The sequence below is a fragment of the Kogia breviceps genome, chromosome 2, assembly GCF_026419965.1.
Source record: "Kogia breviceps isolate mKogBre1 chromosome 2, mKogBre1 haplotype 1, whole genome shotgun sequence".
NCBI lineage: Eukaryota > Metazoa > Chordata > Mammalia > Artiodactyla > Physeteridae > Kogia > Kogia breviceps.
In genome coordinates, this window is record NC_081311.1 from 167,439,847 (window position 1) to 167,544,036 (window position 104,190).

At 43.3% G+C, this 104,190-nt stretch overlaps 1 protein-coding gene and 1 pseudogene across 1 annotated transcript in view; both read left to right on the forward strand.

The window, feature by feature from the left end:
- Positions 1-736: 736 nt before the first annotated feature.
- LOC131750424 (aldehyde oxidase 2-like) lies at positions 737-61,860 on the forward strand (annotated as a pseudogene).
- A 26,960-nt stretch (positions 61,861-88,820) lies between these two features.
- BZW1 (basic leucine zipper and W2 domains 1) overlaps positions 88,821-104,190 on the forward strand; it is an 18,278-nt gene continuing 2,908 nt past the window's right edge. The window contains exons 1-12 of the mRNA XM_059053458.2: positions 88,821-89,269; positions 90,476-90,549; positions 92,875-93,051; positions 95,792-95,886; positions 96,915-96,980; positions 97,721-97,856; positions 98,592-98,701; positions 98,837-99,007; positions 99,460-99,606; positions 100,113-100,251; positions 101,826-101,948; positions 102,365-104,190. The exon at positions 102,365-104,190 is cut by the window's right edge and continues 2,908 nt beyond it. Coding sequence (XP_058909441.1) covers positions 90,486-90,549; positions 92,875-93,051; positions 95,792-95,886; positions 96,915-96,980; positions 97,721-97,856; positions 98,592-98,701; positions 98,837-99,007; positions 99,460-99,606; positions 100,113-100,251; positions 101,826-101,948; positions 102,365-102,396 — 1,260 coding nt within the window. The 5' untranslated portion in view covers positions 88,821-89,269; positions 90,476-90,485 and the 3' untranslated portion in view covers positions 102,397-104,190. The remainder of the gene's footprint in view (positions 89,270-90,475; positions 90,550-92,874; positions 93,052-95,791; positions 95,887-96,914; positions 96,981-97,720; positions 97,857-98,591; positions 98,702-98,836; positions 99,008-99,459; positions 99,607-100,112; positions 100,252-101,825; positions 101,949-102,364) is intronic.

Sequence of the window (104,190 nt, forward strand, 5' to 3'; positions counted from 1 at the left end):
GATTACATGTTCATTGTCTCTCTTACTAACCATAAACTCTTTGGAGGAAGAAAGCATGTAAATCTTGTTTTCCACTGTGCCTCTACCACTTACCATAGTGCCTGGTGCAAGGTAGATGCTTAATAACTGCTGGGCCAATGAATGAATGATCACTAATGCCTCCTTCATTTAAAGTATTTGGGGTAATCAGTCAAGCATTCATGAATCCCTGCAATGAACAAGTTATCATCCATGCTGAGCACGGTGGCGGAAACAACCAGCTGCTTAATCTCCAGGAGCTTATTACCTAATTGGGAAAATGAGATACGAACACTGATAAGCCAACAAACTACCAGTAGCAGATTAGAGACTGGTTTCCTGGTGTATTAAGTAGAAAGTAAAGAAGCAATTGGTTGGATCTGCAGATGCTTTTGGAATTGAGAGAAAGCAGGGAAGGGAGGTTTGATGCTGCTTTTTGATGGTAAATGGAGAAGGAGGGAAGATACAAGGACAAACAACCACAGCTGGACAGGAACAGCGTTGCCATCACTGCAGCATGGAAGAGCCTTCTCTGGTCACTTAACAGGTACTCATTGGGCATCTATTCTGTGGTCGGCACCATTCCAGGCCTGGGATACAGTGGTGCCCTCAGGGAGCTTACATTCTAGTGGAGAAAGCAAATAACAGGTGAAGAAGCATCCACGTCAGGTAGGACTGAGTGCCATGAAGAAAATGAAACAGAACTGTTAGGAGAGTGATGGACATGCTCCTTCAGATGGGGTGGTCAGGGAAGAGCTCAGACCCAAGTACCAAGAAGGCACAAGACACGCCAGCATCTGAGAGAAGAGAAGTCGAGGCGGAACGGGTAACATGCACCAAGGCCTAGGACAGAAACGAACGCAGCACATTCAAGAAGCAGGGAGGGCTTCCCTGGTGGCGCAGTGGTTGAGAGTCTGCCTGCCGATGAAGGGGACGCGGGTTCGTGCCCCAGTCCGGGAAGATCCCACATGCCGCGGAGCGGCTGGGCCCGTGAGCCGTGGCCGCTGGGCCTGCGCGTCCGGAGCCTGTGCTCTGCAACGGGAAAGGCCACAACGGTCAAAGGCCCGCGTACCGCAAAAAAAAAAAAAAAAAAAAAAAAGAAAGAAGCAGGGAAAGGCCAGTGTGGCAGAGACGACAACCAAAGGGAGAAAGCGGTGAAGCTGCGCTCGGAGAGGTGGGCCCCAGTTTATTTATCTGTTGAGTGGTTACCTAGACTGGATCACTATTTTCCAATGGAATAATCCTGTGGGCCAGGAGGAAGGGGGAAGGGCATCAAGGTGCTGGGTGGGTGCAACACCCTACACCTCCACGTCAGGGCACAGATTGGACTTGTCCATGCAATTTCCTATGAGGAGACATTTCTGCAGCTAGAATAAGAAAAACATTGGGGCAGGTGGGAGGTCTCTGAAAGCCCACTGCTAGCTCTCCATGAGAAGGAAGAAGTCCATCCAGGACAGGCCCCTGGGGCGGAAGCAGCATGCAGAGTGGGTTTAAGTTTAAACAGCTGTTTATGGTTTTAACACTGAAGCCCCCCAACTTCCGAGGAAGCACAAAGAGGTGTGGGCTATTCACGAGCAAGCTTCAAAGCCAGGATTGGTGGGATGCAAAGTGAGGCACGAGCTAGGAGGCTGGGACACACAGGTGCCCTTGACTTAAAAGGCCACGAAGCAAGGGAGTCACCACCCCCTGCCCTGCTCTCTGGGGCTCCAGGCTGTCTGCTTCCACACAGGGAGAGATTTCAGTTGCTCAGACCTAAATCCTTTCTGCTCATTTCTGCAGCTGGTGCCAAAGAGCATTCCCATTTGGAGCTGTAAGGTGAAACTTTATCTACGGGTGCAAAGCCTTGCCCATCGAGATCGGATGAATTGGTTTTCTTTGTGAATGAGTGGAAGGTAAGGGTTGGGTGTCACTACCATAGTTTGCAGAGACAACAGGAAACTTCTAATGTGAGGGGAGCACTTGTGGCCTGCTTGGGTTGAGACCGCTCCAATCAGGGACAAGAAGCCAGAGGCTGGGAACCAGGCTAATTTGGCCTGTTATCCAGTCCACCTGGGCTCGGCCTCTGGGAATGTGGGGAGGCGGTAAAGCATTGGGGGTAATGGCACGTGCCTCGGTGTCAGACAGCCTTGGTTCCAAGCTGGCTCTGCCTTTTACTGGACAAGCTTCTACAAGTTACTTCACCTCCCTGAGCCTCGGGGTGCCCGTCTTTACGGCTATTGTGAAGATTGAGAGAGAGATGCTTCTTTCATTGATTAGGAACCTCTTAAATTCTTATACGAGACCCTTAGCGCTGGGCCTGATATACTGGAGGCCCTCCATTCTAACAACATATACCAATTCTCAAGCTCAGGAGGATGAGAAATGGAGCGCTCTTTATTTTCCTATTTTTTGAACTTAATTTTTCTGTTGAGTCTCCATTATACAGAATTAGTTGACGTGTAATTGCAGTCAATTTCCAGGCCCCCTCTTTCCCTGAGTTGCAGTTGAATTGCAGGAGGAAACTCTACAACACTTTTCCCTGGCAGCCACCCCTCCAGGCCTCACCATCAGTCCACACAGGCCACTAGTTAACCCTCAGTGCCTTCTGCCGGGCCTGTTCCTCTCGTGTATCTCTCAAGGGACCATTCTGTGCTCCAAGGCATGCAGCTTCTCTGGGGTCTTGCCACCTCTCCTCCAGGGCCCATGAGCTTAGCTGGAATTTGGTCAGGTACCTCCACCCCTGCCCCACATGGGGGCTTGGCCCAAGGAAGAAGATAGAGCAGAGCCTCTCCCCTTCTCATCACTTTCGCTTTAACTCTCTCTCCTGTATCCAGTCTCCACCGCCAGCAGCCACCAAACATTCTTCCAAAACTCTCACTTACAAGCTGAGTCCTTACTCGCTTCTTCCACTGGCCTGGGCTTTGGAGGCTCCTTCCTCTATTTTCTGTCCCGCATCCCTTCTGAGTCATGAGCCCAGAATGAAGCGGCTGCAGCCCGGACAGGGAATTAGTCAAGGGTTAGAGGAAACACAGGTTGTGTGGTAGAGGTGGAATCAGCTAGATTACAAAAATATTATCCAACCACATTCTCATTAAGTGCTTTCAAAAGACCTGGGGGACTTCCCTGGTGGCTCAGTGGTTAAGACTGCATGCTCCCAATGCTGGGGGACCAGGTTCAATCCCTGGTCAAGGAAATAGATCCCACATGCATGCCGCAACTAAGGAGCCTGCATGCCACCACTAAGACCCTGGGCAACCAAATAAATAGATAATAAATAAATAAATATTCAAAAGACATGGGATGAAAGTAAGGGCAGGCAGATGAGGGCTGCTTCTTTCATTGACAGAAGCCCCTAGAGATCCAGAAAGCTTTTGAATTGTAATATCTCAACGTGGAAGCATCTTCCTGTACTATTTTATTCTTTGAGGTCTACACAGGCTCATGTTTTTCTTCTGGGGAGAAAGAAGAACCAAACATGAATGGCCCACTGTAGCTTCCTTTCCTCTGTTGCAACAAAATGGCTGGAGGTGTTTACAGGACACCCAAAGAAAAAGTGAAAGGAAATAAGCAAATGGCAAAGAAGCAGCAAAGAAGCTCCCTCCGTGGCTTTAGAGTGCCAAATCCCCCACTTTTCAAGGGGAGGGAGGGAGGAATTCTAGTGTTCCCCCAGAACCTCCCTGGGTCCTGAGCTGAGGCCACAAGGCTCACCATTGGCCACGCTGCTAGTGGCACATTCAGGGACCACTCCAGGATGGTAGCAACTCCCTCACCTCCCCTTTCTGCCACCTCCTCTTAGGATCCCTGATGATATCAAACTTACTCCCCACAGGAGGTGTCTCAGAGGTGCCAGAATAGAAACCCTTCCTATTCAGCCTTCTTCCCTCAAGGACCCTTCACACTTACATACACAGACACACACACAGACACACACAGACACACACACACACACACACACACACACACACACAGCATCCAAGTCCTTCCCCAATTCGAAGTATTTCAAGAGTACAAAATACTGGGTTGAAAGACTCCACAAAATTAGATAGTGGAGCAAACGTGAAGAATTTAAGTGCCAGGGGCATTTTTTTTTTATAGCTCTCTATTTTATAGCTCTCTCTAAGCTGTATTAGTTTCTGTTGTACAACAAGTGAATCAGCCATACACATACATATATCCCCATATCCCCTCTCTTCTGAGCCTCCCTCCCACCCTCCCTATCCCACCCCTCTAGGTCATCACAAAGCACCGAGCTGATTTCCCTGTGCTATGCTGCTGCTTCCCACTAGCTAACCAAAGCAATCTACAGATTCATTGCAGTCCCTATCAAACTACCAATGACATTCTTCACAGAACTAGAACAAAAAATTTTACAATTCGTATAGAAACACAAAAGACCCCGAATAGCCAAAGCAATCTTGAAAAAGAAAAACAGAGCTGAAGGAATCAGGTTCCCTGACTTCAAACTATACTACAAAGCTACAGTAATCAAGACAGTATGTACTGGCACAAAAACAGAAATATAGATCATTGGTACAGGATAGAAAGCCCAGAGATAAATCCATGCACCTATGGTCACCTAATTTATGATAAAGGAGGCAAGAATATACAATGGAGAAAAGAAAGCCTCTTCCATAAGTGGTGCTGGGAAAACTGGACAGCTACATGTAAAAGAATGAAATTAGAACACTCCCTAACACCATATACAAAAATAAACTCCAAATGGATTAAAGATCTAAATGTAAGACCAGACACTATGAAACTCTTAGAGGAAAACACAGGGGCATCTTTACACAGTGGTGGTTCCTAACTTTAATCACATATAGGAGCACTGTTGCCACAGATGGTTGGTGCATCTTTTACTCTATAAATGTGTGTAAAAGTTGTTTGCCTGTAGGGCACAAAAAAAGAAATAAATGAAACCAGACCTAATATACCCCAGTCCATAACCAAGCAGGCCATGACAGGCATTCCTCTGAGTCACCCATTCAATTCCCATTATATTCTCTTTTCTGTTTCCAATGCAGGTGATCAAGAGGAATGTGGAACCAGAAGTCACCCTGCTGACCTTCCTACGAAAGAACTGGACCCTTTTGATCCAAGTCTTGGCCGTGTCTGTGTTTGCCTTAAAACATAGGCCAGCTACAATTATGAGAACTAGTCAAACCTCTCCATCCCCACACAGCCAGGTCCCGTGGCCCTTGCTCTCTATTTGCTTTTGGCAATGGTTCTAAGGATATTAAGTTAATTGAGCTATTTGGAGAGGATAAAGTTTCCCCAGAGTTTCTTATATCTTGATTTAATAGCCATGAAATAGAAACTAAGCTCTTTCTTTCAGCACTAATTATTCCTTTAAGTGCCTTCCAGATCCCCAAGACGGTGGTTATGTAATAGAGGTTTGTGTTGCACGTACCCTTCCCTGGAAGAAAACCAAATTCTCCAGATTCAGGAAGAGCAAGCATCATAGGAGAAGATTACCTTTCTCTACATCTGTTTTCTCACAACAGATTTTCCCCACCATTCTACATTCTGAAATTTAGATCTTCATAATGGCAAACATATTTTAATTGGTAAATCTAATGGATCTCTCAGAGAAGCCAAAAAATTTTTAAAAAGACAGAAATTACAAGTTTTGTTTAAAAGCCCACAGTTTTTAATTCGTTGTCAACGTTTGAAAATTAGGAAATCTCATTTTTTTTAAAAAAAATAGGAATTTCTCATGAAAAATGGGAAGATAGTCTTTCCTGCCTGGCAGCAGTCTTGCTCAGAGCTGAGTGGGGCCTGTCATCCTCCATCTAAAATGGGGCACAAGCTCTCCAGTCACACCCAGCCCACTCCACTCATTCACACACCTCTCTGATAAGCATTTATGGTTATGACTTAATTTAGATGAGCAAGCCATATGGCTTAAAAATAATAATATTAAAGCCAAAGATTCCAAAGTCTTCTTAGCCAGTCTAGTTAATTACATCCAATCCATAAACTGTGTGGAAATGGGCCACAATCAGGGAGAAGGATGACTAAAGAGAGGAGCGGAGGCTGAGCCTTGGGATTGGACCTGGACCAAGCAGGAGCAGAGGGACACTCCCAGTGGGATATGAAAATAAGGACGGGAATTTTCTCCGAAGGCTCACTGACTTGGTTTCAAATGTAGTACAAATTACTGGGCAAAACTAGCAATACATTAAACTGCTAAAAATAAGTGTTTCTCTTCCAATTACATGATTGGAACCCAGAAGAATACCTATAATGAAATAGGATTTTTCCAAGGGCTTTTACTTCTGTTATCCTAGAATATGCTTATGCTAAGCCTGTGAAGATAAAGTAGGTATTGCCTTTCCCTCTTTACAAGCGAGGAAACAAGCAGGGAGAGGTTCCTATGTCCAGTGTCACAAAGCTAGGAAGATACAGAGTGGCCTTGACTGAGGCCTGAGGGCAGGCGAATGCCTTCTCAGATCTGCACCTCACCCCACAAAGGAGACTTTCCTCGCTAGTGACACCCTAGGAAGGCAGCTCTAACGGAGGCGATGTGTCTGCCTGGGAGTCTTTCCTTGACCATCCTTCCCAGTGCACCTGACAGGAACCAAGTATGCCTGCAGGAGAGGAGGCTGTGGCGCCTGCACCGTGATGGTGTCTAAACGAGACCTCACGTCCCAGGAGATAAGGTACCTGCCCAGATGCCCAGAGGCCAGGCTTGCACTCTCATCTCACAGCCGACGAAGATCTCAAGGACCTTCCAGCCTTGTGATTCTAACCGTCTCTAGGTCTTAGACCCCTCTGAGAAGCTGATATAATCTATGAGCTTTTACAAAAAGTAATAACGTTTTGCACACGATTTCCGGGAGATCGTGGACCTCCCAAGGCCCGTCGATGCATCCCAGGTTAAGAATCCCCAATTAAGGGACCAACCTATTGGTCCAGCAGTTAAGACTCTGTGCTTCCACTGCAAGGGGCACGGGTTTGATCCTTGGGGAACAAAGGGAAGGGAAGATCCTGCATACTGCAGATCCCACATACCGCAGATCCCGCATGTGCACGGTACGGCCAAAAGAAAAAGAAAGAAAGAAAGAAAGAGGGACTTCCCTGGTGGCGCAGTGGTTAAGAATCTGCCTGCCAACGCAGGGGACACGAGTTCGAGCCCTGGTCCAGGAGGATCCCACATGCCGCAGAGCAACAAAGCCCGTGTGCCACAACTACTGAGCTTGCACTCTAGAGCCCGCAAGCTACAACTACTGAGCCTATGTGCCACAACTACTGAAGCCCACATGCCTAGAGCCCGTGCTCCACAACAAGAGAAGCCATCTTTTTTTTTTTTTTTTTTTTTTTTTTCCAGTATGTGGGCCTCTCACTGTTGTGGCCTCTCCCGTTGCGGAGCACAGGCTCCGGACGCGCAGGCCTAGCGGCCATGGCTCACGGGCTTAGTTGCTCCGCGGCATGTGGGATCTTCCCGGACCAGGGCACGAACCCGTGTCTCCTGCATCGGCAGGCGGATTCTCAACCACTGCGCCACCAGGGAAGCCCCAAGAGAAGCCATCTTAATGAGAGGCCTGCGCACGGCAATGAAGAGTAGCCCCCGCTTGCTGCAACTAAAAAGAAAGCCCGCGTGCAGCAACGAAGACCCAATGCAGCCAAAAATAAATAAATAAATAAATAAATTTTCTTTAAAAAAAGAAAGAAACCACAATTTAGGCCAAGCATTCATTTTACAGATGAGGAAACTGATGTCAGAAGGATGAAGTGACTTGCTCAGGTCATGCAACTAGGATGTAGAACAACAACTTGAGCCCACGTTTTCTGGCTCTGACACTAATGCTCTTTCTACTGTTGGGCTGGATCTGGGCCATGATTCCAGCCTTTCATTAAGGGCCAGATTCCAGGACTTGGGCTGCTCCCAAATCCACTGGCCCAAGAAATCAAGAAATGGCCTCAGGACTCAGGCCTTCCAACTCTGCTGAATGACCTTATACAGAGAGTTTAAAATGAACAAGCAAAACAATGATCAAATACGGTTAAAAGACAAAGGTGCGCCTTTTACCTGTTATGGGATCAATGTCCTAATGTTTACTAGTTGACGTCCAACCATATTGCTGATGACACGAGTCCATTCCCACTGAGATCAGACCCAGGTGGGTCTGTTCTAGGCTTGGAAAATGTTTCTGCGGTTCAGGATGCCCGCATTCCCCCTAAGGATCCCAATTCTTATAGATAATACAGAGTCGGCAGAGAGGACTCTAAATTCTTCCTCCCAGTAACTCCTCCAGGTCCCCACCCTCTCGGCTGAGTGACGGGGAGAGGGGGTGGTTTCTGTTGCCCTTCTTGGTTCCCACATTCCCCACAGGGCAGAACTGTGTTTCTCCTTTGGATTTTCCCTGTGCTTCTCATATAAGACACTTCTCTGTCACCGTGTGCCTGGTGCCCATCTGCTCTCTGTGTGGGGCTGCTGTCACCACTGTGAAAGGTGTTGGAAGCATCAAAATGAGGCTTCACCCCGTGCAGGTGAAAGCACATCCTAAATTTCTCATTTCTTAACTCTATCTTTGTAATCAACGCTGTGTTGACTGTGCCTCCTGGGGCTTCTAGGTTGTGGTCCAGTAAGTAGAAGCTTTGGATGCCTATTGATCAAGATAATAATATCTGTGAAGTGCTTTAAAAGAAAGCTAGAAATCCATCTACATTTCATTAGCTGATCATCTTTCTTCTTACTTTTTCTGCTTGAATGATAACAGTATGATCAAAACATTGATTAATGCCAATTAGACTGTGAGGCAGAATAAATATCGCACAAAGAGCATTGTGCATAGAATAAAACACCTCTGAGGATAACAGGGTAAAATTCAGGATTATTCCCTCTGGCGTGGAGTTTTTGTGTGTGTGTGTGTGGTACGCGGGCCTCTCACTGTTGTGGCCTCTCCCGTTGCGGAGCACAGGCTCCGGACGCACAGGTTCAGCGGCCATGGCTCACGGGCCCAGCCGCTCCGCGGCATGTGGGATCTTCCCAGACCGGGGCACAAACCTGTGTCCCCTGCATCGGCAGGCGGACTCTCGACCACTGCACCACCAAGGAAGCCCCTGGCATGGAGTTTTAAGAGTACTGTGACATGCACTGGTATAACCACACCAGTTTCTCTGTCATTGTCACAGGAGTTTGGAGAGTCATAGGTCCAAACCCATTAACACTGCGAGTCCTTCCAGGAAGAAGGAGTCTGGATTTAACCACATAAGAGTCAATTCCAGGAAGGTCAACAAAGGCAAAAGACCCAGCAGAGTTTACTAGAGTCTCTGAGAAGGTCAGAGAGGATGTTCACCCCAAGGCCAATAAGCCCAAATCCTAGAATTATACTACATTCTGAATCCAGAGCAAGGCTTTAATGTGCCCAAGAATCAATCAGCTGGGAGCTTGTTAAAAATGCAGATTATGAGTCAAGAAGTTTGGAGCAGAGGCCTGAGGTTCTGCATTTCCTAAAAGACAGCAGGTGGAACCAACACCGCTGGTCCACGGACTGCACTTTAAATAGCAAGGATCTAGAACACAGACCAAAATCATGGACCTTTGAAAGCAGAGCTCCTTTTGAGCCACACCAGAAGAAGTTAAAGAACGAAGTAACATGAGGTCCATAGTGGAGAGTCTCCAAGTTAATCAGAAAGAGGTGACCCCATGCTCAGAACCAAGCTGGGAAAGAAGTAGGGGTGCTCAAGAAAACTGTTTTTGAAATTACACACGCTTTCCTTATAATTACTGATTTCTGGAGAATTCTTCTCACTCTGGGAATGGAGCTTGCATGCTAATTCCCAATTAGAAGGATCTGGGCATTCGAGCTTGAGAAGTAATCGTAATGCTAGAGCACGGCTTCCAGGTCACCTCCTCCAGAAGGAAAGGGGATGCTGGCCAACTCTTCCCAAGGGGAGGGTGCACTGCTCAGCAAGAGGGTTCCACCATAACAAGAGAGACACAGGATGTGGACCCTGGCAGGAGGAGGTGGCAGCAGGAAGGCAGGGCCTGTGACCATGCCTGTGTCCTTCCAGGAGAGGATTGCCAAGAGCCATGGCACCCAGTGCAGGATCTGCACCCCAGGGATGGTGATGTCCAGGTACACGCTGCTCAGGAGCCACCCGCAGCCTTCAGAGGAGCCTTCAGCCCTGGGGGGAGGTCTGAGTTGAATAAGCCCAATGCCCACCAAAGCCAGGTTGGGGTCATGCATCAGCCTGCTCCTCCCCCACCACAATGCCACCCCGGCCCAGTTCAGGGACCCCTCGGTTGTTTCCAAAGTAGCTGCTTTCACCCCGGAGCAGAGAAGAATGTCAAGGTATATCTGCTTATCAAAGCACTTGCTGCACAGAACTAAAGAGCACGCATGGCCCACACCCACATCTTGACACCCTACTTTTCTACCCAGTGACTTATGTGGCTGCCTTCATTCGAGCTTTCATAACAGAGTACCTCAAACTGGGGGTGTTAAAACAGCAGGAATTCCTTCTCTCGCAGTTCTGGAGGTGAAGAGTCTGAAATCTGGGCTCTAGAAGAGGACTCTTCCTTACCTCTTCCTAGCTTGTGGTGGAGGACAGCAGTCCTGGAGTTCCTTGACTTAGAGATCCATCACTCCCGTCTCTGCCTCCCTCTTCTCACGACCTTCTCCCCTGTGTGTCTGTGTCCCAGTTTCCCTCTTCTTACAATCCAGTCACTGGATTAAGGCCTACCCTAATCCAGTAGGACCTCGTCTGATTACATCTGCATCACTGCAGATTTCCAAATAAGGTCACATTCACAGGTTCCAGAGGTTAGAACGTCAACGTATCTTCGGGGGGGGGGGGCACACGATTCAACCCATAACACAGCCCCTCATGTATCGAAGCGATCCTTTAAAATTTGCAATGGGTTTAAGTTACTAAAGAGTTCATGGGAATTCCTTGGCGGTCCAGTGGTTAGGACTCTGCATTCATTGCTGAGGGTCTGGGTTCAATCCCTGGTTGGGCAACTAAGATCCCACAAGAGGCGCAGCGCAGCCAAATAAATAAATAAAGAGGAGTTCATAAACATATCCCTTTTGCAGGATCAATAAAGCTCACGTTCAAGTGTCAACAATCCCTAAACCAGACATCTGTTACACAACAGATATACAAATCCTTAGATTGAGGCCTGAAGGGTGAACACCACACACTCTCCTAATCTGCCAGTTGCCGGTGGACTTCCTTTACTCTCTCTGCTCCATTGCAGAAAATCAGATCAAATCACCTAAAACCCTGCCTTCCTTAGGTCCTTCCACTATCTGAGGTCCTTCAGCAGCTCCTTACCCCTCATGTGGCCATGCCTACCCTCCTTCACCCGGCATTCAGAGAAGTCCAAAAGCTGGCCTCCCAAACTCATTCTTCCTCCTCAGCTACATGAGTCCCTGCTGGCCAGTCTCCTCTCAACCCTCAATCCTCCGCAGTTTTCCACTTCTGCACCTCTGCTTTTGCTGCGCTGTGAACCTCGAATGCCCCTCCCCCGCTCTCCACCAATCCCTTGCTTTCCCATCCTTCAACCCAAGCTTCTTTGTGAAGTCTCCCCCGATGAACTCGATTCCACACTGACCCTCCTCCATCCCACCCTCCCCCATGCCTTCATCCTTGGAAACCTGAGTTTCTTACACTTTACCATGCAATAGAATGACCCGCAGACCTCTTAAATGCAGATTCCTCCACCGGGACCCAGACCTTCCGATTTAAGAGAACTGGAGAAAGGCCAGAGATCTGCATTTTAAACAAATAGCAGAAATTCTGATGCAGTGACCTAAAATCCACTGAGGGGCACTACTAACAACCTGTCTGAGGCATTACACTTCACTCATATGGTGCCTTAGAAACGGCCACATTTTCTTGTTTGGGGATCGCATGCATCTTACATAGTATCTGAAATATAGTTGCTGTCAAGAGATACATGTTGAATGAATGAATAATTTAATAGATGGATGCAACTGAGCTCACCAGATAGACTATCATCTTCTTTAGAACAGAGAATAAAACTGGAATTGAGGTGGTGGGAAGGATAATTATCTAAGGAGAATGGGGACCTGGCTGGCTCTGGAGAGCGGGACACACCTGCTGGTCCATTTCCAGGACCTCATCCACTATAGCCACAGACTAGTGGCTATTTAAATATTCTCAAAAACAAAACAAAACACCTGTGTTTGTTTCAATTTTCTAAAGAAAAAGAAATTAAAAATCAGTAAAAATAAAGAATACTGATAACTTTTCTTCTTCTCTGATTAGGTAATCTATGCCACTGCACTGGGTATCGGCCAATTCTTGCAAGTGGAGGGACCTTTTGTTTGGTGAGTAGGGGACTATGGGAGCAACCTACAGAGCAAGAATGACAGTGACAGCTCGTCCAGGCTGGGAGCACATGAGGTGAGTTTTTTAGACCATCTAAATAGACCATAAGGAAGACCAATTGAGTTAGCTCCAGCTAACTCATGGGAGCTTGAGCTCTCTGTTGAGAGAAGGGTGAACGTTACACCACCTTTGATGCTCTACATCACACCACTGGGAGGCTAGGTGGTCTGGCCAGCCAGCCAGACATCTTCCATGGCTAGTTCAGCAAGGCCTCGGGACAGGACATGTAGGAGGGCTCAAGGAAGCCCAAGGAGACAAGCAAAGACACGGAGTTTGCTTTGGGGAGACAAGGTTAGTTCCAAGAATCCAGACCAGCTGGGAAAGTGTGAGCAGATAAAGAAGCCAAAACTCTAGAGTGGAATCCAAAATTCACCCCAAGTACCAGAGTGCAGGGAGTTTCCCCCACCAAAGAATGATATCGCACTAGGCTGCTGTGAAAATCAAATGAGAAATTGCAGGCTCATAACAAAGCCTTCCTTGGCACTTAGTAAGAACTCAACAAATAGTTACTACTGTATTGAGGATGCTGTCCACACTATGCATAGTGTTTGCCAGGGAAACCAGACAAGTACATCTGATCACCCTCTACAGAGGGCAGGGTGGATGTAGGCAGTACTGCCCTTAGACTGAAGCAAGGGGGGATTCCAAACTTTGGAGAGCCCCTCGCTGGTCCTCCTCCAGCCAATCTCAGGAGGCCACGGGGCCAAAGTGACTTGTTTGCCTCGAGCCTTCACCCTTTTCTAGACTGTGCTCCAGATACATTCTTGACCCCATTCCCAGGCACAAGTCGCTTCCCCAAGTCCATCTTCCTCGGGAAGATCATAACAGCCAGCATGTACACCCTGAGGCCAAAGACGAGCTGTTTGGGGAGAGAGTAGACAGAGCTTGGACATGCAGGCTAGCTCACGAGTGTGTGAGGCCCTTCACGGTACAGAACAGAGCCAGGGTGGGGAGGGAAGGGCAGCAGGCCACAGGCCGGGGGCCTCCATTTGTATTCTTGCCTCAACTCCACAAATAGTGGATGAGGTCCTGGAAATGGACCAGCAGGTGTGTTCCACTCTCCGGAGCCAACCAGGTCCCCAGTGAGTGTCCCATCTTCTACTGCCACGTGGGGGAGACAGCAGGTGACAAGCTGAGAAAATGACTATCTTGTAAACCCATCAAATTGCTGGTGTAATTAGGAAAACATTGTGAAATACAAATAAAGGAAGTTAAAGGCAACCTCTCTCTCTCTGGAATGTGGATATTATCCACCTTTCCAGGCACAGACTCTGGGGATAAAAGCAAAAATACAGTCAGAGACCCACCCTGCAGCCAGCTGGCCCCGGGGATCTTAAAGGGTGAAAGGAACCTAACCCTGGTGGGAATTCCCAAGGCTCCTATCTACTAGGCAAGAGAAGACTGGCTTCTTCTGTTATCACTCACTCATGGTCCATTGTGAGAGCACTCAGAGTTTTGAGTGAGAGAGGAAGCGCTACTGGCTTCGCTCAGCTGGTTTTGCTTCTTGGACAGAGAAGAAGCCGTCTCTGCACAACTGCCAGCCTGAGACATTTGTGCAGACAGAGAACTGAAGTATCTGGAAGAAAGTATTTTACTAGAGACTTAGGAGAGACTATTTGAGGAAGAAGGTACAAGAGGTAAACTTGGAGAAAATGGGAAATGAAAGAACCAGCAAATGGAAACCTGCTTTAAAATTCATTGATTGTCCATTCATTCCCAGTCAGTCCCATGCAGATCGCAAATGTCGGGGAGATCTGGTTCCAAAATGGTTTCCTTTTTTCTTGTCTTTCTTTTTTTTTCTCTTTTTAAGGTCCCTTTATAAATGATAATACTCAATGTTGTTGAGTCTTGTATATACTAGAGAATGGATAAACTGTTATTGCTGTGAAAAGCATCTTATCAATTGATTCTACAACTAGGAATTCATCTAAGAAAAAATTCAGAGATGTACACAAAGCTGTACATGTAATGAACAGAAATGTTCATTATGTTATTTGTAGTTACAAAATGTAAAAAAAAACCCACCATCAATAGCAGATTTTACAACTATATTATGGAATAGCCAGAAGATGGACTATTATGCAATCAACAAAATTATATTTTAAAGGCTTTTTAATGATAGGCAAATAAATGAACAAAAAGTCAAAGTAAAAAGTATATTGTACTATAACTATAGTACAAATATATATTACATAAAAATATTATCAGTGGACTAGAGTAATGATAGTTTATTTCTTTTATGCTTCTCCATATTCTTTATTATTGTTTTAAGCTATATAATATATACTGTGTGTGTATTATATATTCTCTATATTTATCTGTATCACTGTACTTAAATAATGTAAAGAAAAAGAAAGATCTTGTGATTATCCGTATTCCAGTAGAAACCACCAAACGTGACTTTAAAAGTTTGGAGCCTCATTTAAATTGTCAAACCCTTCAAGGCACACACCCATTTACATGTTGAAAAGTTTTTCATCTCAAGGCATTTCACTATCCTAGGAGTCAAATGGTTGTCAACAGAAAGGAACAGGAAAATGCTGCCTGGATCAGGGAGAAAATGATTCTTCCTTGCTCGACAGGAAAAGTGACGTGAGGCCCTTTGTTTGTCCTTTTCCTGAGAGTATCGCTTAATGCCGGCCAGTGCTGCAACTGTGCTTGTGAGTTTTGATGGTCATTCTCCGCTTTACTTACAAACGTCCAAGGTGCAGGCACGAATAAGGCACTTTTCATTTGGGATCTGGGTAAAGTGGTGATTCAAAGCCCACGCTCTGATTTCCCCCTTCATTCTCTGGAAGGCTGAAACAATAAAACATAAACCCACTCAGACAAGAGAAAAAAGACCTACCCCAACTATGAGGAGTCCCATCCTTGCCTGGCCCTACTCATGCAGAGCTGGCCTCTATCACCATCTCCTCCTTTGCAGAGAGAGGGCACTGCAACGTCAGGAAGGCTGAGGAACCTGTCCAAAGATGCATGGCGAGTTCATGGCTCCCACAGCTGGGAAGTCCAGCCTGAAACACACCAGTCTCTGGCTTTGCTCTCTGAGAGACACTAGTTTCAAAAAAAAAACCCACAGCCAAGCTCTTAAAGAAATTACTTAGAGAGAATTCCTAGTTCGAGTATAGGATAAATAGAGTCTGCTCCCTGTAGACATGGAAAACTAAGAGAACACAGTTGGCCTTAGACAAAACTGAGCCCGTCATTCCCTGCTGTATCTGTTTCTATCCTTAACACCCCGGGATTTCAATCTGGGCAATGATTGCGCTCTGGGGTCCACCTGGATCACTTTAACCCAATGCAAAAGAACGTATTTAAACTAGACTGTGCCCCAATATTCCTTATAAAGAGAAACACAATTTTAAGGTGGATCTTATGATCACTCAGCCACATGTCCTTTCCCTATACGAAAAGACGCACAGGAAGCCACATTATAAGGGGAAGGTTGCTTGATGACCATGGATGCAGAGCAGTTGGATAATCTTAAGGGTAACATCATAGAAGACGCCCCTCCATCCATCAGGTAGACCTGCTGGATGGCAGATGTCTGCCCCATGACACTCCCTTCTCTTGAAGCTATGTTAATTTCTTCCATAGGGTAACTGTAAAGTCTTGGCCCGGTCCCTGTTTAGGGGAACTTCAATTCCTCAGCTCTGATTCATTTTGTTTGTTTTACATTTTAATTCTCAGACACTATCTTGCTTCTAGGCTTTAGACATACACCACATTATTGACCTCAGGTACTGCCTATACTTCTAATTCCAACTTACACAAAAACTGATCCTTCAGATGTTGGCCGGTTATGCTTCAGTCTGGGGTCCTAACCTACACAAGGAATAACTGCAAGTTTTCCTTCTGCAACCTGGGAAGACCTCAGAGAGACAGGAAAAAAGGCAGGGGAATATTGGACAAATGTCAGGTCATTTCACTTACTTGTCACAATTACCCTTCAAAATAGGCATTATTGGGCTTCCCTGGTGGCGCAGTGGTTGAGAATCCGCCTGCCGATGCAGGGGACACGGGTTCGTGCCCCGGTCTGGGAAGATCCCACATGTTGCGGAGCGGCTGGGCCCGTGAGCCATGGCCGCTGAGCCTGCGCATCTGGAGCCTGTGCTCCACAACGGGAGAGGCCACAACAGAGAGAGGCCCGCATACCACAAAAAAAAAAAAAAAAAAAAAAAAGACATTATTTCTATTTAATCTTCAGAGAGGTTAAGTACCTTTCCATTGAGAGGGTCAGAGAGCCAAGTCATGGCAGAACTGAGAAGGAACCCAGACCTGTCTGTCTCCCTATCTCCCATGCTCTTCCCCACTTCACAGCCCTCTAGCCCTGCATCCCACAGTTCCCTCCCAACCTGCCTTTCTCTTTAAGAAGGTTTCCTGGGAATAAGTGTTTCCAAAGCTAAAATATGTTTGATTCAGTTTGGGTAACTTTCAGTTTGGGTAACTTTTCACTGTGCTTTAGTTTCCTAAATAGGTAAAGTGGGGTTGATAATTTACTTTCTTTGTACAATTGTTGTGAGGATTAAGTAAATTATTAATACGTGTAAAAGTACTTGGAACGTAAGCACCCCATAAATATTAACTATTGTTATTAAAGCAAGTGGTGTGTGTTTGTGTATGTGTGTGTGTGTGTGTGTGTGTGTTTACACATGGATCTGTATGTTTAGAGTCTTTTTTTTTTACTTAAACTATAGGGCTTCTCAGAGTTTTGAATCCTGACTTGACAGGTGAGGGGATAGAGGTTGGGGCACAGTGGAGAGGGTTTCCCAAATTTATTTGACCTGTGATTGTTTTTCATAGGCTGTCTTGGTGTTTCACAGGGTACTGTTTGAACTATTTAATAGAATACTCTTTTCTTTAACATCACATTAGTGTCAAATCAGTATTTCTCTTACAACAAGATTCTTATTTAAAACTATTTGGTTTGAACTATTTTCCCATACAAGGAGAATCAGATAGTTATTACTACGTTCATTTTGCCTAATTAATGTAAAGAATTACAATGCTGTTTCCAGTTAAGCAGGGCTGACATAACCATCTTCTTCTGCCCTTTATAAAGATTTGCATGGAGCTATTTGCAAAAGAGGAGTTCCAGCCCTTGGACCCTACCCAGGAGCTCATATTTCCCCCAGAACTCTTGGTAAGATGAATTGGGTGTTTTATGTGCTTGTTTCAATGCCACTGGTTATAAGCTCAGTTTTCTAAAACCACACTTTCCGTCCTGTGAAATTATCAAATTGTGGAGATGCTTGATCAAACCAGTATGCCTGTCCCTGTCCAGCTCACCAAGCCCTGGCTGTTGTCCTGCACACTTTCCCCAAAGCCTCAGCTGAGGCTATTTTTTAAAGCGATTTCATCATTACTCCCATCATTGTCATCTGCAGTGTGTCGCTATTGACTGTCCCAAGCAATCCAGTTTTTCTCAGCTTCTAACTTGGCCTTTCCAGCCTTTTCCAGATATTGACCTCAAGGGGCACTTCCAGGACCTCCCGATACCTCAGCCTTCCCTCTGTCAGCATCTCAATCTTTCCTCTCTAACATCCAGTGGTCCCATTCCATAAAATGCCTATTTCTGAAAGATTCTGATGTGTTTATCCATGCATTCAACAAAGATTCATCATTCAGCAATGTGCCAGGCACTGTTTGGGGTACTGAATATACAACAGGGAACAAAACTCACACAGACCTGACCCCAAGGAGTTTGTAAGCTGGTGGCAGAGACAGACAATGAGCAAGATAATAGATAAGTTATATAGTGTGTTAGCAAGTGAGAAGGAGAACAAAATAAAACAGAGAAAGAGGATAGGATGATGCAGGGGGTTGCAACTTTAAATATCCGCCAGAGAAAACTTCTCTGAGAAGGTAACATTTGAAGAAAGTCCTGAAAGAGGGGAGGGAACTGGACACGAAGATACATGGGGGGAGAGCAGTCCAGGCAGTGGGGCAGCAAGTGCAAAGGTGCCAAGGAGGGGAGAACTCCGGGCTTGATCCAGGGACGGAGCAGGGGCCAGCCTGGCTGGAGCACGGCGAACCGGAGAGATCAGACCATGCTGAACTTAAGACTACTTGGCTTTTCCTCTGCCTGAGATGAGAAGCTATCAGAGAGGTTGGACAGAAGAGGGGTACGCTCCTATTAACCTTGTAATGGGATCCGGGGTCGTTTTGGCTACTGGGATGGGAATAGCCTGCGGAGGGGGCGAGGGAAGGAGCAGTGAGCCCATTAGGGCACTAATGTCGTCCTGAGGATGGTGATGCTGGACCAGGCGGCCAGCATGCAGGTGGTGAGGAGGGAGTGGATTCTGGATACATTTTGGAAGAGGAGCCAACAAGATTTCCTGATGAATGTGATGTAGGGGAGGGGTGGGTGGGAGGGGTGGAGGGGTGCCCACCCACCCCGGCCGCGGACGGATACCGGGCCGCAGCCTGTTGAGGCACAGGGCAGCGCAGCAGGAGTAAGCGGCGGGCAAGCAAGCTTCATCCGCGGTTCCCCATTGCTCCCCGGCGCTCGCATTACCGCCTGAACCATGCCCCCGCCCCCACCACGTCCGTGGAAAAGCTGTCTTCCACGAAACCAGTCCCTGGTGCCGGAAAGGTTGGGGACCGCTGCTGCAGAGTGTGGGAGAGAGAGCGGAGTCACTGCTGACTCCGGGGCTTTGGGCAGCTGGAAAGGGGAGTGGCCATTTACGGAGAAGGAGAAGACCTCCGGAGGAGCAGGGCCTTTTGCCTTTGGGGGGGTCCTTTTCTGGGGCTTGGAGGGGGATGGGATATGGGGAGCTCAGTTTTGGACACGTTAAATTTGAGATGCCTAGTAACACATCTAAGGAGAGACACTGAGTACTCGTTCAGGATTTCAGAGGAAAAGCTGAAGATTCTAATTTAGGAGTATTCGTATAATTATGATTCTTAAGACCATGATACTAAATTATGTTGAATTAATCTATACCGAAGGGTCAGTGACAGATGCCAGCTCATATTGTCGCTTTCCTCCAAAGAACTACACATTATCAAGGCTTAAGCTAAAGGAGTAAATATCTAATTATGGAAATTCAGGCCTTAGCCAATGGGTGTAGTGAGTGTCTCTTTGGTCAGGGGGACCCCAGAACTTCTGAAATCTCTCTAGAGGAACATACCTCCACCTAGGATCTATCATAACCCAGGAATACAGGTGTGCACAGGTGCACACACCTTGTTATTTGCACGTAGAGAATGGCAGAGAACCCAGAAAAACGAACCCTGGCCTTTCATGGAAAGAGCGTCACCTGGATCTCCCCTGGGGCCCTCAAGGACCTCCTGGAGCTTAAAGCAAAACACCTGGAAGGCCCTCTCATCCTGGCAACACCTCGCTGGGTGAGTGGTTGCAACGGTTCTCACTCCACCATTTGTGCTGAGCTGGACTTCCTGTCCCCGACTCTGCTCACAGTCTACAGAAACTACTTTTGAAGGATAAAAACCTCATTTTTTAAATAAAAATGGTATAATAATGTATCATAAAATGTACTCCTATATTGTATATTATATAATAATTATTTATATAACATAGTATTTTTATATCTACTATATATTTTTATAAATACTAGCATATATGTGCTATATAGACTCGTATATAAATTATATATACAATATTAAAGTCTAATACAAATATCATATTATTATAGTAAAATGGTCTCCAAAGTTGGAGGTACATTTACCCTGGGAGTATGCAGTGTAACCTCTTGAGGTGTGGGAAAAAAGTATTAGAGGACTGTTTATCATTTAATTTACTTTGTCCTTTTTAACTTTGTTTTTGTTAAATAAAATAGAATTTTATAAAATATGTATGGATATATTAACAATGCACACCCAGTTATCACCACACCCAGTTTAAGAACCAGAGCTTTACCAAGAACTTTGAGTGCCCCGTGGGCCCTCCCAAACCACAGGCCCTCCCCTCGCCTTCTTCTCGGAGGCACTCATTAGCCTGAATAGGACGTTGGTCAGTCTCTTCCTCATTTTTACAATTTTACCCCATGTATTTGAGTAACTAAGCACCATGTCCCTCAGTTTTGCGTATTTTTGAACTTCACATAAATAGACTGACACGGTATTATTCTTCTGCAATTTGAGTAACTAGGCACCATGTCCCTCAGTTTTGCGTATTTTTGAACTTCACATAAATAGACTGACACGGTATTATTCTTCTGCAATTTGCTTTGTGCGTTCAACATTCTTGAGCTGAGATTCGCCCACATTGTTGCGTGTAACTGTGCTTCCATCGTGTGTCCAGGGCACAATTTGCTCATCCATTCTTTTGCTCAAGGATGTGGAGTGTTCTCCAAGTTTTTGCTATTACAGATATCTTTATATGTGTCTCCTGGTGCCCACATGCAAGGGTTTTCTAAGAACCTCTCATCCATTTTATTTCCTATTTTTATATACATGTAGAGAGTATAAATAAACACATATACCAGGAGAGCCTGTGCTATAAAATTACTTGGCAGGGTGTATGGCCACTGCTTTCACATCTATACACATTTATTGCCAGTTTTTAAAATTAGCATCTGAATATTTTTATGAGAAACTCTCAAAGCCAAAAAATTGCATTTTCTCTTTCCTAACTCTCTCTAGAATATATAATGCATTTACTTTCAGGACCTGTGTTGAAATCTCAAGGACATTTTCACCCAGTTCTCCTCTCTCCTGCTAGGATTTCTGAGCTCATTATGGTGTCTAAAACAAGTGATGGTGAGTTCCAGGTGTTCTTCGTAAAATATCAATGAACCGATTCCTGCACTAAACTTAACACTTGCTATATAGTTTAGAACCTCCTCATACATTTATCTTGTCTGGCCTGTTTCCAACTCTTCATCATTTTTCTGATGTGATATGATATCTCCACCATGAAACTTTACTGTCAAAAGCTTTGCACAGAATATAAGGTACTTGGATAATGTCATTCAAGGCCCTGCAGTCAGCTGCAGGAGTCTTGCCTATAAAAAGCCACGGTCTCTCGGGCTTCCCTGGTGGCGCAATGGTTGAGAATCCGCCTGCCGATGCAGGGTACACGGGTTCATGCCCCGGTCCGGGAAGATCCCACATGCCGTGGAGCGGCTGGGCCCGTGAGCCATGGCCGCTGGGCCTAGCGCGTCCAGAGCCTGTGCTCCGCAACGGGAGATGCCACAACAGTGAGAGGCCCGCGTACCACACACACACACAAAAAAAAGCCACGGTCTTGCAGTGTCACTTTAATGGGAAGACAGCAAGAGAGAACCAGCACTCTCCAATGGTTGGATGGTCAATTCCAGGGAGGGAGGATGTTCGCAGGAGGAAAGTAGGTGATGCAGTGTCTGGCACTCAAATGCCACTTGTCTCATGGGGATAATGGCAAAAGGCCAAATGAGACAAAAACCTGCCCGGGCAAACACCCCCAGTCACTTAAAACATCCTTAAGGGCCGCTTACGTACAGATACTGCATCAGGCAAGCTGGCACCCACAGAGTAGGAAGGAAACATGCAAGGCTTTGCCTTCAAGATGCACTGCAAACCTTTTGGCAAAAGGAACCTTATTTTAGTCCTTCCGTCATCCCCCAGATCTCCTAGCATATATGTGCCTGTCCCAGATACACGCATACATGTGCTAAATTACTGACGAATAATTAATGCAAAAAACAAACAAACAAATGAGTGGGTCAGAAACTTGAATTTGGGAGGCAGTGGTAATAATGACTTCCTTAACTCAGGCAACAGAGAGGTTGACTGAACTGAAAGCTTTAGTCCAGAATGACTGGTAGGCCACCGTATGTTTTTGGAGGTTGGAGGTGGGCAGGGGAGGGGACCCACCTTGGCTGTATCACTGCCATCCAGGATTCCTACCTTCCCGGCCTGAACCATCATCAGCCAGACTTCGACCGTGCTGCAGACCAGCAAGCCTGCCCTTCCCTGGCCTCACCGCACCCACTTGCTAGGAAAGGGACCCTTCCTGGTTTTGCCCAGCACCACAGCTTCACAGCTTCAGCCTTGGGACAACTCAGGTAGCACACCTGCATACCACCCAGAAGAGGAGGAGAAGGTGCTTAGATTTATCTGAAATCTTGGGGTTGGAGAGAAGAGAAAGAGGGAATAGTAAAATGGGTGGTTTGGGAGTTTAGTCAAGTAGCTTAAGCAGATGGTCAAGAGCCGAAAACCCTTCCCCTCATCTTCACCCCAGGCATCGTTTAGCCCACGGTTTTCAAACTTGTCTTCGGCACCACAACCCTGTCCTCAAACGAATCTTAGTAAATGAAAATAACTTGCTCTGTTTGAAGGAGGGGGAAGACTTTCTCCACCCCACTGAGCCCCTATCTCTACCTCCGCCAGGGCCAGGACTCAAGGAAAGTGGACTTGCCCAAGGTCCCCAAACTGGCCAGTGGCGGGGTCATCAAGCCACACAACCCCCACTTCCAATCCAGAACTCTTGTCTTTACTGCCATTCCAAGTCCCCCAGGCCCACCCCACGGCCTGGCCACTTGGCTATTTATCAATTTGGACTCTGCGGGCAAAGTAGAGCCAGATTCTAAAATCTGAGGAAACAAACAATGCACTTTCCTTGGGGGCCCCTTAAACTTGAAGTGTGAGTACTCTCTAGTGGCCTCCAGGGACCTTTCCCAGGATGCCGAAACTTTTCCTAAGGTGCAGAAGAATGAAAGACACTGCTGGGGGAGGGGTACATGGGAGCCAGATGTACCCACCACCACCACCTGCAGTCTCCCCGCAGGAAATCAGTTTCTTTGACAGCTTATGCTTGTTTAAATGTTGTGTGCTAATCCGTGTCACGTACACGCTTGGCTCGGTATACTTCTTTTTCCTCAAAATCTTTAGCGTAGCAAGTGCTCCAGAAAGTTGCTGCACCTTTAACCCATAGGCCCGCAAACCCTGAGAAGCGTGGAGTTAGAACAAAATCCATGTTCTGAGAATCAAACAAAGACAAGGCTCTTTTCAACTCTGTTGACATACAGGCTAGGTTTTGTGACCAAAGATGGAATAAAATATGAATGGAAATACAGTAAATAGAATTTCCTCGGTACAGCTATGTCAGGCCTGGCACAAAGTGAGGGGGTAACGTGAGCAGTGGAAAAAGCCAAAGGAAAGCCCCCAAGTGGATTGTCTGGCCTCAGCCTGAGTTTGAAATCCATACTTCTGAGAACCCAGGCAGTAGCAACAGCTGGCATTTTTCTCTCCCCTAGGGCTTTTGGCTCTTCCTTCCTCCAAGTACCCTGTTCTGTGTCAAATAAGGGATTATTACACGGGTCTGTGTGATGCTCGTGACCTTAAAAAGATAGTAATGATAATAATAATGATGTCTTTGTCTCTGATTTCTTCCCTACGAATAAGGCTCTGGGTCTATAGGGTAGGAGGAACTGTGTGATAGGAAACAAACTTGGTCTTCCCAGTACTCCTGCAGGCAAAGGGAAGGCAGCATTTTGCAGAAGTTAGAGACCAAGCTTTATTGGAACTTGTAGTGATGGGAAGCAATAGACCATCCCTGGTGGGTCTGGGTTGGGAGCCCGTGTTACGGAGTGCCTTGTATGAGATGCTGAAGCAGAAAAAGGGTGAGGACTCTCAGCTGAGAGACGCTCCAGGGCAGAGGAGAAGTTTAGTTACTTTTAGGCAAGATTTGCTTAGCATACAGATAATGAGGAGAAACTAGTGGTTTCCCTAATCAATTAGGTTAGCTCTGATCATTGAAGCAGCAGGGGGGTGTTGTGCGTGTATGCTGGCAGGGGTGGGGGAAGTATTGTGCCGAGTACATTGCTAATACTGATGAAAATAAAGTTATGTGGGAGGGTGAAATATTCTCCACGATCAATCCACAAGAGAAAAATCAAAGGCCAGCCCACAACCTGTTAAAAAACAGACTAACTGCGGTTAGAACCCAGCCTTGGAAATGATGTCAAATCAGACTCTACGTGTTAGAGATTCATACTACAAACCCCAGAGAGATTAATTTTTAAAGTCCAGCTAAGTCACCTCCTGATGGTTTGGTGACTTCTTCATTTTCAAAGATTGATCTGAACCCTTTACATCCCTACTACAAAGAAGCCCAAAGCCAGTGCTAATATCCTGCCAATACTCACGAGTATGGCTGCAACGGTTTTTAAATTCTGAATTACTTCCTTGCCAGCCTGCAAATAGCATTGCCCTGATCCCCCTAGATGGATGCTCTTCCATTGCTCCTGCCCCCCAAGACCCTCCCTGGGAACCCCCAACATCTCCACACCTAACAACAACCAACGTAATACCTAGGGCAGTTCCTTGCATGAGCTGTGTTCATTCTGATTGGCCGGTGCCCCTCCTGGAACTGGTTGTTGACGATTTTGAATATCAAGGCTACCTGTAGAGGTGCAAATCAACAGTAAAAGAATTATTGATTTTAGACTGTGACCTAGGAAACTGAAAGACCTTTGACTGTTTTCATGTCATCATATTTATCCCCCTTAATCACAAAACAGCTTTGCATAGCTTCACTGTGGTCAGTCAGGAGGGAGTCATGGAAAGTTCTAGTAGAGTCTGCCACCTGCTAGTTTTTACTGTCATCCCTTCTCTCTGGCCTCTGTTTTCTTGCATTCATTCAAAGAGTGTAGACCAACCCAGGGGTTCCCAACCCTGGCTGCCCAGGAGAACTCCCTGGGGAGACTTTGATAAAGCCCTGCACCCAGAGATTCTGATTTGATTGACGTGGGAGTGGGGCATCTGTGCTGTTTGAGTTCTGGTGATTCTCTAAGCAGCCAGTGTGGAGAACCACCGCACTAGCTGGACACCAAGGCCCTGGAGCCATGATTACAATCCAGTTGCTCCTCCCACATCACCTGTAAAAACAATGTGCTTTCCAGCACTGACAATAGGTGCTGCCTGCAGTCTGGCTCAAGTCAAGGACATCTTGACTGAGAGGGTATCTGAGTTCCGGGAGAAGACCCAGACATACCAAGCATTCCTGAAGCACCTGAAGAGCCTGGCGGGCCAGCAGATCTGGAACATGGCCGTATGTCCTCGGGCCAATCACGAGGCCCACTGCACCTATTTCTTAACCTCACCAAAATGTTGAAATAGGCATTTGCAGAATCAGTGTGCAAAAGGTTCTCTGCAGATTGAAACGACAGGCACAATAAGTAACTATTCAATATTTAACAAACATTATTTAATAACATATTTCAAAGAAGACTCTAAGTCAAGTTCAACAGAATAAGCCAAGTAGGAATACGAGTGCTAATTTTGTGATAAGACCTTCAAAAAAGCTAATTTAGACTTAGGCTGCATTAACAGAAGTATAATACCTAAAATAAAGAGGGTAGTCTCCTCTACCTCAGACTGTTCAGATCACAGCTGAAGAATAATGCTCAGATCAGGGAATCACACTTCAAGGTCTGGTAGTTTTTGACCTCAGAAGAAAGCAGAAGTAAGTTTTCAAAGTACCCACGCTCCTTCCCTTACGTACCCCAAATGGTGTATTAGAAATCCTTGGGATTCAGGGAATGGAGGCAGAACATGTTTCCTTTGAAAACTCTCTTCAAGTGATTCAAAAATGTTCCCATTCACTGTCAAGAACTCTGACTCAGGGCTTCCCTGGTGGCGCAGTGGTTGAGAATCTGCCTGCTGATGCAGGGGACACGGGTTCGTGCCCCGGTCCGGGAAGATCCCACATGCCGCAGAGCGGCTGGGCCCGTGAGCCATGGCCGCTGAGCCTGCGCGTCCGGAGCCTGTGCTCTGCAACAGGAGAGGCCACAACAGTGAGAGGCCCGTGTACCACAAAAAAAAAAAAAAAAAAAAAAAAAAAAGAACTCTGACTCAAACCCTGGAGCCTGGCAAGGAGATGGTGGCAGGGGGTTGGAAACCACATCAGAAAGAGGAATGATGGGGCTGCCTTCAAATATTTCTAGACTCCCAAGGAGACGTGTGATGTATTTCATATGATCACAAAGGGTAGAAGTATGACCCATAGGTGAGAATCCAGGGATGCAGATTGCCACTCAGTGGAAATTTAAAATTTTAATTTTTAAAATTTAAAATTGAGCCGTTCATAGAGGAACTGGGGTTCCCTGTCCTCACCCATGTTCCAGCCCGGGTCAACACAGCCCAGGTTGTCAGTGTAGATTCCATCACTACATGGGAAAGAGAGCACTGAGTGGACTGGCCTGTCATTTCCCTGCCACGTTCTGAGATGCTACAGCCTCAACCAGATCCAAGTGGAATCTCCCAAGAGGAAAAGGACAACTCTCCCTCAGTGATGTGATACCCAGCACCTCAACACAGCCCACGGGAAGTCCAGCAATTTCAGAGGCCGTGAGAGGTTCTCTGTTTTCCCAGCTCTGCCAAAGCCACCTCCAGCCTGAGCTCAGTCCGCTCCGGTGAGGCCAGTAGCAGGGGGGGAAAAGGTCCACAGGGGCTCCTTCGGGGTCCCCCTGCCGCCTACCTTCCAATCAGCATACCGCTGCAGTGCCTAGAGCAGAACCCACGTCAGATTCCCTGCACTGCTGCTTGATCTCCTCACCACGTCTCCTCTGTGGAGCCACAACCACTTTTTAAAGCCAGAGGGGACTTCTCTGACCACCATGTGGAGACAACAGGGCTGAAAGGAGGTTTTGTGAATTGTTCACTTTGCTTTAAAGGTGTGGGTATCCCGCTTAGAGGCCAACAGCGGTGGCAAGGACAAAAGGCAAATCCAATGATTTGAGCTCTGTTAATAATGGAAACGAACCACGTCTCAGCTTAAGTTACGCCCTTACCTTGATCGCAGTATTGAACAAGTTAGGTTTAGTTAACCAGCCTCTGCTGAAAGATGAAAACAGGTCTGACAGGCCTTGGGGACAGGAAGAGACCCAGTTCACACGGCACGTGCACTAACAAGAGTAAATGTCACGCAGCTGCTGCCACCCCTCCCTGCAGAAGGGACAAGGGGGCCTGGTCCGCCGTGTGCTCAGATCCCCACGCTGCTCCCCGCAGAGAAAGGTGACCTTTTCTTCTCCGCTGCTGACATTTAGGAGTACAGCATAATCTCACATTCCTGTTGCACCTGTGCAGAAATGTCATTTTCTTCAACAGATTCCTCTAAGCCAACATTTTCTTGCTGGGCTGGCGACTGCAGACCTGGAGCCTGAGGGAATTTTGGAGTCTGTGTATATTCCCCACTCTCAAAAGGTAAGAATTCTGCTGGTCACTTTTGAGAGTTGTTTTTCCTCTTTGCATAACTGAGTCCAGTCATCTGTAGAAATTTCAGAACAGATGGAAGGAAAATAAGGCTGCCCTGAAAACCTGCTTCCTGTCCTCTGTAGCCTGGTGTGGCACCAAGGCTTTCAGCAACCCGTTCTTTTTGATTGTTGTTTTTTTTTTAATCTTTATTGGAGTATAATTGCTTTACAATGGTGTGTTAGTTTCTGCTTTACAACAAAGTGAATCAGTTATACATATACATATGTTCCCATATCTCTTCCCTCTTGCGTCTCCCTCCCTCCCACCCTCTCTATCCCACCCCTCTAGGTGGTCACAGACCACCTAGCTGATCTCCCTGTGCCACGTGGCTACTTCCCACTAGCTATCCACCCTATGTTTGGTAGTGTATATATGTCCACAACCGTCAGAATGGGGGAAAATATTTTCAAATGAAGCAAGTGACAAAGGATTAATCTCCAAAATTTACAAGCAACCCATGCAGCTCAATAACAAAAAAACAAACAACCCAATCCAAAACTGGGCAGAAGACCTAAATAGACATTTCTCCAAAGAAGATATACAGATTGCCAACAAACACATGAAAGAATGCTCAACATCACTAATCATTAGAGAAATGCAAATCAAAACTACAATGAGAGATCATCTCACACCAGTCAGAATGGCCATCATCAAAAAATCTAGTAACAATAAATGCTGGAGAGGGTGTGGAGAAAAGGGAACCGTCTTGCACTGTTGATGGGAATGTAAATTGATACAGCCACTATGGAGAACAGTATGGAGGTTCCTTAAAAAACTAAAAATAGAGCTACCATACGACCCAGCAATCCCACTACTGGGCATATACCCTGAGAAAACCATAATTCAAAAAGAGACATGTACCAAAATGTTCATTGCAGCTCTATTTACAATAGCCAGGACATGGAAGCAACCTAAGTGTCCATCAACAGATGAATGGATAAAGAAGATGTGGCACATATATACAATGGAATATTACTCAGCCATAAAAAGAAACAAAACTGAGTTATTTGTAGTGAGGTGGATGGACCTGGAGTCTGTCATACAGAGTGAAGTAAGTCAGAAGGAGAAAAACAAATACCATATGCTAACCCATATATATGGAATCTAAGAAAAAAAAATGTCATGAAGAGCCTAGGGGTAGGTTGGGAATAAAACACAGACCTACTAGAGCATGGACTTGAGGATATGGGGAGGGGGAAGGGTAAGCTGTGACAAAGTGAGAGAGTGGCATGGACATATGTACACTACCAAACGTAGGGTGGATAGCTAGTGGGAAGCAGCCGCATGGCACAGGGAGATCAGCTAGGTGGTTTGTGACCACCTAGAGGGGTGGGATAGGGAGGGTGGGAGGCCGGGAGACACAAGAGGGAAGAGATATGGGAGCATATGTATATGAATAGCTGATTCACTTTGTTGTAAAGCAGAAACTAACACACCATTGTAAAGCAACTATACTCCAATAAAGATGTTAAAAATTTTTTTTTAAAATAAAAACACCTGTGTTGAGAAGGCTCCTCCATCCTCACAGGGGACAAAGGGAACTGGAGACTGGAATTAACGACACCCGGAAATAAGAGCATGTGGAAATGCTCCAGGCATTTTGTGCAGAGGCATCCTGGCCTCAGAGGGAAAGTGCACAGTGATTCCTGTTCATTGAGGGTATGGGGGGTTAGGGACGGACCTTTGGGAGGACATCATTCTCTCTTTGAACGAACAGGCAGCCAAATTGTCCTCAAATTGTGCCAAGCGTCCTTTGTGTCCATTTAGATTGAGTCTAAGTGATTAATTAGTGGCACCAAGAAGCAGAAAACTTGCTCTTAGTTTTAATGTATCAAATAACTCCAAACGGCTTTTGTCTCCACAGTGGGAATCTGTGTCAGCCTTCCGACAGGCTCAGTGCCAGCAAAATGCCTTGGCCCATGTGAATGCTGGCAGGCAAGTCCTCTTTAGAGAGGGCACAGACACCGTCGAGGACCTGGGCATCGCCTAGAGAGGGTTCGGGGCTGCCACAGTCAGTGCACAAAAATCCTGCCAGCAGCTCCTAGGGAGGTACGCAACAAACCCTGGATCCTGATGGTGAAGCTTGACGTCAAAAAAAAACAAGTGGGAAGATGGAAACTCCTATATGTAGGATCATTGCTTGTTCTTTCTGTAATTTTGCTAAATGAATCCAACCTTATTTGACTTTGATTAATTAGGTGCCACTCTTTGGGTGAGGGATACAACAAATATGGCCCAGGGCTGTGTTCAGCTCCAGTGGGCTTGTGCACGTTAACACTCCAGCAAACCCACACCAGGCAGCATCCAAGTGGTACCTACCACTCCCACTGCTTGGGGGCACTCTATCTCTTCCTCAGTAAAGGCAGTGTCCAAGTCTGAGTCCTGTCCAGCTCATAATGGAATTGATCCTAATGGTTTATTTATTTAATACCTGGTTGCAGCATGTTCAGGCTACTCAGTGCAGCCTCCCAGGCCTCAGTTTTCCTGAACGGCTTGTTTAGGTGATTTCTAAGTGCATATCCAACTCATAAAATGAGACTCTGGGGTGTCTGAACCGCCACCATCCAATATCTAGCACGTGCCAGTAGTCACTGAGGCTGCCCTTCTCCAGGCGCTGGGGTGAGCTGATGCTGGATGAGGCCTGCAGGATGCTCCTGGACGAAGTCTCCCTCCCAGGCTGGGCTCCAGGTGGGAGGGTGGCATTCAAGAGGACTCCGGTGGTCAGCTTCTTCTTCAAATTCTACCTACAAGTTCTGCAGGAACAGAAGAAGCTAGTAGAGCTGTCCTCTGTGCCTGTAAGTGCTCTGGCTTTCATGTGCTCCTGGCAGCATAAGCTCCCACCTTCCCCACTACTTTTGCAAACTGTCTTGTGGGCAGCCTGTCAGTTCCCAGCCATCCCTTCTTCCGGAACTCAGCCCTGAAGGGCTACTGCGTGAGGCTCAGGATGCCAGACTGTCTTCAGTGCACAGATGTTTACCACGTGCCCTGAGCAGGGAAACATGACGGGACCCCTGCCTCCTATGTACAATTTTTTTCTCTTTTAAAATCAACTTTATTGAAGTATAATTACATAGAACAAAATGCACCTATTTAAACTCAGAGAGTTTTGACAATTGTGTAAACTGGCATCACCACCACCTCAAACAAGAGATAGGGTATTTCCATCACCCCAAAAAGTGCCCTTTTGCCCCTCTGCTGTCAATTCTCCCACCGCTGCCCCCAGGCAACAACCCTGATCTGCTTTGTGACACTATAGATTAGTTTTGCCTATTCTAGAATTTTATATTCAATATGAAATGTAAAACAAAATTTTATTTTTCGAAAAAACTAAAAGGTTGGGCGGTGGTAGGATGAATTGGGAGATTTGGATTGACATGTATACACTGATGTGTATAAAATGGATGACTGGGCTTCCCTGGTGGCGCAGTGGTTGAGAATCCTCCTGCCGATGCAGGGGATGCGGGTTCGTGCCCTGGTCCGGGAGGATCCCACATGCTGCGGAGCAACTAAGCCCGTGAGCCATGGCCGCTGAGCCTGCGCGTCCGGAGCCTGCGCTCCGCAATGGGAGAGGCCACAACAGTGAGAGGCCCGCGTATCACAAAGAAAAAAAAAAAAAAAAAAAAGGATGACTAATAAGAACCTGCTGTATAAGAAAATAAATTAAATTTTAAAAAAGCTAAAAGCAAAAAAAAAATTTTTTTAAAGCAAAAAAAACACAAAAAACCTAAAAGGTTTATATGCTAATATTTAAGTAGCTTCTTTTCAGAATTTCTGATTATAAACTTCTGGAATAAGTTACCAAAGCAAAATATTTTCACTCTCTTTCTCCCCCTCCCCCTCTCTCTTCTGAATCTATCTTTCCTCCCCTGACTGTAACTACAACTCTCACCCTAACTTGCACCCCTGTTCCCCAGTCACACCCCACGCCAACAGCCCAGTGTTCCTAAACTGTCTGGTTTTCATTCATTCAGATGAAGACCCTCACGGGACTTCCCTGGAGGTCCACTGGTTAAGACTCCGTGCTTCCACTGCAGGGGGCCCGGGTCTGATCCCTGGTTGGGGAAGTCAAGCTGTGTGGCGAGGCCAAAATCAAAAAAGAAAGAAAAGAAAGAAAGATGAAGACCCTCACACACCACATTTACTAGAATAACTCTTGCTACCATTGAATTTCTTAATCAAGACCCTTGGTGTGTTTCAGTGACACCCAGAGAGCCTTCCCAGTTTTGCCGCTCTCCCAGAAAAACTGAGCTGCTGAGGAAAATCATCAGGATTTGGGTTCTTTTGTGTACCATGAACCACCCCAGCTCGTTCTAGAATGGCTTTTCCAACCCCAGATTTTCTTGCTTCCCCTCCTGCCTCTGCCCAGCTTGCTGACAGGCCTCTCTCTCCTCAGACTGACTTGAGGATCAGATTCAAAGTCAGTCCAGGTCTTCCTTATGCGGAAAGGGAGGGAGGGCAAGGAACATTCACAGAAGTGAATCCTGGGAGGTGCTGTGGATTTGCGTCATCCAGGCTACCCGAACCTTACGGTTTCTTGGCTACTTAAGCCAAGTCACTTTCAAAGCCCAGTTTAATCATAGACCAATCGGCTTATCTTTATTGTTTTGAAACGTCTTTCAGAACAGAAGCCGTTATCCTGAAATTTCAGACCGATTCCTAAGTGCTCTAGAAGACTTCCCGGTCACAATACCCCAGGGAGTCCAAAGGTACCAGGCCAGTGAGTTTAATTTAATGGAAACCGAGAAACTAAGAGACAGCTGTAGCTGTGTGAACAAGCAAGTGCTTCAAAGTTGTCATTTTCCCTTCTAACTTTCTAGTTTTTGCTAGCACATTAGCCCTTTGTTCAGGCCGATCCAGGGAGAGGCTGGATCTAAGATCAGGCCTGAGCTACCGCTGGATGCTCTCAGGGCCAAACCGACCTGAAACAGTTGGACCATCTGACTAATAATTGCGAGTGTCTTCAAACTGCTGTTCTTTGGGCATTTGTTTGAAGAGTAGCTAAGCCAGGAGTCCGGGGAAGGACAGAGCAGGACAGTAGCAAGGTTCGGCCTCCAGCCCTGATTGCAAATGTTTAATCTCCAGTTGGCAAAACAAGAGCCCTGCAAGTAACTGAACCCCCTCTTCTTGAAGGACAATTTAGAAAGTATCTATTATTATCTATTAGAGCACAGCCCCTCCTGCCACCTGATCTCCACACACAGTCCACACATAGATCCTCCCTGAGAAGAGTTCCAGAATAAACACATGCTCCCTTTACTTTTTAGTTTTTATTAGAGTATAGTGGCTTTACAATGTTGTGTTCGTTTCTACAGTACAGCAAAGAGAATCAGCAATACGTATACATATATCCCCTCTTTTTTGGATTTCCTTCCCATTTAGGTCACCACAGAGCACTGAGTAGAGTTCCCTGTGCTATATACTGTAGCTTCTCATAAGTTATCTATTTTATACATAGTATCAATAGTGTATATATATATATATATATATATATATATATATATATAGTCAATCCCAATCTCCCAATTCATCCATTTACTTATACTGCCAGTGATATTTTTGTGCACAAAAATATCACAAGGGCAGCCGAGGCACCTTAGACCAGACCTGGATAGACTCCATTGCCATGTGTCCCCCATCTCCCAGCAGAGGGCCTGCTCCAGCCGATAAGCAGGCTTTTGGCTTAGATTTTGGTCCCCCATCCTCAGGAATTATAGCACTCTAGGCCTCATCATCATGGTCACTTTACGTGTAAACAGGCTGATCGTTGGAAAGGTAACAAAGCAGGACAGGGAGACCCTCTGAATTCCAGAATAAAGGGGTACGGGGCACCACTTGGGAAAAGAACATGCCAAAAGGGGAAACCAGAGTGCCCCTTCACCTTCTTCACAGTTTTGTCAAAGCATTGCCGCATAACTGAAATAACAATTCCACAGTCTAGTTACATCATTAAATTGCCACGCTCATCTGACCCACTCCAGTGTTTGTTGCCTGAGGGTGACCGTCTGATTTCTCAATCCTGAATCAGGAGTGTTGGTAATCGGCCAGGTCACTTCTGAAGATTAAAGTTTTCCTGGGAAACTCTTGTCTTTCTCTGTAGAGTGTGGATTCTCACCAACCCCTCCAAGATCCAGTCGGATGCCCCATCATGGCACCTACCAGGCCTTAAATATGCCACAGATGAAGCCATATTTTGTGATGACATCCCCATGCTGGATAAAGAACTTTCAATGATTTTGGTGACCAGTACCAAAGCCCATGCAAAAATCATGTAAGTAAATGAAAAGCTTTTGAAAGGCTTTTTTAAAGCACACTTGGGGATTCCCTTGGAGGAATGTGACCATTTTCCTGAAATGTTCTAAACCCAAAGAACCTTATGGAAAGAATTTTTAAAAGGTCACCAGCCCCAGGAGGAGGAAGGGAGTGTAACTGGAAATGCCCATCATGAAAGAGAGACAAAAGTCACAGTCATGGGCCCTGCTTTCATTCTAATCACATTGTACAAAAAATACTCTCCTTATCTTTAAACTCTAAAATGACTCCATCGGCTTCCCTGGTGGCGCAGTGGTTGAGAGTCCGCCTGCCGATGCAGGGGACGCGGGTTCGTGCCCCGGTCCAGGAAGATCCCACATGCCGCGGGGCGGCTGGGCCCGTGAGCCATGGCCGCTGAGCTTGCACGTCCGGAGCCTGTGCTCCGCAACGGGAGAAGCCACAACAGTGAGAGGCCCGTGTACCGCAAAAAATAAATAAGTAAATAAATAAATAAAATGACTCCATGAAGACGACCCTTGACAGAGGATGCAGCAGATTCAGGTCACAGCCAATCTCACATCCACTCTGGGGCTTACACTCACTGAGTAAAATGGCCAGTAGAAGCAACTGTATGATTTTAATTAATTTTTAAATTAAAATTTAAAAGAAATTTTTTTAGCTAAGCACATGTAGTCACACGTGGTTATTATTGGTCAACAATGATAACTAAAACACCAGGCATTGGTAAGCTTGCACTAACAGTACTTCTACCCAGAATTTTGCACCTGCTTCATGTACATACTTTCCACAGGTACTCTGCGTGAGCCAGATCATCTGTGCTGTGGTTGCAGAGACAGATGTACAGGCAAAGCACACAAAAAGATAAAGGTAACCTGTGAAGAACTGGAGCCCATAATCTTCACCATTGAGGTAAGCAGGCTGCCTGATCTCTCCCATAAGGTTGTAGAATCAAAAGTTCCTTTGCAAACTTCTTAATGCGAGACTAATTCAGGGCTCTACTTTATTTATTTATTTTTTTGGGGGGTCACTGGCTTGCTCTGGAAAAATCAGCTTTCTCTGGAAGATATTACTTAAATGAATTAAAATTCGCTTTGGCTCCAAGAAACAGGGAAAAAATAGATGTTTCTTTCTCTCTCACATTCAGAAAATCTAGAAATGACCAGTCCCGGGCTTATATGTGTTTCTAAGTGTCAAGGGTCTGGCCTCCTTGTACATAGTTTCCCCGTGCTGCATGGTTTCCATTCTCCAGATCACACTTTGGTCCACAATGGCTACTGAACTCTGGCCATTGAGTCCACATTTCAGTCAGCAGAGAGAATGAGGTGATGAAGAAGAGCATATCGCCTCCCCTTAAGGACACTTCCAGAAGCTGCACATAACCTTCCTACCTCTCTTTGGGTAGAACCTAGTCACATGCCACACCAGCATACCTAGAAAGGGGATCTGGGAAATGTAGACTATTCTAGGTGGCCAGGTATTCACTAGAAATTGGGGATTCTATTACTTGAAAATAGTGAGAATGGATATTGGGAACAATAATCTTTTCAAGGTAGAGCCCAAAAGCAGTGGGACTTTCATGATGAAATTCCACAGAAATTTCCACTCTCATTTCTGGGTCTAGATGATGGAATGAAAATGCTACTTCCAGCAAAAATAATGAATTTAGATTAGAAAAGTGAAATGTGGACAGGGGTTTGCATGTTCTAATTCAATGAAATATAAAATCATAGCAATTAAGTTGAGAAAAGCTTATTTATTTCTTTGCTTGTGAAAGAAAATAAAAATTTTTCAAAGGCCCTAGTGAACCATTTGAACATTTTTTAAATGTGCCTAAAAGGTACAACTTGCTCAATATTCAAAGTGTTAAAGAGGTCATGTTTCTTGTTCTTTCTAAACCAAATCAACTCTGTTCCAAATTCCCATCTCATCAAGTTTGCAAGAAGTCCAAGCCATTGTTCTTGGCTCACCCCCCTTCCTAGGGTTGTACTAGGATCCTAACATGGGTTTTTTGAAATTTTAATTCCAATCCCATTTCCTCAAGGGGGAAATGACACCCAAAGGACACACTCATGAAATATCTTGGGACTTGGAATGTTTAGAGATCTAGAGTTCCCTCCAATTAGGACTGTCCACCATCAGCAAAAAAATTCTTTTGCGAAGAAAAGTAGGTAGAACTTCCCTGGTGGCACAGTGGTTAAGAATCCGCCTGCCAACGCAGGGGACACGGGTTTGATCCCTGGTCTGGGAAGATCCCACATGCCACGGAGCAACTAAGCCCGTGCGCCATAACTATTGAGCCTGCGCTCTAGAGCCCAAGAGCCACAACTACTGAAGCCCACGCACCTAGAGCCCATGCTCTGCAACAAGAGAAGCCACCACAATGAGAAGCCCATGCACCGCAATGAAGAGTAGCCCCCGCTCGCCACAACTAGAGAAAGCCCCTGTGCAGCAACGAAGACCCAACACAGCCAAAAAATAAATAAATAAAATTTAAAAATTTTTTAAAAATCCTTTTATGAAGAAAAGCAGGTAGGACTTCCATGGTGGTGCAGTGGTTAAGAATCCACCTGCCAATGCAGGGGACATGGGTTTGATCCCTGGTCTGGGAAGATCCCACATGTGTGGTACAACTAAGCCTGTGTGCCACAACTACTGAGCCTGCGCTCTACAGCCCGTGAGCCACAACTACTGAGCCCACGTACCACAACTACTGAAGCCCGCACACCTACAGCCCATGCTCCCCAACAAGAGAAGCCACCGCAATGAGGAGCCCGCACACCGCAACGAAGAGTGAGCCCACGCTCAACGCAACTAGAGAAAGCCCACGTGCAGCAAGGAAGACCCAACACGGCCAAAAATAAGGAAATAAAATAAAAAATAAATAAATTTTTTAAAAAAGAAAAGTAGCTAAAAGAACAATCATATATACCAATACTCATTAATCCATTCATTCATTAACGTGACTATATATATGAGAGGCAGTATAGGGTACTAGTTAAAAGCACAGGTTCTAAAACCAAACTGCCAAGTTTGAATCCTGGCTACACCACTTCCTAACTGTGTGACCTTGGGCAAGTTTCTTAACCTGTCTGTGCCATGGTTTCCTCATTTGTAAAATGAAGGTAATAATAATAATACCTACCTCATCTAGTTGTTGTAAGACTAAATGAGTTACTATGTGCAAAGCACTTAGAACAGTGCCTGGCACATGTTGATCGTTAGTACTTGATAAATATAGCATATATTATAATCAGATTATACCACCCTAAGACACATTTATGGGACGGCAATAAACATACTTCCACATGTACTACGGTGACATATCGAGATCTTGGTTTAGCAAAAAATGAAAATTTCAACTATATTCTTCATTTTCTGCTGCTGCTTTGAGAAATCCAGTATTTGTTATTAGGCAAGATGTTTCTGAAAACTAAGCCCAGGCTTGAAAGCTGCCTCTATCACTTATTTGAAGCGTGACTTGGAGAAAGTTATTTTAACCTCCTTAAGCCCAGTTTCTTCATCTGGAAAATGGAGAGAATAATAGAATTCATGTGAGAATACAAGTAAATACACTGTATATTGTACAGTGTTTGACACCAAACATGCACTCAATAAATATTAGCTGCTTTCATTATTCCCATTATCGTCATTAGCAAGAAAGGTGATGGACTTAAGGCCATTGGCAAGTGAGAATGCGGGAGTCAGGTGCCATTATCAAGTGTGGAAAACACCTGGATCTAAAGGCTAAGCAAGGATCAGCTGTCCTGGGTCAATCCACAGAACCACAGGACAGGATGGCTTCCAGTCTTCATGTGTGAGTCAGTTCATGTAATTGTCCAAAAATCACCCCTAGAGCAAAGGGCTAGAAAGGCCCTTGTGAGATATGCCAAATACACAAAGAAATGAACAAACTGCCTAATGTGTCTGTTGGACTTTCTTGCCCAGGAGATGGGTTAGGACTTTAGTCCTCCCCCATTAACATGGTTTCCATCCTATACGTGAGCTCCCTAAGGCTGACACGAGTATTTTTCTTCCAGAAGAGGGGATAAAGGGAGGGCCCTGAGCCTCACTCTTACTGCATTTGGATCTATCACCTGGAGATCTACACTGAAAATGAGAAATGAGTAGTTATCATCCCAGACCATCATGGTGTCCCCAGATCTCAACTCTAAATGTTTCTCTAATCCTTGTTGGTTTTCTCTGCAATTCAGAAGGTATTTCCTCTGACATCTCATCTCTGCGAGGAGTCTGCTACTCTAGTATGTGCTCCCCTGCTTGCCTGACTCCTTTGTGTGTCTTAGCAGATGGCAATTGGGAGTTTACTGGCTTTTGAGTAAGAATAAATTGCCATTGGAAGAAAACAGTAAAAAGAATTAGCTCTTTTTCTTCCTGTCACTCAGGATGCCATAAAACACAATTCATTCCTATGCCCTGGAAAAAAAAACTTGAACAAGGAAACATTGAGGAGGCATTTGACAAAGTCGATCAAATTGTTGAAGGTAAGTGACTCAGGATGTTTCACAGAATCTTTGTGCAACGTTCTTCTGAAGCAGACATTGAGAACATGTGATTTCCTCTCAGAAAGACCATCTTCTAAAGTCTTGGCATTTTGCCAAAGTTCTCTTCTCTCGCTTCCTTTCAAATTGGTTTCTGTGTTGCTTTGGGGGGTGGGGGGTAGGGAGCAATAGAATAAACAGAAGAAAAATTCCTAAGACTTTGATTAGTCAAGGACAGAGTGAAGAACGGAAGCAGACACTTCCAACTTGTTATCCAGAACCGCAGTCTCTGAAACAGATGGCCTCAGTTGTCACGGGACAAATGCCTGATCCATCAATGCCTCGGTCAGGACAAATCCAGCTGGCCAGTGTATGTCTCACTTGCTTTTGAATTCCCCAACCAGCATACAACTTCAGGCATTTCTCCTTGACAGGAGAAATCCATGTTGGAGGACAGGAACAGTTTTACATGGAAACACAGTGAGTGCTTGTTATTCCAAAGACAGAGGACAAAAAACTGGACATTTATGTGTCAACACAGGATCCAGCCCACGTGCAGGTGAGGTCCAGGATCACCCCAGCTTCCTAATCGTGTCATGGCCTTCCACCTCCTCCACAGCCTCACAGCTGGCCACCATTTTACCTGCAGAATCTTAGAATCCAAGTATCGGACATCGGCAGAGCAGCTAAGACCCCAGAACCTTTTCTGATGTTTTTCTGGTCTTATCAAGTAAATGAAAGAACTGCCACAGCCATTTTCAGTTTGAAGTGTACATTCATGGGCTTCATGCTTAAATGTGATTGTATTTCCATACTTGATTTTTCCCTAAAATAATCACTACAGGTAACCTTTGGAGTAAACACATCACTTCATAGCACATTTTCATTTCCCCAGTCATAAAGTGCTCCAGGGTTTATCTGCAAACATATCTTCTTCTTTAGTCGATTGTCAGGTGTTCACTAGCTTTCACCTTGCTAGGACTTTAGGAGTAGGTGTTTGTCTAAGATCCAGGTTCTGACAGGAATGCAGGACAGTTTCCCTTTGGGAAAATACCATTTTTCTGCTGGAAAGTCTGCTGGAGATTAACAATGTTTGTAAACTCAATAGAGCTCTGAAAGACAGATTCAGACTATCTCAGTTGTTTCTTTCTTTGTTTTTTACTGACAGTAGATGTCGATGAATTTTACTGTGATGTTTCAGGAAGCAAAAACCTTCTTTACCATTGCACTCTTGTAAACCTTTCCCGTTATCTACCTTTTACAGAAAACAGTGTCCTCTACTTTAAACATCCCATCGACAGAATCACCTGTCATGTAAAACGAGTGGGTGGAGGTTTAGGTGGGAAGGTAGGAGCACCAGCTGTATCGAGGCTATTGCAGCTGTGGGCACTATCGGGTAAGTGTGCTTGGGGACACGGGAGGGCATGAAATGCACAGAGCTGAGGGCAAATCAGTGGCCTGAGAGTCACTTGGGCTGCTGTCATAACCACCTGAGTGTCCTTGGGCAACTCAGCCTCCTGTCTCTTTTCCTTTATAATTGTAGATAACACCCACCCTCCTAGAGTTATTGGAAAAGTCAAATGCACATAGAACTTTGAATAGGCTACTTTGCTCTATAAAGGAAACGTGGTATTATTAGTTGAACACCTCCAGGGTTGAGGGGGCCCCGTCCCCCCGAGCTTCAGGGAAGGTGATCCACTTAGGGGTGGGGCAAGTCACCTGCCCAAGTGGAGTGTCAAGGGGGAAGGCTGCTCCCCAACTTTTCCTTCCTACCATCAGCTGAAGACAGAGTGGGGTGAGGGAAAAAAGGCTCCCACCCTCTCCCTCACTGCTCCTGGGAAGGGCTTGCTCTTCAATGGGTGCTCAATGGACACATGACATCCTCAAAGAGAGCTCCTGGGCTGACCTCAACTGGAAGCCTTGCTCCTTCACTGTTCATGCTGTTCATGGCGCGGGCTTTTCTATTCCTCGTTCCTTTTTTTTTTTTAAACATCTTTATTGAAGTATAATTGCTTAACAATGGTTATTCATCATTCATTTTTCATGGCTGTTTTTTGCTTTGTTTTGTTACTATGTCAAAGCCCCAATCAGCCTGCAAATTTCAAAGGTCCTGCTTCCTTTGACAACTTCCGTGTAGTTCAAGGGTCCCAAGGCACTCAGATATGTGTCTCATTTTGCAATGACAGGTGGGGAAAAGGTGGAACCTGAAATCCGTCTCCAGTTTTTTCCATAATGAAACTCTTTGTATTCACACCCAACAAGGAGTCAGCAAGGGATAATTAATTCATCGTATTCCCACCAAGCTTTGTGCATTTAAGACTTCTCAAACATGACGGCACATCAGAATCATCTGGGAGCATTTAAATCCCAGTACCTAGGCTTCCCCATGTTGACCCAGGCATCAGTCTATTTTAAAGCTTCCCCAGTGATTCCACTGTGCAGCCAAGTGTGGGAACCAGTGCCTTAAGCTATAACACCTGCCATGCACTAAGTGGTCCCCAGAGCCGTGTTCCCAAACTGCTGATAATAAGAGTCTCCTGGGCTCATAGAAATTCTTGCCTCCCCATCCCAGACCCACTGAATGAGAATCACCAGGGGATGGACGTGGAAACTGTCCATTTAACTGATACTCCAGGTGGTCCTCATCATTAAAGAGGACCATAAAACCCTGTGGTAGAGTCGTGGTTTTCAACAGGTACCTGAAGACACCTGCATCAGAATCACTGAGGAAAATGCAGATTCTAGGACTCCTCCCAACCTATAGAATCAGAGTCCTAGTGCTAAGGCTCAGAATCTGCATTTCACCAGCACTCCAGATGATTCATCTGCACTTCAAAGTCTGGGAACCTCTGCCCTAGAGAAACAGAAAGCCTGCATGTCCTCACTACCCAAGGGCCCAACTTAGCTAACATAGTAGCATTCGTAGCTGAAAATGAAGATTCTAATCCAGACTTCCTAGGCCGTGTGCTTGGCCTTGTTTTTCCAGTTGTGTCGTTAAGTTTGATTTATCTGTTCACACTCTTTCGCCTCTGTAACTAGTGGCGGGGATATGCAAAATGGTTGGATCTAGGTGATGGTCAAATTTGAAGCCATGAGGGCTTCCCTGGTGGCGCAGTGGTTGAGAGTCCGCCTGACGATGCAGGGGATGCGGGTTCGTGCCCCGGTCCGCGAAGATCCCACATGCCACAGAGCGGCTGGGCCCGTGAGCCATGGCCTCTGAGCCTGCGCGTCCGGAGCCTGTGCTCCGCAACGGGAGAGGCCACAACAGTGAGAGGCCCGCGTACCGAAAAAAAAAAAAAAAAAAAAAAAAAAAAATTTGAAGCCATGAGAACACAAGTTAACTGATGTGTGACATTAATCTCTTTTGGCTAGTTCGTCAAACAATGAGTTCTAGAACACAGAGATAATAGCAATTTAGCCATACATCAATTCATATCAGTGCCTAGCATATCATATGCACTCAGTGAATATATATAAGTGACGGGTGGGTGGTTAAATAAATGGTTGGATATATAGGTGGGAGGGTGGATGGTGGATGGATGGGTAGAAAGGTGGATAGATGGATGGGTGGGTAAATAGTTAAATGAGGGGATGGATAAATTGGTGGGCAAATGGTAGATGGGTGGATGGATGGATGGATGGGTGGAATGGATGGATGAAGAATCTAAGATTTGCTTCTTTAGAACTGGTCACCCCATTCGTCTTGTTCTTGATTGTGAAGATGATATGTTAATAACTGGGAGAAGACACCCATTATTTGGAAAATATAAAGTAAGTATTAAAGATGAAAATATTAAAGTACCTCATTTTATTTGAATGGTTTATCCTTTTCTATTATTTTGATTTTGCTAAATTCTAAAAACAATCGTCTTAGTACCTACAATATTAAAAGGGATGCTGTGTGTTTGAATATTCATAATAACATTTTATGAGGAACTTTTAGTAAATTTGTTGTAAAATTATGAAGATGCTAAATGATAAAAATAATTTCTAATAATGATTTTTGTAAACACTATTGAAGGAATGGGATTTATGTTAGTGGTTCCTAAAAGACAAAAAAGGAAAACAACATGAAAGAAACTACAGACATTGTTATACCAAAACTTCCTGACTATAAAAATACTATTTTGCAGTAGAAACTGTTTGGAAACAATTTGACTGTTTTAACTGCTAAATTATTTTTTACAAGTGTCTCCACCAAATGGTTATGAAAGTGCCACAAAAGCTTTTTGCAAATAGGAAAAAAGAATCAACTAACTGGGCTTCCCTGGTGGTGCAGTGGTTGAGAGCCCGCCTGCTGATGCAGGAGACACGGGTTCGTGCCCCGGTCTGGGAAGATCCCACATGCCTCAGAGCGGCTGGGCCCGTGAGCCATGGCCACTGGGCCTGCGCGTCCGGAGCCTGTGCTCCGCAACAGGAGAGGCCACAGCAGTGAGAGGCCCGCGTATCACCAAAAAAAAATTTAAAAAAGATTAAAAAAAAAAAAGAAGAAGAATCAACTAACTAGTGAAATAACTTAAATTGTCTCAAACCACGTTCATTGCATTTTTATGCAACTATAGCATAAACACTATTAAAAATAATTGCTGGGATCTGGTTGACAACAATACTACTTTTCAAATTTGTGTTTGAGTGTTAGGACAGTTCTAATGTAATGTTTCTGTATCAAACATGTTTCATTTGGGAATTGCTTATAGCATACACATAGCTAGATTTTCTGTCTGATTTTTGTCATTTGGTAATTTTGACAAATGCTAGGCTGACGTTTTCATGAAGAAAGGTTTGCTAAGCAAAATAGTACCATAAAGGAGGGAGCAGAGAGATTCTTAAGCTGTTTGATATAAACCTTTCAAGAATTTTGGAATTACCATAAGTTCTAAATTTGTACATTTTGCTCCATTTCCTAACTTCTCTGATTTACTATCCAACAGTTCCCTTGGAGTAGATGATAACCATATAGGTAAATGGTTCCATCAATGTATTTATCCCTGATTTCAGAAAGGCAAAGGGACCAAGGCCAATTCTATTTTAGTTGAACTACACTAGGAAGTGGGAATTTTTCTTTTCAACCTGGGCTGTGCAGACAAAATGATCCAGGTGGGTGGGAAGGGAGTGGCAACTTGAGAAAAATGCGAGCTGCCCGGTAGTAACAGCAGCACGAGCTCACATTTGTTACACGCTTCATCAGTGACAAAGTGCTTCACTAGCTCAGTAAGATGAGAGCAGTCATTGCCGTGTCCATTCCCCGACCTCAGAGGCTTTCCTGTAACAAGATGCACTGTGATTCATTCCAATGCACTCTGGAATCCCAGAGACTTTTCCACAAGGGGGAAAACCACGGACTAAATTAGAAGGAAAACCAGTAAAAAGTAAAGGAAAATCTTCCAAGAACAAGGAAGAAGAGGGTAGCAATTATATGCTGGGAGACAAGCAAGAACTTTAGAATTCCATACTGACTGTGAAGCCAGAAAATTACACGTTGAAAGGAAAGGGCTCAGCAAAATTCAGGTCAGGGGAGGTCTTTGTCAGCCAAGCACTGAAAAACAAGAGAATGTCCAGACGTGGTCCACCACAGAGCAAACGGGGGTGGTCTGTCTTCAGTCCTGCCCATGGAGGAGCTGGGCTGCGGCTCAAGCTTAGCATTAAATTCTAAACATATCGTAAAATGTCCATCATTTGGTGACAGGTGGGATTCATGAACAACAGGCGAATCAGAGCTCTAGACATTGAGTGCTTCATTAATGGAGGGTGCATGCTGGATGACCCGGAGCAGGTATGTGCATCAGAAACTGACACTGTCCTGGTTTGTGAACAGAATGCAGAATTTGTTTCTTATTTATTTATTTATTTATTTTGGCTGCATTGGGTCTTTGTTGCTGTGTGCAGGCTTTTTCTAGTTGTGGCGAGCGGGGACTACTCTTCATTGCGGTGCGTGGGCTTCTTGTTGTGGTGGCTTCTCTTGTTGTGGAGCACGGGCTCTAGGTGCACAGGCTTCAGTAGTTGTAGCACGCGGGTTCAGTAGTTGTGGCTCGCAGGCTCTAGAGCACAGGCTCAGTAGTTGTGGCACATGGGCTTAGTTGCTCTGCAGCATGTGGGATCTTCCTGGACCAGGGCTCGAACCCGTGTCCCCTGCATGGGCAGGCGGATTCTTAACCACTGTGCCACCAGGGAAGCCCCAGAATTTCTATGAGTCTTTGTGGAGCACTTTCTTCAAGTACTTACCTAGTTCCACAAGCGGTTCAACTCTGTACTTGACTTTTAGAGAAAAGAAAAAAAAATGTTGTCCAGTATTATGTGACTATCTCCTTTTACTTTAGGTAGTAGAATTTCTTATACTGAAGCTAAAAAATGCATATATAAAATCCCTAACCTCAGGTTCCAGGGCCATGCGTGCCTGACAAATTTACCATCTGACATGGCCTTTCACGGATTTGGCTTGGCTTCCCACAAAGAACCCTGGTAACAGAATCTTGCATCACAGCTGTGGCAGCCAAATGTGGCCTTCCGCCAGAAAAGGTAAGGTGGTAATCGAAGTCATAACCAAGGTTGCTGAAAAATCAGATGAGGTGTGAAACCAGCTACTCAGGGAAACACCCCAGAAGAAACGTACACATTAGCCCTGGCTCAGAATTCAAGATAAATTAGGGGCGACCTAAAAGAACTCACCTCCGCCTATCGGTCTCCTTCCTTATGCAAAGATTTCACTTTTTCTTTCTTTTATAAATTTGTATGAAAGGAATTACTCTTTTGAATTCAAATTACTCTTTTGAATTCAAAAATTCAAACCATACTGAAGTTATTAAAGTAAAAAGTGAACATCCTTTCATCCCCCATCCATATTGGTTGAGGGTAACCATTGTTAACAGTTCCATGTTTATTGTTCTAGCCCTTTATGTTTACCCACCTATCTTATTCATACACAATTACATAAATGCTGACATATGATGCTAATGTGCACATATGTGCTTATTTACCAAAATGAGACCATAATAAGCACATAATTCTGCACCTACTTTTTCTACTTAATATGCCATCTTCCCATGTCAGTAAAATGATCTACTTCATTCATTTTCATGACTGAATACTTCTGTGTAATATGAATGTACCATAATTTATTTAGCCACTACACTATTTTTTTTTCTTTTTTTTTTGTGGTATGTGGGCCTCTCACTGCTGTGGCCTCTCCCGTTGTGGAGCACAGGCTCCGGACGCACAGGCCCAGCGGCCATGGCTCACAGGCCCAGCCGCTCCACGGCATTTGGGATCTTCCCGGACCGGGGCATGAACCCGTGTCCCCTGCATCGGCAGGCGGGCTCTCAACCACTGCGCCACCAGGGAAGCCCGCCACTACACTATTGATACACATTCAGGTTGTTACCCATTTTTTGCTATTAAAATGGTACTGGTACAGAGGTACCAAGGTTGTATCTTTGCTCTACTGTGCCTATCTGTAGGATAAACTTACAGAAGTGGAATTGCTGGTGCACTTGAAAACTTTTGAGAGGTATTGCCAAAAGAATGCCCTCCAAAAATATTATTTTGTGCAAGATCCTAGAAGGTACACATACATGCTATGCCAGACCAAAGAGAGGCAGCCACTGGCAACCGAGATAATTGTTGATGACACTTTTCCACTCCTCACACATTCCAGGCAAATCCCAGCCTGCTTTTTCCACTTCTATCCCCTGTTTCCCCAGTATAGACCCTCTGCTCCAGCCAAGACTCTCCATGTCTTCAAACCCCTTTGTCCTTAAATTCAACAGGGAGGACCACCAGGTCTGTGAATTGTGATTGTTGGGGTACTTCCTACACACAGGGGAACACCTAAATATTGAACAAGGAAGACGGTAGTTATCCTAAGAGAAGTCACATAAAGTGTTCTATGGGTACAAAGGAGAAAAACATCACATTGGCTTCGGGGAGGGGAGTCAAGCAGAACTTTCTGGAGAAGATGGCACTGGGGTAGGCCTTGAAGAATAAAAGCACAGGGAATGGAAAGATAATCTGGGCCAGTGGAACACTTGAACAATGCGAGGCAGCCTCTTTGTGGCTCAGTTTCTTTATCTACAAAATGAGGACACTATGACTCACCTCACAGAGTTTCGGCAAGAATTAAATGAATTTGTTAATATTTGGTTTCATAAACTAGGTAGTAGTATGCCAGTGTAACTGCTGATAATCGTAATTCCTTTATTGTCATCAGAGTGGTTGGGGATGATGAAAAACGCTGAGCAATATCTCAGTGGGCTCCCCTTCTTCTTTGTCAGATGTTGCAAGTTTCTAGGACATGACACACCTATATTTAAATACATTTCTAAAAAGATTTGACCACACATTCCAAAGGCAATTGGAAGGCTTAGAGAAGATCTGCTATTTGTCACTAGCTGCAGTGCTCTTGCTCTCAAGCAAAAGAAGTCTTCAGTTATGACAATAAATCCTTGCCTTCATATCCTGTCTACCAACACTGCTCCCCGCTCTGAACCTTGTAGGAAAAAAAGGAAAATCTACCCCCTTTAACCCCTCCATCCTACTGTCCTTCAAAGATCAGTTACTACCCCTATCTTCCACTTCCAGGAGGGAGGGACCCCGACTGGTGCATTGAAGAAGACAGGAGAAATACCACCCCCCCCATTATTTCTGCAAAAACACATGCTGTTCAAAGAAAAAGGAGAAAGACCCTGTCTTCTCCCCACTGAAGTTTATGCTTTAGTGGGGAGGCTTTACAAGTATCTGTTTTGCAATCATTTTCTGTCTTATCATAACTATTGACTCAATTTCCCACCCACTTCAGATTAGGGAGCAAAACATGTACAGAACAGTTGATAAAACCATCTACAAACAAGCATTCAACCCTGAAACCCTGATAAGATGTTGGAATGAATGTCTGGACAAGTCTTCCTTTCACAACAGAAGAATGCAATAAGAAGAATTACTGGAAGAAGAGAGGTCTTGCTATGATCCCCATGAAGTTTTAAGTTGGATTTGCTGCAACAAGATATCATCAGGTAAGTCTTGTACGTGTGGGAAGTAACCCTCGTTCAGACACACTCCGGCTCTCCGACGTGGGAAGAGTGTCACATTTCCCAGGGTACTGAGCCCCTCTCCCAGCACCTGGGAGAAGTGTACAGAACTCTCCTGAGCAGTCTCCCATCTGCAAGCACTTTCAACAGCGCGGTAGAAAAACACCTCAAGGGCAGAAAACGGCATCAGCAAGCATGAGATCCACAGAAGCAAAGCTGCCTTGATGGAGCGTTGACCCCTGCTGAACCCCCGCTGTTCCAAAAGGGGACAGGAGCCCACGAGGCCCATGGTGCCATGCTTTCTGAGCTTGGAGGTCTCACGACTTGGGCAAGAATGGGCTTCTCCTGCTCTGTGCCCCAGACCCTGCAGCACTCTTCCGTGCCCCTAAGTCTGAGGCAGAGAAGTCATTCCATCTTGCCACTGACAGGCTGGCTGTTCTCCTGGTCACCTCTCCTGGGAATCTGTGTCAATTCTGCAGGGGTGGAATGGGGGTGGGAGGGTCCAAAAATCCTCCCAGGTAGATTTGTGAAAGAAGAGGCAAGTCATTCAGAGGCCCATCCAGAAGGGAGGAGGAAGGGCAGCCTAGGGATGGGATCTTTGAACAGCACAAAGCCTGGTACAGACGAGTTTCCCAGCAATCCCAATGCGTCATATACAGGAAGGATGTTAGAAAACAGGGAAAGGCTGCTGCCTCCCCAGTGCTGTCCACCAAAAGCAGAAACTCAGCAACTGGAAAATCTTACATGCATTAGATCTATATCTAAATCTAAAATCCAAATCTGAAAGTGCATTAGATCTCCCTTGTGCATATCATTGAAAGCATTCTTCCACTTATACTCAGCTACTGGCAGCCAGCACACACACACACACACACACACACACACACACACACACACACACACACACACAAACACAAAAGCTGCCCTGTCAAAGGGAATCCCTCTTAGGGAATAAAGCAGTTGCCCCAAATCTCTAATCAACTAGAGCCAGATGGACCTGAGAAATCCTTGGTCCTGCCACTTATTTGCTGTGTGATATTAAGCAGGTTATTCCAGCTCTCCGAGACTCAGCTTCCCCAATTATCAAATGAGAATAATAACCCTTTCTCCTAGGACTGACGAGGATTCAGTGAGATGCTGAATGTGGGATTTGGCAGCATTCCTGGAATGCTGTGTGCTATCCAGGGCAGCCCTAAGCCCCTCCACAGGAGATCTCAGACACATCTCTCAGGGCTGTGGCACCTCTGGTGGGTAGGAGTCCCTGGACTCCTGGATCACATTCCTGTTTGGGTCCAGAGTGCCCATTTTATAAAGAGACACAAGGAGGTTAACCGTCACGCCTACAAGTCTGGACTGAATCAACAGCCGGGGTATAAGAGATCCTGGATAGCTGCCAGTGTGGTTTTTCTCTCTGACACCAAGTGCTGTCTGTCCTCCACCAATTCCCCAACACCAAATGGGTGTCCAACAATTCAGTTCCGGCACTAACTACCCAGAGTTGGTGCAGAACCCACAGATCAAGGACTGAGTCCTACAGGATGGTTCCCACTTCAGATGTCAGTGCAAACAGGGTACCCGTACTACCTACACTTCTGCCCAGACAAATACAAATTCAGGGGTTTCCACTCCCCACCCTCAGGTTTGATAATGCCATAGAACAACTCACAGAACTCAGGAAAGCACTTTACTATGATTATTACCAGTTTATTACAAAGGCTACAACCCAAGAAGAGCCAAATGGAAGAGATGCACAGGGCAAGGGATGGGAGAAGGGGAGCCAAGCTTCCGATGCCCTCTTCATCCAGGCGTGCTGTCTCCAGCTTGTGGATGTGTTCACCCACCCAGAAGCTCCCAGAACCTTGTCACTTGGGGCGGGGTGGGGGTGGGGGTGGCGCAGGGTTGATAATGGACTTCATTACCATAGGTGTCGTTGATTACATTCTTGACCATTGGTGATTGAACTGCTCTCCCCTCCCTGGAGGCTGGGAGATAGGGCTGAAAGATGGCACCCTCTGACCATGTACTTTGTTGTTCTAGTAGTGAGCACCCACCCTGAAGTTATCTAGGCTCCCTCCATGAACCATCCCATTAGCATAGAGAAGACAGTAAATTCCAAGAGTTTTGGGAGTTCTGTGCCAAGAACCAGGGCCAAAGACCACATCTTTTTTGGTTTTTCTTATTTTTTTTATCGATGTATGGTTGCTGCACAATATTATAGTTACAGGTATACAAGTTACAGGTGTACAATGTAGTGATTCACAATCTTAAAGGTTATAATCCATTTATAGTTACTATAAAATATTGGCTATATTCCCCATATTGTATAATATATCCTTGTGCCACATATTTACTTTTTATTATACCACATCTCCCCTCACTTGCATGGCCACCTTTCACCTAAACCATAGCCTACTCTCTACCACCATCCATGGGAGACAGCTTCTCATCTTGCTACCAAAAAAAAAAAATAATAATAATCTTTAAATCAGGTGCTGACTTTGTCTCCATTTGAAAGGCCTCCAGCTTCCCCACAGAGTTCTATGTTGACACACCCAAGAATCATCTGGCTGGGAGTTGAAGTGTGTTATTCCAGGTCAGCCAATGACTCACAAAGCTGGAACACCGACTCTCTAAATTAGGTACGAGAAGTATTCTCCTCAGAGGCAGTCAGAGGCCCACAGTGAATAAATACTATTATTAGCACCTACAAGCCTTGATGCCCCAGAGCGCCTCAAAGCCACCCTGGGCTTCCGGGCATCTCCAGAAACGAATAAAGTCCCGATTCCTCCTCCTCCTCCTGGAAAGAAAAATACCACATTTCCATTTGTCCAATTCAACAAACATGTATTTAGTGTCTCTGTGATTCAGACCTGCTCAAAGTTCTCTGCAGGACTCAGAGTTGAACAAGACCAAGGGCCCCCTCCTCTGAGAGACTCACAGGAGAGCCTGTCACCCCAGTATTTGTTTCCTAGGGCTGCTGCAACAAAGTACCACAAGCTTGGTGGCTTAAAACAACAGATTTATTCTCTCACAGTTCTGGAGGCTAGAAGTTCAAACTACAGGCGTCAGCAAGGCCATGTTCCTTCTGAAGTCTCCAGGGAAGGATACTTCCTTGCCTCTTCCAGCTTATGGTGGCCTCCATCTTCACGTGACCTTCTTATAAGGACACCGGCCAATGTCCTAGTGGGCCCGCCCTAATCCACGATGACCTCATCTTAACCAATTACACCTGCAAAGACTCCATTTCCAACTAAAGTTACAATCTGAGGTTCTAGGTGGACATGAATTTGAGGTGTAGGAGGGGACAGTATTCAACCCAGTACACCCCTGTAAGAGGAAGTGCAGAGGAAGGGGTCATTGATCCTTCCCAGAGGGGAATGAGAAGCATTCAAGGACATTGCCACAGAACAGAGACTTGGGGTGTGGGTCTGAAGGCTGGGGAGCAGGCCAGGAAGAGAGAACAGCATCAGCAAGAGCACAGGTCAGGAAGGAGCAGCTGTCAGGCCAGACTTGGAAGCAAGGAGGGAAAAAACAGGGATGAATCTGGAAAAGTTCAAGAGACCAAATCCCAAAGGGCCTCGTATCGTGGTAAGGAGCCGGGCTTTCCCTTACAGACAATGGGGAGTTTTCACCCACCTTGCCCAGTGGTGAACCCTTCTTCCCTCCATGATTCCATTCAGTGGTCATTCGGGGAAACGCTTCCCGGGCTCTCCAGAAGCAGCTGGGTCTGTTCTCCCAGGGCCCCTTCTGCCACATCCATTATCTCACAGAACATTCCACACAATAATGACTTGCTCTCCAGCCTGTCCCCCCACTATGCTGTGAGCTATTTGAGGAAGAACCACGTCTTATTCGTCTTTACATGTCGAGCTGAGCACAGGTTGGCACATAACCTGTGCAGGCACTTACAAATGTTTAAGGAGCTGGTTGAGTGGTCAGCCAGAGGATTTAAGCAGAGGAATGACTTTCAAAGGGTTCGTATCTACACCGATGGGTTCGTATGGGTCACACATGGAGTCAACGAACTGGGACAAGGTATTGACACCAAAATGCTACAGGTGAGAATTCCCACCAAAATGCTACAGGTGAGAGAAATAAAATTCATCTCTCTATACATTGTTGACATGACAGACATTTGGCACTAATTTTAGAGTCAATGATGACTCCCTGTATGCAAACCCTAAGATCTTGACTATTTAGTTGAAAAACTTCTTACATATGAAATAGAATGGCTGAGGTGGTGGAAATCCTACACGTGTGCAGATACTCCTGGAGCTTGGCCCAGGTTTATGGACGGAGATGGTTCTTAGTGAAAACACCATTGATGTGTCCCCAGAGCACTGTGATGGGTACACCGTGCAGGCTTACCTAGAGTAGGGGTTTCTCAACTTTTCTATTTTGAGATCAGTATGTATAATTTTTAAAGTTTGGACAATAATGTCAGGTGGCTAATGGATTGTTTTGAGAAGTAAGGACAAGTATTTCATCAACTGTCATCATCCTATAATTTTTAAAGGATATCTTAACACACACACATATACCCAAACTAGGAAGATATAATCCCAGGAAAAAAAAAAGAATAATCCTTTAAATTGAATAAATGTAACTTTATGACTAATTTACTAGTAATTTACTAATTACTAATTTACTAACTGTTATAGTGCACATCTGCAGCTTTTGACTATCCAGCCCCTTAGCTCCTTTGGAATACCCCTCCCACATTCCATACAGTTCTGAAGGACTCCTCAATTCTGGTACCTTTTAACCTCATCCCCCTCCTGGCCCCAATGCCTGCCACAGATATATAGGCACAGGACCCTGGTTTGGCCAGTCATAGTTCCTGAACCCTGCTGCCTGCAGGGATTGGTCCAGGAAGAAGACACATGGCCGAGCAAAGCCCATCAACGTCCTTTCCTGGAACTGATGTGTAGATGTTAGGAGAAAGGAACTATTTTTCCCTTGTGGTAGTTTAACTACTATGCTATAGGCCAGTGGTTGTCAGAGGCAATTCTGTGCCATGGATGAAACCTGTCTACCGTTGAAAATGACATGGGCATCGTAGAAAGAAAAGCAAATATGAGAGGCTGTGGGAGAATCCAGATGAGATCACAAAGCCCCCAGATACAGATATATGTGACACTGGCTCCTCCATCCTTCCCAGTAATGAGGACCAATAAATTCCTTTTGGATTTTCATCACCAAGAATTCATCAAATTGTCCTTTTTTGGGCTTCCCTGGTGGCGCAGTGGTTGAGAATCTGCCTGCCAACGCAGGGGACACGGGTTCGAGCCCTGGTCTGGGAAGATCCCACATGCCGCGGGGCAACTGGGCCCGTGAGCCGCAACTACTGAGCCTGCGCGTTGGGAGCCTGTGCTGCATAACAAGAGAGGCCGTGACAGTGAGAGGCCCGTGCACCGCGATGAAGAGTGGCCCCCACTCACCGCAACTAGAGAAAGCCCACGCACAGAAACGAAGACCTAACACAGCCTAAATTAAATAAATAAATAAATAAAATTTTCTTTTAAAAATTGTCCTTTTTTTTTCTCATTTTGCATCTTTCTGGAGAAACTTAATCACTGAACAGTATTAGTCTGAAGATTGGCAAGTATGAACAGGTACATACCTGCAGACATCTAGAGAAAGGGTTTTTGCAAAAACTAAAACACAGTATTGGCCAAAACAGTGCTTTTTTCTTTTCCTTCCTTCCCTCCCTTTCTTTCTTTTTCATTTTTTCTTGATTAAGTGTCTTCATTTCCACGTGTGTCTGCTAGAGAAACGGAAGGAAAAGCACAGAAAAGGAAAAAGTAAATAGCACACACTAGAGGAGTATAAGCAAGTGGGAACAAATAGAAGAAAAGAGGGAGGAAGCTAAAATTAAGGTGGGAATGAGGGCAAGAAAGAAGACAGGCCCTCAGGGTCCTTCCAAGTTCATCTGATAACCAATACCAACAGACTTAAGACCAAACTGAGTCAGTCAATCTAATCTCTGTCTCTCTTCCTGCCACTGCCACTAAGTAAATCTGAATAATCTCAACTTGGTCTATGCTCTACGCATGTAAAATTTAGAAAAAAGGAAATCCTTAACATCCTAAATGCACTAAATTTGAATAGAAGAACTGCTGTGGGATATTACCAAGAAAACACTTTAAAAATTAACATGAGGGGCTTCCCTGGTGGCGCAGTGGTTGAGAGTCCGCCTGCCGATGCAGGGGACGTGGGTTCGTGCCCTGGTCCGGGAAGATCCCACATGCCGCGGAGCGGCTGGGCCCGTGAGCCATGGCCGCTGAGCCTGCGCGTCCGGAGCCTGTGCTCCGCAACGGGAGAGGCCACAACAGTGAGAGGCCCGCGTACCACAAAAAAAAAAAAAAAAAAATTAGCATAAGGCCCTACTAAAAAGTGGTTTTAATTCTTAAAAGACACATTATTTTAGGCTTTAAAGTATATTTTGGATGTAATAAAAATAGTAATTTTTTAATTAAGAAAAATAATGACTCAAGTCTTCATAGAAGTCCTTACCAGACTTGAAATTACTTCTTTTTCTCATAGGTGGCCAGCCGTGAACATGTCATACATGCACATCTGTGAAACAAGTACGGCCATGGTACCTAATACAATTGCTACAGCAGCATCCATCGGCTCAGATGTCAGTGGCAGAGCCGAGCAGGTGCTTCCTCCTGTCTGTCTTTCCCTGGGTGCTTTCTCCACATCTCTGGTTTTCTTAGCTGGATATAGTCACAGTGGTTGGCTTCAGAGAAGTTGTCTGTGTCACTGAACATAGGCTTGGGATCACCAAAATGCCAGGAGAGGGTGTTAGTTGGAGTAGGCTAAGCTGAGGTGACAAACAGACCTAGAATATAATGGCTCCAACACAACAAAAGTTCTTTCTTGCACACAATCCAGAGGGAATATTCGGTCATTCGAGCACCCAGAGTGTGATGGCAATTCCTTCATCTTCAACACGTGGCTTTCAAGGTTGCCCTAAGCATCATCACCTGGGTGATCTGAAGGGAAAGAACATGGAGGCCAGACTTGGGAGGGATGCAAGTCACTTCCCCTCATCATCCATTAGCAGAGCCAGTCTCAGGCCATATGTCCTACAACAGGGGAGGTTGGGGAAATGTAGAGCAGTGGGAAACCATGGCCCAGCTACTATGGAAGAAGGGGAGAATGGATTTTGGTGAACAAATTTTCTGTGTCTCTGGGAGACACAGAACAAAGAAATCTGGGCACCAAGTAATACAGACCTGTGCAAGTTTCCCTTGACACAAACAAGTTCTTGCAGGCAGGTAGGCAGACAGAACCCCAGCCAGGTAGATATGGTGCAATTAAAGTATGCATTAGTAGACTTCTACCAGGCTACTCATCCTTTTTCTTTGTACTTATTTTTCTAACTAATGTAAAAAAAGACTGCTAAATTTTCACTAGTTCAGAATAGAACCAGGACTTCATATTCCTAATTCAAAGATCTGACTGCATGTACTTTTGAAGTAATATCTATTTGTCACGTTTCTGTTATAAACTGTCCACTTTTTCCACTGGGACATTCTGGAGAGGCATAGAGCCTCACTCCCCGGACACTGCACTTATGCTACCGAGAGGAACCACTTTCAAATCCATCTTATCTTTGTGGAGACACCTCCTAGGGGCTCAAAAAACAGACCGTTTTTGTGCAGAACAAGGTGGGAAACCTCAAATTCATGAGATCCAATTTTAGGGAGAATCAAACACAAAATAGAAACTTCTCTCTGTGTGTGGAAGTTGTCAGCCCAAACTAGGCATTAATCCATCTTCTAGGGTTTGGGGTTTCCAAATCAAGGATCATAAACTTTGTGGATCTAGGTTATTACAGAAACAGATTTAATTATTTTCTCACTTCACACTCAAAGCCAAGGCCTTCACTGCAGTAGTTTGATGACAGATGGATAAACAGACAAAAGACTGGACAGACGAACAATATTTCAGACCCAGAGGGATACTGGCATGTCATTGTTACAGACTAAAGAGCACAAATTTGAATGAAAATAGGATGTTTTGTTCCATAGATCTTAATGGCTGGAAAATGCGAAAGAAGGTATAAATCCAAAATGTAGAAAAAAAAAAAAAAAAAAGAAGGAATTAAGAACATGAATATTCTTAGAAAAGGGATCTGAGAGTAGAAATTCAGCTGAGCCCATAGTTTCACAGGAAGTGAGTGAGGAAGGGAAAACACTCTCTATAACTGATACTCTCCTCATGATCAGGGGCTGTGTTGGTACCGTCTCTGCATTCCCAATGTGTCAGTTTCAGGCACCCCAAAAGCATTCACTGACCTGATCAATTGTCAGCCAATATTCTTTCAAATCCTAACCACCACGCTCTTCTCTAATGAAGATTCACTTCTTTACTCCTTCAAGAATGCTTGCCAGATTCTTCTGAAACACCTTGAGCCCATCATTAAGAAAAATCCAGAAGGTACCTGCAAAGGCTGGGTAAGTGTTCCACTCTGTCTGTTACTACAAATGAGAAAGAAATCCAAACCTGTGCTGAGAGCGCTGTGGTAGTGCACACACGCACCACGTAGAGTCAGACCTAGGAGTGGATTTCTGTGAAAGGGCAGAATCATCAGGTGATACAGCTGCTCCATGATGTATCCCAGGTATGAGTGGAGAGAGAGCACAGGGAACCGCATCGCTAAGAGGAGGAACAGAAGTGTATGAAGAATTACCAGAGGCCTTACCTCTTTTCTTTCTTTTTTTTTTTTGCGGTACGCGGGCCTCTCACTGTTGTGGCCTCTCCCGATGCGGAGCACAGGCTCCGGAAGCGCAGGCTCAGCGGCCATGGCTCACGGGCCCAGCCGCTCCACGGCATGTGGGATCCTCCCGGACCGGGGCATGAACCCGCGTCCCCAGCATCGGCAGGTGGGGTCCCAACCACTGCGCCACCAGGGAAACCCACCTCTTTTCTTTCTTAAATAAGATAGAAAAGGCTGAGCCTTCCTAAGCCATAAAAATGTGATATTTGGGGAGAGAGGAAGAAAACTAAAAAGCCGAATTGCTACTGAATATATCTCAAGGGAAAAGACTTGTTTAATCCAACTTTACAATGTCCTATATCTTATTTCATTAGAACAATTATCTCACACTTGCACACACACTTACCAGAGTTCTAACACTTAGAAATGAAGCTCCAAATATCTTGTGAACTAAGCCCCTACATCACAGATGTGCAGCAAGATTCTATTTTACTTGCTTAATTTAGACTTCTGAACTCAGTCAGAAAGAAATTGTTAGTGCACTAGCTGAGGAGAAAAAAATATTAGGATGGGTTCTATTATTAGTAACAAAGCACCAGTAACAATTGTCAGATGTCAATTCTGATATACAGAATATTTTCCTTCTCACCTATCAGGTGGTATGTTTAGTTTATTCTGACTAAATATGCCCATTCTGCACATAGAAACTGCTTTTGAACGAAGAATTAGTCTTTCAGCCACTGGATACTCCAAGTAAAAGTTACAATAATGCCTTGACTTGGCTAAGAAATTATGAGGCCATCAAATCACTCTGGGCCTCAGTTCCTTCATTTGTAAAATAAGTTGGTGTGTTTTTTAATAAATTTTATTTGTATTTATTTATTATTTTTGGCTGTGTTGGGTCTTTGTTGCTGTGTGCAGGCTTTTTCCAGTTGCAACGAGTGGGTGCTACTTTTCATTCCAGTGTGCAGGCTTTTTATTGCAGTGGCTTCTCTTGTTGCAGAGCATGGGCTCTAGGCACACGGTCTTCAGTAGTTGTGGCTCACAGGCTCATTAGTTGTGGCTCGTGGGCTCTAGAGCGCAGGCTCAGTTGCTCTGCGGCATGTGGGGTCTTCCTGGACCAGGGCTTGAACCCATGTCCCCTGCATTGGCAGGTGGATTCTTAACCACTGCACCACCAGGGAAGCCCGTAAAATAAGTTTTTATTATGTGATCCTTAAGGTTCCTTCTAGGCCCCAAATTCCATGACTTTGAATAGGCCTTTGAGCTATGTCCAAAGAAATATTAAATAATAAAAATACCCCTATTTGGTAAAAAAATAAATAAACATGACTTACGATGTCTAATCATTATTTACTATTCTTTACTATGAGTAGTAATATCACTAGAAATAAGTTGCAACTCAATTTTACACATCTCCCTCCCTTTACCATAAAACTTTTCTATTTTGAAGCTCCTCGCTGGGCAAGAGAAATGGATAGGATGCTTAAGTTAGACTTCTGAACTCAGTCAGAAGGAAATTGTTAGTGTATCAGCTGAGGAGAAAAAATATTAGAATGGGTTCTATTGTTGGTAACAAAGCAAAAGAGATGGAGGGATGGATAGGATCGATAGGATGGTCATCACCAGGCATCCTGGGTGCAGTGCCTGAAAGTGGGAGGCCCTCAGTAGATGCACGTTAATTAAATGAAACACAAAGAGGGGAGCTGATTGTCAAATGCAGGAAGTGTATGACATTAGTTTTACAATCAAATGAAACAAGCCAACAAACACACACACACACACACACACACACACACACGAGTATAGAATATCCTCATGAAGAAAGGAGGTAATGGCCAGCCCAGTGCCCTGTACGTAATAAGTTCCAAATTCCTGAGTTCAGTTATCCAAGAAGAGGGCAAGTCAGCCCTCTAGCTGGGTCCATCTTCCATTAATAAACACATCGAATTACCAGCCCTTTCTCACCAGCCCTGAATTACCAACAGTCCCCTATGAGCTTAGTTAGCACAATCGAGGGGGTCCCTCTGGGAACCCTAATAAAAATCAATTGAGGTTTTCAACGTGCAGATCTAAAAGTCAAACCTTAAACCCTCAAGATGCAGACACCCTGTGAAGTCTGAACCAAAACAGTTTGTTGGCTTCTCTCTTTTTGGCATCCTAACAGCAGCACAAAGCATATCCTCTTTAAAAATGGAGGCAGGGGGGCTTCCCTGGTGGCGCAGTGGTTGAGAGTCCGCCTGCCGGTGCAGGGGACACGAGTTCATGCCCCGTTTCAGGAGGATCCCACATGCGTGGAGCGGCTGGGTCCGTGAGCCATGGCCGCTGAGACTGTGCACCACAACAGTGAGAGGTCCGCATACCGCAAAAAAAAAAAAAAAAAGGAGGCAAATGTTAGTGTTCCTGTAAGGAGCTAGATGTAAATATGGGTAACTTAAAAGCAGTCACAATGAACATCAATCAAATAAAATGCTGTCATTAAAACTTCGGTAAATTTAAAACAAATCAACATTGTTTGCACCCCCCTCCCAAGCTAAAGGGCTTTATTTCTTCCATCAGGGGCTACAAGGCCTTCATGGACTGGGAGAAAGGAAAAGGAGACCCTGTTTCCTACTATGTCTATGGAGCAGCATGTTCCAAGATTGAAAGTGACTGCCTGACAGGAGCTCACAAGGTAAGTCATTTGACAACCTTCCTCTTAGCAAGTAGAAACAACAACAAAATTATGTTTACACGAATAGCCCAATTTCATTATGTAATACTTGTACAATAAGGACAAGATTCTTTCAATTCCATGGGAATGTCTAGAAATTCAGCTTTATCCTGAATTTCCACTCAAAAAGAAGTACAGAAGGAATTGCTCATGACACCCTAAAATGCATTAAATATTTTATTCCATTTCAGACAGAATTACTTTCCAAAGTTCCTTTTTTTTCAAAAAAAGGGTCTATTCCTAAAGGAAGGTCAAGTTATCTATCTGACTAGGTAATTTAGTAAATTGTCTTGAGTAAAAGTTTTGAAAGCACATAGCAATGTGATATCTCCCCAAAGTCAATTATCCCAAAGGTACTACTGGTCCTAAAGAAATAGACTGGGGGAGAGGGGAGGGCAGGTAATTAAAATAATTTTTGTACTTACTATTTAATTGAGCATCCAAAAAACCCCTTATTGGAGAAAGGGAGTCATATTTAATAACTTCCACCATAAAGGATAAACCCCAGGTACCATTCTAGAAACAGAGAGATTACAGAAACCTTAAATAGAATATAGTATAATCCAAAGCATAGGAAATTTATAGGATGTACCGATGACACATCTAAACTCCAAACACTAATTATTCTAACATCATCTTGAACCGTCTTGCCCCAAAATAGAAATGGTCAGTTCATGTAAAAATGGGAAGGACTTTGCAAATACTGACCTATAAATTTTATCAAGATGTCTTTTTTTGCCCCATTGTTGGTTAACTTGCCCACTGCTTAAATATTACATAAATAAGATAAAAATACAATAAATGAAGGGATGTCTGGAGAGCAGCTGCCCTCACATCCCACTCAAATTTATCCTTAGGACACATTAATATTATGTCTCCATTTTCATTCTAGATCATTGTGAAGAAGTAAACTCATGAAATTAGGATCACAGATTACTCACATGATTATTTTATTTTATTTTATTTTATTTATTTATTTATTTTTTTTTTTTTTTTTTTTTTGCGGTATGCGGGCCTCTCACTGTTGTGGCCTCTCCCGTTGCGGAGCACAGGCTCCGGACGCGCAGGCTCAGCGGCCATGGCTCACGGGCTCAGTTGCTCCGCGGCATGTGGGATCTTCCCGGACCAGGGCACGAACCCGTGTCTCCTGCATCGGCAGGCGGATTCTCAACCACTGCGCCACCAGGGAAGCCCTCACATGATTATTTTAAAACTTATGTTTCTGGATGTTTTTCACATCCTGGCACACATAGACAATGATAATATTTGCACAGCACACTGCTGCAAACAAGGAAGCCATGTTGGCTAGTGACCGACCAGCTTGGGTGTCCTGCCCCAGGACCTCCGAAAGCCTGTGTCCGTATCTTGGCACCCCTGTAACCCATCTGATGCTCTACACTAGGTGGGAAGCTGTTTTTAGAAATCAACTAGTTGTCTGGTCCTCCTCCTTAAAGGAGGTGTTGCCAGATTTAGCAAATAAAAATATAGGACTCCCAGTTAAATTTGAATTCCAGATAAACAGCAAACAATTTTCTGGTATAAATATGCTCCATGCACTATATGGGACATACTTATTTTATCTGGCAATTCCACCTGAGGGTCTTGGTAGAAATCCCTGAAGAAATGAACCTTATGGAGATCTTCCAGAATTTGGGGTGCCAGAAAAGTTAAGATTTGGTCTTCCCTGTGCCTTCCTTATTACAGCTTAAGGTTCAGTCATTTCAGTATCACTTTGGTCCCTTGAAATAGCTTATTCTTTGAAAAGGCAAAACTTATTTTAAAGAGGAATCAGAGAAAGAAAATGACAGGCCTTATTGCTGATGGCTATTTGTGGCTGGTGAACTAAACCATCTGAAGATTCAGCTTCGTAATATCAGCAATAACGGTAGTTGGCATTGATTGAGCACTGCATTAAATATTTTACGGATTATCTCATTACTCATTCCTACAACTCCATCAGGTAACTATGATGATTTTCTTCAATTTACTATTGAGGAAACTAAGGTATAGTAATTTACCCAAGGTTAAGATTCAAGCCCAGACCGTCTGGCTCCAGTAGAAGTATATTGCCTCCTAGAGAGAAAAGAATTGATTCTCTACTTCTTAAAAGAAATGTGTATTTTCATATCTAAATTAAAAGAAGCCCAAATACTTAACTGACCTCTTCAAAACAGCCAGCTGTAGAGTGAAAGAATAAAGTGACCCAGGATTTAGGAATATTGCTTAAAGGAATATGTCATAATTACTCATTTCCTTCCCCTACATGATCCAGTCCTCTTCCCGTCTCCAGATCTGACTCAGCATTTCTTGGACTCCAATAATACTGACCACCCTGGATTTTTCTCTGTCCCCTCAGGTTGATGCTCAGCTGATTGCACTGACCTCAGAAAGAATTCCAATCACCTTCCTTGGGCCAGTCCCTCCTCAGATGGCCAAGACCAGGGAATCAGCCGTCCTCCACTCCGGGAGCTCCTTCTCTGGGCTGATTTTGGCCTGGAGAGCCATATCTGCCTATTCCCAGCAGCACCGGTGACATGGTAACTGCAGAATCGTGTGATCTTCACCCCAAAAGCACAAGCACTTCTGACCTTTAAACAAAAGTTCTTGATCATCTTTGGCAGTAATAAATATCCTCTTCTGGAATGGGGCAGGTTAGGGAACCCCCAAAAACACAACACAACAGAAAGATACTTCTAATCTTCCTTTCTTGACGGGGCTCAACATTTTCAGTCCTCAACTGTCCCTGCTTTCAGAAAATTATTTCCTCTGTTTCCAAGATTTCAGGCCATTTTTCATAGTCCAACGGTCTGGCAAAGTCACTCTGTCACATGCAATGGTAAGAAGTGAATCGCTTTGATTTCATTCACCATTTGAAACTCAGCCTATCGGCTACCTGGTCCACGTAATGAGGCCATATTTTCTCCCCAGTCTGATGGTTTCTTGATAAGATTAATTAAATGTCTTCATGGATATAAGTCGTCTACTAATTTGTACACCCACCAATCAAATGCTCAGAGTCAATGTGAGAGTAATCTACCATTTTCTAAAATACTCATAAATGGATGCGTGGCCTCTAAATATCACCTCTTATGTTATAATCTATATTTCATATTATAAACCTCATTTTTGTAACAAGTATTTTTTATCTTCATAAAAGTCACACATGTCCATTATGGAAAAATTAGAAAATGCTGAAAAGAATAAGATGAAAGTTAAAATCACCCATAATCCCACTCACCAGAAATAGCCATAACCATTTTTGGTGATATATATATATATACACATACACACACACACACACACACACACATAAACACATTTTTAACCATATTTTAATTCTTATAGGTTTATATGTACAAAATATCTTATTTATGTATTCCTTTTACAAAATGGGGATATCCCTGACATAAATGTTTACAAAGTTTTGAACAGTTTAATTGGGAGTTACTCAGTTGAGCCTTCATCCACAGGAAGTCTGGATTGAGAAGATAATTTTCCCATGCAATATCACTGAAAAATATAGTTTCTTAAACCCAAAAAGAAAATACCCGGCCAAAGTTGTTTATCCCCAAAACTCACAATCTTTATTCATAGCCGCTGGAATAAGTTTTGGAGGCAAGAGCAGGGCAGAAGTTTTAACTTCTTCATAATAAGCCTCTTGTTATTAAGGCTGCTTAGAACATGTTGAGAAAGACCATTTATCTTTCATTCTCATCCTGACCCACAATATTCCTAGCCATACCACTGACCTCACATATATTTGAATCAATGAGAATATAGCCTTCTTCAAATCCTTGACAAGACTTCAGGGAGCCAAGCGTTTCTCTGTTCTGGCCGGCAGATCCCCTCTCCTCAGCTGTACACCAGCAGAAGAGAGGACAGCCAGAAGCCAGCCTTGAGTGGGGCCTCCCAAGAGAGACAAAGAGGAGGAAGTCCTGACTCTTAGTTTAACAGAGAGAACCAGAAACACACAAAACATAGATTCTTCTGCCACTTCCGGTCACAGGAAATGTCAATACTCCTTCATCCGTATAATAACACAAACCAGAAACCTTGGACTTGGCCTGACATTTCTCTCCCTCATACTCAGTAGCTAGTCCTTCACCATGCCCCTAACAATCTTTTCCACAGGTCTATTTCCTCCATTTCTAACCACTATGTCACTCATTCATTAAACAAACATTTGCTGAGTATCTAATAGGTGCCAGGAATTGATCTGGGTGCTGGGAATATAGCAGTGAATGAAACAGAGAGTGATCTCTACCTTCAAGAAGCTTATTTTCTTTTTTTTTTTTTTTTTTTTTTTTGCGGTATGCGGGCCTCTCACTGTTGTGGCCTCTCCCGTTGCGGAGCACAGGCTCCGGACGCGCAGGCCTAGCGGCCATGGCTCACGGGCTTAGTTGCTCCGCGGCATGTGGGATCCTCCCGGACCGGGGCACGAACCTGTGTCTCCTGCATCAGCAGGCAGATTCTCAACCACTGCGCCACCAGGGAAGCCCAAGAAGCTTATTTTCTAGAGACTCCAAGTCCAACTACCATCTCTCTAGCCTGGGTCAAAGCAGCCTCCTAACTGGTCTCCTTACACCCCCTGCAACGCGGTGTGACAAATATGATCATGTCACTCTAGCATGTACACAGGCGAAAAGGTTCCCATTGATCTTAGGATAAAGATAAACCCGTTCACATGGCCCTGCCAAACCTATAAACCTGCGAAGTCTAGCACGGCTGGCCCCCACCCACTTCTCCAGCCACATGGGGTTCCCTACCTCACCTTGTCTCTCCACATTAGTTACATTTGCTTTCTGTCTGTTCCTCATGTCAAGGACAGAGGCCTCCACCAGCTCTTCCCACTGCTTGGAACCATTTTCTTGCTTTTCCTCACCTGACTAACCCTCTACTCACCTTTCATATCTTAAATTTTATATCTTCAATCAAATTCATATCTTAATCAAATCAAATTAAATGATACTTTCCTTCTCGCATAGTTTGAGGTACGGAGAGTAGAGTGGTGAACTAGACTCAAAGGGACCTTTTCTCTGGTTGTTTATGGTATACCAGAGGGGGAAGACAAACAATTACTGTAAATTATAAGCGCTTGCCTAACGGTGGGTTATCCCTGTGTGTCAATAGAATAAACTTTTCTAATTTAACCTTTTCTTACAGTCAAAGGGGTATGAGATGTGGCCCCAGCTTTGATCATTTATCATGCAATCATTCATTCATCTAGCATACTTATTCAGCCCTTTCCATGTGCCAGGCACTGCTGGTAACTAAAAAAATAGTGAGATAGTCAATCTCTGCCATATGGAGCCTACATTCTATTGGGGAAACCAGACAGTAAACAAATAAAGAAACACACAATTTCAGGTGGTGATAAATACTGTGAAGCAAAATAGAAGAGTAGGGGGCTAGCTTGTGATAGAGAGATTATTTTAGATCATTAGAGAAGTTTTCTCTGGAGTATTTACATTTGAGCCGAGGCTCAATGAAGTGAGGGAGCAAGCATAAAGCTGGTAATGGTGTGTTCCGGGCAGAGGACAGCTAGTGCAAAGGCCCTGTGGCAGTTTCAATAGATTCAGAGTAGCCTGGGACTAAGTAGTCCTCAAAAATGGCCTTCGTAAGTTTCTGATCTTGACTGCCTGGTGGAAAAAAAAGTTGTTACTGAAAGGCTGCAGTTGTTCTTCGTGGCAGAGAGATAAAAGAAATAGAAATATGTGGTCAAGCAACTTTATCTTCACATCATCAGGGTGAAACCCGGATAGTCCTTATCCAATCAGCAGTTTCCTGGCAACTAGCCTCTATCACAGTGCAGGTCTACTGCTTCAGATCTTTCGAAACTACAGTTCATTCACACAGCAGGCCTCTTGAAATTGTTATAGCCTGGCTCTTGACACAGACCAGTTTCTTTAAAGCACCTTGGAGCAAATCTGAGCCTGTATTAGCATTTACATTTGGTCGAACTCCAATGTGTTTTTTTAGTTGAGATATATAATGCTTCACTCTGGCATACAGTATTGTACTATGAAAAAAAATTTTTTTTTGAGAAATATAGATACTAACGCTCTTTGTATTTGGCCTTTGAATACTTTTGTCAAAAGAATTTGTTCTGACAAGTAAGAAGGTGAGACGGTCAGGTCTGTGTACTAGAACATGAGCATTGGAAAGTCCCAAACCTCTTATAACAAGCTTCTTATAATCATAAGGTAAATAAAAGCCAGCATATAGCTACTTCTTAAACAGAAATCAGGGTCAAACATTCAGTATTTTTCCTTTGGAATTAAGTAAAATAATGCATGTAAAAGTACTGTGTAAATACAGGTCACCAGGTAAATATTATAGTTAAGGTCTCCACCTAATACCTATAACTGTTAAATGACATTTTTCAAAATATACCTCTCCCAAAGGCTTAAAAAGAGTTTTCCACATTAAATCAAGTTGAACTGCTGAGAGCAGAAAAAACATCCCTTAAGATTTAGCAGCCTCTTTTTCACAGGTAATTGACTTTAAGCATCAATGAAAAGCAGACATTTGTAAGAAGGCTGGAGCATTTTTGTTATAAAAATTTCTGCAGTTTGAATAATCATATCAAAAGTTGTTTATTTTTTTTACCAGTGTGGCTTTGGTAACCTTGATGAGAGTTGTTGATTTTTGCTCTTATCCATTTTTGCTCTTATCCCTTTCTTAGGTGGTTAACTCTTGGTCAGAACAGTGTTGCTGGTGATAGTTTCTGCTCTGAGCCCAACAGAGCAGCCTGGCTCAAACAGATACCACAAGAAATATCATTGCTATACAAAATTTCCTTTTTGGTGATGGGAGAAAGAAAAATGTATTTATTGGAAAATGTATTTTGTGTAGTCATTCAAAATTCCACAAGAAAAGCAATGAAATTTCCTTTAAAGATATACAGAAAATGCCTAATTAACACTTTCAAATTAGGACCTTCCTTAGAAACATTGATTTCATTTTTTTAAAAATCTTTAGGATTCAGAGACATGAAGGGTTCCACAACCTTAAAAATTAGAAAAATACTGCTTTGGAGAACTTGTCCTGCCCTGTTATTCTATAAAGTTGGCGAGTGTCTTGTTTCTAAAGACATTTACCTTCCCCACTTTGAAAACCTAAAACATACCAATGGTGAGAGGGCCTGGGGGAGGGGCATTACAAGTAAGAGACACAAACTACTATGTATAAAATAAATAAGCAACAAGAATATATTGTACAGTACAGGGAAATATAGCTACTATTTTGTAATAACTTTAAATGGAGTATAATCTATAAAAATATTGAGTCACTGTGTTGTACACCTGAAACTAATAAAACATTGTAAATCAATTTATACTTCAATTAAAAAAAAACTTAAAAAAAAAGGAAAACCCTAAAACAGCCTCCTTCCACCTGCTCTCCTCCCTCTACATCACTAGCACCCGTGTCTCACTTTCCCTCCCTGCTTCTTTTGCATTTCTAGGTACACAGACTCTAAGAACTGGCAGCATTCAAAGTGCCACCTGCTTAGTGCAGTAAAGGCAGCCCTTCCTGCCAGATGAAAGAGGAAAGGCATGTGAACATTTCCTGTGCTGTGGCCAGCCTGCTTTACCTGCACTGTTCTTGGCTGGTTTGACCCCAAACACTAGTCCCCAACCCCATATCCTATGCATACACAGCCTTGCATTTCTCCAGGCAGAGGGGGATGTCCTGACAGTCCTACAGGCCTGCATTCTTTTTCCTTACGGTTTTGGAACCTACCCCGATAACGTGTAGAAACACGCAGTCTCAGTGCCAGCTGAGCCACAGACAACTGGCAGGGCCTTAAAGCAGCACAAACATACCTCAGTCACATGGATTCTGTGAGATGGAGCACAGACTCAGGAGACTCAGAGCGGAGGCTGCCGCAGCGCCTTCCTCAGAACACCGAGCCTGTGGCCCTGCTCCCATGAGATGCACACACACTCAGAGAGGCAGGACACACATGCACACACACCTACATACACCCACATGCACACACACTCAGGTGTGCACTCGCCCATTCTTCACCACATCCTCCTCCTCCCTACCTCTCACGCTGTCTTGGAAGAGGTTTTGTTGTGAAACTGGTTTCACGTTGAACATGCTTATTCCAGGATGCAATATGTGGTGCAGTTCACGCAGTGACTTTTCTCACTACTGAAGGGGATTATCTGATACTGTTAGTGAATGTATATATATATATATTTTTTTAAAATATTTATTTATTTGTATTTGGTTGTGCTGGGTCATTGTTGCAGTAGGCGGACTCCTTAGTCGTGGCATGCATGTGGGATCTAGTTCCCTGACCAGGAATGAAAGCCAGGCCACTTGCATTGGGAGATCGGAGTCTTAACCACTGCACCACCAGGGAAGTCCCAGTGAATGTATATTTTTGCATCTAAAAATTCTCCTACCTGGTCTCTGAAAGGTTATTCCTTTAGTCTGGTAAAGCTGGAGGCATCCTGGAATAAACATATTTAATGTGGAACCAGGGAGGGAATAATTGATGCCGAATGGGAAAAAGGAAAAAGGTAGCCATCTTATCAGGTCAGGGTAAGGAGTTATGACACACTTTTTTAGCTTTGTGTTTAAGACATGGCCCTGGAGTCAAAGGGACCTGGGTTGCAATCCCAGCCCTACTTTTGATGATTTATTTAGCCTCTCTGATCATTTAGTTTCTTTATAAAATGAGGGGAGACGTTTGCGGAGAGAATAATTCTAGTTTCTTTACAGCATTGTCATAAGGTTTGAATAAGAACCATGAAAAGCATTTAGCAGTTGTCACACATAGTAAATGGTCAATATACATTGATGATGATGATTGAGTCAGAAGTCCCCAAGGCTATCTTCAGTTTTGATGTTTCAATGATGGACTCACAGAACTCAGAAAGCTGTTATATTCATGGTGATGGCTTATTACAGTGAAAGGATACAGATTAACATCGGCAAAGGCAAAGTCCAGGAGAGACCAGGTGAGGCTTCCAGTTATCTTCTTCCAGTGGAATCACACAGATAGCACCTACCTTTCCCAGCAACAATGTGGGAGAAGATACACAAAGTATTGCCAGCCAGGGAAGCTCAGCTGAGCCTTGGTGTCCAGGAGTTTTATTAGTGATCAGTCACATAGACAGAGGTCACCTGTATAGCTGACCTTAGTCATTCAGTGTCCAGGCCTTCCAGAGGTCAAGTGGTATCACATGGCCCAAGGCCTCAGGTAAACAAAGACACTCCCATAAGGCAGGATATTTTGAGGGCTGAGGTGTTATCTCCCACGAGCTGGTCAGGGGCTAACCCTTTCTTAGGAATGTGCAGAGTTGGGACAACGGAGCCTCCTGAATTCATCCTTTACTACACAATGAGGATGATTAACAATACTGGATTGATGACACTAGGCCTTGAAACCAGTGAGACTGGGCACAGATGTATCTCAGACGATTTAACTAAAAGTGGAATCAGTCTTGACAGCCATAGTGATACATTGCCTCAATCATAGCTATCAAGAACGAACCAGGAAGAGACTTTCCTAGTGGCACAACGGTTAAGAATCCGCCTGCCAATGCAGGAGACACAGGTTCGATCCCTGGTCCAGGAAGATCCCACATGCCGCAGAACAACTGAGCCCATGCGCCACAACTACTGAGCCTGTGCTCTGAGATCCCGCGAGCCAGAACTACTGAGCCCGCATGCCACAACTACTGAAGCCTGTGTGCCTGTGCTCCACGACAAGAGAAGCCACTGCAATGAGAAGCCCATGCACCGCAATGAATAGTAGCCCCCGCTCGCTGCAACTAGAGAGAAATCCCACGTGCGGCAACGAAGACCCAACACAGCCAAAAATAAATAAATATATATATATATATATATATAGGAACCAACCAGGGAGAAAGAGGAGGAAGGAGGAAGGGAATGATGGCCCCAAACTAGGGAGAAGTTTAAGAGAACATCAGCCAGGGCCAATGAAGAGCAGTTAAAGTCCCAGAGCTGGGATCCTTGAGAAAAAAGGAAAGTTGTATCCTCACTCAAGGAGCTAGGGAGTGGCTGAGACCCAAGAAGGCTGGGGTAGCTAGAAAATGAGTATTGATCTGAGCCCCAAAGTAGAAGGGTACCCCAGGAATCCAGGTCTAGTGAGAAGAATAGGAAGCAGGTTTTAGAAGAGACTAAAAATTGCCATCACCTTTAGCAGAAGAGTTGACCTGAATCTACCTCAGACGAGTCGATTTGTCCTGCATCCAGCCCAGCCCAGGTGGAATAGGTTGATTCTCGATAAAGATAGCCAAGTACCTCCCAGCGCAGCAGTTAGGTAGAGAATAAGGGAAGTCCCTTTGAGGAGGGCAAACTAGCCGTCCATTTACGTTTCAATACAGATTAAGAGCAAACAGTAAGAATAAAACTTGTAAAGATATCCTGGGGGTCGGGCTGTGTTTTTATTTGTGTCTGTTGTCGTATTTTTGTGAAATAAATATCAGGAGACAAGCTTTCTGGAATCTTCATAACTTTTCATTATTTATGGGAAGTTTTTTTATGTTTTTAACACCTTTGTAACTAAAAGTCAACTCTGCAAGCAAAAACATGACAGCAGCGGGGGCAGGGAATGTACCTTCTGCTTGTTCTGCCTTTCGGCCAAACCTAAGAGGGAGAATTCCCAGCAGAGACAGGAGTTGAGGACCACAAGGAAGATTTGTGGGTACCACACAAATCATTTGGCTAAATGTGTAGACAGGGCTGTTCTCAGATCACTGCAAAGGAGTCTGGGTCTAAAGGCTCCAAGCAACACTCAGCCTAACCACTTGCCCCTTCCTGTTCTCTTCCCCCAAACGTTTTCATAAGATTTATAATTCTCTTTGGGATTCACCTCTTAGAAGCAGAGAAGATAGGTAATGAATCCAACTGCGCTCTTAATTAGCAACATTACAGGTAGCAGAGATGACAATACTGGCACACTGTCTTTTCAGAGTTGTCATTTGAAAGGAATGGTACAGTCCCATTCCCCGGGAAAATTCTGCCGCCTCCCATCAGAAAAATTTTTCAAAACCTACAGATTTGATATCATTTTCCTGGTGAAATATTGCAATGGTATTACGATATTAAGTATTTAATTTGCTTTCTTTCTTAGATCCCAAGAAACGATCCTAAGACATTTAAACCCTGGTCTATCCCTATAGCATAACACTGCTGTCATTTCCTAAAAGGTAAGATCAATAAGCTGAAAGATTATTATTCAAAATGACAAGATCAGCTAGTCCAGTGGCTTTCAAGCTGTGCTCTGTGGAGTCATAGGATTGCATAAGTGTGTAAATCAAGTTTCCTTTTCAAATCTTATCCAACATTTCAATCCTTCAGCACTAAATGTGAATGGCTTTGGATGCTGACAAAGGAAAGTCAGGGTGTTTTACCCAACATGCAGTTTTTCTTTTTAATTTAAAATAAAATTTTAAATGGAAATGCTGTGGATTAAGATATTTTAAAGTTCCTACTCCCTGATTCTTTTGAGAGTCACTTACAACTTGAGTGCAAAACATCAAATTAAAATCTATTGATTACTGAACTTATAATTAACCAGTGCTATTTGGAAGAGTTGTCTATTTGTATTTGTTGAGTTCAACTGCTACAATTTTGTACTGCTGCTTAGCACAAAATACAAAGCACTGAGGACTTTAGAGAGTGGCCACCAAAACTACCTGGGAAATATATGCTGATAAAAAGGAACAAGTATTTTCGTTGTTAGAAAAGTAAACTGTTTTTCTGCACACTTAATGGGCAACATTAGAAAAACTGAAAGCAAAAGAGAACAGCATTATAGATTCAAAGAAAACAAAGTTTTTTCAACAAATGCTAATTTTCCAATTAAATGTCTAAAACAACCCACAAGTTGTGGGCTAACATATGCATGTTTAATTCCATTGTGCTTTGTCAGGTGAGAACTTGCATTGATAGTTTTGCTAAATCAGACTAAATAAATGAGACTTTTGTTTCTCCTCTCACAATACGAACCACAAAAATCAAAATAGGCAACATTTAAAATTTTGTTTTAAATTATTATAAAATAGTAATATAACAACATACACCCAGGTATGGATGTGATGGCTAGTCCACTCTAATTCCTACATAAAACAAGGTATATAAAGTGCATAGTATTATGCCTGACACTAGTACTCAATAAAGGACAGCTACACACACACACACACACACACACACACACACACACACACACACTCAGATGTGCTAAATGCTGTATTTTAACAAATCGGAGACCACTAATGAATGAACAGGTTGTTGAGTTTTTGTACAGACTTTAAAATAAAGACCATCTTCAGATTGCAACACAAATATAAAAAAAACAAAATGAAGTGAAACAACCCTCCCCAAAAAAACCTCTTGCCACTTTACCACTTACAACTATTTCTGTGTTCAGAATCTTCTCCGTGCTGTGCAATTAAAACAAAATGCAAATAGAAACTGCATTCTGAGTCTTTAACTGTCATCATTTACCTGCAATTTCCAATTTTTGCACTCTTCAAAGTAGCATAACTTTCTTATGTATTTGCTTTATAAGCTAGTGTTGAACATTGCTCTTATTAAATTTATTCCACACTAAAATCATATATGTTTGTTGTTCCCCATAACATTTTAAACCTCTACTAAAAAAGTATAAAAATCTCTGATCTCATTTTATATCATCTCTCTGATTCTTATTTTATAAATGAAGACATGAAAGGCAAGGGAGAATAAGTAACTACCTAAATGTACTTATTCAAATCTGTAAAGCTTACAATCCATTTTTTCAACTATTTATTGTTCTCACACACAAAAGTTCAGAGATTTGTACACTTTTATAATTACTATCTTTTCTTTTTTTCCTAAGTGTTTGAGTTTTTCACAAGTGAAAAGATGGCTTGTTAATCCTAACTGGACTCAAACTGATATTCTTACACTGTTGTGGAGAGGAAAGAAAATGACACAAAATCCAGAAACATTATTCGGGTCTGATTGTATTAACAAGATGAATCGTTATCTACAAATTTACAAATTACTTACTTAGACTTTCTAGCCTAGAGGCCACCAGGCAAATAACTGTGATAGTCACAGCAAGGAATGTAATGCTGATTTATTTCTGAAGATATCATGTAAATATTGCTGTGAAAGCAAAATTTTCCTTTGCGTATCCATCCAATCTAACTGAACTAGGAATACAGGTTACAATCCTAGAATGAAAGATATTTCTCAGTAGATGAACATGTGATTACTTTTCCCAGGGCTGTGTTTGATTCAGTGGCCACAAGTAAGGACATGACAACAGTTCTAAAGGTTTTGTATTGTTTTGTTTTTACTGTGGAGTAGCTATGGGTCTGTGTATTGCATCTGACAGCAAACCAGTATTTTCCTCATGGTAGGTCAGCTATTCAACTGGTTAACATTCTTTTGGAATTTGGAGGGAAAAAGCAATGTAAAAACGTTTTCATAACATGATCACAAAACATTTTATTTTTTTAAATTTGTTTATGAAAAATATACAATCTGTTATCAGTTTCAGAAATACATAATTGCTCATTTTTCCACATACTGAAGTGGGTAACATGGAGCAAAAGAATTCTAAATTGTAATCACCTTTATGTTGTAGTTAAAATATGCAGGTTTGGAACTTCCCTGGTGGCACAGTGGTTAAGAATCTGCCTGCCAATGCAGGGGGCACGGGTTCGTGCCCTGGTCTGGGAAGATCCCACATGCCGCGGAGCGGCTGGGCCCGTGAGCCATGGCCGCTGAGCCTGCGCGTCCGGAGCCTGTGCTCCACAACGGGAGAGGCCACAACAGTGAGAGGCCCGCATACCGAAAAAAAAAAAAAAAAAAAAAAAAAAATTATTCATGTGAGTTGATGCACTAAAATCTGGATGGCATGTATATGAATAAAATACTTTTTTAAAAAGACATATTTGAAGCCACATACTAAAAACCAGTTCTTCGGGCTCTATAAGCCTTGTTAAAGAATGAAAGTTACTAAATTTTTTTAATAAGTAATACATTCACACAGTTAAAAAAATATGAAAAGTTATACAGTGTAAAGACTCTCATACCACCATCGCATCCAGCCAATTCTTACACAAGCACAGAGTATAACCACTTTTATTAGCTACTTTTTACTTTTTTCTTTCCTTCAGGAATAGCTGGTCCCAGAATGCCCAGTCACTGTTGTCAAGATTAGAGCTACTCCCAACTGACCCCACAGATGGATGGGACACAAAGGCCAAATGTCAGCATGTCAGGGGGAGTCTAAGGCAGCAGGACAAGAACGTGGTTCCTGCCTGTTACCCCTGCTGGACCCACTGAGTGAGATGCTGTTCCTCCTTTCTCTGTCTAGACAATTCCACCCCCTCTTCCATGTCAGCAGTACATTGGTGCCCATAACAGTGAGAAATGGTAACCCTTGACACTCATCTGGGCTCTATGTTCTTCCCCCTTGGGTCTTGGGTGCACAAGAGGCATTGTACACTTGCCTTCGGAGCCTGGCTTCTCTGGGTGGGTTTTCTCTCACGTAAAGGAAAAACAATCTGCTCTGAGCTCCACCCTGGAACAGTAAAAACACTTGATCGTCTCATATAACTGGGTAGACAAGTAGCAGAAAGGTAGGCTTTCTGACTTGCAAGATACCAAAAAGAAGTAAAACAAAATAGGCAGAAATAATTGGCGATAGAAAATGAAAGCATCTCTCAGCCTCCCTACACAGCATTGAATGAGTCAATGTTAAGAAACCACAGATTGCAAAACGAGAGCGTTCTTTCCTTGGCACAGACACGGCAGCAGGAGACGCCCCCAGGCTCCCTTAACTTCACTCTGGCTGACGTCACCAGCTGTCTAGCTGCCCTTGCTCCAAACCGTTCTGCACAGAGCTGCCGGGATAATCTTTCTCAACATCTGTAACCACCCACCCTCCCTGGCTAAATGAGTAGCATCCAACAGGACAGTGTCTTCTTCCAAAAAGGATGGTGCTAACATTGGCATAGTGGTCATCTGTCATTTTTATCTGACTGTGGTCTTTTCCTTTGAGAATTTACCTGTCCTCCACTCCATGTGTTCCAGGAGGGCTGTGGGAAAGGCACAGAATAAGCCAGATCAGAGTTTCTCTGATGAGAGTCAAGACTCTTGAGTGAGGTACACAAGGTTAAAAGGTCACTGGAGCAGATTGCCTGGATGGCCAGGCCAGGCATGGAGAGTACATGAGCTCTGCAGCTGAGATCCTCAGAGGTGCCCCTGTTCCTACACAACTGAAGCCTGGCTTCTTCAGCTCAGCACTCAGTTCTGTGAGCTACAGAGTATCTTTCCAATTGTATTACTCTCCTTAAAAAAAAAAAAAAAAAAAAGGAATTCCCTGGCGATCCAGTGGTTAGGACTTGGCGCTTTCCCTGAACGGGTTCAATCTCTGATCAGGGAACTAAGATCCCACAAGTCTCATGGCGCAGCCAAAAAAAAAAAAAAAAGTATTACTTTCCTAGGGCTGTTGTAGCAAATGACCACAAACTGAATGGCTTAACTATTTATTTCCTCACAGTTCTGGAAGCTAGAAGTCTGAGATCAAGGTGTTGGCAAGGCCATGGGTTCTAGGGAGGAATCCCTCCCTGCCTCTTCTGGAGGCTCCTGGTCTTCCTTGGCTTGTAGCTGCATCACTCCAGTCTCTTCCTCCATCATCATATGGCCTTCTTCCCTGTGTGTCTGTGTCCAGCTCTCTCTCTCTTTCTCTTATTAAAACAGCAATCATTGGATTTGGGACAACCCTAATCCAGTATGACCTCTAATCTTAACTAATTACATTTGCAAAGACCCTATTTCCAAACAAAGTCACATTCTGAGGTTCCAGGTAGACATGAATTTGGGGTGACACTATTCAACCCACCATGCCAATAAACCTTATTGCTGAGGCTAACAGATACAGTTTGGGGTGGATGTGACCTTTCCTCCTTTATGCCCTATTGTACCTGGTTCTTCTTTCTCTCCCACCAACTATTTGTCCACACGTGTATCCTCCCTTTCTAGACAATGGGTCCACTGTGGTGGCAGGGACTCTATTTTACTCATCCTTTACCACAGGGTCTATCTCAAACTGATACTTAACACATGTTTGACTAAATATGCTCTATTTAAACAGAAAGTTTCGATAGTTGTGAAACCTATATTGTGTAACTCAGATATTCATGAGCCAGATCTCAAGAAGGTAAAAATAAAGAAACTAGTTCCTTAACAGAGAAATCAGGCTACATTGTTATTGAATTTTAATCTGTTGGAGTCCCTATTTATGTTACTTGCACATGTTAAAAATTTTTCCAAAACTTGGAAATAAGGGGAAAAAATACTGTGGGAGGTTTCAAAGTCATACTCCACAACTAATAAACGCATTAATGAGTAACCTGATGCTCTAGGGATGTCCTGTCCAATATGGTGGCCGTAAGCCACACGTGGCTTATTTAGATTTTTTTTTTTTTTTTTGCGGTACGTGGGCCTCTCACTGTTGGGGCCTCTCCGGTTGCGGAGCACAGGCTCTGGACGCGCAGGCTCAGCGGCCATGGCTCACGGGCCCAGCCGCTCCGCGGCATGTGGGATCTTCCCGGACCGGGGCACGAACCCGTGTCCCCTGCATCGGCAGGCGGATTCTCAACCACTGCGCCACCAGGGAAGCCCGCTTATTTAGATTTTAATCTTAATTAATTAAATTTTAAAAAATCAGTTCCCTAGTTACCCTAGACACCTTTCAAGTACTCAATAGCCATGAGTGGCTGTTGGGTACAATATTGAACAGCATAGAGGAGACCATATTCGTCATCCCAGAAAGTTATATTGGACAGGACTGCTCTAGGGAAATGGAACTTTATGTATCTAGTATTTATTAGGGTTCATCCTCTGAAAAGATATGTCTTGAGGTAGGCAGTCTCTAGAAGCTAGAAAAGGCAATGAAATGGGTTCGCCCCTAGAGGCTCCAGAAGGAACACAGCACTGCTGACACTTTGATTTTAGCCCAGTGTGACCCATTTTGGACATAAGACCTCCAAAACTGTAAGATAATAAATCTGTATTATTTTAAGCCACCAAGTGTGTGGTGATTTGGTACAGCAGCAATAGGAAACTAATACAGGTGTTAACTTGTAGAACATTGACAAACAGCAAATGATTTCTGTAGAGTGGAAAAGATAACCCCAAAGGATTCAGGAGTTTTTTTGCCCTGTAGGACATTTACCAGTTTTGTTTTGATTTTTGGTTTTGGTTTTTGTGTTGTTTTTGTTTGTTTGTTGTTTTGTTTTGGTCTAACTGTGTAATCTTATTCTGGCATTCTTTTCTTCCATATCAGTTTCTCATATCTTCCTTTGAACTTGTGTTTTCATCTTGGCTCCCTCATTGACTATCTCTTTGACATTGCTCATTGTATGTTATATGAGTCATGGTTTAATATTTTTAAAGTTAGACACTGATGCATGGCTAGCAAGGAAAAACAAACAGACACAGGACTCTGAGACTTTTCTGTATGTCAGAAGAGGCTACACAATTTATATAGTGATGAAATTGATGAACACAGTTCATTTACAATTTAAATGAATAAATTTCATATCCTACAACAAATATAATTTATTGACTAAATGTAACCAGTAGACAATTACATTCCAGGGAGAAGATGCAAGGAACTTTGTCTTAACTTTGAACAAGCCCAATGCAATTAACATTAAATGTATAACTAAGGAGGAACTTCTTCGTTTTTTAGCAAATATTACAAGAGCAGAGCCTATACCAATACAACCAAGACCTTTTTCCACTTGTTCAGTATCTTAGTTCCTTGTGCTTAAGAAATTGCTGGCATATAAATGTTCTCCAAGGCTTATCCAAATCAGTATATTGAAAATGCAAAGTACTTGATTTTTTCCTCCTCAGGCCTGTCAAACACCATTGTGACAATAGTTTATTTATATTTTTAACCAAAGACTAGATGAATCAACGTTTAGGGGTTTAATATTTCAACATCCTATTCTCAAGTTGCTCACAACGTATAAACATTGAGGAGATACGATGTACATACAAACAAAACAACAGCAACAACAAAACCCTGTCCCCTCTCCTGCCCTGAGGCTCTTCTTCCCACTCCCTTAAGCACCTGGAAGAAGCAAGCGTGAACATATCAGAACTATGTAAAGAGCTTTTTCAAAATTCCCCTATCTGCCTGCCCACCCCTACCCTATCCTGATACACCACCCCAAAGTGGTATTGCCAGAATCTAGGTAGCTTAAAAATCTATAGGAGGAAGAAGAGAAGCAATTATACAAAACACATTGTAAGAGGTATATATCGTCCTAGTTAAAATAGAATCCTATGGGGTTTCACCTTCTAGCCCACCACACCTCCCTTCCCCCAGGGTGATCTTTCTAAAATGCTAAGTCTGCTGGTGGCTTACTTTGATAATCTCCAGTGGTCTCCACAGTTGACCAGATTGTCACAAACTGATCTAAAGCAATTGGGCAATTGACACATACAATAATCGACAGATTCTTTTAATAAATATTGGCTGACTCCACCGGTTAAGGGTTAGGTCAAGCATCTCACATGGCAGGTTCAGTTTGAGTGGGCACAACACGCTGATGGCAGAATCATCTAACCTTCTAGTTGGACAAGTGACAGCATCCTCTGGGAAGAAGGCACTCAGAACCAATAGTGCTCCCAGCACTGCCTGCTGGATCCCTCCACCTTCTTCAGATAAGGGTCATAGGGCCAGGTTATCTTTCTAGACAACCATGTTATCTTATTTCTATCATCCCCTATGCCAGTTAACAAAACCTTAAGATGGAGTTTTAGAAAATTATTTGAAATTTTTTAAAATATAAATTTATTTATTTATTTAAATTTATTTTTGGCTGCATTGGATCTTCATTGCTGTGCACGGGCTTTCTCTAGTTGCAGCGAACGGGGGATACTCTTCATTGCGGTGTGCAGGCTTCTCACTACGGTGGCTTCTCTTGTAGCGGAGCACGAGCTCTAGGCACGCGGGCTTCATTAGTTGTGGCTCGGGGGTTCTAGAGCGCAGGCTCAGTAGTTGTGGCACATGGGCTTAGTTGCTCCATGGCATGTGGGATCTTCCCGGACAAGGGCTCGAACCCGTATCTCCTGCATTGGCAGGTGGATTCTTAACCACTGTGCCACCAGGGAAGCCCTGAAATGTTTAGGGAACCAGTTTTGAAGTGCAAATTCATGATCTGGATTCTTCAAATGCATATTTACTACACAAGTTGACTATATCTAGGGTATAGATAAAAGTTAATTTATATTTTATGTTTAAATACATCATATAGTTTATGCTAAATTTCTAAAGTATTTTAAAGTATTACTCACAGAAAATGGAACACAGATTAAGACCAAACTCTTTAGCATAGCCTCCTAGTTACTTCTCAATCCCCACCTCATTTCTGTCACCCTTCACCCTACATACACAGACAGATACACACACACTCTGCACTAGACACACACCAAGCTGCTTCCTGCTCTTAGAATCTGGCAGCTATCATCACATTTCAGGCTCTTCCACGTGCTGCTTCTTGGCTCTATTTCTCCATCAAACCAACCTCCTCTCTTCCTTCAAGACCCACCTCAAATATCTCCTACTCAGGATTCTTTGGGAATCCCTTCCTTCCCAACGGTGGATTTGGTCACTCCCTCCTCCATATTTTTTTTTTTTTTTTTTTCAGTACGCGGGCCTCTCACTGTTGTGGCCTCTCCCGTTGAGGAGCACAGGCTCTGGACGCGCAGGCTCAGTGGCCATGGCTCACGGGCCCAGCCGCTCTGCAGCATGTGGGATCTTCCTGGACCGGGGCACGAACCCGTGTCCCTTGCATCAGCAGGCGGACTCTCAACCACTGTGCCACCAGGGAAGCCCACATGACTCTTTTTTTTTTTTTTTTTTAACATCTTTATTGGAGTATAATTGTTTTACAATAGTGTGTTAGTTTTCCCTCTACAACAAACTAAATCAGTTATACATACACACATGCTCCCACATCTCCTCCCTCTTGCATCACCCTCTCTCCCACCCTCCCTATCCCACCCCCCCAGGTGGTCACAAAGCACAGAGGTGATCTCCCTGTGCTATGCAGCAGCTTCCCACCAGCTATCTAATTTACATTTGATAGTGTATATATGTCCCTGCCACTCCCCCACTTCGTCACAGCCCACCCCTCCCCCTCCCCATATCCTCAAGTCCATGCTCGAGTAAGTCTGTGTTTTATTCCCGTCCTACCACTAATCTCTTCATGACATTTTTTCCCCTTAGAGTCCATGTATATGTGTTAGCATACAGTATTTGTTTTTCTCCTTCTGACTTACTTCACTCTGTATGACAGACTCCAGGTCCATCCACCTCACTACAAATAACTCAGTTTTGTTTCTTTTTATGGCTGAGTAATATTCCATTGTATATATGTGCCACATCTTCTTTATCCATTCATCTGTTGATGGACACTTAGGTTGCTTCCATGTCCTGGCTATTGTAAATAGAGCTGCAATGAACATTTTGGTACATGAGTCTTTCTGAATTATGGTTTTCTCAGGGTATATTCCCAGTAGTGGGATTGCTGGGTCGTATGGTAGTTCTATTTGTAGTTTTTTAAGGAACCTCCATAGTGTTCTCCATAGTGGCTGTATCAATTTACATTCCCACCAACAGTGCAAAAGTGTTCCCTTTTCTCCACACTCTCTCCAGCATTTATTGTTTGTAGATTTTTTGATGATGGCCATTCTGACCCATGTGAGGTGATACCTCATTGTAGTTTTGATTTGCATTTCTCCAATGAAATTAGTGATGTTGAGCATCCTTTCATGTGTTTGTTGGCAATGTGTATATCTTCTTTGGAGAAATGTCGATTTAGATCTTCAGCCCATTTTTGGATTGGGCTGTTTGTTTTTTGTTTTTTTTCCGGTATATGGGCCTCTCACTGTTGCGGCCTCTCCCGTTGTGGAGCGCAGGCTCTGGACGCGCAGGCTCAGCGGCCATGGCTCATGGGCCCAGCCGCTCCGCAGCACGCGGGATCCTCCCGGACCGGGGCACGAACCCGCGTCCCCTGCATCAGCAGGCGGACTCTCAACCACTGCGCCACCAGGGAAGCCTGGGCTGTTTGTTTTTTTGATATTGAGCTGCATGAGCTGCTTGTATATTTTGGAGATTAATCCTTTGTCAGTTGCTTCACTTGCAAATATTTTCTCCCATTCTGAGGGTTGTCTTTTTGTCTTGTTTATGGTTTCCTTTGCTGTGCAAAAGCTTTTAAGTTTCATTAGGTCCCATTTGTTTATTTTTGTTTTTCTTTCCATTTCTCTAGGAGGTGGGTCAAAAAGGATCTTGCTGTGATTTATGTCATAGAGTGTTCTGCCTATGTTTTCCTCTAAGAGTTTGATAGTATCTGGACTTACATTTTGAGTTTATTTTTGTGTGTGGTGTTAGGAAGTGTTCTAATTTCATTCTTTTACATGTAGCTGTCCGGTTTTCCCATCACCACTTATTGAAGAGATCATCTTTTCTCCATTGCATATCCTTGCCTCCTTTGTCATAGATTAAGTGACCATAAGTGCACGGGTTTATCTCTGGGCTTTCTATCCTGTTCCACTGATCTATATTTGTTTTTGTGCCAGTACCATACTGTCTTGATTACTGTAACTTTGTAGTATAGTCTGAAGTCAGGGAGCCTGATTCCTCCAGCTCCATTTTTCATTCTCAAAATTGCTTTGGCTGTTTGGGGTCCTTTGTGTTTCCATACAAATTGTGAAATTTTTTGTTCTAGTTCTGTGAAAAAATGCCATTGGTAGTTTGATAGGGATTGCATTGAATCTGTAGATTGTTTTGGGTAGTATAGTCATTTTCACAATGTTGATTCTTCCAATCCAAGAACATGGTATATCTCTCCATCTGTTTGTATCATCTTTAATTTCTTTCATCAGTGTCTTATAGTTTTCCACATACAGGTCTTTCGTCTCCTTAGGTAGATATATTCCTAGGTATTTTATTCTTTTTGCTGCAGTGGTTAATGGGAGTGTTTCCTTAATTTCTCTTTCAGATTTTTCATCATTAGTGTATAGGAATGCAAGAGATTTCTGTGCATTAATTTTGGCTCTTAGGGGCTTCCCCGGTGGCGCAGTGGTTGAGAGTCAGCCTGCCGATGCAGGGGACACGGGTTCGCGCCCCAGTCTGGGAAGATCCCACATGCCGTGGAGCGGCTAGGTTCGTGAGCCATGGCCACTGAGCCTGCGCGTCCGGAGCCTGTGCTCCGCAACGGGAGAGGCCACAACAGTGAGAGGCCCGCGTACCGCAAAAAAAAAAAAAAAAAAAAAAAAAAAAAAAAAAAAATTTGGCTCTTAGACATTTTAAATTGCTTGATGGACCACTCAAGTTCTGGCAAATGGATTTCATACAACTTCCTTCATCTCATAGATATAAATATGTTTTTGTCACAGTCCATTTGTTTTCACACTGAACTGAAGCCTTCCCTTGAGACAGGCTACTGCCTCTTCTATGGCTAAAGTACTTTGGGAAAAATTTATCCCAACCTGGAGAACTCCTCTTGAACTTCATAGTGATTGAGGAACCATTTTGTTGGTCAGGTACTTCTTTTTTTTTTTTTGCCATGCCACACAGCATGCGGGGTCTTAGTTCCCTGATGAGGAACCAAACCCCGTGCCCCCTGCAGTGGAAGCTCAGAGTCTTAACCACTGGACTGCCAGGGAAGTCCCGCTGGTCAGATACTTCAACAAGTCAGCACTGTTTGGTTGGTTTTACAACACTTTTACTGTATTTACCACCCTCAATCCTCTGATTTAGTCAGACACACTAATAGCACTATTAAGACTCAATTGGCAAAATTTGTAGAGGTCCTCCAAATACCCTGGCCAAAAGCATTGAAGTTGGTCCTTCTAAATCTCAGATCCGGGCTTCCTGGTGGCGCAGTGGTTGAGAGTCCGCCTGCCGATGCAGGGCACACAGGTTCGTGCCCCGGTCTGGGAAGATCCCACATGCTGCGGAGCAGCTGGGCCCATGAGCCTGTGCATCCGGAGTCTGTGCTCCACAACGGGAGAGGCCACAACAGTGAGAGGCCCGTGTAACGCAAAAAAATAATAATAATAAATAAATAAATAAATAAATCTCAGATCCATGCCTTCTGGAACTCATAAACTTTGAGACAGTCACAGGACGCCCAATGCAATTGGCTCTTGCCTCTTTTGATCCACAACTTATAAAAGGAGAGATACTCCAATATTGCAAAGGCCTAATTGCTTCTATCAAAAATAACCATGTTGGGCTTCCCTGGTGGCGCAGTGGTTGAGAATCCGCCTGCCGATGCAGGGGACACGGGTTCGTGCCCCGGTCTGGGAAGATCCCACATGCCGCGGAGCGGCTGGGCCCGTGAGCCATGGCCACTGAGCCTGAGCGTCTGGAGCCTGTGCTCCGCAACGGGAGAGGCCACAACAGTGAGGCCCGCATACCACAAAAAAAAAAAAAAAAAAAAACCATGTTGGGCTTCCCTGGTGGCGCAGTGGTTGAGAATCCGCCTGCCGATGCAGGGGACACGGGTTCGTGCCCTGGTCCGGGAAGATCCCACATGCCGCGGAGCGACTGGGCCCGTGAGCCATGGCCGCTAGGCCTGCGCGTCCGGAGCCTGTGCTCCGCAACGGGAGAGGCCACAGCAGTGAGAAGCTCGCATACCAAAAAAAAAAAAAAAAAAAAAAACCATGTTTTGGTTATTTCCACAGGTACTCTCGGAAGACAAAGACCTTAAGCATCACACCTTGAAACCTGGAGATTTTGTCTTTTGGAAAAGAAACCTCCAGAACACCTCGCTGGAGAGGGCCCTTTCAAGTACTACTAACCAACCCTTGTGCCACCAAACTCCAGGGAACAGACTCGTGGATTCATATGACACCCTAAAGAAATAACCAAACTCTGACTGAAACTGCAAATCACCTGGTGACCTGACCGTAAAGATTTTTCAGAATTGAAGCAGATGACATCTAATGAGACAGTTTTCCCAAGATACAGAGAAGGCCTATTGGAAGTTTGTTGCTGAACCTTTGATAATGACATAATACTTCAGATAATTTCCAATCTCTATAATCTTGATAACATATGGACATTAAATAAAAAGTGCTTGAGAGTTCTCCCTCAAATGTGACCTCAATAGGTTTCCAATCTGTGCACTTTCCCCCAGTATGAGACACTACTCCCAGGAAAGATCCTTCCTGGCACTGACGATCAAAAAGCCATTGAGGGGCTTCCCTGGTGGCGCAGTGGTTGAGAATCCGCCTGCCAATGCAGGGGACACGGGTTCGTGCCCCAGTCCAGGAAGATCCCACATGCAGCGGAGCGGCTGGGCCCGTGAGCCATGGCCCCTGAGCCTGTGCGTCCGGAGCCTGTGCTCCGCAACGGGAGAGGCCACAACAGTGAGAGGCCCACGTACCACCAAAAAAAAAAAAAAAAAAAAAAAAAAAAGCCATTGAAACTGGAAAACCTGACTCTTGATCAGCAGTGCTTTCAGAGAAAGAGCTTGATAAAAAGGGGGAACTATAAAAAATTAATAAACGGAAACCTCAATTAAATAGAGTTGGGAGACCAGCAGGGGGAGCACTCATGGCCTGGGACAAGAGCAGAGCCCAATAAGAAAACTTTTTTTCCTGATGACAACTCAGCCAGTGAAAAGCCATGGACTCTTTGTTTGCTATAGCCCTCCCCACTTCCTTTTCCCCTCTATAAAAGAGTTCTCCTTTCCTTGCTGTGCCAAGACTTGCATGTGTCTCACCATGGTTGCAGACCACTAATTGCAATTATCTGCTGATCCCAGATAAACCTATTTTTACTGGAGAAATAACTGGCAGTCTGTTTTAGGTCAAGAACACACATACATATATGCATACATACATATGTATTTATGAGTATGTGTGTATATATGATACAGTATCTAAGCCAGGTTCATCAGGTGTTCTATAATCTTCTATTCAAAGCACAGGAGTATAAATAACTTTTCCCAGATCATTTTCCAAGGGAAGCAATGTGCTTGTTGAAACAGGCCCTTGGCATCTTCCTAGCTACAGGAATAAAGACCTATTGTTACTTGTCCTTGAAAAAGAAGCATCTATTTCCACCACCAAAGTTAAAAGCAATATCAAGCTCACATGTTGCAACTAACACCTTTCATCTAAGTAGGTCAAAATTTTTAATCCAAAAGTACTATGGGGATCTCACAGCAAAGGTGGAGTAAAGAGGTCAGCAAATCCTCTCTCCAAAAAAACTAGAAAACTTGGTAAAATTGTCCAAAACTACCATTTCAGGACTCTAGAAATCAACCAAAGGGCAACAACAAATTTAGAAGTTTATTCATGAAAAACTGCTAAACCTCAGATAAGAACAGGAATTCTGTGGCATTCCTCTCTGGAAGGAAAGAATAAAGATCAGAGTGGAAATTAATGAAATAAAACAAAAAATAGAGAAAAATCAATGAAACCAGAAGATTTTTGTTTCTTTGAAAATATCAACAAACTGATAAACCTTTAGCTATACTGACCAAGAAAAAAAAAGAGAAGACACAAATTTACCAAAATAGGAATGAAACAAGAGACCTCACTGCCAACGTTACAGATATTAAAATGATTATAATAAAATATTATGAACAACTTCATGCCAACAAATTAGACAATTTAGATGAAATGACAAATTCCTAGAAAGACACAAATTACCAAAGTTGACTAATGAAGAAAGAGAAAATCTGAACAGATCTATAACAAGTAAAGGATTTGAACTATTAATTTAAAATATACCCATAAAGGAAAGCCCCAGTCCATATAGCTTCACTGATGAATTCTATCAAATATTTTGAAAAGAAATACCAGTCCTATACAAATATTATGAAGAATGCCAGGAATGATTAATAAAATATGCTCATTCATGAAATAAATCTTAATTCAAAGTAGGGAAGCCAATCTGGCCTATCAATGATAAAAGTTCCAAAATACTTTTAATCATAAGACACTGTCTCAAGGACTTCCCTGGTGGCTCGGGCTAAGAATCTGCCTGCCAATGCACGGGACATGGGTTCGAGCACTGGCCCGGGAAGATCCCACATGCCACAGAGCAACTAAGCCTGTGCGCCACAACTACTGAGCCCGTGAGCCACAACTACTGAAGCCTGCACGCCTAGAGCCCTCATTCCGCAACACAAGAAGCTGGCGCACCACAGGGAAGAGTAGCCCCCACTCACTGCGACTAGAGAAAGCCCACACGCAGCAACAAAGACCCAATGTAGCCATAAATAAATAAATAAATTTACTAAAAAAAAAAAAAAAGACACTGTCTCCAATGTTGCTAATATTTTACCAAAACCTTTATTATTTACAGCTGGAGTTTGCAAGTTTAGCCAGTTTAGAATTCTTAACTGGCATTGAAAGTCTGAATAACAAAGTTTTATACAGTACTAATAAAACAAAAGCCAATCTGAGGCAGCCCTGGACCTTGTCTTATGAGACATTTCCTCAAAGATCTGATTTATCCCTCCTCTCCTTAAAGTCATCAATTACACTAGTACAGTATTTATCAAGTAGGAGCAGAATATATTGCTAGGAAATCCAATCAGTTCAAGGATACCAATAACGAGGATACAAAGAGATCTGGAACCCCAATTATGAGAGTTAGAAGAGTCTTAACTATCATGTAAAGCTTTGGTACTCACATTTTACAAAGTGCTTAAGTGACTCATGTGAAATCACAAAAATAGCCAGGGACTAGATCTTCCTTTAATTGTCTATTTTCCAACATCCCTGTAAGTAAACCAGCTTGAACTTGCTTGTCACCCTTTCTCCTCCATAGTCAAGTCTATGATTGTGATATAAGTACTGGCTTTATCAAATTTATTCCATACATATTAAAGCATGTTGCTTGCCATACATTGAGGCAGCACTAAAGTGAGTGAGAACTTGCCATTGCCATCAAGAATTTCAGTTTAAGAGAAAAGATAAGACAACTGCAAATGCAAAAGTAGACCAAATATCAGGAAGAAAGTACAAGGTGCAAAGTTCAAAAAAGGAATGTGTCACATCAGATGCAGTGACCAAGAAAGGCTTACAGGAAAGGGTAGTATTTAAGATACGGCTTGAAACAATAAGTAGGATTTTGACAATAGAAAGTGAGGGAAGGACATCTCAAGAAGAGGGAAGACACAGTGTGTCCAGTCTGACTAAAACATAGAGTTCATTTGTTTAAGAGCTTTCTCTGCCATGATAGCAGTTTGTAAACATTTCCCATGCCAGCCCACTGCACCTACTCCCATGGGTGCACCCAAAAGCATAGATAAAATAGGCTTCTTGCCATATACAACTCCTAGTAACCCCACTCCCTCTCTCACTTCCAAGAACATATATCAGAATGCACATGAATGATAATGATCTTATAATAGATGACTTTCGATCTGCTTTAATTTTTAAAGAAAATAATTTGCTAACTTTAATAAAGTTTTTTGTCAAGAATTGCTTGCTACACACCCCATAATGGATGGTAATAAGTTAAGAACCACCAGTGTGATGGGAAATAGTGGTGGAAAACATTGGTCAGAGCTCTCCTCAGGTGGCTTCAAGTACAAACCAAGGTATTTAAACTATGAAGAGAAATGATTCTGGCTGCATTTGGGAAAATTACTCTGGAAGAGTAAGAGAGTAAGAGTGGAGAAAGAGATAGCACAGTTAGGAAGTTATTGCAAAAGTCCCAGTTAGTTAGAGGTTAATAGAGACCCAAATCAAGATAGTACCAGGAAAGGAGGATGGAAATAAGAAATGTGACAAATATAGAAGATAAGCTTTGTGAGTGCACAGGTCTAAGTTATGACTTCTGTATCTCTAGAAGTCTCTAGTTCAATAAATATTTGTCAAATGGGTAAATAAATAAGATCTTGGTGGCAAGGCAGTATATTATAATGGTGGAGTCAGACTGCTTGGGCTCCAATCAAGCTCTTTACTTACTAGTTCAATAAACTTGAGCAAGTTACGTGACCTCTCTATGCCTCAGTCTTCCCATCTATAAAATGGGGCTAATAATAGTTTCTAGATCACAGTGTAGCTTTGAGAATTAAATGAGGTTAATATAGAAAGTGTTTAGAAGAATGCATGATACAGACCTGCTATATTAAAGTAGCTATTATTTTTCTTAGTGAAACATTATATCTTTAACAGAACTTCAGAAGTGAGAAACGCAGTTTTGGGGGAAGACTAATCAATAGTATTAAGGGTTTAGTTTGGTATTCCAGGATAGATACCAGATAGGGTGGATTGGGGGCTGGAGAAAAAGGATGGGGCTAGACTTAGAGGTCTGACTCTTGCCACTTCATTCTGCTCTGCACAATTCTCTCATCTCCCATCAAGCCCCAGTCACACTAGCCCTGTCAGTTCCTCCAGTAGGTCAGGTTTTTTCTCCTACCTCAGGATCTTTCCACTGCTGTTCCCTCAACCTCAAAGAGCACAGAGCGTGGACTCAACAACTATTTGTTCAACAGATAAATTTGGAACTCTTTTAAATGGAGATAAAAGTTAAATCCCTGAGAATGTATGACGCTGCCACATTAAGAAAATCTGAGGAAAGATGATATAAGGTGTGACTACAAAAAAGATGAGCCAAGTAGGTCAGAAAGAGAAAAACAAATACCATATGCTAACACGTATAAGAAAAAAAAATGGTTATGAAGAACCTAGGGGCAGGACAGGAATAAAGACGCAGATGTAGAGAATGAACTTGAGGACACGAGGAGGGGGTAGGGTAAGCTGGGACGAAGTGAGAGAGTGGCATGGACATATATAAACTACCAAATGTAAAATAGTTAGTGGGAAGCAGCCGCATAGCACAGGGAGATCAGCTCGGTCCTTTGTGACCACCTAGAGGGGTGGGATAGGGAGGGTGGGAGGGAGACTGAAGAGGGAGGAGATATGGGGATATATGTATATATATATATGTATACATATATGTATATGTATATGATTCACTTTGTTATAAAGCAGAAACTAACACACCATTGTAAAGCAATTATACTCCAATAAAGACGTTAAAAAAAAAAAAAATGAGCCAGCAAATACAAAGGACTATGCAGAGGTAACCAGGAGAGTTGGAGTGAAGTAACACCCTAAATGCTCAAGATTGAAAGAATCACTGGATTTGGCAATAATTCTGGGAAAGAACTCTGAGAAAGTAATTTTCCATGAAGTTGGGAGGAGCATGGGGCAAAGATCAGATTGTTAAGGAAAAATAAATCAACTAAAACAAACTAATTTACCAAATGTTTGATAAGGAGGAAAAGCAGGGTCCAAGAAAGGTGATTTTAGGGACAAACCCTGTTTTTAGGGTTTCTCTGGTAGTAGGAGAGTAAGGAAGCAGATGGAGAGGTAAACAACTAAGGTACAAACGGAATAAAAATATGAGACTAGATCCTGGAGACACTGTGCATCGCTATTTGTACAGGTTTATAACGTCCACAGTGCTTTTCGCACTTTTTGTCCCCCAGCTTTCTGATGATACATCCTCTAATTCAGTGATTCACACATGAGGTCCCTAGACTGGCAGTATCAAGCATCACAGGGACCTTGTTAGAAATGCACATTCTTGGGTCCCACACCAGATCTACCTAATTCAGGCGAAGCTCAGCAAGGTGTTTTAACAAGTCCTCCAGACGATTCTGATGGTCTCCAAGTTCCCACAACCATCATACTCAGGATGGAACTACCAAGACCACTGCAAGGATGGCGGCCGCAGTCGGAGGGCCGAACTTCCTTCCGACCCCTATCTGGATTTTCCTTGCTCCTAAGAGGGGCAGTGCACAACCGCACCCAGCCAGCACCGCAGAGCAATGTTGCCCCGCTTCGTACTTAGCCTGAGCAAGTGCTGCCAAGCCCAGCAGGAGTAGAGACCATGCATGCACCCCTTAGCAAACTCGGGCTACGCCCACGAAGGGCCCTGGCACCCCCAGCCCTCGGACTTCGACTTCCGGCGCTAGTGGGGCGTGGGGGGTGGGGGGACTCGGTGGGGAAGGGACTCAGGCCGGACGTGTCCAACTTCCTCGACACTGGCAGGGGTGGTGGGGGATGTTCGTTCTCCTAACTCCTCCATGGGCTAACTAAGAGGCCAGAGGACACGGCGATGGAAGAAAGATGAGCTAGTCTAGGCTAAGTGTCCGGGAAATCTGGAATCCAATAGAGGAACAGAGAACCTTTGAAAATCCTCTTCGCTTCCTTTTCCTCCTTTCCTACCCTACGCCCCGAAGCCCCCATCAGGGAGGGGTGGGCAGAGCACCAGAGGAAGAAATCTCGCGATAGGAGACCGGCCGGGGCGGGGGTGGCACCTCTTCCCTCCTCCTCCCCTCCTCTCGTTAGTTCCGGTCGCAGAGGAGATACCGCCGCAGTTGCCGCCACCTCCGGGATTTCTGGCTCTTTTCTCTTCGCCTTAAATTCGGTGAGGCGCGGGGCCCGCTCGTCTCGGGCCGAGGTTGCGGCCCGTAGTCGCTGGGCAGAGGATGAGGGAGGCGGCAGGTCCTGTGCGGCCCGGTTTGGATGGGCTCGGGCGGAGGCCGCCGCATGAGGCCGGATCAGATCCGGCCCCGGGATTCAGAGGTCGAGGCCGCTGCTTCAGCAGGGAGGCCGAGGGGCGGGTGTCCGGGCCGGAACGTGGGGCCCGAGTGTGCCCCGTGGCGCCACAGTCGGAGGCGCGGAGGCAGTGGGCTGAGCAGGTCCCCCTGCGGCCCTGCCCGGCCTGGGTAACAAAGCGGCCGCGGCCTCTGTTGGGTGGTGTACGCGTGGGGGGTTTGGGCGGGCGGGGCGGAGGAGCCGCCACCACCACTGCGGCCGCCTCCGCCGCCGCTGCTTTCGCGGGAGGAGGGCGGATGTACGGGGCGGCTGGGCCCCAGCCGCGAAGCGCCTCGGCGCCTGTGGTCCGCTCGCTGCAGCGGCCGCCACCGCCAACAACGGGATCAGTAGAGAGGGGGCTGAGGGCGAGGAGCAGCCCCTCCGGCTCCCCGCCGTGCCCAAGGGAGTCCTGGGCGGGAGGCACGGGAAGGGTTGGATGGGGAGACACGTGCCCAGGGAGGCGGCTTGTATTGTAAGGTTTGGGGCGGAGGAGGCTAGGCCGGCTCTCAGCCCCTTTCTCAGGCTGGAGTGGTGCAAGCGGACGCTGCGGTCACGGGCACGACTTCAGAGTAGGGTAGTGCTCCTCATAACGAGGCCCCTCGATGAAGGGATTCGCCCTCTGATCGCGGCTTTAAATTGACATGCATATTTTGGATACCTCCTGACTGTGGTGGTCATCTCTGTTAGTCCTCTGTGGTGCTCGGAGTGGTGGAAGATGTAGGCGAATTTAAAGAGGAAGAGACTAAACTCTGTTTATGGTGGGTGATTTGCCACTAGTCGCTGTGGCGCTGAAAAGTCATTTAAAAGTGTGCTTCATATTTCATCTTTAAAGGGTTTTGTGTAGGGAGAAATGCAGGTTTTGAACTTAAGTTTAATTCAAGCAAAGGTAATTCTGTGTGCCTTCCCCAGGTCTCTTGCTAGGCTGGAAGTGTATGTTCTATGTGGTTTACATGTGACTAGGCCAGGATTTGATGCTTTGTTTTTAAAATGGATGTTATGGCACTGATATTTTTACGGCCTTATTTTTACTCCCTAGGGTGTCTTTTATGAATAATCAAAAGCAGCAAAAGCCAACGCTATCAGGCCAGCGTTTTAAAACCAGAAAAAGAGGTAAATATTTATATTTTAATAATCTCTCTCTTCAGACCTCCAAAATAACTTTTATGTCTTGGTTCCTCTGGCAAGCTGTTGCTTAGCATTAAAACCTAAAGAGAAAGTACCAAAAGGAACTTGAATTTCTGGTTGACTGCCATTTCAGATATACCCCTAATATTTGTACTACCTTTAAGACTTTTGGTATCAACATATATGTATCTAAGCAGGCTAGTGAATGATGTTTTTGTTGTGCAGATAAAGTGCCTCTAAAAAAAAGAAATTACGGGCTGCATTTTCACTCGCTAAATTTCATTTAAGGAAACTTTTGCTTGAGGGAAAAGGTTAATTTATAAAAGGAGAGCTCCTAATGTGACTACTAGTTTCACCAAAACTTTGTGAACATTTGTGGGAGAAAAATCAGACTTTAACCCATGGAAGTTAATTATGGAACAGAGTTCACATTGCATTGTCTTTTGAAACTATTCCCTCACAGACTTAGTAAGAAAACTATGAGAATTATATTAACTACTTCTGTGTATTATCAGGTACTTCGATGAATATTGAATTCTGTAGCAAGGTACTGCACTAGGGACACACAGTTAAATGAGATGTGGTCTCAGATATATTTTGTATTGGGTTTAATATTTTACCCCTACACTTTTCAGTGTTGTTGCTCAAAAGCACATATTGACCTTATTTTACAGGAAACTTTTAGGAAATAGAGAACTGGGTAGGCTACTCGTTATAAATTGTGTTTTTCTATCCTGAGTGGCAGACACTTTGAAATATATATTACAGAATCTTTTATGATCTGATTGTAGCCTGCCCCCTTACAGCAGGGAGACCAAGGAGTAATTGGATTCTAGTCTTTGCAGATTCATTTAGATTTAAGTCAGTAAATTTTCTCAAGAGGAGGCATAGAAGTTGGGAACCAGAGCAATTCTGCAGTCATGGAAAACTCTGTATCCTCAAGTTATGTGGATTACTGATACTGCCTTTGTGTAAATATAGTATCAAGTAATTTTATTATTGTTGTTAGTACCAGGAAGAGGTGTCACTTCCCCAGTTCCAGATTGAGATCACTCATGGCCTCCTAGTTCTTGATGATTGGGTCCTGGGTATGGTGAACAACCATCCCAATTTGCGTGGGACTGAATAGAGTTCCAGGACACAGATCCATTCAGTGCTAAAAACAAGAAAGTCCTAAGCAAACAGGGAAGAGTTGGTCACCCTAGTGCTGTGTAGAAATTAAGATATAATCTAACCTAGATAGGGAAATCAAACCCTACCCTGGAGTGTGTGATAGCAGCACAGTAAAGGCTAGGTATGTACCCAAGGCAGTTTTTAGAGTGCTTTATATTTTATTTATGTCATTTAATATTCACAACAACTTTATGAGATAGGTCCTACTCTTAATCACCACTTTACCATAGGGAAATTCAGACATGAAGAATGGGGCCAATTGCTCAAATTCAGACAGTTAAGCGGTGATCTCGATTTGTTTTGGGTTTTTTTGTTTGTTTGTGTTTGCGGTACGCGGGCCTCTCATTGCCGTGGCTTCTCCCGTTGTGGAGCACAGGCTCCGGATGCGCAGGCTCAGCGGCCATGGCAAACGGGCCTAGCCGCTGCGCGGCATGTGGGATCCTCCCGGACCGGGGCACGAACCCATGTCCCCTGCATCGGCAGGCGGACTCTCAACCACTGCGCCACCAGGGAAGCTCGGTGATCTCGATTTGAATCAGGCAGTTTGAATCCAGAGCCCTTACTCATAACTGCTACATGACATGTATTGGATACTCAGTAAATGTACTTTCTAAAGATTACCTTAATAAGTATTAAACGAGTGATTTTTTTTTTTTTTAAGCAGAAAGTGTTATGGGCACTTTTAAAGAAAATCAAGAGCTCCCTTTCACTCAGGAATGAAGTTTACCTGAGGTATAGAAGATACCCTAAATTTCAGAAAAGCTCAGAGGCAATGGAAGAGCATTTCAGGTGGAAATTGTAACCTGGCAGTAGGAACACCAGCTCATTTAGCTCACTTAGGAGACTTCTGTGAAAAAAATAGTGGTAGAAAAGCCACACACTTCTTACGATAGGCAGTCCTGCCTTGCACTTGTAGAGGTGCAACTTGCAAAGCATGTGTGTTTAGTCTCCTGTTGTGTTTACTTGTGTTGCAGGTCTTGGGTAATCTAGGTAGTGTTCGTTTTTTCCAGCTATTGAAATAAATGAAATTGTGATGAATGTGGTTAACTTTTTCAGTAGTTATAGCTTCATAAGGTTGTGGTTTCATGGTATTTTAGTAAGTCTTTTAAAACTAAATGTTTTGGGGTTTTCCCCCAGATGAAAAAGAGAGGTTTGACCCTACTCAGTTTCAAGACTGCATTATTCAAGGCTTAACTGAAACTGGTACTGATTTGGAAGCAGTAGCAAAGTTTCTTGATGCTTCTGGAGCAAAACTTGATTACCGCCGATATGCAGAAACACTCTTTGACATTCTGGTGGCCGGTGGAATGCTGGGTAAGTGTCTGGGTCTTGTGGGAAGTGTGTTGTTTGGGGATTATGTAGAATCCAGAATATGAACTATTTGACAGACCTATCAAATCAGGGTGGCTTTTTTTTTTAACCAGGATTTTCCCATTTTTTTCTTCTCAAATTATAGTAAATTTGCCAATTGCCTTGCTCTGTCTAGTTTTATATATATATATATATATATTTTTTTTTTTTTTTTAAGAAGATGTTGTGGGTAGGAGTTTTTATTAATTTTATTTATTTACTTTTGCTGTGTCAGGTCTTCGTTTCTGTGCGAGGGCTTTCTCTAGCTGTGGCAAGCATGGGCCACTCTTCATCGTGGTGCACGGGCCTCTTACTATCGCAGCCTCTCTTGTTGCGGAGCACAGGCTCCAGACGCGCAGGCTCAGTAGTTGCGGCTCATGGGCCTAGTTGCTCCACGGCATGTGGGATCTTCCCAGACCAGAGCTCGAACCCGTGTCCCCTGCATTAGCAGGCAGATTCTCAACCACTGCGCCACCAGGGAAGCCCTGGCTTTATATTTGAAATCCATTACAGAACCATAACATTTAGGGAAGACTTGTCTGACATATAAGTCCCAACAGTGTCTTCCATCAGTGATTTTTCCAACTTGTGTTTGTATACTCTCAGTTAATGAAGAAATCCCTATCTCTTTTTCTGTCTTACCAAATACTTTATAAATTTAACCCTCGTATCCGAGGGTTCTGCAACCACGGATTCAGCCAACTGTGGATCAAAAATATTCCCCGGAGTGGTGGTGGGGGATTGTCCAGAATGTTCCCAAAAGCAAAACTTGCATTTCCCATACTCCAGTAACTATGTAGCATTTACATCATATTCTGTTTTATAAGTAACCTAGAGACTGTTTAAAATATACATAAGGATATGTGTAGGTTATATGTAAATACTATGCCCTTTCATGTAAGGGACTTGAGCATCTGCAGATTCTGGTATCCACGACAGTCCTGGAACCAATTCAGGACAGCTCTGTACCTGAAGACTCTAATCCTGCACTCTTCTATGTATTAGCCACTAGCCACTTGTGGTTATCAATCACTTAGAATGTGGCTAGTACAAATTCAGAGGTACTGAAAATGTAAAATACACATTGGATTTTAAAGACAATGCTAAAAAGAATGTAAGATATCTCTAATACTTTGAATACTGAAGTGTTAAAATCAATATTTTTGATGTGTTGGGTTAAAGTATATCAAAATAGTTTCACTATTTATTTATTTATTTATTTTTGGCTGTGTTGGGTCTTTGTTGCAGTGCACGGGCTTTCTCTAGTTGCGGTGAGCAGGGGCTACTCTTCGTTGTGGTGCGCAAGCTTCTTATTGCGGTGGCTTCTCTTGTTGCAGAGCATGGGCTCTAGGTGCGTGGGCTTCAGTAGTTGTGGCTCAGGGGCTCAGTAGTTGTGGCTTGCGGGCTCTAGAGTACAGGCTCAGTAGTTGTGGCACATGGGCTTAGTTGGTCCGTGGCATGTGGGATCTTCCTGGCCGAGGCTTGAACCTGTGTCCCCTGTGTTGGCAGGTGGATTCTTGACCACTGCGCCACCAGGGAAGCCCCTCACCTTTTATTTTTAATATGGCTACTAGAAGATTCGAAGTTACATTATGTGCTCACATTATATTTCTACCCATAGCCCTGCTGATTTACTCCTGCCTCCACCCTCAATGGCTCAGACTATCTTAATAGAATGTGCTACTTAGTTATATATTTTTAAAGGATACTGGTAATTTCATTTCCGTGGCTCTTTAAAGTATTCCAAAATGTTTTCACAGTAACAGTGTATTGAACCTCGGCCAAGCTGATAGAATCAGAACTCTATTTGTATACATGCAAGATGGAGGCTTAGAGAGGCTTCAGTAGCTTGCATGTGATCAAACAATTGCTCAGTGGTGGAATGGGAAATTAAATGTTCATATGTTCTAATGCCTAGTCAGATGAGTATCTCCTTTATTGTAGTATCGTTTGTAGTAAGAAATGGGAAACATACCTATTTTCTATTCATAATACTGCTATCAATAAGCCGCTTTTTAAAATTCTTTTTAAAGGATCATTTTTAATAAGGAGATTTTCAAACATATCCTGGAGAGAATAGTGTAATAAACTAACAATCTGCTACCCAACTTAGGCAATTTTTTTACAATCTTTCTTCATCTATTACCCCACCGACTTCATCTCCCCTCCCCTGTATTTTAAAGTGTACGTCAGACATCATTTTATCCATAAATACTTACAAATGTATCTAAAAGATAAAGTCTCTAACTTGCAGGTTTTTATAGCCCAGCCTCTTTGGAAGTTTATGAAAGGTTTTCTGTATGTAAAGTCAGAACCAACTCTGAACATCTCCACTTGAGTGATAGATTTGGCACTGCTGAATTAATGCAGTGAGTGAGTTTCATTGAGTTGCTGAAGAGGGTTATTTTATTTATTCCAGTAAATTGTTTTCACTTTGTTCACACGTATTGAACCAACCAGCCATGTTCCTACTGAGAAATTGACTTTGCTTTCAAATCATCTCAGAATTTTTATCAGTTTATTTTATAATGAGAATCCTTACAGAAAATAAGATTGACTAGTATATACAGAGGTTGAACTATAATGTTGTACACCTGTAACATAAAAATAAAAAGTTAAGTTAAAGTTTAAAAGAAAGTAAGATTGAAATAATTACTAATTTTTAATGAAGATCGTTGCAAATTTTTTGTAAAATATACCTTAGCCCCAGGTGGTACACTGGCAGATGACATGATGCGTACAGATGTCTGTGTGTTCGCAGCACAAGAAGACCTAGAGACCATGCAAGCATTTGCTCAGGTAAATTAAACTTTACATAATTATTTCAGTTAGCTGTTATCCATCTAACTAATGTTTAAGGAATAGTCTGCTTTTAAGAGATTGCTGGTAGCAGGTTGAAGGAATCTGAGCTGAAGGTTTAGAGGTGTTCTGGGTGTGCAATATGATGGTTTAGGAACTTAAAAATGTGCTGAGGAAAACAAAATAGAAAAAAATTGAATCAGCTCTCCTTTTCCTATTTGTCCCTCTAAATCCATTTTTTAGGGGAAAAAGTCAAGCTGAAAAAGGAAAATCAGTTCCCTGTAGTGATTTTCATCACTAAATTATTCTGCATATAGCTTTTTTTTGTTTTTTTTTTTTTTGGTTTTTTTGCGGTACACGGGTCTCTCACTGTTGTGGCCTCTCCCGTTGCGGAGCACAGGCTCCGGACGCGCAGGCTCAGCGGCCATGGCTCACGGGCTCAGCCGCTCCGCGGCATGTGGGATCTTCCCGGACCAGGGCACGAACCCGTGTCCCCTGCATCGGCAGGCGGACTCTCAACCACTGCGCCACCAGGGAAGCCCTGCATATAGCTTTTTAAAGGTGAATGAGTTGTAGGCAGATTAGCTTCTTTACCAGTCAAAATCTCATTTGAAAGTTGCATACATAGTCATGCTTGTGTTACTGTAAGCAAAGAATTAAAATGCATCTAATCTAGGGATTGTTGTCTATGTCATTAGGAAAGTAGAACTATATTTTATGATCCTGTTCTGTTAATATCGTACAAATGGGTAAATGACTTGTATTTGAGCAATAATTAGTCCATGCTTTGATATTTGGCAATAAAATCTATTGCAGGGTGGCGGTTAAAGTGTTAACAGTATTGGTATATTGTAGGATTTGGGAATTGACAGGCTTCCCAAGCTGGTTGAAACATCTGATGAAAGGTTCACTTCTCTGCTATTCTGGACATACTGTGGAGAGGTTTTAGCTGCCCTGACTTAGATCTTTTGGGAATCTGACATTTTTAGGTGTGAGGTTATCATTCAGTTCCTTTACTATTCTTACAGGTTTTTAACAAGTTAATCAGGCGCTACAAATACCTGGAGAAAGGTTTTGAAGATGAAGTTAAAAAGGTATGAGCAGCAGTATGCTTTGTGGAAAACAAAAGGTTGGGGTCAGAGAAGGGAATGTTAAATTCTGATTCTGCCACGGATTTGAGATAATTTTAGATATTTAGGTAGGCTGTCTTTGAAATGAAGTTTGGGGGTGTATCATTTTGTAATTTGCTGTATACTGTTTCTTAGCTCTATATCCAAACAAGTGGCAAAGGGGTTAAAATCCAAGTGGGGTTTGTTTAGAAGACAGTAGCAGATCAGAGCTAAACACATTGACAAAGAGAAATTTAACATACATGCTCTCTGAGTCTTAGATATTCTACATATAGGTGCACAGAAAATTTGGTAAGGTTAATAGTAACACTTAATGAATATGAGACACTGTCTTAATTATTAACTCATTTAATATTCTCAAAAGCCCCATGAAACAAGTTTTATTATCCACATCTACATATGAGAAGACTGAGACAGAGGTTAAGTATCTTTTTTTTTTTTTTTGCGCGGTACGCGGGCCTCTCACTGTTGTGGTCTGTCCGCTCCGCAGCATGTGGGATCTTCCCGGACCGGGGCATGAACCCGTGTCCCCTGGAGGTTAAGTATCTTGCCCAAGGTCACTCAGCTAGTGAGTATTATAACCAAGATATAAACTTGGATGGTTAGGCCCCAGAGCCCGCAGTTTTAACCATTATAATATGCTTTACTGCTTCTATTTATATAATGCATTTGCTCTTTTAACCCTTAACTATTTACTTTTATAGCTGCTGCTGTTCTTAAAGGGTTTTTCAGAGTCGGAGAGGAACAAGCTGGCTATGTTGACTGGTGTTCTTCTGGCTAATGGAACACTTAACGCATCCATTCTTAATAGCCTTTATAATGAGAATTTGGTTAAAGAAGGTAATCAACCTTTAGTAAAGGATGATCTTTAGTTGGCTGAGAGTGGGGTAGATAAGAGCCTGAAATATGAACTGATAGGAAAGTTAAGATATATTTTATGTAGATTTGACTTGTGTGATAGTCTTAGTTTTTTTAACTAATATCCTTAAATTGGTTCATTTCAACTCATTAGTTATTTAATGTATACCTTTGGCATTTAGGCTTAACGAATTTCTATAGACATACAGCAAATATCCAGGGTCTAGACAAAATGTGATTGATTGTAAAGTAAAAATAGAAATGCTGTGGAAACCCAGAGAGAGATTAATCCCAACTGGGAAACTTGGGAACATCTTGAGTAGAGAAAAAGGGGAAAATGGCAAGCTGAAAAAGAAAATAAGTTCCCTTTTGTGATTTCCATAGTTAAATTATTCTGTACAGTAATTTAAAAGCTAACTTTTTTATTGCTTAGAGTACTGAATTATTTAACATGCCTTATTTTTATTCTCACAACAACCCTGTCGAGTGTAAGAATTGTTACTCTCATTTTACACATCAGAAAACAGTTTAACTTGACTAACAGTACACAACTGGCAAATGGTAGAGTAGAAAGGTAAGCAGTGGCGGGAAGTTCAGGGGTAAGCTTGGGGATAAAGTGAATAATCCTGTGTGGTGGAACCTCAGGGGGAGGAAATGGGAGATAGTCATTGAAATCCAGGAAGGTACTTCTGTTAAGTAAGCTCTGTTTTTCTACAGGGGTTTCAGCAGCTTTTGCTGTAAAGCTCTTTAAATCATGGATAAATGAAAAAGATATCAATGCAGTAGCTGCAAGTCTTCGGAAAGTGAGCATGGATAACAGACTGATGGTTTGTAACTTTTCATTCTTCACAGTCTTGAAAGCTTAATAGGCAACTTTCCCATTTTTAATCTGTGAAAAGAGGAAAAGTGTTTTTCTTTATCTGATTTGAAGACCATTTAACCAGATTAAATTCTCCTTTCAGGAACTTTTTCCTGCCAATAAACAAAGCGTTGAACACTTCACAAAGTATTTTACTGAGGCAGGCTTGAAAGAGCTTTCAGAGTATGTTCGGAATCAGCAAACCATAGGAGCTCGTAAGGAACTCCAGAAAGAACTTCAAGAACAGATGTCCCGTGGTGATCCATTTAAGGATGTGAGATATTCTTACTTAAACTATCTTTATATGGCCAAGTTTCTGGCAAAGAAAATTTTTACTCATTTCAGAAACTTTAAAGTATTTCACCAGTGAGTTTTAATAGCTATAGAATGTTATGCTGGGGCTTTGCCTTAATCTTTTTCATATTCATTGCCTTATGGGTACCCAGAAATCATAATACTTGGGGATTTTTGTAAGGTGCAAGCCAATAGACAGACCTTCTGTCTCCGTCTTGGTCTTTTCCCTAGGTAGTTTGCCTATGTGTAATACAGGCTTTGAACTAGAAGTCCATACCTTCTCGTTCTAAAAGTTCTGTGATTTTATATGGTCTCCTGGTCATTGCTAGTGGCATGGAAAGGTGTTTATGCTTTTGTGAAAGGTCTAAGTTTCATGTGTGTAGTATCTACATATCAAACTTATTTCTGTACTAAATTTGGATTCTTTTGCAGATAATTTTGTATGTCAAGGAGGAGATGAAAAAAAACAACATCCCAGAACCAGTTGTCATCGGAATAGTGTGGTCCAGTGTAATGAGCACCGTGGAATGGAACAAAAAAGAGGAGCTTGTAGCAGAGCAAGCCATCAAGCACTTGAAGGTATTAGCACTGTGCCTTGATAAAACAGTCTTGTAAGTGGGGATAAGTGAACTGTCAGTGTACTTTTCTGAAAAGATTTATCACATCCTGTGCTTCCTGGGGATAAACCACCAGTAAGTAGACAAATAACATATTCACTATTGATGATAGATAACCTTTTAAAAAGTCTGATTTGGGCTTTCAAGTTAAAAACAAATACATGTTTAAAAGTAGATTAAACCTGTAATTTGGTCTTTGCTTTTGAGAGAATATTGGAAAACAGGAGGATTCTTTTTTTTCTCTTTAAAATATTAACATTGTATTCACAATTATCTGGAATCCTTGGTGTAGTATTGCTTTTTTGATTTAAATGCTTAATTTTTCTGCTTTACTCTTTTTTTTAACTTCCACTAAATAGAATATAATTCACAGTGATTATAAAAGATGAGTTATGTTATGTCTTAGGAATTTATAGTAGATGGTCATTGTACTAAATGACTAAATCTTTTCTCCCTTCCCTTTAAAAGCAATACAGCCCTCTACTTGCTGCCTTTACAACTCAAGGTCAGTCTGAGCTGACTCTGTTACTGAAGATTCAGGAGTATTGCTATGACAACATTCATTTCATGAAAGCCTTCCAGAAAATAGTGGTGCTTTTTTATAAAGGTAATTTAAATTTTGAATTTTGTGAATACATTTGACAAATATCCTAGAAAACACAAAATAATTCTAATGAGTAGTTCTCTGAACATCAGCACCCTAAAATATTTTACTCTAATAACAGGACTGACTTGTCTCTGATTTAATTAGTTACTTTTGAGTGCATTATCTTTAAAACATCTCTAAAGCTTATTAACAAGTTAAAATCTAAAGCCTTCTTGATGAGGCCTCAAACTTTGCCTCCTATACTCCCCCAGTCCTCTACCCCAGACAGTTGATTTTGTTGGTTCCCATATTTTAAACTTAGAGGTCTACCTGCATCCCCAGGTTTTGTGTTTTTTTTTTTTATTATTTACTTTTTTTTTTTTTTTTTTTTTTTTTGCGGTACGTGGGCCTCTCACTGTTGTGGCCTCTCCCGTTGCGGAGCACAGGCTCCGGACGTGCAGGCTCAGCGGCCATGGCTCACAGTCCAGCCACTCCGCGGCATGTGGGATCTTCCCGGACCGGGGCACGGACCCGCATCCCCTGCATTGGCAGGCAGACTCTCAACCACTGCACCACCAGGGAAGCCCTGTTTTGTTTTTTAAAGGATAGGGTAATGAACTCCAAGTACCCTGTGCTTCAGTGATTATCAACTTGTGGTTAGGTTTCTTTAAAGTATCTATACCTCCACTCAGATTGTTTAGAAATCTTAGAAGTCTTCATTTAATTCTGGAAAAGTTAGTAATTAACTTTTAATTTTATCTATAAAACACATGGACTTTTAAAAATCACAGTACCATTTCACACCTAAAAAAAAAAAAATTAAAGAATTATCTATCAGATATCCCTGATCATTTATCACACGATTTCTCAACCTTGGTACTACTATTTTGGGCCGGATAACTATTTTGTAGGTGACTGTCCTGTGCACTGTAGAGTGTTTAACAGCATCCCTGGCATCAGCCCAATAGGTGCCAGTAGCACCTCTCCCCAGTGTAACAACCAAGAATGTCTGTAGACATTGTCCAGTGTCCCCAAGGGATAAAACTGCCTTCAGTTGAAAGAATCACTGGTTTAATAAGGTTGATTTCCTGTTTGTAGATTCATACACTGGCCACAAGTTGATAAAAAGTTTCTTAATATAGTGTTCTCATTTCATCTTTTCTACTTTAAATTTTAATTCATTGAAGAAACCAGTTAAGAGAGAGTTCTGAATACAGATTGATTTTGTAAGCAACCAAAATATTTGCTTTTCAGAGAGATCTTTTTTACCATGAAGGCATTTGCACCTTAGGGCAGGGGGTCCCCAACCCCCGGACTGCTACCAATCTGCGGCCCATCAGGAGCCAGGCCGCACAGCGGGAGGTGAGCAGCGGGCGAGCCAGCGAAGCTTCATCTGCCACCCCCTTCGCTTGCGTGACCGCCTGAGCCATATCTTCCACCCCCACCCCCTATGGAAAAATCTGTCTTCCACAAAACCGGTCCCTGGTGCCAGAAAGGTTGAGGACCACTGCCTTAGGGGGTTTCTAACTCTGCCTTAGGTAAAGTAGTACTATATGAAAACTCCACGAATGTAAAGGTTGCTCTCTTTTTTATAGCTGAAGTTCTGAGTGAAGAACCCATTCTGAAGTGGTATAAAGATGCACATGTTGCCAAGGGGAAAAGTGTCTTCCTTGAGCAGATGAAAAAGTTTGTAGAGTGGCTCAAAAATGCTGAAGAAGGTAAGTCTTCTCATTTGAGCAGTTTTTTGGGGTTTTTTTGGTAAAACCTGAGAACTTAATGTGACCAAGAGTATGTCCATCCATACATGTTGCCTTCTTTCATTCAGGTACCATTTTGTACCTGAGTACAGATTTTTGTTCATTTATGACAGACCTGCAAAAACTTATTATTTTAAAGTAGGTGAGGAAAACTAGACTTCGGGTATTTTGAAGGCTTAGGCATAATACTATCATTCTTAGGAAATTAGAAAATTTTGAGAATAGTTAATATTTATGAATTTTGAGGTTTACAAATGAATACATTTAATATCCCCCTCCTGAGTAGAGCATTATTAATAAAATTCCTTAAATCTATAAACAGAAGTTTTGCTTTCTGATACCATGTAATGCTTGACTGCACTTTTCCCCTTTTCTAGAATCTGAGTCTGAAGCTGAAGAAGGTGACTGAATTTGAAACAACACCCTCAGTAAAGCAAACAGGAATTGTAGATAAAATGTCATGTCTCATGTGTCCTGGTTCTTACATCTTCCTACCTCCCTATATCAAGCATGATATAAGGGCTTTCATGGCAAATTTTATTTTAACTGTTTCTATGGTTACTGGAAATGTTGGATTTAGTTTCTAAAACCATGTTTTAAGTAGCTACAGGAGCTATAGATTTGAATCTAATGTTGCATTAGTCTTTTCAGTTATCCTCTACCTCCTGTATTTTCTACTGTAATAATGTAATTTAAGGCCTTCCACAATGAACAGTTCACTTTTTCCCTGGGTTTTCTATATAAACAGTTTTCAAGATATGATTTGGTTAAAAATAATTTGTTATAAAAATTCTGTTTGCAAATTAAACTGTAAAAGTATCCAGAGTCTCAGAAGGCAGTGATTTGTGTGATATTTGGTATGCCCGAAGCCCTGCTCATCAATGAAAATCTCATATACAATAATTAGATTCATTAACATGAATCTTGAGTATTTGGACCACTGCTTGCATGTTGATATTTTCTTGCATTTTTAACCCCAGATGTACTTGAGCTCATTTGTTTGCTCTCTGATTTTCATTCCTTAAAATGAAACCATGGAGAACAAACTTGAAAGTGAGGTGTTGGGAAAATTGTATGTGGCAGAGGTGGTGGGAAGAAACAAGTTGAGCTTTTACCCATTGAGAAACCTCTGCATTCAGTTTGCTTCTTTCTACACAAAACAAATGAATATTTTCATACTGCCATTTTCAAATATACCTTGGAAAAGCCTTGTCGTTTAAAGTATTCTACAGTTGTCATACACTTAGATTGGTAAGAAAAGACTCATAAAACAGTATAAGTAAAGCAAATGACTGTACTAAACCCAGAAAATTGTTGAAAGAAAAGTGGTTAGCATGTTCTAATTGGGATTCTAAATATAACTCATATTTCCTGTTGGCTTAGAGTATTTGTTGCAAAGAATGAAGTGCAGTGATGATGATTATCCTACTTGGTCATACTGGGCCAGCTTCATTCTCTTCACAGATTAATATATGACTCAAGCATCTGCCTATTTACCCCAGTTGCCAATATTTTAAATTGCCATGAGCCAAATATCTCTTCTGTACAGTTGATCCATATAATGGCTGCCTTTTAATTTCCATCTTAATTTTCTTGCTGCTACCCATCTTTATAAAATGTAGTCATTAGAAAACAAAGTGTGGCCACACTTTTTGGTGGAAAGATTTCATGTTAAAAGTGAGCATTTTGAAAGCTTTTTTGATTGGTGAAAGAAATGAGCTTGGAATAATGCCACTAGAGACTGAGTGGGAATTGCCCCTTTCAGAGGTGCCATTCTTAGGAGCTAAAAATTAGGTGTTTAAAAGTTTATCTTGGGGGAATAACATGTAATATAGTTTGAAATAAAGGTATAATAACCTTATGAAGAAGAGCATTATAACTGATACCGTTGTGAAGGGGGTGAAATTGTTATGACTTTGATAAAGCTTTCATGTGCAGACAAAATGTATTCAGTAGGTTTCTACATAGTGATCTGCTTTTACTTTGTAATTTGTAGTCCTTAAAATACTTTTTTAAAAAAAATAAAGTCCATCCTTACACGTAGGTTTATATAGGTTAATCTTCTTTAATTTTTAATTTTTTTGTAATTTCCATGTTAATGCCTACTGGTAACTGTATGTTATGCATTCAGACATCTCTACTATGTAAGCATTAAATAATTGCTCTTTTCATCCTTATGACCCCCAAACTGTAAACACCTAAC